The sequence below is a fragment of the Perissodus microlepis genome, chromosome 17 (assembly GCF_051167445.1).
Source record: "Perissodus microlepis isolate ML-2025 ecotype Zambia chromosome 17, ASM5116744v1, whole genome shotgun sequence".
NCBI classification, from domain to species: Eukaryota; Metazoa; Chordata; class Actinopteri; order Cichliformes; family Cichlidae; genus Perissodus; species Perissodus microlepis.
In genome coordinates this window covers 396803-540022 of record NC_140477.1, presented here as the reverse complement: position 1 = coordinate 540022, position 143220 = coordinate 396803, and the positions used below count along the sequence as shown (strand labels likewise).

Below are 143220 nucleotides of genomic sequence, written 5' to 3'. Positions count from 1 at the left end.
TTGCACTGATTGATTTTAAATATAAACTGCACAATTAAAATGTCGTTAGTCATTGAATAAATCTGACTGCAGAAAAAGAGTCAATTCCTGAGTCAACTGTCACAACAGCTGCTTCAAATTCTACTAAACAGAGAAAAAAACTGTGTGGTGCAAGCACGTGATGACAGTGGGAAGAAAAAAACATTTAAAATACAATTTTATTTATATAGCACATTTAAAAACCACAGGTATGCTAAAGTGCTTCACAGAACGAGTTAAGAGCAATAATAAATACAAATAAATAAAATAATAAAAATAAAATAAAATAAATACAAATAAAATATATTAACAGGTGGAGACATAACTAACCAATAATACACCAGGCATAGTAGGCACAACCTGAAAGGCTGAAGGTTAAAACATTATAAACATTAATAAAGCAAAAAAGATAAGTTACAGTACACTTAAAAATGTGGGCTCTAGGAGGCAGGGAAGGCAAGGCTAAATAAATACGTTTTTAATTGAGATTTAAAAGATTGAATTGAATCAGATGCCCGAATAGCTTGAGAGAGGTTATTCCAGAGGTAGGGTGTGACCGCGGCGAATGCGCGGTCACCTCTGGTCTTGAGCCGAGATCTAGGTCGCACCAGGAGCATTTGGCCTGCTGATCTAAGCGCTCTCCCAGGGGTATAAAAGCTGAGGAGATCCGTAAGATAGCTGGGCGCGGTGTTATTTATGATTTTAAAAGTGAGCAATAAGATTTTAAAATCAATGCGAAATTTAATAGGGAGCCAGTGCAGGTCGGAAAGAACTGGAGTAATAGACTCAAACCTGCCAGTTCCAGTTAAAAAACGCGCAGCCGCATTTTAAACTCGATTTAACTACAGAGGACACATGTTTGTCCAACTTGAAGGAACTGTCCAAGACAACACCCAGGTTCCTCACAGTGTCAGAAAGGGAGTCAGCAAAGGGCCCAAAAATACCAATTAGGTCAGCCCGAGAGGAGGGAGTATCAAAGATTACAATTTCAGTCTTCTTATCATTTAGAATGAGGGAATTGCTCAGTAGCCAGATTTTAACTTCATTCATACAATCGGAGAAGTGTTGCAACGACAACGTGACATCCTCAGCTACTTCAAAATAGATTTGAATGTCATCCGCATAGAAGTGGAAAGAAATATTGTATTTTTCAAGGATTCGGCCCAAGGGTAACAAGTATAAAGAGAACAGCATGGGACCCAGCACAGACCCCAGGGGGACACCAGAGGTAACAGGGGCAATGGAGGAGGCGTAGGTACCCATGGTGACAGAAAAGGACCTTTCTGAGAGACAGGATTTAAACAGCTAAGGGCACTGCCCGTGATGCCCACCTCAAGCCTCATTAAAAGGACATTATGGTCCACCAAATCAAAAGCAGAGGACAAATCAAGCAAAATTAACACCACAGGGCGCCCTGAGTCAGCGATTGAGAGAAGATCATTAAAGACTCTCAGTAATGCAGTTTCCGTGCTATGGCATGGCTTAAACCCCGACGGAAATTTTTCCCAAATATTATTTGCATCCAAATAAGAAGAAGTTGGGAGTGAACAATCTTCTCTAGGATTTTAGACAGAAACAGGAGTTTGAAAATGGGTCTAAAGTTAGCGAGATCATGCTGATCAAGGGAGCTCTTTTAATTACCCTCATCTACCCTTAATTTAAAAGGAAGAAACCACCAGTAGAACCAGACTCAAGGAAGGACAGCCATCAGCTGCAACCAGTTAGGAGTGAGGGGTAAAGACGGGACAAAATACACAGTGTGGGCTACAGATTTGAATAGTTTGGTCGGGATTGGGTGAAGTTTAGAGGTGCAAGTCTTTAACTGATGAATAATTCTTCGAGGTCTTTAGAATTTACAGGCATGAATGTTGACATTGTGTTTTGTTTTTAAGCTGTCACCCCCAAAATGAATCAAAGCACCCCCAAAGATTTCTTACTTTTTTTGACAATATTTGCTGTTAATGACACACTGCTAAAAATATAACAATTATACAGTAGTTGGTTGAGACATAACATTTTAACAACACAAGTATAGATATTTTTATGTGGTTCAGCCACAACTCTACTAAAACCTCAGCCAGTAATAGGTAGGCCAACGTTTGGACCGTCCAGTTGTCTGTATGACTGCTGCAGTATGTGCGCCACATTTGCACACTATCAGAAAGAGCCAAACAGCCCTGGTGGAGTGAGGAGCTGTAAGGAGAAGCAGATGCTCTGTTTATATTCTACAAATGTTTTAAGCGTGTTTCAAAGATTCTGTACAGCAGCTTTAAATGTTTTCCAAAAGCACACAGACACTTATCAGTGTTTCTCACACTTTTTACAGTGTGTACCACCTGTGAAGTACCCAAGTACGACTATGAAAGCATGAAACTCAAATCTTACAACACAAAATTAGTATCTGCAGTAAAGATTTTTATTTGTAATAATTTATTCTGTTTTGGGAGTGTTTTTTATGTATCTGTATTGTATTATACATGGATGGACAGATGGACGGGCGGACAGATGGATGGACGTCCGCCCGTCCATCCATCTGTCCGCCCGTCCATCCATCCGTCTGTCCATCCGTCCGCCCGGATGGACAGACGGATGGATGGACGGATGGACAGATGGATGGACAGATGGACGGATGGATGGATGGATGGACGGGCGGACAGATGGATGGACAGATGGATGGACAGATGGACGGATGGATGGATGGATGGACGGGCGGACAGATGGATGGACGGGCAGACGGATGGATGGACGGGCGGACAGATGGATGGACGGGCGGACGGATGGATGGATGGACGGATGGATGGATGGATGGACAGACGGATGGACGGACGGATGGATGGACGGGCGGGCGGATGGACAGACGGATGGATGGACGGACGGATGGATGGATGGATGGACAGATGGACGGATGGATGGATGGATGGACGGGCGGACAGATGGATGGACGGGCGGACGGATGGATGGATGGACGGATGGATGGATGGATGGACAGACGGATGGACGGACGGATGGACGGACGGATGGATGGACGGGCGGACGGATGGATGGATGGACGGGCGGACGGATGGACGGACAGACGGCTGGATGGACGGATGGACGGACGGATGGACGGACGGATGGACAGATGGACGGACGGACAGACGGATGGACGGACGGATGGACGGATGGCTGGACGGATGGACGGATGGACAGATGGATGGACGGACGGATGGACAGATGGATGGATGGACGGATGGACAGACGGATGGACGGACGGATGGACGGATGGCTGGATGGATGGACGGATGGACAGATGGATGGACGGACGGATGGACAGATGGATGGATTTTGGTGACTTAATTTTGAAATATCGATCATATTGCTACAAAAGACAAACGTGGAGAACACAATGTATTTGATAAATTCTTTGAAGTGATGGGTACATTAAGAGTTACATATTCATCTTAGACACTTTCTGTGGTTTATGCCATAAGTGAAAGATGACACAGAGCGCTGGGCAGTTTGTCTCTGGCACTAATCATCACCGCTGTGTCACATGTATCTTAGCAGCCCATTCTTTCATTTGAGGGAACCAGCGGATGAAATATTGAGCTGGAATTTCACCACAGCTCCAACACAGCTTCTGCTAAGGCTGGGTGTCTGACAAGCATAAATTATGTTAATAGAATTTAATAAAAAACACTTTACTCCAAAGGTTTCAGTACTTTGAACTGTCAAAATGATGTAGTGCACTACCTGCAGAGAATTCTAAAACTTAAGTTAGAACACTAAAATATTAAAACTAGAAATAGCGATCCTTTGTGAGAAATGACCTAATGAAAAGTGAAGAATGCACAAGTGTGTCTCCCAGGTGGAGTTTTCTGCTTTTATTAATTGGGCTTCCATTATGGTTCAGTATAATTAAGAAGATATGAAAGAGATTTGCAAATATTTTAATGAATGAATTGCCAGTATCGTTTTTTTTAGCCAATCCCACTTTGTGCACAGAAACACACAATGCGCAAAGTCCTCGTTATCTAAAAACACCAAAATTGTAATTAAGTTAAAAAAGGGGCTTTTATGTTAACACTGATTGATTAGTAATGACGGCCTCTTGAAGAGTGGACTTATCAGAAAATTACTCTTAAAAAAAGAACAAAATCAGTTTTGTCTGCAGCCTGCCACCCACACAATCTCCCACCCGCCACTCTATTTAACTCACTGATGGATGATTAAAACTGGTTGCTTGGCTGAAGTGTTCAATTCCATCATGCAAGAGGGCAAATCAATAATATTTAAATTAGCGATGGTAATTACCTATAGTCCCATAACTGGGATCAGCACAAGCTATTGGCTCTGTGGTGCCGTCGACTAAAACATATGAAGTGGATCATGTATGTCTGTGTTCACAAATGTTACCCTCATATTGTGCTGACGTACAGATGGATGGAAAACATCCACATTAGTGTTTATTTAATCAGAATTCAATAAATAATTATTTTAAAAAAAATATGTATAATTTTTATAATAATAATATCTATTATTTATTTACTTGTTGACTTTAGTCTTAAATATTAAATTAATAATCCGTCAGATTCTGTCAGGGATCTTCACATAGTTTGAAAATATGGCAGCAATTAAAAATATTAACTTAGTCAAGAGATTTTTACTTTAACTGTTTCCCAGAATGGCTGACAGCTGAGGCGTGTTTGTTTTAAGTAAAATACTCATCAGTCATTTGTTAGTAAAAAGAAAGAAACATACAATACGCACACACACACGCACACACACACACACACGCGCGCACTGGGTAAAATGGGTAAATATTATCTGGGAACACTGGGAATTACTTATTTCTAAGTGCTGCTCATGGCTGTGGTTGTTTTAGTGTTAATGTTTTGGGGACTTGTTTCTTTTTTTTATTGTAAGTTTTCAACCTTTTAGGATTTCTACTGATGACGCTACAGAAAACAAAACTGGAATTGAACTGATGATGTAGACACAGTCCCAGTTATGCTGCATTCGTTGTGAGTAAGGCGTAGTGGGCGTGTCTGAGGCTGTTGGTTATAAACGTACCTGTTCTGGTCTGAGGAAAGGGACAGACCCTGGAGGAACAAATGAGTTTTTACTTACAGTGAAGGACACAATGCAGCACGCAGGAGCACTGTGGCCACGCAGGAAATCTAATGAAGAAAACTGCTTGAGCTGAAGCACATTCATGAGCTACATCTGCTCCACGTGACTTCTAACACGGAGCAGCTCAGTTGACTTTAAAATGCCTCCCTCTAGTGGAACCACAGCAGGTTCTGCTCTTTACATTTTACTTTCAACGTCTCCAGCAGCTCATATTAATTTAATGCAAGCTGTAGTACAATGAGGGGATTTTATGTTTTTATAATGAATGGTTTAAAATCTCCTAAATTTGAACTTCACTACACATGGATTTATTGTGTTCATCAGTTAACAACAGTGAAGTCCAGACATTCAGCTTTAATTCTTAGATGTGCTTTAGGGCTTTACCACACTGCAGTCTGCTGGAAACTACGTTTGATTTTATCCTTTTATTTCACCTTTAAAAATGCTTTTCTTGCTTTTTTGGTATCATTCTATTCAACCTCACATGTCTGAATTTGCATACTGTATTCACACAATTAACCAAAAATTACAGACAAAAAAAACATCTGAGTATTAAAAACTTTAGCAAATTATTTTCTAACATTAAAATCAAACAGAAATTGTAAATTTCAAAAACTCGTGCACAAATTTTGCAATGTTATATGGAAATTGTTACAAGCAATGCTTCAGGCTTTGGTGTTATTTAACTATTTACAGAACAATTAGGTGTCACATTAATATCCCACACTAATTATTGGTGTGTCGCTCCTGCTCTCCACTGTTTATATAGCTTTGGTTTTTTTATGAATGGAAATATGCTGCAAAATGTGACAGATTGTAGAATAAAAAGTTTAAACTTCTGTTTTTGTGTTTTTACAGCAACAGAAAAACGTGTGATTGATATTTACATGAATATGAGAGCTGCAAACTTATAATTCACCTTTTACTCATGTGATCATGCAGCATGGTTGGCAGGACAGCGGCGAGTGAGGTCGTCTCATTGGCTGAACAATTTTCAGAATCATCTTATAAGATAATCAAGCTTGCATTTAAACAGGAGAGCAAAGAAAAGTGAAGCTTTGGACCTCGTGGACCATCAGCGGTCCAGGAAGATGGTCGCTCCTGAGACGGGGCTTCTCTCTGTTAATGTTAGTGTCTGAGTGCAGCAGTGTGAATCTGAAACGACGCTACAGTGCACGTCTGTGTGCTACAAGGACGAAACACAAATATGAGACAAACCAACTGTGCAGCATAAAACAACGAGCATTAAACACAACAAATACATTCCAGAGTTATTGTCTATATTCTTCTTATAATAGTGTTATTATTGTCATTATTGCTGGTGATGATGAGTTAATGTTGCTTTCACTATGATTACCATCATTGCCGTAACTCACTCCTTAATCCGGGAGTGGAAAGCACTCTCCCTGCACACACTCACACTTGTTTTCTTACCAACTCCGTCTCGTCTGTAAGTTTCCTGATGCACTCGAGTCTTTATGGTGTAAAACAGACAGAATTTCAGCTTCCTCTGTCTGTGTTGGTGCTGCAGTTTCTCCCCCTGCATTTCTGCACAGCTAATGCTAGCAGCAGCAGCCTCCTGTGCCTGCGAGGACTTGGTACTGCTTGTTACATGTCAGGCAAACTGACACTTTTTGTTGCATCTGTTTTTACTGTCAGCTCCACCTTTTTCCACTTCTTCCACACCAAACTGAGTTCTCCAAAGTGTGTGAGCACACAGCCAAGGTAGGGGAGGGCCCGCTGCTCCGGAGCAATACAGTGTTGGTAATGATAACGAATGAGTGGGTCTGTGCTTGTAGGGCCGATAGGCAGAAGCCCTTCAACTGACCCATCGGCCCACCGAGCAAATGCTCAGTCCAGCCATGAAGAGTCAAACAGGGAAATGTGGATTATTAAACATTAGGTCTCTGTTGTCTGCCTTCCCGAAAACATTCCAACATCACAGTGTTTCACTGTGCTGCAGCCCATCAAGAGCTTTGAACTGCCCCCATGTTTCAGAGGTGACTGCCAGTTTTCTGGGTTTTCTTTAGGACTTTGATCATCTACAGCCTACGTCACATGTTTTCTGATTGGTTGAAGGTCACCTGTCTTTTATTTACTTTACTGGTGGTTCAGGTGGCAGCTCGGACCCTCAGGCATGCGTCCTCTCATCAGGCACAGAGTGGCTGTGCTGAGAACATCCAAGTGTCTCTCCGGGATGGTCGACTCACACGGAGGGTGTCGAACTTTCACTCTGATTGTGAGTTTCTTTTTTTGGATTAAGTGTGTGCGCGCGCACACACACACACACACACACACACACACACAGTCAAGGACTTAAAGTCATCATAACAAAGTAACAATCTTTGCTGATTTTTTGCATCATTTTACTAAATATGACCAAAGTAAAACTCTCTGATTCACACTGTTTAGCTGCATACTATTCTGAAACCCTATATTATAGAACATAGGGTTTCAGAATAGTATATAATGTGTCAAAAACCTGTTTGAGTGACACCTGATGACATATTCAATGTGATTACCAAAGTGTATCAGTGCAGGAGCTTAGGCAGGAAAATGCTGCAACAAAAGCTGAGACTCTGCTTCATGTTTCAGTTTCTTCATTTCGGCAGTGCAGCTGCTGCTCGTCAAGCAAACACAATATATGGGTTCCAATTAGATCATCTTGGAGAGGGTACCTAATTTACTGTCGATTAACAAGGATTTAAGGAGTGCGAGGTGGAACCTGCTATTTATAAGAAAGCTAACATATCAGATACACAGTGATAATGGAGATGAAGTTTAGTTTGGTGTTCCTGCTGCTCGTCTGCTCTTTACATCTCTCCTACGTTCCCTCACTGTCAGTCTCTACACTGACATCATTTCTCTGTCCAATCATCTTGTCTGCCTTGTTTGAGACAATCAGCCTCCTGTCTGCACAGTTTAAATCTGTGCTCTTCGTCATTCTCCCTTTCAGACTCAGACCCACCTCCTCCCCGTCTCCACCTCAGACAGAGCTCCACCCGAGCCTCATCTTCATCTTCAACACCACCAGCATCGAGACTCTGAGGGATCCTGTCCCGATTTTAATGCTTAGACAGACGCTGCAGGTGAAACAACACTGACACGTCTTCCTCGTGTCATTAAAGAAAGCAAACTGAATTTTACAATCCACCTTAGGATGTTTCTCAGATATTTGAACCTCTGCATAATCACCAAACAGCCGATTCTATTGAAAGTCTCCAGGGTTTGGATCTCGTCGTGCGTCTCTTGGTGGCATTTTTATTTTTCATGTGGCCCCATTTTCTAGAAAATGCTAATGAAGGAAATTTCCAGTGACAATGAAAGTGTACTTCTTTTGTGTGCAAAGTTCCCTGTGGGGAGCACGAAGCTGAGGAAACCTGCTCTAATTCTGTCATTGTCACACTTTAACATAAGCACTCGTTCAGTTGCCTTTGTTGAACGATACAACGCGTAGCGCGGCCCCAGTTCTTCCACGTTAATTCAAAAACAAAACCCTGACGTTGTGCTCCTCGTAGGAATGTTTGGTGCTGCTTCCGCGTCTCTCGCTGCGTTCAGGCAGTGACGGCTTTTCTTCCTCCTTTTTTGTCTGCTCTCATCCACAGGAGGCCTTTACCTTTGTCACCGAGCCTTAATGACAGGATGCAGGTCCAGTCCGAAGAGTTCAGATTGAGGATTAAAGAGTTGACAGTTTTGCTGCAGGTCAAATCAATCAGGACAAATCTGTCCTCAGAGATACAGTCAATGAAGAGTCGAGCTGAGTGATGAAGAATAAATACATGGAGAACATTATGTTCTGCCACTCTGAAATATTTACATAAAATATAACAACAGGGATTTGCGTGCCTGTAACCTTTATTCTAGCTTGATGTGACTTTGATTTTTAGCTTGAGGCCACGTAACAAACGTACGCGCCGCTCACACGGCAGGGATTTATGGAGCCTACTATAGACGGAAAAGTTTCTCCGACTTTCTTTTCCTCTCTTCTTCTTCCTCTGACACATAAATCTCGGGATAAATCTGGAGGAGAAATTTCACAAAGAAGAAGTTCTTTAATTTCATCAGCACTCCTGACTGACAAGTATCATTATGGATAAAATTATCTCGGTAATTATCCTGCCCAGGGGAGATTTATATCCCTTTGTGGGAGCTTAGAGGAGAAGCAGGAACGTCAGGACGTGGTCTGTGCAGCAGAGTAAGTGCTTTGTTAAAATCAGCCTTTCTACTGTGCGAGAGGCTCGTTGGAGGACTTAGTGTGGGGTTTCTGCTCTGCACTGAAACACAACTGTTTGTTTTTGTGAGAGAAACTAAAATACCAGCGTTAGCATTAGCCTGATTTCTACTGTTAAACAGTATTGATTATTACTGAGACTGCTCTACTTTTAAGGTGGAATTGGGTCTCATTTGACTTCACCCTGAAGTTTGGTTTTGTTGTTTGAAGCCCAATCTGACAATGACGTCGTCCTGTGAACTGAATGTTTTCTGTAGGACAAACAGGCCGACCGGGATTTGTTCTTCTTTGCCTTGTTTGGGATTTTCTTGTCCTGTCTTTTTAAAAATAAATAACTGAATTGAAAAGTCTGTTTTGGGCTTCGACACGTGCACTGATTTATATGGACACAGCCCTGCAGAGTCCACCATCAGAAAGCAGCTTGTTGCGTCTTTGAATGATTTTGTGGGGTATGACATCACTCACCAGCTGCATGCCTGGATGTGTAGTTTTGTAGCTAACAAAGCATCGACTCCTTGACCCTTCAGACAAGTTCTTGTATTTTTCTGCATGTTTGGTCGCAGAGTGATTTAACTTGTAGTCCTTGAACACAGCGACCTGTGAACTGCAGACTAAGCTCACAGCTTTTTCTTTGACTTCTGTAAATAAACATTTTACAGTCCAGACCTTGTTAGAAACGCAGCAGTCGGTATTAATCTCTTTTTTATTACATGAGCTGACGTGTCTGACATGAGGATTCACCTGCACGTGCAACCGTACACAAATAAAAGTCACACTTTCAAAACAAAAGCAGCACAGGGGGCACGAACTAGGGGGCGGAGTTAAAAAGAAAACACTTTGCACTAATGAGCCATGGGACATTATCACTGATGACCGTTACGACCCTCTAGGTATAGCCTCTGAGTCATCCCTCCAGCATACTGTTGGGTTTATGCTCAGATTATAAATTCTCACAATTTATTATCAAACGGTTAGTGAACGGTTAATCCCAAATGAGTTTTGCATGGCGCCTCCATCTCTCTGGCTGCTGCACCAGAGCAGTAAAAACTTTTATTGCATCCGGTAAAAACTGAATGTTAACATGATTGGTCCTCGGATGAGAGGTTTCCTAGTCTATCCGCTCCAGGGAAACAGGGAAATGTGGATTATTAAACATTACGTCTCTCTTGTCTAAGTCTCTGTTAGTACATGATTTAACCCACATAGAAAACAGGTCTGGCCTGGATTGAGCATCAAGCTGGCACTTCTGACTGACTGGCAGGGTGTATGTCATCCAGATGTGGGTCAGGTCTGGCAATGAGGCACTATTTATGTTCCTATTTTAGTTAGAAGACCCAAATGCCATGTTGCAATACTGTACTGCTATGGTAGCCAACGTTTCAAATGCAGGTTTGACAGGTTTGTGAGTGTACACTTTATCCCAAACCTAGTGAGGGTTTACTCATGTTTACCACCAGGTGGCTGTAGCTCAATTCAATTCAATTCAATTCAATTCAATTTTATTTATATAGCGCCAAATCACAACAAAAGTCGCCTCAAGGCGCTTCATAGATACAGAGAAAAACCCAACAATCATATGACCCCCTATGAGCAAGCACTTTGGCGACAGTGGGAAGGAAAAACTCCCTTTTAACAGGAAGAAACCTCCGGCAGAACCAGGCTCAGGGAGGGGCGGGGCCATCTGCTGTGATTGGTTGGGGTGAGAGAAGGAAGACAGGATAAAGACATGCTGCGGAAGAGAGACAGAGGTTAATAACAGATATGATTCAATGCAGAGAGGTCTATTAATACATAGTGAGTGAGAAAGGTGACTGGAAAGGAAAAACTCAATGCATCATGGGAATCCCCAGCAGCCTACGTCTATTGCAGCATAACTAAGGGAGGATTCAGGGTCACCTGGTCCAGCCCTAACTATATGCTTTAGCAAAAAGGAAAGTTTGAAGCCTAATCTTAAAAGTAGAGATAATGTCTGTCTCCCGAATCCAAACTGGAAGCTGGTTCCACAGAAGAGGGGCCTGAAAACTGAAGGCTCTGCCTCCCATTCTACTTTTAAATACTCTAGGAACAACAAGTAGGCCTGCAGAGCGAGAGCGAAGTGCTCTAATAGGGTGATATGGTACTACAAGGTCATTAAGATAAGATGGGGCCTGATTATTTAAGACCTTGTATGTGAGGAGCAGGATTTTGAATTCAATTCTGGACTTAACAGGAAGCCAATGAAGGGAAGCCAAAACAGGAGAAATATGCTCTCTCTTTCTCTTGCTGCAGCCTCAGGAGGTAGCGCAGGTTGCCTGCTGATCAGAAGGTTAGTGGTTCGATCCCTGGTAGTTAGAAAAGTCTCTGAGTGGGTGAATGTGTTTTATAGAGCACTTTGAGTGGTCTACACAGCACAGGACCACCACTGTGTCTGGAGGTGGCCTTGTGTGGGCCATTCAGGGCCATACCAGTTTTGCTCCGTGGGAATAGTGTGTGTACAGGATGGGAGGGGGTCGTGAGTGAGGCGATCTCTGGCAGGATGACGGTTATTCTTACAGTTTCTGGGACGACCAACTCAGATACCAGAAATTGAAAGCTCACCGGTTGTCATGGAAACCCCAAACAAAAGATTACCCTTCTGTTTGTGAAACAACAGATTTCACTCAATAATGAGTTTTCATTCCCATTTTCATAGACAGCAAACTGTTTGGGGACCTCAAAGAGGGAGCGGAGAACACTGAGACAGCAGAATGTGCCTGAAAATGAATATTTTATAATTAATCATTTTTATACAAATATTTTATAAATATTTCTTTCAGTTTTATGAAACACGGTGTATTTTGGATTAGTAGCACTGCAGGGCTCGCAAAATTTCAAAATCCCTGGTAGCCCTTTGGGCAGGGACTCTTCAGTTTTTGGTAGCCCAAAATAAATTTAAGTAGCCCGAATAAAAAAGAGAGCAATTTTTTGATTGATGTTTTGTTTCCTGTTTTGTTTCCGTTACAATATTATACATTAAAGTATAATATTGTAACAGAAACAAAACATTAATCAAAAAATTCTTTAAACACAAATTACAACATTGTATAAAAATTACAATCATCAACTCAAATACTTGGTTCTAATTGAACAGAAATTTCTATGAACTTGTAAGAACTGTGTAGGACATGAATCAGTCTGTGTCAGATCCTGAATTTGAAATTTCCACTGAAGTCACGGGTAAGAGGCAAGTGGGACCAAGATCGAGGACATTTGCTTTTTGAAGTTTGCAAAGACTGCTAAATTTTGCCAGTGGTAGTTCACTCTTTGCAACATAGTAGCTGTTCTAAACTGATTTTCAGGTTTATTTTTAGTTTGTTATTTGCAATTGGTGTTTGTTCTGGGAAAGATATTGCAGACTGAGCAATAATGCATTTCTTGCATTTCTCATGGGTTCTAATGGGGGCCTTTCTTAAAATTACTGGTCCCAGTAACAAAGGCGCTTGTCGACTCAGAAATCGAGGGAAAACCAACAACACACCCGGCAGAACATTATGTTATTTACACGGGTGCACATAAGTGGTCCGCATGTGCGCATTCGCTGTCAAAATAAAAGACGCGCACCAGATAAGAAGTTGCAGCGCGCGTTTGCGTCCATATAAAAGGCAGTGTTTTTGTCCGCTAGAGTGGGATTTTCATGGCACATTCCGCACCACATCTCTGTGCGTTCATCATTTGTTTGAAGCCAGCTCACCTCCTGCAACCACTTTTCCAAGAATACACGCTTCTTTTGTGGTTCGGACTCCTTCTGACATTTCTTTGGAGGTGGAGGAAAACCAAAGTAATTGCTTAAAGGAGCTTCTTCGACATCTTTAAGAGTTCTAAACAAATGTCTGTCCTCCTCCAGAAAATCTTATGTACGCAAACACGCGGTGCAACTTCTTATCTTGTGCACGTTTTTTATTTTGACAGCGAATGCGCACCTGCGGACCACTTATGTGCAGCCCTGGTTATTTAGCTCGTCATGTTGCAGCCACAGAAATTCTTTTGTCCATGAAACCATAAAGCTGCACTTTCTTTTTGCCTTATAGTCTGATTTGTCATAACTTTTCCGTTTTGTGGTAAGCTTTTCTTTGGCTGTCACTTCTTCACCCTGACCTGTCTTATTTGGCTCAGCAGAACTAAAATATATATCCTGCTGCTTTTACACAGGCACTCACATAACGCTCAGCGACTCTCTGCGCGATCAACCTCTCACATGTTTAAGCTGCGGGAGATTTCACTTGTCATGTTTGCATAGTAAGCTAACGATTGATAAGACGAAGTCAGAGGAATTGGTGCACAAATTATCATCACTCACCAATCAGTGCTGTCGCTCTCTATACACAGTTCCCGCGATTGCAAAGTGAAAGCAAAAAACAAGCAAATTCAAACGCGATTTCAATATGTCACATATTGACAGTGGCTCACCGATGCCAATGACATAATTACCCAGCTACATTTCCGAAAGAATGCAAAAGCATTGACATATATTTTCCTATGATAGCCCGACGGGCAGGGCAGAGACAGATTTTGGTAGCCCGACTGGAAAAATCGCTAGCCCCGGGACGTCGGGCTAGCGATTTTGCGAGCCCTGCACTGTGTTTGTTGCGTCTACAGTGTTACATCATAATTTAAAGGATGTGTTTGTATCATCTCTGCCCAGTTTCAGCCTGTTTGAGCTCTGATCTCCATCCTGTATGATTTGTGCCATAACTGTAAAATATTTCTTTAACATGTAATCAGTCTGTTCCTCATTTTATCAAAAACACACAGTTCATCATAGCATGTAATATTAAAAGAACAATATTTCTCTTTTATACACACTGCACACACTGCAAAAAATACTCGTCTTTGAGAAGATGATCTCACTGTTTGAAACGGTTCAATTTTACAGCTGTACATTTTTTATTAAATCATTTTATTTATTAATACAATAAATTTAATTTTGGCCATATTATATTTACATTACCAAAGTGAGCTGACTCTACTCATGAACAACATTAGCTAAGTGTTGCTAGCTAATCTTAAAATTACAGTTGGACACAGAAAAAACCCGACAATCAAACGACACTTCTGACCTTCACGATCTTCTAAAGGCCCAGCCTGACTGTGAAGCCCGGGTCCTGGGAAGGATGCAGTCCCTGATTTTGGACACACCTTTTGTTTTGCTGTCTCCTGTTTTGCCACTTGATGTCACTGAAACAAAGCTTTGAATGAATGAACTCATCCACCAAGTAAAACTGGAAACGGGTCAGTTGCAAAATTCAGAAACTATAACTCTTCATAGAAAACACGGGACTTGGAAGACTGAGACATTGAGAACAGGTTGTTCAGGCCATGATTGATAACGTGATCAATAACAGTTCCCCGGATTTCATCTGAAACTTGAGACCTTCCAGCTACACCTCTACCCCACACAGACTCCTCTTCCTCTTAGAACTCCTCCATCCACGCTGATGAGAAACAGCACAGACGTACCCCTCTGACTGCCTGCAGACTGAGTGCTAATTGAAGATTTGAGTGAAGGAGTGTCAAACAGGTGCTTTGGTGAATTCATACGGATCTAGATGGTTTCTAATGTTTAGGAGCTGTTTGGTTGCATTAGCTAAAACTGTGAGGTTTGGGCTGTTTGAATGACAGCTGTGTTAAGAAAGGGTTGACACATTTGGAAGAGGCATCTCCTGCTCTGCTCAGAGACGATGAAAACTGAGGGGATCCCAGTTTCTTTAGGCAGTCAAGAAAAACTGTAATTACCTTCTGCGTGGCTTTTTGTTCTCAGTGGTGGTGGCAGCGTACTGAACTCACAGGCGGTAGGAGAACACGTTCTCCACTGAGGAGCACTAGAAGGCCAGCAGCAGCTTCTAGGCCAGGTTGGTCTTCCTCAAGGCACAAAGGAAGTGCAACCAGACTCCACCCTTTCTTCATTTATAATGAGAAGAGGCTGGATCTGTGGACGAATCATTCAAACACTGACTGTGAGACCAACACATGGGTGTAGCACGGCTAATGAACCAACAACAAGCCGCTAACAGGCTGACAAGTAGAGAAGAACAATGTAAGTATTATAAGATGTTAAGCTGTGTGTCTTTTTAAATATAGCGACATGTCAATATTTAACTTAATTCTAAATCTGTCAGTTGCAGTAAAACCATTAGCAGTTAAAGCTGGAGCAGCCGGGCTACTTAGAAAGTGCAGGACAGCGTGATCGTGTCCAGCAGGTGTGCGAGCTGGAGCTGCACAGAAGCAGTGACAAAAATGCAACATGGCAGCTCCTATAACAGCACAGTGGGGGGAGGAGCCAAGTCCTCACTCTGTGACACAGCCACAAACAGCTTTAGTTGTTCTTTGTTATGAAATTGTGAATTTCCCTTATGAATCTTGTGTTTGGATTTTTTTCCTATAATAATCTATTTGTGTTTTACTTCCATTCCTGCTGTATGACCTTTAGCTCCTGTTTTAAACGTTTCAGGTTCACTGTAATAAGAATGAACTGATTACCAGTCTCACTGCTTAAACAGTGTCTATCTGTCCATACGTTGATATGATTTCATTTTGGCTAAATAAATTATTGCTAATCATCCCCAGTCTTACTGAACAGTTTGTCCCACCTGGCTGTGATTCACTGTTTTCTTGTTGTACGCTAACCAGAGAGAAGAAATCCGGTTGGATACGTTCACCACACTATATCTGAATATTCTGCCACAGTTTGCAGTAAAAATGCTTTCACTGCCAGCTGAGGTCACCCTCCAAACTCTGATTAAACGTGTCAGTTTATTCACCCTATTATACAACTCCATCCACTCCATCCTGTTGTCACTGATTGTCGTGTGATGGTGCTGATGTGGAGACTGCTGCTGATCAATAAAAAACTGTACGTGTCCAGAACCTGGGAGGCATTCTGTAATTAAATCAATATCTGTGCCTGGCTCGTGACATTAAGATTATTGGCTACGCTGGTATTTAGTCACCGTTGTCTTAAACCGAGAGTATAAACTGGCTACCATAAGAAATCAATGGCTGCATATCACAACCAGCATCCTAATTACCTGGCAAGGAATCAGTGTGGCTTTCTGCGTTACCGCTCTCTCGGGGAAATCACAGGACGCTATTTTTCTTGGTGACTCTGCAGCTCAGAAGATTACGCCCATCAGAATCAGAATCCGTTATTATTCCCAGAGGAAGTCACAGCTGCTCCAAGACAGTAAAAGAGCAGCAGAACACGTTAAAAGACCAATATAAAATACTAGAGTATATTACAGAATAGCTCTAATATATAAATATTCTGATATATGACACAAAATTGAAATATAAATGAAGCTGAAATTGAGGTGCAGATACTATTGTCGCACGTATGAGTGCTTATAAAAGCTGTACAGAGAGAGCCGCAGGCAGGAGTCCTTTCAGCTGAACAGCCTCCTGTGACGGCACCTCATGGGGTGGGTGGGAGCTATTGGACTGGATCTGTTACTGTTTAGGCTGAAATGGTTTTGATTTATGAAGCCTTGCAATGATGTAAAAAATACCTCAAATGCATTTCACTTTCAAGTAACAAGCCTGTTTTGTAAGGAGTAGAAATGACAGATATTTGTTATAATAGTAAAAGTAAAGAGCTGTCAGAATTCAAATATCTGACTGTATTAAAACACATTTTCTCATTGCTTCAACAATTAAATAACACAGAAAAATGTTTCAATAATTAATAACAATAAAAATCTATAATAATTCATTAATTTTAAGAGGATGGAGGCGCTGCAAGCTTTGACATACTCCAGTGTTATATGTCCATAACTGTTCAAAGAAAGAACGTAGAAGACGATGTGTCTAGATGGAAATCTCTACCCACATCACTCGTGTGAAGGGTCCATTCAATAAAAATGATGCTCTTAGCAAGAATCAATCATTTATTTTCAATGATCCCGAGCTCCAGACTGGTTCAGATCTCTGGATTGTGTATTTCTAAACCCCCGCGTGTCAGCTTAGAAACACTACAAAGGAGCAAAGATAAAGCAGGACTGGATCTGCCTAACGTTCATCACTACGTCTAAACTGAAGCCATAATGCTTTAGTTTGCTGTTCTAGCTTTGCTCTACTTACTATCCCGGCTTAGTTTGTGGTTGCATTATGTTACAGTTTACATCCATGTATATGTTTTTAAAGTTGACACTATTGAACCATCAGGTCATTTTTCTGTTAAAGGGACATTTTTGTTGTTGTTGACGTTGCTTTGGTTATACTTACCATTGTTTGTCCCTTTGTTCAGATCTTACATCCAGAGCAGGTGTGTGGGCGGGGCCGGCCCAGCACTTCCTGTTTATGAAGGTTCATGATGTCACTGACTGCATCACTGGGTACAAACCAAGCTTTTTGAGTTGTACTGCATAAAGTGTTTTACTTTTGAAACCATTTGAGTGTAAATGAGTTTGTAAGATAGATGAACAGTGTTTTGTTTTTTGGCTAACCTGTTTGTTAATGAGGGACTGATGAGGTTCAGTTGTGTACAAATCTGTACGAAACCAGTGAGGTTTGGACAACCGGGGTTTTTTAAGATGACAGAAAATAAAATACACCAAGAAGAAACTTGAGCAGTCTGCTGATGCTGTCGTCTTATCGCTACCTCACACTAATCAAGCCCAATTTCACTCGCTGGGCCCACATCCTCGTTTTAGGTTTGACAGCGTTTTAGTAGGTAAAGGTGATGCTTTGACATGAGTTGAGCTGCGGTTTGGGGAAGACCTCGAAGGGGACTGGTGACGCCTCCCTGGCAGATCTTCACTTCTATTTAGTGCATGAGGAAGTTAAAGAATTGAGAACAAGGAGGGAGGGAGGGGCACGTAAACGAGAATGATCAGCTTGCAGAACTGGGGGAACCGGAAGGAGCGTGTTTGGAGGCGTGGTCCTGCTCCTGAAATTCTGATGCATAATCTCCAATACAAACACCTGATCTCAAAAGCCCCAAAATTACTGTCTAACACATACAGGACACTCCAAAATAGATGCCCCCCTCTCCATGCTAACCAAGCATAGGATTCCTATGGAATCTTTGAAATCCACATTAACAGCAACAACACTGGGAAGAACTGTTGCGTCCAAGAAATGGTTGTTTCTTGTTATGACTCTGTGACTTTCCTCTGGGAGATTTCCTCAGTGTTTTTTTTCCTTTTTATTTAAATGACTCTCAGTATGTTTAATATCCTCCAGAATCTTGATGTAGTCGATTATTCAGATTACTAAACTGAATTTTAAAGATGTGAAAGATCCTGTTAAGTATCCAAGATATTCTCTCACCTCAAAGCTGAACTTTTCTACAGAAACACATTTACAAGATAGAGACCACTTTACCCTGAAATGTCCTTGGGAAATCTGCCACTCATTCAAACGGGCCGCTCGTGGTCACACCTCCGCCTAATCCCCCACACTTAAATCTATATCTTATTTTAACTACATAATGGCTGTGTTGACTTTTGGAGACTTCTTAATCCACAAACAAGGACATATTCATTGTTTTAATCTTATTCCTGTATTGATTTTTTTTCACTAAGTTTAAAGTGATTCCCTCTGACTATCATCCAGCTGTGCTTTAGCCCCCCTTACTGTGGACTCTAGACCAATCCCGTTTCTCCTTCCCACAGGGTTTCTATTCACTTCTGCTTTCAGATGATACATTTAATGACTTCATTGCATCAGCAACTGGTGAATTTTATCTATTAATAATAACAATTCAGTTTATGGGAATCTCTCAAAGCTTATCTATGTCTGCAGATCATTTCTTTTTCAGTTCATCAGAACAGAACCCAAAATCCAAGCTGCAAAGAGAGACGGGAAAGCAGGGAGGGAGAAAGAGACGTGGGGGAAGACGAGCAGTAAAGGGCCGTGGGTCCGACTCCAAACCACGCTACTGCCCTCCAGCCAGGCAGCATGTGGTCACTGAACTGGCAAACACACTGAATCAAAAAATGCAGCTTCCCTGCAAAACAAAGGTTCTTGCTTTTACATCCTGGTGACAACACGGTGTATCCTTACTCCTCTGGTAGTCACCTAACATGATGCCATCTCTCAAACTAGAAAAAACAACTTGTTTTTCTTTTATTGATTATTTTAGTTACTCCCCAACCTTGTCTTTAGATTAGCCCACTTACTTGGCAGGGATAGTGGCTATAGTGGGCAGGTGATGTTGAAGATGGAGCTGACAGGCAGAAGGAAAACAGGAAGACCACCAAGAACATTCATCGATGTAGTGAATGTGCAGGGTTCGTGTGACAGCAGAGGATCGGCTGAGGCAACCCCTCAGAGGAAGGTGAATGAAAAAGCTCGTGTCCATCACTCCACAAGGCACCGACTCATTCGTCCAAGGTCAGCGTCTGTAACGTCTTCAAGTATAAAAGAAAAAGTTTTCTGCCTTGAGATGAACCTCAAATGTATTTGTATGCTGTTCAAGCCCTGTGTCTGATCCTCAGGAAGACGTTCAGCACAGATCAGTGGACAGGTCAGGATCACTTATGGTTGGCAGCACGCTTCCTATCGCAGATCTGTTGCTCTGATGGCTCATTTATATTTGCCATCACTGCCGACACGACTGGTGGTTCTGCCACGAGTGACGTAAAACTGCTGCAAAAGCCACACTCTGGTTTCAGCTGATGGTGCATCTCTTGTGCACAGCGTGGTGCTGCACGGTCACCTGACAGCAAAAGTCCAGCTGGGCCTTTGTGTGTTTTTGCTCAGCACATCTCGTCTTTACCAGAGTTTAGAGTTCAAAATTTTGACTTTAATATTGAAATTTCGACTTTATTCCCAAAATGATCAATAATGTTTTTTCCTTAAACGTTCTTCATGCTTTCAGGAGAAACTTTAAAAAACACGGACTGACCGTTTTGCTTCCTGTCCTTCTTCACTAACACTAATGTGCTGCATTTTACACTCTGGAGCTTCAGTATAAATGTTTAATGAGGCTGTGATGTGACAGCTGATACACACATACAGCCAACATCATAACTTTAAACTAAACTCAACTTTACACTCCGCTGCATCTTTTACAGTTTACCAACTTTTTCCACCATTTATTATTATAATAATAATAATAATAATAATAATAATAATAGCATTTATATAGCACTTTTCGAGACCCTCAAAGCGCTTTACAATTCCACTGTTCATTCACTCTCACATTCACACACTGGTGGAGGCAGCTACAGTTGCAGCCACAGCTGCCCTGGGGCAGACTGACAGAGGCGAGGCTGCCATATCGCGCCATCGGCCCCTCTGACCATCACCAGTAGGCGGTAGGTGAAGTGTCTTGCCCAAGGACACAACGACCGAGACTGTCCGATCCGGGGCTCGAACCGGTAACCTTCCGATTACAAGACGAACACCCAACTCTTGAGCCACGATCGCCCCCATTTACAAGAATAAACAGGAAACAAACTGTTTTTCACTCTGTGTTTATTTTATGAAGTGCGATTGTTAAATTATAACAAGTAAAAAACTTTGATCTTCATCACATTCTTCGCTTCAAGCTTTAAATTACCAGCTGGGTTATTTATCGGGACACTGAAAGCACCTTGAACGAGCAGCAGATTTACGATTGAGGCTCGTGTGGATCTTCTGAGCTTCTCTTTAAAACGTGGAGCAGGTGAATTCAAGCCATGGGAAGGTCATGATACGCTGCATACTGTCCAGTCACCTGATGATAAATCTGTCCAAGCAAAAACATCTGTAAGAACCTCGTGTAAAATAAGACATGTCACATCTACTGCGTGTTTACTGCGTACCCACCTGCCTCTCAATGTCAGCCAATAGGCTGCTGGCTCCCAGGCGAAACAGGCCGGGACAGAGCCAATCATCACCCAGCTCTTCTTTGATAAGAGTCAGCCAAACCAAAGACTCTTCAGCTGTTCGGATGCCCCCTGCTGGCTTAAAGCCCACCTAAAAGAAGGCATGCACACGTGTGTCAATAAAACACACAACACGCTTGGAGCATGATGACACATCTACAAAGGTGGTACTTGGAAATACACACGCCTAAAAAAAATGTTACGTGCACATTCGTCAACCAGCAGTTGGACCCATGTGACCTCGGTGGCTGTTTACGTTCCTCCCTCTGCTGTGACATTATCCCCTCTGCCAGAGCCCGGCTACAGACTCAGCACCCAAGGTTCCATCTTTGGTGACTTGAACCCTGCCAGCTTTCAGTAGAGCCCCTGGTGCATCAGTACCTACTCAGCTCAGATCGCCACGGTTTGCAGGTTTTCCATTAGGTCACAGTACCTGGTACTTTTTCAGTAGTAGTTTGTCGCAACACTGACAATAAAGTTCTGAAGGCAAAAGCAGGTCAGAACTAACACGGTGTAACTAATAAAAAGTGTTTTAATCTGAGAAACTTTGCTTGAACCTGATTCCACAGCAATAAAATCAAAACCATCCGTTTTGACACTAAATACAGAGAGCACACTGTGGCGAGGCGCGACTGGCCTACGATTGGTTATTGATGTGGACGCACGTCATGGTGACCCAACCTGTCTTGCAGCGCTGCCATGTAAATGTTTACATTAAGATTTTTGCTGCATCTTAATGAAACTGAGCAGAATTAAGTTGCTGCTGTTTGATAAAATGCTTCTTATCTACTCGAGTACTCGAGCTGCTTCATACAACACATGACTCGCTCCACTTTTGTACTTTTAGTCCATCGGTCACAGTGAACGTGATGCTGGTTTCATGAACATAATAAATGTAGTAACTGTTCTACAGTCAGTGAGTGTTCACGCCCACTGTACCTTGTGGCCCGTACTCATGAAGTAGTCACGGATGGCTCTCACCATCACTATGGCAACAGGGTAAGTAGCATTGACAGCCTCCTTCCCTGTAGACGTCTTGATGAAGTCTGAACCTGCCGTGTTGGAACAGATGAGATGTCTTCAACAAAAGCACGTACTGAGGTTATGTTGCATCGCTCAGCTGTCGGGTTTCGACTTCAAATTTGTCCGACGGGACGACAAACAGCTCGAGGCCGGCGTTCCCATGCAGGTCGACTGCACCGACAGTGCGGCCGGAGAAAAGCGTAAGCTGCTGCAACAAACGACAGCTTAATGCTCATCAATAAAAATCATTATTTCTTTCCTCGCCTTCCTTCACAGCCAATTATATTTTATCAGCTAGACTGATAAAAATAGAAGATGAAATGACGCAGTTTAACAGATTACCGACAAACTGCAGGGGCAGAAAAAAGAGACGCCGCCCTCCTGCCTCCCTGAGTTATAATGACCGTTCATTACCGAACAGAACAAGATGGAAATTTTACAGTTCATTAAAGACATGTTATATGTATTTTTTCAGTTTCTCTCCCCTCTTTCTGAAACTGGCGTAATCCTTAAGATTCGTTATACGGAGTCTTAATTACCAGATAATGGATAACGGTTATTAAATGTGGGTGGCGGTAATGAAGCTCTATTCATTTGCGTGGGCAGGGAGATACTGGCGGGGAACGGCGGGGTAAAAAAGGCTATATCAGAGATTAATAGGTAAAATTATCATTCAATTTCAGGAATCTCATATGCAATTCATAGGAACAAGAGGAGATTAAGGAGCAAGTGTGGTGACAAAAGCAATGTATTTTAATGACGATCTCTATCAGAGCGCCTGACAATTTAGGTCTGTAATCGGCTTACTGTGTGACGGCTAGTTACGCACGCTCGCGTGTGTGCACGTGTGTGTGTGTGTGTGTGCCTGCACATGTGTGTGCCTGCACATGTGTGTGCCTGCACATGTGTGTGCCTGTGTGCGTGCGCGTGTGCCTGTGTGATGCTAGTTAAGCACGCTCGTGTGTGTGCGCCTGTGTGCGTGTGTCTGTGTGATGGCTAGTTAAGCACGCTCGTGTGTGTGTGTGCACGTGTGTGTGCCTGTGTGCGTGCGCGTGTGCCTGTGTGTGCGCCTGTGTGATGGCTAGTTAAGCACGCTCGCGTGTGTGTGTGTGCACGTGTGTGTGCGCGTGTGTGTGCCTGTGTGATGGCTAGTTAAGCACGCTCGCGTGTGTACGTGCACGTGTGTGCGTGCACGTGTGCCTGTGTGATGCTAGTTAAGCACGCTCGTGTGTGTACGTGCACGTGTGTGCGTGCACGTGTGCCTGTGTGTGCCTGTGTGATGCTAGTTAAGCACGCTCGTGTGTGTACGTGCACGTGTGTGCGTGCACGTGTGCCTGTGTGATGCTAGTTAAGCACGCTCGTGTGTGTACGTGCACGTGTGTGCGTGCACGTGTGCCTGTGTGTGCCTGTGTGATGCTAGTTAAGCACGCTCGTGTGTGTGCGCCTGTGTGTGCGCGCGTGCCTGTGTGTGCGCGTGCCGTGCATGCCTGTGTGCGTGCGTGCCTGTGCGTGCCTGTGTGTGCGTGTGCCGTGCATGCCTGTGTGCGTGCGTGCGTGCCTGTGCGTGCGCGTGCCGTGCGTGCGTGCGCGTGCGTGCCTGTACGCGCATGTGTCAGCAATTTTCGTTACATGGCGTAAATGTTTCTACATACGCTGCAGGTATGCAGGCAGTGAGTGCAGATCAGCTGTTATTAAAGCAGAGTTAGGAGCAGATCAACATGCTACTGTCATACAGCCTGTGTGACCACGTGCTTCATTAGACACAACAGAACAGATAACCAATGAAAACACGGGTCTGAAATCCTGTGTATCAACTTATTCTGTAAGCTAGTCTAAGTCATTTTAACAGCTGTCAGAGTGAAGAGCCCGGAGAGTGAGTTTACACTGGAGGCCTTTCCTGCTGCGAGCCCAAAGGGCATCTGTGACTCTGCCTAAAAGTCTTTATGATTTCACACCTTTGATCAAAACCATGAAACCCAGCGTTATGTGGACATGAAGCCCTGCATGTATAAAGGCTCATTTACATCATGGAGCCCTGTTCTCAACAACGGTCATAGATGTAACTCTGTGTGATACGTGTTTAATGTTTAGTCTTGTGCAGGACACGACATCACCGGGTCGGCTCGTAGCTGCTAATAGCTCCCTCCCTCCCTCCCTCCCTCCCTCCCTCTCTCTGTTGGCAGAGCAGAGAGCAGACGTCTGCAACATGCAATCATTTAATGGAATAAAACTGTCTTCCCCCCCAAACATAAGCAGCTGCTACATGTGCATCACACTACAAACACAACATTTCTTACCAAAGCACGACTGGGAATCCCAACATCATCAAACTCTCAGAAATCTCTGTTAGACCCCCCCCCCCTCACTCATTTATACAAACCTGAACATCACAGCTACAGACAGACTTTCACATTTTAGTGCAGCGAGACAAAGAACGACGAACAGCTCGAGCAACAGGAAGTGAAAGTGGACGGGATGCTGCTGCAGCCAGAGGCAGTAAATGACCCCACACACAGTGGGTTACTGGTTCTCTCAGCAGTTAGCAAATATGAACTACAGCCCAGTGACCTCACACTCTGTACCGGCACAAGACGCCGCTAAACATGTTGTAAAACCTTAAATCGAGCTTGACAGACTGAGTTACATCTGTAAAAGGCCTCCATGGAGTAAAGAAGCTTCATACATGCAGTGTTTCATTAACACAGTGCTTTGTTATTACATCCACAGCCCAACCTGCTCGTCTTTAAACTGAAATTAATAACAGAAAACTTACAAATATAAAGCTGGAACCATGCAGTTATTTTATGATCAGCTTCACTAGAAAGTGTAATTAAACTATCAGATGAAGACACACACACACTGTTGTGAGACTGACCAGCCATCATGGCGACCATGCTGGCTCTGTAGACGTTGGTGAACGAGCCGAGCTCTCCTACAGCCAGGATGGTCTTCATGTGGGCGGGGCCACAAGCCTCCCGAAACTGACAGATCTCGTCGTACATGGCTGCAGAGGGAGACACGAAACTGAAATCACTCGACATGTTCAGTGCACACCCGTGGGGGGGGGGACACTGAGGGAGGAAGGTCTCACCTTCTCTGCTGCCCTCATGACGCAGACAGAAGTGACAGGAAACGGGCAGATTACTGGATTAGCCGATGGTTTGTTTTGTAACTGGCATTTCATCATGTATTAAACTCTTACTACAGGCTCAGACATCAGTATTAAACACACAGATCCTTCCATACAATCACAGTAACGACAGTGAGGTTGCAGCATACCTTCCCACTGTCCTGTAATGGCCAGCATCCTGTTGATGACGATGTCGATCTCCGTCGCGCCGTCACTCACTGCTATGCGCACTTCCTGCAGGCGGGTCTCCAGTGGAGTCTGGCCAGCTGGGAAGCCAGTGGCCACTGGGAGAAACAGAAACACAGTGGAGCCCAGGCAGCACAAGCCTTTCATTTTCTATATTACACACAGGGTTGCCATAGCTACGACTTACCTGAGGCGACAGGAAGGCTGGAGTTGGCTGCTTTAAGTGCTCCGACAGCATCAGTCACACGAGACGGATACACACACACCGCTGCTGTTGTCACGCCTGACATCAGGGATCAGAGCAAAGAAGAAGAAACGTGGTGATAAACTGGCCTGTGGCTCCCTCTGCAGGCTGACTAGTGTCTGAACAGTCTGGCATGCTTACAATCAGGTAACGATGACAAATAGGATGATAAAACTGTGATAAATGAGATCATGGTAGCAGAAAAAGGTAAATAAAACATTTGAATTCATGCGGTTGCGAGATGTTAATGGTTCAAAGCCTCCCTGTGTTTGACTTTCTCTGTGAATAAATGAGCGACAGCCGTCCTCACCACCAACGCTCTGTTCACACTTAAAGGGAAAAAGCAGCTGTGCGTCTTTGTCCGAGCAAACTGGAACATGAGCGCGTAACCACAGTGATGTGTAACCATGTTCTGCACAGAGACGTGGACACTAACAAAGACCAACACTGTGTGCAAAGTAACGCACGTTTCAAACATTATGGGATTAACGATGAACGTGTAATATTTTTGTTATTTCATCCAGTGAGCCCAGTGTTAGAGGCTCTCAGAGGTTCCTTTAGAATTAATGACCCGTCACATCCCTGATCTGGACTTTGACTGGGACGCAGCAACAACGGTTAATGGTTATTTTGTTTCTCAGCAAACAGGAAAATCTGCTTTTAAAGTAAGGTTAGTTTTGCCACACACGACTTTTTGTTTGTGTTAAATAAATAAATTTCACGGCTTTTTGCTGATGCAGGATTATATTTGTCCGATGTTGCGACCTGTGATTTATACATCATGTCCTGACAGGTGAAATCGTAACATGGAAACAGGCGTTACTTGTTTCTCACGTGATGTCGACGGGATTTTGCTGGCATGATTTGGGAAAACTGCAAATGAATACAAATTTGTTGTGATTCCTTTTACACTAATGATGCTCAACACAACAATATTGAAAACAGCAGATAGATTTATTTTACTTATAGAGACGTTGAGAATTAATACTAAGCACCAATGAAGCTATCGTGACAGGATATGCTAGCTCATTATTTACTAATAATTATTTTATGACACCAACATTTGTTTTAATTTTATCAGTTTTTCTGACAGACGTGAGAACGGACCTTTGTCGTGCATATCAAGCTTCTTGAGCAGGTCGTATCGAACTGGCTGGATAGCTTTCAAACAGAGCCTGTGCACGTTGGAGGCCGTATCGTCTCCGGCCAGAGTGGTCAGGTCGATCAGGGTCGCGGCCTTCAGCAGCCACGCAGCCTGCAAGGACACACAAGGAAACAGCGCTCAGAGAAGGATGCACCGTGAGACATGTTAAAAATGTAACCCTGAAACAGTATTAGCCTTATAGTTAATACTGTCTATGACCACAGAGGTGTGCTTACATGTACGTACACATAAATGCATTTTGGTGTTACAAGTTAAGACAGCGTGGGCTTGTTGTCATCGTGCACCACAGCTTACAGCACAGCTCACCTGCCACTGTTTCTTGGGGATCTTCTGTCTTTGGATAAACTGAGCCCTCTTCAACACAGCCTGTGTGTTCACTCTCACTTTGGATATCCATTCCAGGTCTGTTATGAACACAGAAGAACAGAAACAAACTCACTTTATTAAAGTGGCTGAAACATACAGAGAGTATTTCAATCAGATGTCCTCTCGATACCAGAGGCAGAGATCAAAGCAGCACAGAGGGACGTGAGCATGAGGTGTCTAAGCACAACAAACTGTTGTATGTGAGGCCTCTTATCTTTATTTATATAATGTATATATATAATGTCACCCACTTGCTGCACATAACGTCCTCTTTGTATATACTCATTCACTGTATATAAAGTTCTGTCTCTCTTTTTTGCACAGTTGAGGAGCGTTTCACTGCGTGTTATATCTGTATAACTATGCACATGACAAAGAAGCTTGAATCTTACAAAGACTCACAGCTCTGGCTAACTGCCCCGAAGAGGAATACCAGAGAGAAACCAGGAGAGTAAGCCAGCTTTGAGCCATACAAGGTAGAAACTCAGCATCAGGGGGACAACATGAGAACAGCCGCCAAAGGCTGGAGACTCAGTAATACTGGAACAATCTGGTCTTTACGTCTGACGCCATTAGTCAAACGAACACTGCGGCACACAGAGTTAAAAACGGTCTAAATTCTTTCATCTTTAATAAAACGATCAGCTTTGCTGCTTTACCAGGTGTAACAATGAAGTTTAACATCCAGGCATCCATGAAAACAGGATTTATTACATTTAACAGAGTTAGAAGTTAGCAGGAAGTTAGCTCGCTAGCTTCCACCTAAACATGATGTAGCATGTTCTGACTGAGAGATTTCTGAAAAATTCAAACGTACAGCTCTGCTGTCACTTCCAACATAAATGAAGACAGAAAACTAAACAGCAGTGACGTTTGTAGGGTTACTGAAGTTGGGCTAGCTGGTTTATAATGATGTGCTACGTGATTGCTAGCGACACAGCTATGTTAGCATAACATTAGCACAGTGAAGCTGGAGGATGAACGCTGACTTTTTTCCACTCAAAAGTTAACGTGAGGGTTCCCGATGGTTAGGGACAAAAGCAATCACATAGCAGGATGCTGTAAACGGACCAAACTTCAGTCAGGAGAACAACTGAGATAATCCATCCACAATACGAGGTTAGTCATTAATATACTGCAACAACATGGGAAGAGAGCAGCTGTGAGAGGATTCAACATTAATGAATCAATGTTACGGAAGAGGAGGAAGCAAGAAGAATGAGCTGAGTAAAGTTTGACTTATCTGACTGTTTTGTTTCGCTTAATGCGCCTTATAATCCAAAAAATACGGTAAGTCTTAGAGTAAGTTGAGGTAAACCATACAATGAATAGTTTATTCTGAAAGACCTCCGTTTTTCAGCGTTTGAATATTTGTTATTGCTCATTAATAAGACCAAAGTATTTGTTATCAAAATAATCGATGGAATAATCAAACTTATTTACTCAAATAATCAATAGCTGCAGCCCTAACATGGATGGCTTCAAGCTGTATGCTGGGAGTGAATGAGGCTCTACAGAAACGACATGAGAATTTCTTTCATATTGGAGACGTGCAGTTGGAAGGCAACAAAGAGACAAAAAATGGTCAGAAATGAGGGGATTGCACTACCAGTAGGTGACACTGCAGACTGAGGACGGCTACAAGTACCTTAGAATCTTGCAGGTGAATGGGAACCATGAAGAGGAGCCAAAACCACCAAATACCCAAGATCTTGGGTATGCTCGCTCTTGGAAAGAACAAGATCCGGGCAATCAACACCTACACCCTGCCTGTACCCTTCCATTAGAACTAGGGCTGCCACGATTAGGTCGACCATCAAAATCGTCGACGACTAATTTAATAGTTGATGCTTCGGTTGAAGCTTTGTAAGAAATAAGTAGTAGGATTTAAGAGTGTAATAACGCACTGAAACAGAAGATGGCAGCACTTAAGATATTTTCAGGCAAGAATGTAACTGTGTAAACCTCAAATATCTGCTCAGTTTATCAAGACACCACATATTTTCAAAAGCGCTCCGACATTTTCTGAGACGTCTGTTACCCACTAGCTCGATAGCTAGCCGGGGGCAAGGCTCACTACAGCCGGGGATAACAGCGGACTCCCGGCAAATCATTTTCAGACCCCCCGCGGTCTGTGGCTACTCAGGTTAAACATGATATATAAATCACTTAGATAACTTAAAAATGTTATCGTTTGGCTTTTTTAGTATTTTATTTGTTCCTGAGTAAATCGGTTTGGCTGAGATTAAAGTTATAGTTTTTACACAGCTGAATAAACGTCAAGCAGACAGCTGATTATCAGAAGTGTGAGATGCTCGAGAATTTACTCCGGTGTCCTGTTATATTTTAGATAGCAAGGAGTTTATTAAACTTCACCGAAACAATCTGCAGATTTCATTAAAATTTAATAAACTATCATCTTGTCTTTATTTTTAGTTAGCACATACCTTAAACACTTAAAGCTGTAAGCTAATGATAGTTATATAAGAGCAGATGCTGCTGGTGCAATAAGCTGTATGTTTTACGTCCAATGGATGATGATCTGATTAGTCGACTATCAAAATAATCGTTTGTGGCAGCCCTAGTTAGTACCTACTCAGATCGACTCGCCATGGTTCGCTGCGATTTTCAGGGTTTTGCAGTTGGTCATAGTACCTGGTATGAGGTACTAATATATTACCTGCTCACCTGGGGTTCCAAAGTGATGCAAGCAGGTACTAAAATGTGATGTCATCAGACTGCATGCCACTGATTGGCTAGTCAGTGGCATCACTCGGTGAGTCATGAGAGCGTCTTGTTCATGAAAATCAAAAGCACCATTGTTGAACCCAGGCAACGAAGGAAAGGCTACAAAAACAACGCCACGGTCCCCGAGTGTGACAAAAAGACACACCGAGCAGCAGGTGTATCCTCACATCGACGACCTCCTTTCTTGTAGTGTTTGTGTACCAATTACGTCATGGGACAATGGTCACGTTGCTATAACAACGACCACACATATTAGGTAATGGAAACCAGTCAATCCGAGTAGGTACTAATGGAAAAAGGGCTTAAGTGTTTTCCCTTGTGGTGGTGTCGGATTGTTTTCTGTGGCATACCAACAGTCTGAAAGAATGAAAATGCTGAGTTTTTCACCAGTCGTCGTTTTAAGGAGTAAACATATTTGCAGAGGTGGGAAGTACTTAGTTACTATACTTAAGTAGAATTTTCAGGTATCTGTACTTTACTTGAGTAAATGGTCTGTCAGTCACAAGGGCCTATCAAACACAAAGAGATGAAAGACACAAGACAATGAAATGTATGCATAATGTATAGCACCACAGTCAGGTGTCTATAAGCTGTGCTCATGTTACTTTAGCATGTAGCACTGCAGAAGAGCAGCGAGCATAAAGAGTAATGTGTTTTTTTATGTCACATAACTTCAGATGCAACTTTTCCATCAGCTCAACAAATGTCAGAAAACACAAACTGTTAATGTGACCGCCAGGTTAACCTGTGACACGTCTGGATTCATTCTGACCTGATCTCATGTTCATACATCAGATACGACCTCTGTGCTCATCCCTTACAAATACACTAGAGTACAGGTGCAGGTGTCTCACAGGTGACTCTGGTTGGACTGACAAACATCCACTCTGAGCGCAGGTAACTTAAAGTGTACTGTGTAGATGTTGAGGTGGCCATCGTCAAATCACAGGAGGAGTGAGTGGGAAGAATAACAGCAGAACATTTGTCGAAATATAGAATATAAATCAACTTTGTCATTCTTTAAACTTTGTAGTGTCACGAGGTAAACCCACGTGCTCTTCTTTCTTGTCCGAAACAAACTGTCAGCAGACTGCAGTGCTGTGTTAGGTCTTAATCAGACCTCATGAGTATTCAATTACACAGTAGAGCCAGCTGTCACATGATTGCTCAGTAAAAACTAGTTACACGTCGGAAAGCAGGATTAAAACGCTCCCTTTGCGCTGTTCCGGTTCTATTTGTTAGTGTGCAGTAACATCCGTGCTCTCAGGGTCAGTCACCTCTGCTTCACTGACTTCACCTGTCGTAACTTAGCATCGTACATTCAAAGTTTCAGCGTGAAATCCTGCGCAAAGCAAAATGACGAAGTGAATATTCCTTAGTAACAAAATCAAATCGTGTTATTGGGTCACGGTAACGTGGGAGCACGATTACTGCGGACATTCTGCCCGTACATGCGTTTACTTACCGAGCGTCGTACCCGGATTTCTGGGTGACATGTTTCGCGACAGAGAACGCTGTCGTTTGTGAATTTCCTCATCAGTCGCAGCCAAAATACGTATGAAGTGCGCTCAAAATGCCCGGATGTGTTCTTCTCCGCCCATTTCGTAGGAAAGTCAAACGCCGACGAGGGTAGAAGTTTGTGTGTGACAAAAGAAACTGAAGATATTTCAGGGCGCATATTTTACAGTCCAGGCCTGTTTAGAAATGCGCATGCGGTATTAATCTTTCTCTTTTTATTGCATCCGACATGAGGATTCACCTGCACGTCTACACAAATAAAAGTCACACTTTCAAAATAAAAGCAGCACTGGCATGAACTAGTTTTCATTTACCTTTCCTGTTTGCCTGACCCTCCACCAGATGTCAGTGTAGCGCAGGCTTTTAATGACGTTTCAATTGCAGAATAGACACAAAATAAATCCTAATTTTGTCACACATATTCAAATCAACTTGAATTTATTTTATTTAAAAGGGACAGTGCAGTTTAACATAGTTCAAGTGCAAGACATGAAACTGATGTACCGCAATCAAACAACTAAATTAATTCAAAACCCCCAAAGCAAATTCTGAATTCAGCTGGAGATATGATTCCTAGGGTCTGAATATTTATGTAGTACGGTGCATTCAGGTATTCACAATGCTTCACTTGTTCAGTTTTTTTTCTATGTATCAAATTCATTTTATAAGAGAGTGGAGCCCACTGCCACCGCTGTGGGTGCGCCACCAGTGAGAGCACAGCCTCCTGGTCGAGTTCTATGCCAGTCGGCTTAGAGCAAAGGCCCACCTTCAGGCCCCTGGCAGGATCCAACGCCCAGGACGAAGAAGCCTCAGTCCTCCTAGCTGTGAGAATGGGTGGAATTGGGCTGTGTTAAATGTTCAGGTGACCATGTCAAGTGTTCCCACTATATTTCATTGTTGTTCCCCAATAAGTTTTGAATGCATCACTAGTTTTATAAGTAAATACATTTCTAAAGGTGCTATTAATATTAAATTCTCACCAGAGTTGGTTGGTAACAACCCATCCAATCCACGGATGCAAAGAAATCAAACTATAGATGTCCATAAATTAAGTGTAATAATGAGAAATGTACTGAAATTGATTTAATACTTCGTAGAAAAGCTTTTGCTGGTGATGACAGTTTCAAGATGCCTCTTGTATGGAAACTCTAGAGGCATGCAGGTGTGATTTTGGCCCACAAACAGTCAATCCTGAAGGTTATATGGGCCCTGCAAGTCTTGAACAAATATCTACAAAAGTTCTAGTTTTAACAGTCAGACAGCTTTTGAATCCCGTTTGGTCCACAGGACAATCTAACATGGCTAGACACCTGAGCCACAGGCAGTTTCTGAGGTTTGCATTCCTGCATTCGCTGGTTCTGTTCCACATTCGGGCACTGGGTTTTTAGTGAACTTTAAAAAGAGCTCACGAACTCCAAGTCAGCAGATCTCTTTGTTCGATTTGCGACTGGATGCATTAGTCGGACCACAGAGGCGCCGCGTTTTATCACTGCCTCGCTCAGTTTCAGCTGGGACACAGATGGCATTTCCAAACAATGTTATGGTTACTGGGCACAATGGCATCAACGATTGCTTAGTGCCACTCAGACTGTTAAAGATGGTGGTGGACACTCTCTCACAGCCTGTGTGCATCGCATCACCTCAGGGGGAGGCTGAGGGTAACCAGATCTTGCACGTCCCTGGAGGGAGTCCAGGCTCCTGCATCAGGGTCTTAGACTGAGAGGGTGTTGTTTTGCATGGTGTTGTCTTCAACAGCAGTCTTTTACATAAACAGGTAGGGATGGACGTGCTCCTTTCCTCTGTTAAAGCTGTCTCGCTCTCTGTTGTTATGGTGCAGTGTTTGTTTTCTGCCTGTAAGAGCTGCTCATGTTCCAGGCCATCTGACCCTGAGGCCAGACCTTCTCTTAGCAGCTACATCTCCTCCTCATATTGGCTTTGATGAGGTGACACCAGCTGCACATGTCCTTGCCATAGATTTTTTGAAAGGGGCTAGCGTCCCTTCATGGGCCTTGACTTCTGTGCTGGATGCCCTTTGTGGCCCTCGCTCTTTGAACTCATGGATTCTGTGGATATGACATTTCTTTCATATAAGTAGGGATGGGTATCGAAACCCGGTTCTTGTTGAGAACCGGTTCCCACTGTTTCAATTCCTTGGAATTGTTTGCCATTTTTGCAAACGATTCCCTTATTGATTCCAGTCGCCCCGAATGACGTCACCACGTTGCGGAGCGTCATTTACCTGGCAGGAAACACGGCGGCTCAAACGCTCAAAAGTTTTGATTATACTTTACGAGAACGGATGACAACAGGGCAACTTGCAATACTTGCAAAGTAGATATTTCATTTAAGGGAGGAAACACTACGAATATGCAAAAGCATTTGCTCACAAAACACACGATGACCTTAAATGAATGTCGTGTTTTTAATTCCGCTCCGGACTCGTGAATCTCAGCCCAGCAGCAGCGGTAACGTTTGCACGTCCTCTCCCGTTAATGCGGCAGGTAAATAATCAACTAACAGTGCATATTATGTTAGCGCGATCTGCCTTATTACAAAACCTGCCATTACTGTGCATTTAGGTGACCATGATGAGAGAGACAGACAGAGTCTGGCTCAGATGCTGGCAGTTCTCGCTGCAGTCTACCGGTAGCGTCTCCTTTCAGGCCAGGATAGACGAATGTCACCGAGCAGTGACTCAGTTTGTGGTCAAAGGCTTGCACCCATTTGCCACAGCAGATGATTTTCAGTAAGTGAATGTGTTTAATTGTAGGCAGGGACATTACTGGATATTCTTGTGTAATTGCTACAGAATAATTTATCTTATACTTTGTTATTGCTACAGAAGAATATTTATTTTATTATTTTACATTTACAATGTTTTTTCCTGGGGACCCTGTGACGCCCCATTGAAGAGCCGTAGGCTGTGGATCTCTTAAGATCTCACTGCTGGGTTTGTAAGGCCATGTTACTCCTAAATTTCTATCTTGTTCAAAGAGAAGATATAAAACAAAGTTCTAAGCTAATCGACCTTAGTGCTCTCCTTTTTAAAAAGAATCTATAAAGAATCGAATCGTTAAACAGAATCGAAAATGGAATCGGAATCGTGAAAATCTTATCAATACCCATCCCTACATATAAGACTGCATTGCTTCTCACTTTGGTTTCTGCAGAGTGAGTGGGTGACCTTCATGTGTCTGTTGACCTTCATGCTTTGTCTAAGCATCCCTCTGGCACACAGTTCTCTTGGCCTCAGGGTTCTGTTGCGCCTGAACACTGCATATTTATCCAGGGTTATTCCTGCAGCTTATAGCTTTATGGAATTTGAGCTTCTGAGCTTTTGTTTCTCTCCTTCTGCATCTGAGGAGCAGAGGAGTTTCCATTGTGTGTCCGTTGCGTGTGCTACATACCTACATTGACCACACTCAGAATGTGCAATGTGTGACCTGCCTTGCAAATCCAGCCAGAGGTAGAGCTCTGTCTAAACAGAGACTCACTCTCCTGCTGGATTACAGAAGCTCATTCATCTACAGCACCAAAGGTCTTGCTTTGCCTCAGGATGTGAGAATGGCACCCTCAGTGTCTAGTCTGTGGGAGGTGTATATATGTCCCATACTATATGTGATGTACCACATAGTGAATCAGCTGTGAGGTTCAGTATGTTCCCCAAACCACCGACCTTTCAATTAGATGACCTGCTGCAGCCACCCCAGTGTCAGTTAAATGCAATGAATGTAACTAGTTTAACACTAATTCAAAGGTAAAGATTCAGAATGAGATTGATTTTATTTTTAAATAGACTGTTTAAAAAAGTTAAAGGAACACTTTGAAAATACATCAGATTTCAATGGAAAATAAAATTAATTCCTTCACTTAGGCGACCTCAGTGTGGTTCTGTTGGCTTCAACACGTCTGGCAGTGGCATGTATTGATGTGCCATCCTGAAAGAGCTGGACTACCTGTGGAATCTCTATGATCTACACACCCTGTCAGGCTACCAGTAGTGACAGTGACCCAGCCAAATGCAAAAATAGTGTGAAAACACTTGGAAAAGATGAGGAGGGTTGAATTCCTGCCATTCAGGACATTTATCTTCAACGATGCCTCCGCAAAGCACACAGCATCATCAAGGACCACAGCCACCCAGCACATCAGCTGTTCTCCTTGTTACCATCTGGCAGACGTCACAGGAGTCTGTCTGCTCCGACTACAAGACTTAAAAACAGTTTCTACCATCGAGCCATACAACACCTCAACCACAACACTTACACACACACACAGGACGCACTCAGAAGCTACCCTGCAGCTTCACAAGTACATTGTATAATCTGCACTGCTCACTTCACTTTATTGGTATTTATATATTTTTTCTTTAAAGTGCAATACTGTACTAACTGCCACTAAAAACTTTGTGCTGTTCAGTCTGTACTGCTGCTCATTCCTGCCACTGTGCAATATCCCATTTGCCCCCCCCTCACATTCCTATTTAAGATTTTCTTTATTTAATCACTAGGGTTTACATAATATTTATATATACATACATATTTAGTCTGTTAACTAAATGCAATTTAGTGCTTTTAAAGTTTGATTTATGTTTTAAATCACGTTAAAGGAAGGACACAAAGAGAGCGGTGATAGGGTCTGTCAACAATGGTGACAATGGTCAAAGTTATCTCAGAGGATGTGACACCCAGAAAGAGAGGGGGGGGAGGACCCAGTACAAACGTTTTGTGCAGAACAGTTTTCCATCCCATTGTCTTAAAGAAGATTGGATCTCAGAGTTCACAGCTGCTTATTTTCAACACCACAGCCTCCCTGAGTGTTGTTGCTTACTAAGTTCATCTCTTTATGACATGCTGTCCTGCTAGAAGTAGACATCAACTGATTAGTGTGGATAAAGTTCAGCTCAAACTGGTTTCTTGAACATGACAGTGGGTTCAGTGGACTCAAATGGGTTCCAAAGTCTTGACCCAAAAGAACACCTTTTAAATGGGTTCCAACACATTTGCATCAGTGATGTACGGCTAACAAATCTACAGCGTCTGTGTGATGTTACCACGTTAATATGGGCCACAATCTCTGACCAGTGTTTCCAGTAATGTTGAAGCAATTCCATGAAGAATTAAGGCACCTCTGGAGGCAAAAGAGGGTCTAGTCTGGTTCTAGCAAGGTGTTCTTAATCAAAAGGCCAGTGAGTACAAACAGCCTACTTGGCCATGACCGTACAGCTTTTGTCCGAACTAGTGGACTGGTCCACCAACCGTGCACCTCAGCAGGTTCAGACATACGCTGAGTGTTCAAGACAACTGAAGTAATCAGACTACAAAAAAGATAACAGGTACTGATAGATAGTAATAACACTTTGTATAAAGTTTAATGTTCACAAAACCAATTAATAGTTTCATAATGTTGGGTTTTGCTATACCTGCTTCACACTTTCATTGCCTAATCGTAACATCTACTCTTACCAGAAGAAACCTTTGTTGCTCTTTGTGATACTAGAAGATAAAACTCACAGCAAGCAGCGTTCAGCTCACTGATCCAGCCCTTAACAACCGTCTCATGTTGCCTTGTGGTCCCTTGGGAACTACCCACAAATAAGTTACAGTTTTAAATATACAAGCAGCAAGTCATAGTGTTGGATAGTTTTTATTCACCAGTTAACTATTTTAATTCACACTGTGACCAAAAACTGCAAATATTTCTCAAGGTAGAGCTAAAGAAGGAGCAAGTGTATATATCATTAATAAAATATAAGTGTGCAACCATGTCTTCAAAAATATATATGGTCATAAAATCTAATCATTTCAAAGTGACGATATAACAATGTCTACATGTTTGTGTGTACATGCCTACAAACCACATCATGTTTAATTCAGCAGATCCAATCCAAATACAGACACAGGAAATGAAAGGTTTTGGGTGGATGAAGCTGATCAGCCATACCATGAACATATAGGGACAAGTTTTTGAATCCAGGAACAATCACTGAGCAGCAGAGCAGCGCCACAGTGTTCATGAAAAAATACAAAGAAGGTCAGAAAGAGCTGCAGATCTAGAGAACGCACGAGAGAGGAAGTGCATGAGGATAGCAAGGCACCTGGGGTCAGGTAAGACAGGTTCATGGTGGGGGTGAGATTATATCAGGGCTGTGAGCCCGTCCTCGTTTGCAGGGGTGACGGAGAGGTGGACAGATGAGGTCAGACAGAAGTCTCCATGGACTGCAATAGTTGGGATCTGTACTGAGAGTAGGGAGCCGGCAGGTGAGCCCCCACAAAGGTGGAGGTATGTGCTAAAGACACGAGGAATGAATGCTGGGTTTTCTTCCTGGATGGGCAGGATAAGATGGGCAGGACATTTGCAGAGGAGGGACGGTGCAGGCAGGAGGCAAAGAGGAAGACCAGAGTGAAGATTGATGAATGTAGAGGAGGACATGCAGAGGGTTGGTGTGACAGAATGAGACGACAGCAGTTTGTTTTTAAAATCCAAAGTCAATCCATTAACCAAATTTTAATAAGTGAGAATAACAACTTTAAATGAAGCGTGTTCCTGTGCGCATCATTAAATGATTGAAAACAGCTTATTTTTCCTCTAATCTTTTCCTTATCTGTATCTCAAAAAGAAATACACAACTTCCTTCTTGCATGACTGTTCACAGAGAATATTTGGTCAGTGGCTGAATCCTGAACATCTTCATTTCAAAACATAATCACCTCTTTCTTACACAGTAAGTCAGAATAGAACTAATCTCAGGGGCTTTTTTCTTCTTTCCTCTGTTTTTCTTTACAGCTCAGTCTTCTCTTCGCTCGCAGAGCTACTGGCAGCTCCACCCTCAGCTTCACCCCTGGAGGCAGAGGGCGCGGTGTCTTTAGGCTGAAACGCCAGTGAGGCAGAATTGATGCAGTATCGCTTCCCTGTGGGTCTCGGACCGTCATCAAACAGGTGTCCCAGATGAGCTCCACACTGAAGCAAAAAGGAAGAGATTTACTCCTGATCCTGATAAATGGCAAAGATATTCTCCACATGACTTTATTTGCATCATTTTGGTGAAAATTCAGTCGCCAAGAACAGAGACTGTTTGAAAGCAGTCTGATTCTGATCCAGTGGCAAATGTTATGCTTTCTAAAAACCATTCGGCTACATTTTGTTGAGCCTGGGTCACAGTGAAAGTAACAACTGGTGAAACATAGAAACATGAGTGCTGTGAGTCACGTTTTTGTGAGTCATACTGAATCTTGGCAAACGCTGATCTGAGAGAAACGATGTGTTTCTGTCTAATTGAAAATAGCAATCAGTAACAGTAACACAGCCAAAAATGATTCAGTGCATGAATACATTTAAGTTTCATCCACTTTAGTGCCCAGTGGGTAGCACCTCGGGCTAACAGCTTCTGTGTGGAGTTTGCATGTTGTCCCTGTGTTTGTGTGGCTTCCTCCCACAGTCCAAACACATGCAGTGGGGTTAGGTCACCTGGTGATTCTGAACTGCCCACAGGTGTGACAGTGGATGGTTGTCTGTCTGTGATAGCCCTGTGACAGACTGACGACCTCGTAGTACAAAAGTAAACAACAGCTGTTGATGACGAGTTTATGGTGTACCTGACTGCAAGTAGTCTCTACTCTGTGCATCCCATAGGAGAAGTCATCAGCCTTAGTAATGGATTCCTCCTTCATGAGGTCGCTGAAGGATGGCCAACCTGTAACCATGACAGCATCATGTCGTCTAGTAACAACACGCTGCATCATCATCTGTAACATTGTTGCTACGTTTATCTGTCGGAGTTACTGTGAATCTTTTTTACAGAGTTGGTTGTTTGTTTACATGAAGTGAAACTTTGTTTTCTACCAAACCAGCTCAGAGCTTTTAGTCAAAAGCAGATTTAACGATATTTATTTTCATATTCATGAACCTGAAAACTTTACACACAACAATGCATAACAAAAGAGACATTCAGCCAAGTGTAATGACCATCACTTCGACATGAACTACGACGCACTACAGCCACGTATGATTGTGTTGATCCACAGTTCAATTCTTTCTGTTCAGCTGATGCAGCTGTAAAAATATTCATCTTGTTTGTCTAGTGGAAATAAACTATAATAACAGAAGTGTTGGACCACATCTTATTGTTATTGATGTGTTTATAAAAGTTGTTTCAACATTTACAAAAGAATGATAAACAAGTCAGAAACTCCTGTGGCTACACTTCTGCCTGTTGTTGACCGTGTCCCACATTCAGCTTGTTTCCTGCATGGTGTACATTATCAGTTTAAGGAGCCAGTAAGAGCTCGTTCTTAGGACACACGTAGCTTTACATACAGTACATTCAAATAATCTTTTACATTTTTAAAATGTGAAGTTTAACTTACCTGATCCGGAGTCAAATTTAGAGTTGGAACTACGAAAGAAAATAAAAATGCCATGAAGAAAAATACTGGTTTATGTCTTATTCGCCATATTATTTTAAATTGTAGTGGCGTGCTACGTCTCCTACTGTCAGCTATTCTACTGACCTTTACGTTTTTACCCCACAGCCATCAAAAGCTGATGGCGTACTTGCGACATCAAGTACAAGGTCAGAGGTCAAGTTTTCAGAAATTCTTGTGAATGTGACAACTGAAGAAGGAAGTCACCTGGGATTTTCACATTAATACCAAAGTTACATCTACTGAAACTCTCAGATGAGCTTGACCAGAACTATGCTATGATTTCACCTTTATCCCACAGGTGCCCCAGAGGCTGAGGGGCAGCAGGCGAGTACGTATGCACACGGCAGCACTGAAGCACTGCGCTAACAGTCACACACAACAACAAACAGCAGGGCAGTCTTACCTGAACAGGGCCGACCCACAGACGACACAGGCGTAGGTCCCTTCACCTGTTTGATATGTGAACTCTCCACTGAAGGCGCTGTGGAAAAGAACGCATCAGTGAAACTTCATGACACTGACTTCATTTAGCTGTGATGCACTTCAGTTCGGACCTTTCAGCGCATTGAGGCGACTGTTGTTGGAACTGTGTAAATAAAACTGATCCCAGTCCTGTTCATGTAACTGAACAACAAGCTGATTGATTTTATCTGGTAATAATTTCGATCAAGTAGTAAAACATCACCATAAATGATGTAAGCAATAATCTGTCAGCTGGCAGCAACTATAAGCTGACAGTTTCACGATTTAGTTTCAAATATTGAACGGGTTGAAGTACGGCTTCCAGAGTAACTTCTGTGATTACATCGACCAGGTCACATTTTTTCCATAATGAACCTCAGTGGTTTATTTTGAAAGACTAACTTGTACCTCTCAGTTCCTCTTTCCTGGGTCACATGGTACTGCATTGGCGTGAGGCGCTGTCTCAGCTCCTCCTGTGTGAACCTCAGAGGCCATGTCTTTTTAGTCCTACATGCTCCTGAGAGTGCAGGCACAGAGAGCAACAAGTATTAACTACACTGCACAGCGTCATATGAATACAAACAAAATGAATACATCTAAGAGCAGGTGGATCAATAAAAAACAGATTATGCTACAGTTGAGATGAATAAACTGGATTGTTTACACCTCAACAATCAAAATGTTCCAAATGGATTTCTACAAATGGATCATATCCACCTGAGAAGCTCTGTATTTATGTACGAACTGAAGGAAAGGTGCAAGGCTTTTACGGAGATGACAGAGAACATATGTGCATGTTGGTAAAACTGTCTGTCCAGAAAAACAAAAACACACTGGCACCATTTCAGGCTGCAAGAATCTACGAGCAGGATGTGGTGCAACGTCACAAACAAAATCACTCAGTGCATGCAAGCTGCAAGAAAGCCAAGTGGTGAATCGTTTATCTGTTAGACTAGCAGGTCAGAGACTAAAGACGAGTTACAGTGGTTGCACTCATTTTTCAGCCAAATCTAGGACCTGGCAACACATGAAGCAGCTCTTACAGGATGCAAGTTTACTGGAAAACACAAACTGGCACCAAGTCTGTGTTTGTCAAACATCTATCAGTGCAAAATATTGGAAAAATGTAAAGTCAGGCTGACACACCAGGAGTGTTAAAGTTTTAGTGAGGCAAAGCAGAGCAGGCACACAGCACCCAATCAGTGGACCTGAGGGAAGACTGCAGGACCTCAGAGCTACAGGCTGACTCTTGGTTATTAGATGCAGCAGATTGAAGCCCGACATGGATGTTGGAGAAACGTATTCCACCCAGCACTAGAACCAAACACCCCTTAGCAGGGTTGCAACCAAGGACTGGGCTGTATGAAGAGTAGCAGACAGAGGGTGAAACAACAACATCATGAGCAAAGTTACAAACGAACAGAGTCTCAGATGAGATGACCTGATGACCCAACAGAGAATGTCAGACTGCTACAGTACGAGACCACAGGCAGCATCTTCTACAATTTAACAGTCGTTTACAGCCTTAAACATTCATGTACATATGAGCCGTAAATTCTCTGGTTTCTGAGAGGGGTTATCACAACATGAGCAGATCTGCCTCGTTCAAGTACGGGATAACATCAACGAAGCTATCACATTATAATTCAGACTTTCATAAACACTATTATTACAGAAATGTTAACTTAAGTAAAGAACTGTGCAAAACTCGGTGCAACGACTTATTGAAACATGCAAACATAAATGAAATACATCATATACGGCACAAGCGACGCGTACAGAGTGCGACCCCCTTTATTCTCCGCACATCCTGAACGCTCTTAGGCAGTTAATGTCTTGAAGCAGTCTTCAGGAACCCGTCTCTACACTTACTAAAGGACATTACGAGGCTTTCTGGATGTTGACTCCCTTTGATTACGTGATCCCAGACTCCTTTGTAGTGACCAATAATGTTCCATCGTGTGTTTGAGATCACAGTCGTGCTGAAGACTGAATCCAGTCAGAAGCTTTTCAAAAGATACTTGATGGGGATGACAGTACTTTCCTGCCTTCATTATTCCGTTAGCTTTGACAAGACCGCCAAACACCACAAGTCGACAAACCGCCCCAAACAATGACACAGCCTCCCCCACGGTGTTCTGCAGATGGCTGTTATACCTCATTTGTAACTGTTGGCATGATGACATTGTATATAATTTGGTTTATTTCTTTATCTTGTCAAGATCCATGTCATGATTGTAAATTGTTTAAGCTGTACATTACTTTGTTTGTTTTTTGTAGTCAACGTTTTGGTGCTTTTATTTTGAAAGTCGACTTCGCTAGTTTCCGCTTTGGGTAGAACGAAGAAAAACACCTGTAAGCGCGCAGAAAGGATGGTTTTTATTGAAAGACATGTTTAGTGGACTAAACGGTTAAAGGAAACCTCAGAAGAACGGCGGCTAATTCCCTTTTTGCAGCATGCAGCCAACGAGGTATTTATTTATTTATCGTGTTTGTTGTACAGTGTTTTTACTGCTGTGTCTTATTTTGTTAATGCTGTATAGTTTTCACGGTGGCTTTGGAGAGAAGTCTTCAAATAAACCAGTGACAGAAAACCACTTGCGTCTGCCTGTGCTTCGAGGGAATTATATCATTACTAACGACAATTGAACCAAATATTTCACATTCAGATTCCTCGTCCATGACGCCGACTTCATGAACCTTTACTCAATGAGAGCTTGTCGCTGATTTTCAGCAGAGATCTTGTGTAATATGGTTTACCTCAGCGTTTCTGACACGCTGCTAATACAAAGTGCATCAATGCCTTAAAACTGGTTCTTTACCAAGCTGTCCGTCATCTGTAGACACAATATTGGATTAGATCTTTTTTTAAAGATGAACTCAGTGCTGTGAAAACAGAGACAAGCTTTCAGAAAGTGTAGAAAACTGCTCACAGATGTCTTTAATGTCAGGGAGGCGCGTGCCGTTCTTTGTAGTGATATTCAGCTGTTGACAACTGTCGCGCAGCCTGTTAGTAGGCCCTCGATTGTGCTTCTGCGGAGGGTTGAGGAGATGCTGGCGTTCAAGCCAAACCTCCTAAGCCTCCTTTAGAAAGTATAAGCGCTGACACGCCTCCCTGACTACACTGTCCATGAGTCCTGGAGATGTCCTTGATAATGTTCCCATCGAGGAACCTAAGCACCGCTGATGTGGATGGGCAGGTGTTCTTCTCGTTGGTCCAACATCAACTTCTTTGTTTTGCTGACGTTGAGAGAAACGGTTGTTGTCCTGGCACCAGCTGTTTAGTGCCCACACCTCACCTCTGTAGATCGTCTCATCATTGTATTACAAAACATTACAAGACATCCTGGTGTGTTCAAGCCGTCTTTTACATGTCTTGATGCACGCTCAATCATCCAAGTCAATCCCAGAAGGTTGATTCTGTTCATCTGGATGTTTTCAATGGAGAAACGTTTCAGCATCATCATCATCAGGTGACTGCTTCAGTCTCACCTGGCAGCAGGTTTCCAACCTTATAAATAGGGCTGCCACAAAGGATTAATTTGATAGTCGACTAGTCACCGATTATTTTTGCAATTAGTCGACTAATCAGATCATCATCCATTGGACGTAAAACGAACAGCTTATTGCACCAGCAGCATCTGCTCTTATATAACTATCATTAGCTTACAGCTTTAAGTGTTTAAGGTCTGTGCTAACTAAAAATAAAGACAAGATGATAGTTTATTAAATTTTAATGAAATTTGCAGATTGTTTCAGTGAAGTTTAATAAACTCCTTGCTATCTAAACTATAACAGGACACCGGAGTAAATTCTCGAGCATCTCACACTTCTGATAATCAGCTGTCTGCTTTTATTCAGCTGTGTAAAAACTATAACTTTAATCTCAGCCAAACCGATTTACTCAGGAACAAATAAAATACTGAAAAAAGCCAAACAATAAATTTTTTAAGTTATCAAAGTGACTTATATATGTTTAACCTGAGTAGCGAAAGACGGCGGTGGGTTTGAAAACGATTTGCCGGGAGTCCGGTGTTCTCACGGCTCTAGTGAGCCTTGCCCCAACAAACGTCTCCGAAAACGTCGGAGCGCTTTTGAAAATATGTGGTGTCTTGATAAACTGAGCAGATATTTGAGGTTTACACAGCTACATTCTCGCCTGAAAATATGTTAAACGTTTATTTTGTGACCCAGAAAGAATAATAAGAGTAATATTAAAACTAACTAGCTGCCGCCGTTGTTGGAAACTGAGCTGGGCTGCGCTATGAATTCTGGGACACAGCTTCTTCTTCTTCTTCTTCGGGGTTTAACGGCAGCTGGCATCCTTGTACATGCAGTGCTGCCATCTTCTGTTTCAGTCCGTTATTACACTCTTAAATCCTACTACTTCTTCCTGCGTCTTTTGGGATCTTACAAAGCTTCAAACGACGCGTCGACTATTAAATCAGTCGTCGACGATTTTAATAGTCGACTAATCGTGGCAGCCCTACTTATAAACAGCACATTTGCATAAAGACTGAAACCAGCACCACTGGCTCTTAAACAGGTCATTATTTAGCTCAAACCCATCCAGCACACTAGTCACTGCTCTACTGTACGATCGGTACTTTAATACTTCAAGCCCAGTTCTGGTGACGATGTTTCCATCAGCGGGTCCTGACACATTAAAACCACAGCACTTCAGTAGCCTACTTATCATCTCTTTATAAATGCTTGTATTTGCAGCTGACACATGCATGGTTTATGTAGCTCTTAGCACTAAGATGTGTTGATATTTTTGGTCATAATGTACAGTATGTACACGGTATGCTTTTAAGCACTGGATTACATTAGATTGATTGAAACACACAGCTTCTTTGACTAAATAAGAACCACAGCCAACGTTGGTTATATGGATGATTTTACACCTAAACTAACAGGTTACTCTAGACGAGCAGCAGGTACCTAGAAGAGCAGCAGGCAATGCAGGGTGGCAGACTGAGCTGCTACCCTGCCCGAGGGCATGATGCAGGGCCACAAAAAGGCCACGTCTGACGAGGACAGCCATAACAGTCACACTGAAGACAGAGAGAGAGAGAAAAGAGGACTATCATATTTGGATTATTTTATTAACCCCAGAAAATATGTATGCATGGAATCTACTGGCTGTGATTCATAAGTTAAACCGTTTTAAGGTAAGTTCTGTGGGTAAATACTGCTGAACACCAGCATGGCTGCATTTAACTATTTACTATGAATTCTTGTTGAAACAGCGGTTTTGTGGCTGCAGGAGCTGATCCATGTCTCTCTATCTCACACACACACACACACACACTCTCTTCTAATACATTTTGAAATTCATCTTGTAAATTGTGCGTTTGTGTGACATTATATGTGTTACAGGTAATGAAATACTTTTTACAGTACTGTGTGAATGTGGCCTGTAATGTAAAATGCATTAAGTGTTTAATCAGACTGTAAAGTATGAAATATGTCAGTGGATTTAAAGTCAGGGAGGGAAGCTGCGTCCCTCAGCACTGAGACACGGGAAAACCTGGTTTGAGTGTGAATGCTTTGATAAGGCCAAAAGCAGCATGTGTAAACCACGCATGACAGAGATAAACATCTGCAAACACTTTACACACTTTCTGCATTTACAGGAGTTCTAGCTTCCTCTAGTATCTTGTGCTGTAAATGGTTACATGATACACACAGATTTTTGCTTAAGAGTGGATAAGGGACAGCATTACATACGTCCATTCAAACTGTAAATACACAGCTTTGAGCTCTGGGTGCTCCCGGGAACAGGAACTCCACACCCAGCAGTGGGAGAGCAGCCACGGGGCTGGTGTTTCATGTCGGGAACGCAGCTACACGAAACCCTCCAACTGTGAGAATTCGTGAGATTTTCAGTTGTCACCAGATACGTCATGATGGCGACACCTTCTGCCACTAGATGTCAGTTAGGTGTAGCACCGTGGATTACGTCACGAGTGGGATTATGTAACACGCACCACATTTACCGATATTTGCAGCAAGTATGCACTCAGTGGGAAACGAGGACACGCGTGTTAAAGTTATTCCACACTCCCACCGGTCTCTGCCCACCGAGCATATTCCCATCTTAATATTCGGTCTTCGTTTGGAAAACTAAATCATTTCAATGTTCGCCGTGTTTTAAAAATCTCTGAGTGTTTTACATTCGTACAGTCCCCGATGAACGAAGACATTCCCGGTTTACTAAACAATGCGGTAACGTACCAGCGAGGAGCAGCAGCAGGACCGTGACGCTGACGATCGGCTGGCGGCGGAAGGAGCTCCCCGCGCCGGCGACTCTTCGGAGCATAAGCCAGCTGACGTCATGGGCAAACAGCGGAAGGTTATCAGCGCAACCAAACATGCGTCCGGGTAAAATGACCTGCACATGTCCAATTATGGCCACGACTTCACTCGGCGACTCCAAGCCCCTCCCCCTTCACGGTCCCGCGAGCTACCGTTCCGTAATTCCCAAACACGGACGGTATTCCCGGTTTTTCCGGAGTTGTTAAAGCAGCAGCTTTGAATTAATGGATTAAAATAAATACAATGTATAAACTCTCTCCGTCTGGTGTACAAACGGCAGAAAACACACACACACGTGTACAAATATAAAAACTAATAAACCTTTAATATGAGCAGTTTGTACAATTTACAAATCGCATTAAAATGTCTGAAATTATTTGCAAATCCCAAAGTCGAACCACACCCACACAAGAGAAATCAAACTGCATATAATGGCATATTTGAGTTATATCAATACACAGGGTTTACATAAAACATCAGGTGTATGCGTTTAAGCAGAGGAGCCATCACATGAAACACTGACATGCAGCCCCTGTAATCACTGTGGTGGACACGTACAAAAATAGATTACACTGATGCACTAACAACTGGCTGATTTCTGAAAAGTCTTTATTTATGTTGTACACGTCCTGACAATATAAGGTCATCCCTGATGGAGGAAAAGATATTTAACAGGTCCAGCGACATAAGAATATATCAGCTCGGTTGTCAAAAATTAAATAAATACAAGCTTTTGGTTTCATATCAAAAGAAACTGCTACAAAACACCAAATCTCAAGATGTCACGCAGAACTGGCGTTACTCACACTTTAAACAGTTTCTCCATTTGTTAAGCCCGTTACATTATCCAGTAATGCATCACCAGTTCAAAACAATGAAAAGAAAGGGAAAAGGTTTAAGGCACCGTTGGGTCGTCTACTGCAAACTGCTGCAGCAGCCGGGGAGCATTTTAAGTTTGCGCCATCTGTACAACTTCACACTGCAAAAAGGAAAACGCTCATTGTTCAGACCACCTGGAATCCTTGGCCTCCTTACAGTCTCTGGAATATTAGGAAATTAGTATTCTAACCTGTAACAAAACGTGATAGTGCTTTAGAGACAAACCAGTGGTTGTATCAGTACAAGAGGCTGACAGGTGAGGAAACACGATCAGTTCTGTAGGCCACGCATGTAAAGACCGCACGCTGGCGCATTAACGACCCAACGCGTAAGAGGGGAAAACAAACAACAAGAGAAACAAAAAGATTCGGGTATATAAAGGACTATAACAAGAGACGAGAGCTCCAGGTGAATGTTAAACACTTTGCTATAACAGCCGAGTACTGGGGCGCCTCGCGGGCTGCTGTCCCCCAAATTGAGCGCAAAGAGTGGCTGAAAAACCAAACGCAGCGACCACGACGCGACCGACGCTCCGCTCTTCCAGCTAAACCTCGTGCATCCTTGTACTGCCGAGCGCGGCGTGAAAAATGTGCGCTGACGGTTTACTTTGAGTACAAAGATGTCATAAAGCTCGTGCTTCACATATTTACAGCACAACCTAGAAGCCTGTCTTTACTAAATGATACTAAACAGGTTAAATACACTGTTGTACTGAAAGTTTATGTCGAGGCACGCTCTGCCACATGCAGCCGTACATGGCCAAACGTATTCCATTATAGCAGGACTTTATACTACGGATAATAGAAGACTGGAGTCTCTGCAAAAACCTTAAACATCCACAAGAGCTTTGCTTACTTCTAAAATCTGTGACGTTTCTAATATAAAGAGTATTAAGAAAAAAACAAACACTGCTGAACATCTTCTCTTGCAAATTTCCTGTTTTCAGAAAAGTAAACTGAAACAAATGAAAATGCTCTGCTGTGACACACTGAAGGCTTTCCTGTTATAAAGCAGCAACATCAGACTGGTGCTGTGACGTGGGAGGAGTACACGGTAGGAGGTTCAGACACGAGCCGCCCTCACGAGAAGCCCGGGGAGCTGGCTGAGCTGTGATGCTGCAGGTGGGCTGTAGTGTTCGTGACACTTGTGGCGAGGCCAGAGGCCTTGAGCGGCGTGCTGCAGCCCTGTGCCTGTGGAAAGCGCTGGTGATAGCGGTCCAAGCGTAGATACTTCACCGTCACCAGCTTACCTGTGAAACAGAAGCAATCACTGCAGTGCTCCTCCATACATGAGCTAACCCGTCACAGGGTCATAAATCATGAATAATCATGAATATGAGCGACATGTTAATCATTCCCATAAAGCTGATTCTTTCCATGTTTGTGGCAAACTGGACCTCCAACAGATGCGTAGCATACGAGGGTTCACCTACAGGTTGCATTTACTTCACTGTCGGCCACGTGCATCGTCACTCAGAAAGCTGGAGGCTGGAAAACTATCACATGAAACGCCTGAAGGACGGATTTTTGTTCTTCGAGCATCTAAATCATGTCTGTTGATATTTTTGTTAAATTGGTACTGCTGACATAAACCACAGTTATTTGTAGACAGTGTTTGAAAGAGTACAGATTATTGCTTTAAATGTGATTATTTATCACAAACTGTGCAAAAGACGGAGCCACTGACGGATCCTCCAACAGTTGTTTTTCAGTCCGGCGCTCGAATCAATTGTAAATTTTGGTTTTAGGCACAAAAACATTCCTCGACTTGGATCAGATGCAGTTCACTCTGACAGGCATCAGAGCAGCTGCCATTTTATTTTATTCAATTCTTACTTACATGCCGACTCTGGAGTCACACTTTTGAACTTTCCTATGCGTGACACCAGACTGATTTTATTCATAGTATGCTGGTGTGTTTGGGCCTCCATGACAAAACCATCTCACACTAATAACTTTGGTTTATTTTTTAGCCTAACATGTAGCCAATCTTTGTTGAAGTTCAGTTACTGATATCGATGTTAAAAATCCCCCCAAATTAAATTCTCTCTTTTCCGTTTCATAGCCTTACCTTTAACATTCAACACGTATTTTAGTTTGATGTTCAAAGTCTTGAATAAGTTCCATCCTTGGATCGCTGTTCCCCTTGTTACAGACCATCCTTCTTACTTACATGGCTTATATTATTTTGTAGGGAAATCATGCTAAAGCCTCAGAGTGAATATCACAGTTTCAGAATGAGGCTCTTCAGTGTTGAAGCACAACATGTCCTGTTTGCTCTCATTTACAGTAGAAACTGATGTTAATCACAGGGTTGACAAACATGTTCCCTTTCTGTGCTCTTCGTGTATCACATGAGTAATAATGGCTGTGCATTACCATTTTTTTCAGTCATTCATATAAAATTCTTCCACGTTTTTGGTTAAACTGAACATGTTCGACAGCAGCACCAGAGCTGTAAGCAGAACCTTTCTAAGGGGGGAGATAATCTCGCATCTATCAGAGCAAATCAATCAGGTTATTTGGACGCTGCTTTAGACTCTGTGTGAACTCAATGAGGAGCAAATGTGAGCTGAATATGACTGTATTTCACAGCACGTCACTGAACTTGATCCAAATCTTACAAACACTGTAAACTGCAACGACAAATATCTCAGTGGTTCCTTTAACTGCAGCAGGGAGTAACATCATGGAGACGATCAAAACTTTGATAAGCAGCTGTAATCGCTGTAATCCTGGCTCCTGTTCAGCAGCATCAATACTGGCGTGGACTCTGGCAGCAGCTCCAGCTGCACTTACAGTCCACTTTCATTAAAAGAGTTTTGGGAGATTTACCTACAGTATCCATTTGCTTCCATCAAATTCAATACGGTCATTTTTTCTTAAAACTGTATATTTTCTCAGACATTGGCTATATTTCATGTTTTATTGTGAATAACATATCATGTGTGATTTACCATCAAACCAGGAGCCATGAAGCGCCTTGAAGGCTTTCCCTGAGTACTCTGCAGAGAGACACTTGACATAGACGCAGCCCTGTGAAGATAAAGGAGGCGGGAGTGACACGTGCAGCTAACAGCATTAAAGCCAAACTGTGGGCAGGCAGAACGTACCTCTCGTGAGGTCTTGTCCACAGCTATATGGACAATGCCATCATTATCGCTGCATTTCTCCAAGATGGCCTCACGAATGGCTAGGTCCCAGTTCTCCCCCACCTCCCTGAAAACATCAGGTAACAAGAGCAGAAAGTCACGTCTGTAAACACTGAGGACAGAAGCATCAATCGTTTGTCACCTACTGGCTCTGTTGCACCAGGACAGAAGGGCGATAACAAACGTGTAATTCTTAAAATGATATAAAACACCAGCTTCCAACAACTTTTCACCCAAAGCAGAGCTGCTTCGGAGACAGGACTTTGCTAAATGTGCAAGGAAATTGTTGCTTCAACCTTTAGCAGGAACAAACAACACGGAGCCAACAGGTCAGTAGACGATACTCGTAACACGGGACTGCATTTCCCCTCCAACATCTGGACTCTGCAGAAAATTGTCTGGGAACTTTTGGGAACTTTAGTTCTGCTTTTTATAAAATCGTCCCAGCTTCCACCTGCAGCTGGATCACTTCCTGTCGGACAGACTAGGCAGGCATGCCTCACACTCTCAGTGCATCAACACCAGTTCCCCCAGGACTATTTACACGTTCTCCTCCCTGTTCACCAACAGCTGCACCTTTAGTCACCAGTCCATCAAACTCCTCAAGTTTCCAGACGACACCACACTCATCGGGCTCATCTCAGGTGCAGCCGAGTCCATCTGTAGGAGGGAGACTGACAGCCTGGTGACCTGGTCGAGTCTCACAACCGCCTGGATCTGTTTGTAGATATGGACACCTGGATATGCAGACTCACTGTTTGCAGCTTTAACTGCTTCAACTCTTCAGGCAAGGCTTTCCACAAGGTTTAGGTGTGTGCTCATGGGAATATTTGACCATCCAGAAGAACGTGTGCAGTCAGACACTGGTGTTGGATGAGAATGCCTGTGAAGCAGAGGGTTGAGGGTGGGGTGCCGGGGGAAGGTTGGCTGTCGCAGCTGACAGCAGTCATCTAATCCCAGTAGGACGGCGGGGCCTGGGAGAGAGGAGTCTGGAGCTGTGCCGTAGCGACGGGCACGGAGAAAACAACGAGCGACTGAAAAGCTGCTCCGTCAAGAAACTGTAAATTAAACAAACACCACCAGCAGAGGTTGGACTGCGTGTCTGTGGTGCCGGCTTTGGGGACTGGGGGCGTTACAGCATGGTGTGCAGTTCCCCCTCTACTTCATCCCAAAGCTGTTCTCTTGGGTTGGGGTCAGGACTCTAGTTCTTCCACACCAAACTCACTCGTCCATGTTTTTAATGACTTGTTTTGTGTCCTTGGGTGCCGTCATGTTGGAACAAGAAGGGCCCATCTCCAAACTGGGAGCATGAACCTGTCCAAAATGTCTTGGTGTGCTGAAGCACAAAGAGTTCCTTTGACTGGAAGTAAGGGGGCAAGGCCGACTGCTTAAAAACAGCCCTACACCACAATCCCACCTCCACCAAACTGGACAATGCAGTGAGACGAGCACCGTTCTCCATCCATTAAATGGTTATGGTAACATTAATATCCTAATATTACAATCCATCAACAATTGTTTTCCAAAAAGTCAGGCTCCATCACATCCCAACGGTGCTCCATAAGACTGCTCGAGTGACAGAACATTTGAGTACAATGAGCTCTGTGACGGAGTCGTATCCATGTCGGCAACAAGACTGAGGCAGCTGATGGCTTTGAAATGATGCTCAGCTGGTACCAAGAGGCCCAACGTGTGGCGATAGCGTCAGCCCCACACCGTGTCACTACCACCAGCCCGAGCTGCTGATTCAAGGGTCGGTCCGTACTTTCAGAAAAAACACATGTTCATCTTTTCCATTTATAACGTACTTAGTCTTGAAAACGTTCTAGTCCTCTACCCTGGGACATCTTTAGTGATGTATGTGATCCTAACAGATCATCAAACATGCAGAAGAAAGAGAACTTACATGACTGGATCAAACATGTTCCTGATTTTCAGACATGGGGTCAGGCTGTTGGGAGGTGAATTCCTCCGGTCCAACGGAAACGCTGAAACGGCAACATGATCAAACTGTTAACGGGCAGGTGATCGCAGTAAGAACATCTCCATAACGTTTACAGACTGGTTAACATCCCATTAGGTCCATCAGCATTTAGACAAACAATTGGCCTGAAACGCCATCTGATCAACTAGACCCTCTTTAGTGCGTTACCTTTTCCTTGCCAGACTTTGGAGGAGCCCTTGTCACAATTAAGAGAAGGCTGGATCCACCTCCAAACCAGGAAGTCTGCTCCACCAATCCTCTGAGTCTCTGTTCGAATCCTTGATTCATTCGCTGAAAGAAAACTCACGGCTCGCTCCCAAATCTTCTTCATTTTCCTCCTGCAAAACAAAACAAAATCCCCAAATCATCAGTTCCCCAACTGGGCACAACCCAGAATTTCTGTTATACAATATCCCCGTCCATGATGTGGGATACAGACTCATGGAAATTTATCAAATACCTAGAAACAATTAAAATCTATAATTAAACCCCCTATTCCACCCCAGATTAAATGAAGAAATAAAATAATGCACGTCAGAAAAATACCTTCCAAAGGTTACACATAGTGGTGGGCGATATAAACGATATACGATAGAAACGATATAAATTTGGCCAACGATAGAGATTTTGACTATATCGCTCTATCGCGATAGCGCATGTTGATGATGTCATCAAGCTGCGCCTGTTTTGGTCGAAAGCATCGCAGCGGCTACAGCCATTATCATCTGCAAATTATGGCGGGCGACAGTCACAGCAAAGAGATGAAGCACTTTTGAAATATGGGGAAAGCCAAAAACTGCGCTTCCTCCACTTCCTAACATTGATTCATTAATGTTGAATTCTCTCGCAGCTGTTCTGTTCCCATGTTGTTGCAGTATATTAATAACTAACCTGGTATTGTGGATGAATGATCTCAGTTGTTCTCCTGACTGAAGTTTGGCCCGTGTACAGCATCCTGCTATGCGATTGCATTTGTCCCTGACCACCAGAATCCCTCACGTTAACTTTTATCGAGTGGAAAAAAAGTTGGCGTTCATCCTCCAGCTTCATTGTGCTAATGTTATGCTAACATAGCTGTGTCGCTAGCAATCACGTAGCACAACATTATATACCAGGTAGTCCAACTTCAGTAACCCTGCAAACGTCACTGCTGTTTAGTTTTCTGTCTTCATTTATGTTGGAAGTGATAGCAGAGCTGTACGTTTGAATTAGTTTCACAAATCTCAGTCAGAACATGCTATGAAATGTTAAGGTGGAAACTAGCGAGCTAACTTCCTGTTAACTTCTAACTCCGTTAAATTTAATAAATCCTGTTTTCATGGATGCCTGGATGTTAAACTTAATTGTTACACCTGGTAAAGCAGCAACACTGATGATTTAATTAAAGATGAAAGAATTTAGACCGATTTTAACTCTCAGTGTTCGTTTGACTTTGGGACCTGAAGCAGACGGAGTTTTGGACCCAGATTACTCCGTGAAGCTCCTCACCACAGCAGCCGTAATGCTCTGACAATCCATCAAGCAGTGCGGCTTACCAAAGCTGTACTAAAACATTTTTTAACAGATTTCTGCAGCCAAAATCGGTTCGAGGTCAGTAAGCACAACCAGAATTCATACATAAGGCACACTCTCGATTTCTGAGAAACTTCAAGAATTTTAAGCCTTATAGTGTGGAAAATACGTTAAACAGAAGAAAAGAATATATCGCGATACATATCGTTATATATCATTACCGCACATGCTTCAAATTATATCGCAATATGAGTTACATACTAGTTACACAGTAATTCTACTTATTGATACCTATTCACAAACGGAGAGTTGAGTTTTAATCCAGCTCTGACGTCTGGACAGAAATACGAAATTTTCTCAAAGACCAACGATGTAAAGTTAAATCTTATAACGTAAAAAAAGTTCAGACCCACCTCAACCAAAGAAATTATATAAAAAAAAAAAAAAATCAGTAATCTGATTACCTGAGGAAACTGCTTTGAGGTCTAAAACTAAAGATGGGACTTACCGGTCCTGCGGCTGAACCAGCGAGTCTCTGACATGTGGGATGGGCAGGTAGGGCTGTAGGTCCTGGTTCTCTTGGCAAGCCTCACCATGAGTCTTCATCACATCTGGATAAGAAGAAGGTACCAAACTCATAAGCAAACACACTTCCTGTCTGACATCCAAGTGAATACGGTGCGGTCCTTACCGATGATCCTCTCCACCATGTCGTACATTTGTCTCGTCTCCGCCTCGTCTCTCCTCCAGCGATACTTCACGTAGCACACCACGCTCCACACACAAGCTGCCGCTGTGCAGACAAACACAGCATTCACAGGTTCAAACAGAACAGCTAAACACTGCCTCCACATCTGCATCAATCTAAACTCTGATGGATGAATCACTGAAGCTGGTGCTGGGACTGCTGACAAGAACGTATTCAGGGTATATTTAGTCATAATATTCATTTATCTTTGTTTTAAGGAACCATTTCTTATCAATCAGCTGACAACAGAATGTCGCTCCTGCTCACCTACAAACTATTTGATCTTTCTGTTCAGTGTCAAAACTACTTTTTATATCATTTATTGAGAAAAATGCATGAAACAATCATCACCTGTGTGACCAGAAACTTGGTGGGTTTTGCTTTAGTAACAATTCGGCCCCATTTTAGTGTCTTTGTAGCAGACCACACTTTAGTTGCCAACAGCAGCTACTGCAGCAGACCATCAAATGATGGCATTAACACCACATGGATCTCACACCTGGATGGGGTTTGACTGATTTCCAAACATCAGTCGAAAGACAAAATGTGTGTTCCTTTACAAATGACTAAAAAATAGATGCCATTAAAAAAAAGAAGCTGTGTCTGTTTTCAGATGTAAATCACGACAGACTGCAAAGACATGTTTGATAATTCCTTCTAAAAATGACTCACATCAGGTGCTCGCCCCTCATTCACAAACCAGATGCAGAAACTGCCCCCGCTACCATGAGGGTATGGCTTTCTGAATCATCTAGTGAGGGACAGCACCCACCTGCACAGTCCTCATCATAAACTCCATCTTTACAGTTTGTGTAACGTGGTTTATTCACCGACTGCAATGAGGAGGACTCTGTTTATGATGGTGAAGAAGGCTCGGCGGAAACGGCACGTGAAGGACATCTTGGGGTGAGTGGACTCCAGCCGAGCGATCTCAGACACCTTAGTCAACGGCTCATCCGGCACCGCTCCCACCAGCCTGCAAACACCGGCACAGAAAGTGAGTGCATGTGTCGCTCTCACGGAGGCAGCGAGGAACTCTTCAAAGAGGCTGAACATTACCTAATGCCAACATCCTGGCCTTTTTGGATGATCCAGTCCAGAGACTCATTGATTAAGCCTTTAAACGATTTATTTTGAGCCTGCACAGAAAGAAGAGACATGATTCTCATTTATTTTAAGCAATTTCTGCTGATTCGCTCAAAGAGCCAGGTGATGTTTATACATGAAGACTCACATGTGCAAGCACATACGAGTAAGCTGCATTAACCTGGTTACTCCACATGGACAACAATCAGACTGCTGCCACACTTTGATTCTAACTGTGCGATAAAAGATGGAACTGCTGACGTTTCCTATTGAATGTGTTGTTGTGTGGATGTACCAGTAAATACACTGAGGCCTCATCTATGGACACACTCCGGTTTGGATGATTTGGGTCTCCACAGTCATGCTGGCCTGTAATCACAAGATTAAACTGATGACAATCTCGCTTTAATCCAACTTCCCCAGATCAGCACACACACAACAACGAGCTGATATGAGCGGACAGACCACACAAATGTCAGAGACATCTGTTTGTGCTATACGTTTCTGTAAGGACAATAATACAGCCTGTTAAAATCCCCACATATTGGTAAAGTCCCATAATGATCATGCTCTGTACTCTGTGCGTGTCTGAAAATTTACTATTAAATCAAATTTCCAAAGGAAGTTAAACGATGTAAAAATGGAGCAAATATGTTAAAATCTTGTGTTCACATTAGCTGATGTGGTAACTGTACTGTCATAAATCTAATACTGTGAAATAATCGTTGCCATATACAGTTAATAAGAATTAAAATCATTACCAGCAACAAAGGCCAAGTGGTCATGAAGACTGAGCAGCAGCTTTTGGATCACATCCTTCTGTAAAAAGAAACGCACAATTATTTTAGAAAGTACCAACAAAACTGCACTGATCTGCATATTTATTCATTTTACTGACAAAATCTCTGCAGAGAAAAAGGCCATTACACACAGGGGGCGTGGCCAAAAAGCAGCACGCCACTCTGAATCTTTCGGTCGTGTGATGCACAAACACAACGAACATGTTGGGGATTTAAGTTCTTAAAAAACAGGTTGTGAAAAGAGTCAACATCATCACAATGAGCAGAGACGTTTCTGGACAACAAAAAGGAAGAAAGACTCTGGGCAGCAGGAAGAATTTCATGGAGGTCACGTTCATGTTTCCGGTGGGCAGTGTGGCAGTGGGAGCTGTCGTTGGCAGAGCTGAGACGTGGGTTTGGTTTTTAAATCGGTTTCCCAATTCAAATGGATTTTAGTTTGAATAAAGCGTTATTGATTCATTGAATCCTGAGTGATTTTCAAATATAAAATTTGCCAGAATCTCAGGTCAAAGTTCATAAAAATATTTCAACAATCACCAAACGAGAGCAGGACACAAAGACGTAAACACAGAGCGTGGATCGTTCACCCGACGGCACGTCCCTGCACGTCTCAGTGTACCCACAGACCAGTTTACCATCAAAATCTGTTTGATCCTCAGTTACTCTGACACAAAGGCCTCTGCTGTGATGCTCACACCTCTGATCAAGTCTCACAGTGTCGGCTTTGTTTTTATACACAGATATAAACATGGAGAAGAATAAATGATCAGAATCATAATACTTCTGAGTCAAAACTCCGTGACGACACCCAGCCCAGCTGAGGCCCAGCTGAGGCCCAGCTGAGGAGGCAGAGGAATCGTTTCAGAGAGCTGACTGACCCCAAGCAGCGTCTAGATGTGTCTGAGGACAAATAGGATTATTTTACCATTTGTATCTTCAGGAATGGTGCTCGTTTTGAGCCACGAGCGTACGTGTTGGTGCCAGAAAGTATTAGCACCAAATTTACATGCGTTTTTCTACCTCCACTCAGCAGCCATCTTTAATCCACTGTGGGTAGTTCTTATTTGAAGCATTATCTGAATAAACAGTAGATTCATGGTCATGGTGCCATGTCATCAGGTGGGTTATCTGACCTGCAGTTTAATAGTTGGACACAGGCCTCTGACAGAAATCGCTCTTCATGAGCTTTTTTATCTGCCGTTTGTTGCAGCTTGGTCAGCTTTAGGCAAAACACTACGTAGCTTTAGATATTCTAAAATAGAAAGCATTGAAGTAGCACTTTTCCACTGTGTTGTTTTGTTTAAGCTGGTAAGTGCAGATACCCCACTTTGCTAATGACAGCGAGTCAACATCTGTCAGAACTTTAGGAACACTGCTGGTGTAGTGCTGTGAAAACATGTTGGCCACCAAACTGATGTTTTTATTTTTGCATGTTTGTTGTGCTTAAATGTTTCAGATCTTATATGAACAAAGATAAACTGAGGAAACTGGAAATGTCATTTTCAGATGATGACATCATGTTCTACACTGTCACACGCTTGGACACGCCTTCTCATTTAATGTTTTTTCTTTATCTTCATGTGTATGTATGCAGCTAACAAAGAAGTGTAAAACAACTCAAAACATGTTTGAGATTCTTCCTTTGCACTGGTATTCTCTGATGAGCTTTATGAGGTTGTCTGCAACGCTGTCAACAAACTGTGGACGGTGTGCAACTTTGAGGAGTCTAAAATATAAAACACATTTAGAGTTATTTATCAACTTTCTCTTTGCTACATAATTCCACACATCTTGTTTCATATATTTGATGTCTTCAGTTTGTATCTACAATGAAGAAAGCAGCAAAAATAAAGACAACATTAAATGAGAAGGTGTGTCTTCTGATTGGCCGTCAGTGTGGTTCTATGTAATATGTAAAACTGCCCACTAAGCCTGATAATTGGTGACGCCATGATTTGCAGCAAGAAGTGCAATCGAGCATGTCTCATAACTGCCAATGAGTCGTTGATATCACTCTACAGGACTTTTGCAGACTTGTTTTTCACGTAGCCACCAAATCTGTTCATTGTTTTTACGGCCTCGATCTTTTTGGTAAGCAGTGGTTTTAGCTTCGAGCTCTCATGGACGGCATTTTTACCCCATCTCTGTCTTATTGATGCTTCCCTAAGGGCACCAGTAAACCCTCCGTAGTGTTCGCATTGCTCACCGCCGCTAATTTTCCTGCTGTTAGGGCGCAAGAAGCCGCTGCAGTATTCTTGTGAACAATAGGTGGCAGCACTCAGGCAATATCATGACATAAGTGTTGCTATAGGAAGGGAAGAAGTCAAAACTGAAAGCAAAGACTTTCCCGAGTGCCCATATTTCAAACAGCGGTAACAATCCCCTCTGCATACATGTCCATCAGAATGGGACGCCAACCTTGGCTAGGTTGTATTAATAATATTATAAAAACATATAGCTGTGTTTTCATATTCAGCTTTATCAATCCATGAAATACGATGACAGGTTGTCTTAAAGACATAAAGACCTGGGTGGCCTCTAATTTCTTGCTTCTAAATTCATTCAAAACTGGCGTTATTGTACTCGGCCCTGAAAAGCTTACAAGCATGATGTCCAACCACATACTTTACACTGACTCTAGTAAAACCTTGGAGTTGTTGTTGATGAGGATTCAATGTGCAAAGTAAACAAATATGCAGGACTGCTTTCTTGCATTTGTGCAACATTTCTAAAATTAGAAACATCCCATCTCCGAATAATGCCAAAAACTGGCTCGTGCGTTTATTACCTCCACACTGGATTACTGTGATACATTATTGTTCAGTTGCCCTAAAAACTCCCCTAAAAGCCTTCGGTTGATCCAAAACGCTGCAGCCAGAGTGCTGTCAGGGACGAGGGCATTGATGATCATCTCTCACACCGGCTTCTCTTCATGGCTCCAAGTCCATTCCAGAATCTAACTGAAAATCTTTCTCCTCACATACAGGGTTTAAGACCTCATAGCGATATCATCTCAACAGAGCACTTCACTCTCGGACTGCAGGCTTACTTATGGTTCATATTAAAAAGTAGAATGGGAGGCAGAGCCTTCAGCTTTCAGGGCCCCCTCCACTAAACCAGCTCCCAGTTTGGCACAGACATCCTCGCTACCTTTAGGATTAGGCTTCAAACTTTCCCCTTCGATAAAGCATCTGGTCAGGGATGGATCCGGTGACCCTGAACCCTCCCTTAGTTACAGTGCAATAGGCCTAGGTTACTGTGGGCTTCCCATGATGCATTGAGTGTTTCTTGTTCGCTCACTGTGCTTACACACCTCTCTGTATGTAATCATTATCTATCATCGTTTGCTCTTTTCCACAGTCTGTCACCCTCCCCCGGTTGTGGCAGGTGGCTGCCCCTCCCCTGGTTCTGCCAGAGGTTCTTCCTGTTAAATGTTGTTTTTACTTTCCACTGTTCCACTGTGTGCTTGGTCACGGGGGGTTGTTGGGGTTGTCTCTGTATACGGTAGAGTCTCTACCTTACAATACAGACACCTTCAGTAACTGCTCTTGTGACTGGTGCCATACGAATAAAACTGAATTATTGTTGAATCATAAACACTGTCCTGTACTGAGGCAAGTGAGTCCAGCAGTTGCTCAGAACCTTTTTTGTGACGTTCTGGATGACTATCTGATAACTCTCGGTTTCTCTCGGTAGGCCGTCCACTCCTGGGGAGTTTCATCACTGGTTCAAGTTTTCTTCAGTTGTGGATAATAGCTTTCACCACAGTTTGCTCCCAAAGCCTGGCTTTGTAACCCTTTTCAGACTGATGGATGTCAGAGTCTTTGTTTCTTACCTGTTCTTACGTTTCTTTAAATTGTAGTTAATTAATGATTAAACAAGGAGGCAATTACTTTTCAACATATGGCCCATTAGATCTGTATACCTGTTTTCAGATCAAATCCTCATTTATCATCTTGTACCAACTTGGATTATCTGATATCTAATATCACAATTCAGTTGATGATCTGAAACGTGTGACAAATACACCAAAAAATAAATAAATCAGCATTAGAATAAAGCATTGCAAGTTACTGAAATGGTACACACTGTTAATCTAATCATATTTTCTGTGCTGTACATTTGAAAACCTCTTAACTTAAAGAGTAGGGAGAGCCTGAAGAAAGTATTTACTTACATTAGGTGTGTCAAACTCTGGGGGAGGGCTATTAACTGAAAATGAAGAAGAGACAGACAGTCAGGACAATTCTCATAAAAGTTTCCAAAGTACATGGATTGAGAAAAACATCCATAAATTACTTTTTCTGTTAAATATAAAACTGTTAGTGTGTGCATTCGTAGCTTTTGCACATTCTGCCTCAATTTAAGTGTAACGTGATTCTTTTGATAGTCGCATAATCCTTTTATCTGTAGGGGCACAAAAAACAACTCAGAAATAGGTGGAAGTGAATTTGGAGCACCGTCTCCTTCCGACTGCTACTTGTTCTGTGCTTGGGCAGACTGACTGTACAGATTCCTGCCAGTCTAAAAATGCTCATCTTTGGATCTGTTTGTATGTGGGAATCTCTCCAACTTTGGTGTTTGTTCAGCAGGAGCATCCACTCAAAATACACAAAGAATAAACACTTGAATACAGGCAATAAAACAACTACATGCATTACAGTCCCTAAACAGCCACAACTTTAACACTCCAAATAGGCAGTTCGCCCAGATACTCACTGACGTTATCCACCTCCATGGCTCCTGAACCCCTCATCCTGAGGTACATGAGGCCCAGCAGCACAAAGAAGAGACACGCCGCTGTGAGCAGGAACATGGACAGGTAGTGAGCGCTAAAACTACCCGAGGAAGCTAGCTCTTCCCTTTTGAACTGCTGGAGAAGCTCATCTTCGGGAGCAGACACGTTTCTCTTGAGCGCTGCGTGGCCGTAGGAATGGTTGGGAGCAGGGGTGTGATTAGAGTGGTTGCGCCTGTACGTCTGCGACAGACCGCTGTAGGTGGAGAAGCGCGGTCTCAGCTCGGTGCTGTTGCTTCTGGATGCTCCGTCCTCCCCGGTGGCCGGACTGTTTTTACCGGTGTTTCCTTTGTGGTTTTCGGTAAGTGACCTGTAGATGGGTTTCCTTGGAAGTGTGTGACTCCGCGAGTCTCCCAAGCGGCTAAAGTCCCTTCTCCTTAAATCATCAACCTCTTCATCCTCACCTCGACTCCCCCCCATGCTTAGAAAACGACGAGGCGTAGCTTCTGTGTTCTGCCCATCGGTCGCAGACCCTCGATCAGTAACGTCGGAAGATAACGCCACACTGGGGTGGTTTCGTCGAGGCTCCAATCTGTCGCATTCTGGGTCGCCGACGCCAAGCCCACTAACTTCCTCCTCGTCCGAGTCTGAGTAATCTCCAGCTAATTTGCTAGCATTCAGGCGAGACGCCCCGCGACCATTTAAAGAGCGAGATTTCTTTTCCATATCCTCCTCATAATTGTCCTCGTCCCCTGAGTCGTCGTAACGCCGTAGTCCCGCATCGGGACTGGGTCTGTCACCGACTCCCCAGCCCAGTGAGACACGTCTCTCTCCGTTCTGACCCAGGGAAAAATTGCTGCTTGGTGTCGCACTGTGGTCGTACCGACTCTTGATAGCCACACTCGGCGGTGAGGCAGGCCTAATCTTAGGCTGCTGTTGAGAACTGGAGCTTCTGTTCGCTCTGCCACTGGGACCGAGGCCTTTCCTCTTTAGTGGGGTTTCAGCATCAGACTCGTCGGAGCTGAAGCCGAGGAGGGAGGACTTCCGGCCCGGTCTCCTGCTTGTATTCAGGTGCGTGACGTCATGGCTGACTGGCCTAGATGCCACTGTGCTACCGCCGCCAGTGGTACTGTTAATGGCACCGATAGTACGGGTTTTACCAGGTCTTAGTCCTCGCTGCTGTTGCTCCTCGCGAAGCTTCTTGAGTTTCTTCAAGTACACCGGACGAGTGTTTTCAGTAACGGGCCCTGGAGTGAAACCAAAGCGTTTTAATTCCAAAAAAAGCTCCTCATCCGTTAACTGCGTTGACGCCATCTTGAAAAGACCTCGAAGACGGTTCTGTGACGGAAATGACGTAGAGGTGAAGTGGCAACCAACTGGGCTGTGTTCAAAATCACCAACAAGCTGCGAAAATATGTCGCAGACACCCCCCTTTATTACGTCGCGGATGTTTTCAAATAATGTTTTGTTTCACTTTTTCTGTGCGCATATTAAATATCTAATTACTTTTTTTCAAACAAATAGCTTTATTGAACGTGTATACAAACAAACAAAAGTAACCATCTAACAACTGAAGGCACGGTAACAACGAAAAACATACAATTTCAATATGAAAAATATAAATAAATACAAATCACACAAAAAGGAAAAAGAGTCAGAGAAAACAATCACATTAAATCAAAATTGTTAAGTAATGAAAGTAATTTCACGTCACAGACTCACTGAACCGCTTTACGTCATTCTTCCAGTAATTCCAGTCAGGCTTTGCTTTGAAAAATCTGCATCAGTGAATAAAATATTTTCCAAATAAATTTACTTTTTTTTTTCTCGTTTGTTTGTTTTCTGTTTATTAAACAATTGTTGTTGTTGTTATTTTTTTATTTAAAAATTCCACTTTACTACTCAGTGAATGGAGTAAATGGTCCAAAAAATGACCGAGAACATCTTCAGAGACTGGATGAAGTCCTGCAGCGATTAGAGGAGGCGGCCCTGAGTTTAAATGTCAGTTCACAGAGAAGGAAGTGACATTTTTAGGACACCGGGTGGATAAGACAAGTTTACATCCAGTGCTGGCTAAAGTGAAAGCAGTGCAGGGGGCGCTACCCCCAAAATCAGTGACAGAGCTCAAAGCTTATTTGGGGTTGTTGAACTACACAGCATTCTGATTGTAAGCCCTACAGACAGAGACACCAGGGGATGAGTGTGCAGGGTGGGTGTGTGCTGTGGGGGGCAGAACGAGGTGGACACCCATGTTAGAACAGCTACATCAGTCACAACCAGGAAAAGACGCACGAAGGGCCTGGGCAGAAGCTACATGTGGTGGCCACATATGGAGACTGACACTGCAGACAAGGTGAAGTACTGCAGTACTTACTTTACGCAGTAAGTACATTACTGTACTATATATGTATATATGTACTGTATATATATGTACATACACACACATATGTATATATATATATATATATATATATATAGGAAAGCTGCAACCACCAAGTACCTGCAGAGGGTCAGGCAAGTCCTGAGGAGGGAAGGAAGGGGGCCGGGGACTGGCGAGTGTCAGCACCACAGTCCAGGATGAGACAACGAACATCCACGAATACATCACGAAGATGGCCCCAACTGACCGTGTGCTCAGTGAATACCTCAGGCAGCAGAAACCCAAGAAAGTGGAGGAAGGCGAGAAACCATCATGGAAGGACAGGCCCCTGCACGGTATGTACCACCGTCAGATAGAGGAGGTGGCTGATATCCAGAAATCCTACCAGTGGCTGAACAAAGCTGGACTGAAAGACAGCACAGAGGCACTAATCATGGCAGCACAGGAACAAGCACTAAGCACAAGATCTATTGAGGCTGGGGTCTATCACACCAGGCCAGACCCCAGGTGCAGGCTGTGTAAAGATGCCCCTGAGACAATCCAGCACATAACAGCAGGGTGCAAGACGCTAGCAGGCAGGGCATACATGGAACGCCATAACCAAGTGGCCGGCATAGTGTACAGGAACATCTGTGCCGAGTATAACCTGGAAGTCCCGAGGTCAAAATGGGAGACGCCCCCAAGGGTGGTGGAGAATGACCGAGCTAAGATCCTGTGGGACTTCCAGATACAGACGGACAAAATGGTGATGGCTGACCAAACTAGGCGAGTGGCTCCAGCAGATCCCGGGAACAACAGCGGAGATCTCTGTCCAGAAGAGCGCAGTCCTGGGAACAGCTAAGATACTGCAGGACCCTCAAGCTCCCAGGCCTCTGGTAGAGGACCCGAGCTTGAAGGATTGACCGCCCACAGGGGCGAGCTGGGTGTTATACATATGTCTTGCAGTCCTGTGTTGATTTCCTGTCATACGTAGCACCGTGGTCTTGGAGGAACGCTGTCTCGGTTCACCGTATGCTGCACCACTGCACATGGTTGGAAATAAAGCCACTTGACTTGAAAATATATTTTTGGATTTCAAAACAAAAGTTCCCAGTTACTGTTGAATATGCCTAACATGGTTAGCAACATATCCTGGGCGTGTTACTCTGAAGGAAGATTTCTGGGCCTGGATTTTGAACTTCTGGCTTTCGGGTTGTGTTCATTATATCTATTCCACATTTCTCTACAAGCTTCTCTGTTATTGTTTTTGCTGTTTACAGATGTAGAACCTATAACTGATTTTAATGATGTCTTACAAGACCGAACATAACAAACTTCAATCATATGTCATGTGTCAACAGATAAAGCTAAACTTAATGCAGGCAAATGCTGGAAATGCATACAGTGCTGCTGTTCATTAGCACACACACATTTACTCAGATCAACAGATTTTCATTAACAGCTCAATGTTTTAATCAAGTTAAAATGAATCTAACAATCATATGTATACAATCATTATATAATCAGTTTCACACACATCATAAAAACAATGATTTCACCTAATTGTTTTAATAAAAGTCTTTTTCATGTATAGACTTGCAAAAACAAACACAGTGAATTTAAAACAATACCAAGAAGCTCATAAATTAAAAAGTAAATATCAAAATTTTAGAATTTAGATATTGCATTTACACTTTATAAATCAGCATGTATTCATCTGGCAGACCATTAACAGAGGGAGAGTGGGTCTGTGGTGACTCAGCAGTAAATCTTATGCGTAACAAATTAAAACAGCAGCCCGTTCACAAATGTGCACACAGAGGTTTTGCCTCCTTCCTAATTTTTCTCTTTCTGCGTATTTGTCACACATTTCAGATGATGGACTGTTGTACAACAGTCATATAAATAAATACATTTTAATATTAGGAAAAGATAACCTGAGCAAATATAAAATGAAGTTTTTAAATTCTAATTTTATTTAAATCTTTGTCATGAACTACTTGACGACTACACCTAATAACTGCTCGTGTCACCCTCAGCAGCAAGAGCTGCAATCAAGCATTTGTGATAACTGCCAGTGGGTCTTTGTTATCACTGAGGAACTTTGGCCCACTCCTCTTTGCAGATTTGTCATAATTTAACAACACTGGAGGGTTTCAGACACGAACCTGTTCACATCATGCCAAAGCCGTGGCTCTCAAAGGTTGGGACACGCTGCTTTACATTGTGACAGGACGTGTTGCTTTTCTCTAAGCCTACTTAAAGATCTGCAAAGTTAAACAGAACCTGTCTTTTTCAGACAGGTCAGAGACCTTTTCTGTATTTTCACCTTTATTTCAACGTGATGTACAGTTTATATAATTACTTATCAGCATCGTTCTATGAGCACGTTTGGTTCACGTCGTGGAAAACCGTACTGACAAAATTATTGTTCATTTTAAAGATGAGCTTAGATTTTCTAACAAAGCCAATGTTGTTTGCAAATCTTTGTGTGCATCATTCAGAATCCAATCAAATTCAGAAAGGCAATACTGACCAATCAGATTTGTGCACACACACACACACGTCTGTGAACAAATCTGATTGGTCAGTATTTCCTTTCTGAATGATTCCTGCATTTGTATCCATCCAGCTCTTCTTTCAGTGTGAGGCTCTGTCTTCACCTGTAAACTGCATGAACTGGAGCAGCAAGACTGGAAAGGTCTGTGTAGAACTGCTATTTAAAAGAAATGAGCTGCATTAGGGGCAGACAGGCTGCTCCTTGGCTCCATATCAAATCAGGCAGTGTGGCCTTCCTCCATAAAACAACGAGTACTTGTTGGCTTTACAAGACAGAAAAACTGATAATAATCCACAACGCTGGTTAATTTGGGGTTTCAAACAAACAGCAGAGAACAACAGAAAGAGCTTACCAAGAACACACCGATTGTTTTAACAGTTACAAAGGTCAATAATGGGATTTTTGGTGCACCAACATCAACACTCACACAAGCATAAATTAATCACAGAACAGGCAAATTGTGGGTTTGCAGCTCTCCTGAAGCAGCACTCAGTGCTTCTTCATCGAGTCGAGGACGCGGAGAATGTGCAGGAAGAGGTTGACAATGTCCAGGTAGAGGTTAATGGAGGCCAAGATGTGCTCCTCAGGAGAGAGCTGCTTCATCAGCATGCTGGTGTCATAGATGATGAAGCCACAGAAGACCAAGGCCCCAGCTCCAGCCAGGAACAGACCTGCATCGTCACTGTGGAAGAAGAGCTGCAGAGAGAACACAGCACAAGGGGATTTAAAGTGACTCCCATCGGTTTGCTTTTAAAGCCAAACCACCACTGCTCTGCGTCCACCTCAAATTGTTATTTAATACCATCATCCCTGACGTTCTAGTGATTAGGCTGCCGTAACTTCCCACTTGGATCGAAAGCTTCCTTACAGAGATCAGAGAACCCTTCAGTCCCGGCCTTGTTCAGCCGACTGCTCTCTGGAAGGAGGTAAAGAAGCAGCACACTCCTAACACTGACAGCACCCAGCAGCAATCCTGTGTTTGATTTTACCAACGTGTCTATGTTTTGTTTCATCGTGTTTATAGCCGTGTTCAACTTCAGCTGCAGCACTCTGACATCTTATCCTATACAAGGAAAAGCAGCAGAACAAAGGCTGGTTTTAAAATTGGAAGTCTTCTGCACTACAAGGCCTTTTATTTCAACAAGCCCTTTACCCCAGCAGGCAAGAAAAAGACCAGCTCTGCAGTTTGCACTCTTCACAACAGGGAAACTACAGGTTTCATTTGCCTGCTGTGCTTTTGTGCACGCCGTCTCACTGCCACAGCTTGCTGTTTCTACCCGTGACCAGTTCACCTACTGTGGCTCGGCAAATGTTTGATGTGGAAAAAAGTCCAACATTACAATTCTCCAACTAAACTTCTTTACATTGGTACACAGCCTATGTGTAGGCTTAGCTCAGAAATACCATCAGCCCTTTTTCTCTGTAGCTTTCTGTTGTTTGTAACTCGTTGGCCTTTGTACCTCTTTCATTAGGCCCATGTGACACACTGATATCAGGCCCCTCCACTCACCCTCATGAAGGTTCCAATGATGAGGATCCACAGACAGGAGAAAAGCCTGCAGGGATGAAACAGACAGTCCACTTTAGCTGGACTCAGTTTGTCTGAGCTGCACGTCACATAGTAGGACATCAGTGGAAAGCTCATATACATTTCTAGCTTCAGATTGAAGGTGTTTCGTGTCGTCACAACTTTCAATATCTACAAATGTTATATTTATATACTCCACTTATCTCATCTGCATATTACATCTTGTGTGTGATCAGGCGGCACATTGAAGGAGCTCGGACTGGACTTTGTTAAGTTTCTTTGAAGACGTTTCATCCGAGAAGCTTCTTCAGTTCTAAGAGCAACAGGTGGAGAGTTGCAGATTTGAAGCCCTGTGGGACCCAAGAGGGTCGTGGACCTCCTATTGAGCCTCTGCCCAAAAGGCTTAAAATCTGTGACTCTCCACCTACTAGTCTTAGAACTGAAGAAGCTTCTCGGATGAAACGTCTTCAAGGACGTCTTCTTAAGTCCAGACGCTTTCCTGTCCGAGCTCCTCAGACTGCGATGAGCTGGATGACTGAGAACCTTCACAGACATTTAAAGAGTCCCATCAGCACACAGAACTTACCAAGCTCCCATTTTGCTGAAATCTCTTTTGGACTGAAAGGTGTAGGCTGTTAATACAGCGAACACAGCACAGGTGAGAAACAAAGCTTGCAGTATTGTGGAGTAATCATAGAAGGTGACTGTGGAGAGAAAGAAATCCCATCAGAGTCTACGGTAGCCTGGAAGACTGGACACTAACAGAATGTAACTCTAAACACTTACGAGCTGTGGCAACAGACAGCGCCTCCAGAAGAGTCTGTAAGCAACACAACAACACAGCCATTATTAAATCAGCAGTTACTGAGGCTGCAGCCGCTGAGCAGCTCAAAATGAAAGAGGAAACATGGCAACAAAGTAACGTGGGGAATGTCACAGCTTCATGCTGGACAGCATCAGGTTTATGGCTCTGTAGCCACAGCTGAAATAGGTTACATATAAAAAGCATTAAAGACCATTTTACACACACAAATACAAACAATAGAAAACGAGAACATTTTATGATTTCATACCATCTTAGAAACAACTTCTGTCATCTTTATCTATCATCCACCATTGTTTACAGTATGCCTCATCAGTTACTTCATCTATTATATATCTATAGTGAGTAAAACCAGTATTAAACACAAAAGGCCCATCAGTGCACACGTGCACAAAATCAAAGGTCACGCGTGCACTGATGGGCGTTACTGTGAATAGAGCCTTTTAAAATATATTTACTTGGAAAATTGGTGACGTGTTGAATACTTATATTACCCACTGTTCATAAACAAGGTACTGTTATACATGTTAGCTCCTCTTCATGGAGGAAATAAACTGATCATTATGATTGTAATTCTGATCATTTGATCTACCAGAGACAGACAAACGTTGCTGATAACAAATGTGAATCATTTTTGCTTCGTGCCAAGGCGCCGACTGAAAGAGGCCACGACCATCAGTAATACCATTTCCAGGAAAGGCTGAACATGGTCTGCAACAATGCTTAGGCAGGTAGTACGTGTCAAAGTAACAGGACTCCAGGTTTCCTAGCTGAAGCATCACACTGCCTCTGCTGGCTCGCCTTCATCCCATAATGCACCCTGGTGCCAGGTGTTTCACAGGTAAGTGGCGCACACACACTCAGGCGTCCACGTGATGCACCAGAAAATGTGACTCATCTCTGTGGTCCACTGCTGAGGCTCACGTGCCCATTGTTGGTGCTTTGACAGTGGACAGAGGCCAGCACGGGCACCCTGCAGCAGCTCGTTCTTGTTAGCTTGAGCTGCAATAACTCATCCCTTGGATCAAACCAGACAGGCCAGGCATCGCTCCTCGCGTGCATCAGTGAGCCTGGACCACCCACGACTCTGTCGGTGGTTCACCAATGTTCCTTCCTTGGATCACTTTTTAGATACTGACCATTGCAGACTGGGAACGCCCTCAACAGCTGCAGCTTTGGAGATGCTCCGACCCCGTCATCAAATGTGGCTCCTGTCAAACTAACTCCAACCTTAAGCTTGTCCATTTTCCCTGCTAATGATATACAAACTTTGGGGATAAAATCTCCACTTGCTCCTTAATCTATCCCACCCACTAACAGATGCTGTGACGAGGAGACAATCGGAGTTAATCACTCCACCTGACGACGGTCACAATGATGATTGGTGATCATCGTCTCCTGGTGTAAAAGTATGTTCTTATAAAACATTCGTTTTATCATTAGTTTTATCACAAGCAGGAATTAGACCACGAATATTCTTGGACTGGGTTCACTGAAAAATGACTCACTGCCCATCGCCGTTACCTTCCTGCAGCAGACAACAATTTTGACTGTTATGACAATCAATCAAATTTAAAAAATATATTCAAGAAACTGAAAACAAAAGAACTTACAAATGCAAACAGGAGGTAGAGGTTAGCTGGATGTTGGTGCCTGTACACAGCTAGAGCCACCAGAAGAACCAGCGAGAGCAGAGATGAAACCATCACCACAGCTGGGCTGAGGAGGAACCAGGTCACAGTGAGACAATAAGGAGAACCAAGCTTCATAGAGATTATGTGCAAAACACTCGGAAAACTAAGGATCATTTTATAACAGCAGGTAGCACAGACAGCACGCTGTGGACAGGTGATCAGACTGTACATGCAGCCACTCATCGCCTCTTAACACTTTGCTTGGAAAAAGAGAAATAAGAGCAACAATTTACTGAACCCTGCAAACAGAAATGGAATTACAGTTTACAGGCAAAACTGGTTTCGTACAATTCTCCTGAGCTTTAAAGTTCACATTTGGGAAAACCACCGTTCCTCTTCAGCACAGCCTGATGTGTAATAATGTTTTTAAATCATCATCAGAAATATTCCTCCGAGCTCCCTGAAGGACACTGGCCACCTTTAACCTCACACTGTTTCACTTTTCTATCCAGACATCCTGAACTACATTTGGCAGTTTGGGACCACTGCCATGAAAAATCAGTCGCCAATCAGAAGATTTCCAGATGGCGCTGCGCGATGGCTCAAACTCTGAAAGTTCATTTCTATATTCAGAAAACTACATGACATGAATTTTTGACAGGATGAAATTGAGCCCCAAACCACGACAGAGCTGGTGATTTAATAATCTGACATACTGGCCAATCAGGACACAAGCAAACATGTTTCTCTAACATTTGTTATCAGCAGTTATTTGAGGCTTTGCTAATATGACAACGTAGCTTAACACTAATCTTGTCTACTTGTTAAATAGTCACCAGTCGTGAGTTAGTCCTTCATGCTCTTCCTGACTCTGCTGAGATCCTAGCTGCCATGTTTATGCTGCTTCCAACAGGGACAGCCACACTGATGAACACGCTAAACACATGTTTTATTCACACATACTGATCGATGCAATGGGGGCAACTCAGGGCTCAGGGAACAAACCATGACACTTCCAGTGGTAGACAACCAACTCCACCTTTTCCCTGGACTTAAAATGAATGGGGGGGAATCAACACTCGTGCCTCATCCACAAGATTTACAGAAAACTTGACCTCTGACCTTGAAACTCTGTCACAGGTCAGAGTTGTGGTAAACACACTATGAGATGAATTTCTATTTCTACGTCCCTCCTCCTCCAATGATTACATTCACAAACCTGCGTGTTCAGGTCCACCAGCCTGTTAAAACGTATCTGTATGTGACACTAACGTCGGGACTGAATGGCTACATTTACAATAACTAATGACTGTTTTTCCTTCTTTATCACTGCAATAGAACTTATTTATTTCAACTAAAAGCCAATAAAACCTGAAGGTTGTCAGGCTGGACACTTCATTATTTTTAATATTAATAAACATGTACACCATCATAACATCTTGTTTACAGCAGCATAAAATCCTTTGATCAAAGCAGAGTTTAGAATGCTGACACACTCGATATACTCGCTTTTCTTCACTGCAGCCCTCACACACTCCTTACACTACATCACACACTCCGTTAAAGAATTACAGACACAAACTCACTCATTCGCTCGCACACTTATCAGTTTCAGGTCAAACTGTGCAATCAAAGTAGGTATCCTGTGCTTTTCAATGACATTAGGGTCATTATGGTAATCCCAGGCAAGGTGCCACATCCAAACCTCGTGGCGCTTTTGTGGATCTATACCTGTACCGGGCTGTAATCACAGCAGATGAAGACTGGTGAATCACACCATCTTTTGTTTATTTCATTGATGTACTGTAAGAAGTATTATTTTTTTGAGTTTAAAGACTAACCATAAGGCAGTGCACCTAAAAGAGCTGTGAGAGATTGTACAAATGTGTAACGTTGCTCAATGTCTATACATTTGTAGCAGTAAAGACGAACTCACAAAGCTACACCGCTTTTGATTCATCTTAATCCAAGTGCAGCATAATGATAAATCTAATATTTGCAAGAGTACGATGACACTATGATACAACAATATCAACTCTCTCTGTCTCTTTGAAACTGCACAACACTGAGATAGGAGATTTTCTCACGTATTTGTTGGCATCACTAAATATTACACATATTGAGGAGGCGGATTTAACCATTACTGCCAACTCCTGCGTAAACATGGACGATGTAATGAAAGCAGACGAGGAGCTTCCGCAGGAGATAATGTAACTTTAGATTCTCGTGAGAGGAGACGGAGTACTCTCTTTGTCTCCTGTCCTTAGAAAAATGAAACAGACAGCAGCACCTGGTTATATATTAAGCGGCTCATTCTCACCTTGCGATAACAAACTCCTTGATGGTCTGAGAGAACATGAAGAGAGCAGAGGTGGCTGTGGTCAAGATGATCTGCAAGCTCAGGATGGTGTACACCTTCCTTAGAAAGCCTAATGAACCAAGAAACAGCGTTACAGTAGCTCAAAACCCATCGGAAGGTAACGAAACCAATAATAACTGTGTAGAGGAAAACCGTGAACACGGCCAATGATATCACAGTGTTAGCTAGATAGCACGGGTCTGTTACTCACCCATACGGATCTGAACACTGGCCGTAGCAACATTAGTGCCGTAGTTAAAATCGTCTTCGATAGAAGACCGCGGGTATTTTTCACTGCTCATCTTGTTAAACCAGCGTTTTCTTGAGGTGTTCTTGTTTCTCAAGCTACGTAGTCGTTTTACGGAAGAGCAGAGTCCTTTTCTTCTTCTAGATTTATCGGCTGTTGGCAAACAACTGAATGGTGCATTACCGCCACCAACCGGTGTGGAGTGTGAACTGCAACGTGGCTCAAAAAACCCCTCAAACCCTCCCAAAGTATTTACCCTCTTTTAAAACTGAAATTACATGGAGAAACCTTTGGAATACAAGCATGCTGATCCACACAGGTGTGCACACAGGTGTACACACGGGTGTTCACAGACGTGGACTACACCTTTCTTGGCTGCTGCCTCAAAGCACATTGTGCGCTGTCTATCTTGCGTGCTGCACAATATCGTTTATTATTTAGTATCTACTGTTATCTACTGCTAGCTAGTTTATTGTGATGGTGCTGTTTTTATTATGTTGCTCTTTGTTGTTTGCTTTCTCTTCTGTTTTTTTTCTCCATACAGGTGATCCAGGCGTTTTGTTTGTTTGTTTGTTTTTTCCTTTCTTCCCCCCCTTCTCACCGTCTCTTCTCCCCTTTGGTTTTCTTTCTCGCCCTCTCTTTCTTTCATTCTTTCTCCCTGTCCTATCCCCCAGTCACGTCTGTCCCATTTGTAGCAACCGAAAATAAAATAAATACATAATTATAATAAAGGTCAATCAAATGGACCAATATGGCAAGGCCATGATGATCCACTTGGTAAAATAAATCCGCTTGGCATCTTTCTTGGCCTTAAGACAACAATTCTGATGGCTAAAGATACAAACGGGACACAAAAAAAAAAAAAAAAAAAAACTAAAATTAAGACCTGATAACTTTCACTTCTTGAGTCCATTTGCAGTAAATCAATCTATGAAAATGAAAAGATCTAGTTTCATTTTTATGTTTCTGAGGTTCAGTTGTCTACTCTCCACCTGATACTTGCAACAGTGTAAAATAACATGTTCCATAGTCTAAGGAGCTTGGAAAGAAAAGCGTCTGGACTTCTTTAAGTTGCTTGAAGACGTTTCACCTCTCATCCGAGAAGCTTCTTCAGTTCTAGGGTGAAATGGTGAGAGGTGAAACGTCTTCTCTAAATAATCTCAAATGATTCCTTGAACAGGACAATGAGTTCACTGTACTTAAATGACAACGATGGCCACCAGATCACAATCCAATGGTGCGCCTTTGGGATGTAGTTGAATAAGTTGAGTAAGTTGAGTAAGTGTATTGAGGATGTAACAGTCACGAAAACCATAACTGTCCGGGCAAATCAAAAACCATGGATGACAGGAGAGGTCTACAGGCTGCTGAAAGCTAGGAATGTTGCCTTCAGAGATGGAGACGAGGCGAGCCTGAGGACAGCTAGGGCCAACCTTTCCCGTGGCATCAGAGAGGCTAAGAGACAGTACTCTAGGAAAATATCTCATCACTTCAAAGACAGCAGAGACTCACGGAGCCTGTGGCGGGGCATTCAGACCATCACAGATTACAAGCCCCCACCACAGACCTGTGATAGCACTATCCCCCTGCTGAACGAGCTGAATACTTTCTTTGCTCGCTTTGAAGCCCAAAACAGCACCACTGCACAGAAGACCCCACCCCCTCCTGGTGACCAGGTGATGACTCTGTCCCCGGACAGCGTGAGGAGATCCCTCAGCAGGATCAATGCACGTAAAGCTCCGGGTCCTGACAACATTCCTGGTCGTGTACTGAGAGACTGTGCAGTGGAACTCACTGATGTCTTCACAGACATCTTCAACATATCACTCATCCAGGCTGTCGTCCCCACATGTTTTAAAGCCACCACAATCATTCCGGTTCCAAAAAAGTCATCTCCCTCCTGCTTTAATGACTACCGTCCTGTTGCACTCACTCCCATCCTGATGAAGTGCTTCGAACGACTAGTCATGCAACACATCAAGACTGTCCTGCCCCCCTCCCTGGATCCCTTCCAGTTTGCGTATCGGCCCAACCGCTCAACCGATGATGCCATCTCCACTGCACTCCACTCAGCACTCACACACCTGGAAAAAAAAGACTCATATGTTCGAATGCTGTTCATAGATTTCAGTTCAGCATTTAACACTATAATCCCCCAACAGCTCACTCAAAAACTGGTCCAGCTGGGGCTCAACATCTCACTGTGCAACTGGCTGTTGGATTTCCTCACCGGAAGACCTCAAGCAGTACGGGTCGGCAGTAATACATCCAGCACCATCATTTTAAACACGGGGGCCCCGCAGGGATGTGTGCTGAGCCCCCTCCTCTTCACTCTGCTGACCCATGACTGCACTCCATCATATAGCTCCAACCTCTTCATCAAGTTTGCGGACGACACAACGGTGGTGGGTCTCATTAGCAACAGGGATGAGACCGACTACAGAAGTGAGGTGAGACGCCTGGCCACGTGGTGTGTTGACAACAATCTCTCTCTGAATGTGGAGAAGACGAAGGAGATTGTCGTGGACTTCAGGAGAATGCACACCCAACATGCTCCTCTGACCATCGACGGAGCGTCTGTGGAGAGAGTGAGCAGCACCAAGTTCTTGGGTGTGCATATCACAGAGGATCTCTCCTGGACGCACAACACCACAGCACTGGCCAAGAAATCACAGCAGCGTCTCTTCTTTCTCCGCAAACTAAGAAGAGCAGGAGCACCAGCCCCCATCATGTACACTTTCTACAGAGGCACCATCGAGAGCATCCTGTCGAGCTGCATCGCTGTGTGGTTTGGAGCCTGCAATGCGTCCTGTCATAGAACCCTCCAACGCATAGTGAGGGCTGCAGAGAGGATCATTGGTGTCTCTCTCCCTTCCCTCCAGGACATTTACAGCACCCGTCTCACTAAAAAAGCCCTTTGCATAGCGGCTGATCCCACGCACCCGATGCAAAGCTTCTTCAAGCTGCTGCCGTCAGGGAGGAGACTGCGGAGTCTCCAGGCCAGGACCAGCAGACTGAAGGACAGCTTCATCCATCAGGCTGTCAGGAAGCTTAACTCCCTTCCGATTCTGCCCCCTCTCCCCTCTTCTCCTTCATGGTCTCACTGAACTCTGTCACACACACTCACACACACACACACACTCTCTGACTTCACTCACTGGCCTGCACCAGTTACCAGTCACTTTGTGGAGCGTTGGACTGCCAGTATCTCATAAGACTTTGTTGTTATACCATCTCTTACCGTATATTACTAATCTCCATTTGCACTATTTGCTTATTTGCACTACTCTGCCTGGTTTACACTCATGGTCATTTATCCTTACTTGAATATTGTATATTGTATATTGCATAGCTTTCTTGTTATATGTAAAATTGTATTGTATTTATTTAAATTTTTATTTTTAATTATTTTATTTGCATTTTTTTAATCTAGGGTTTGAGAGTAACGAAATTTCTATTCTCTGTATGTCCTGTACATGTGGCAGAATTGACAAATAAAGTTGACTTGACTTGACTTGACTTGAATGGAGGATTTGAATGAATGGCAGACAAATATTTAGCAACTATAGTTATATGTGATGCTATCACATCAATAAGGAGCAAAACTCCAGAATGTTTGTCTTGATGCATGCTCAATCATCCAGGTAAGGAAATCCTAGAAAGTTTATTGTGTCCATCTGGACGTTTTCAGTGGGAGAAACGTTTCGTCATCATCAGGTGACGTCTTCAGTCTCAGCTGACTGCAACCTTATAAACAGTGACTGAAACCAGCACCACTGAATGAACAATAGGCTGAGAGGTCAGTTCCTTCATCATTAATGATCAATGCTCATGCAAACTGCCATGACCATTGATCAACAGCCACTGATCAAAGATAATTGATTAATGACAAGTGATCAATGGGGAATGGCTGCAATCACAGCATTGTAAGATGGTGACAGATGTGCCCTTAGGCCCCATCCTCCATTCAGAGATGGTCTTTCCCTTTTCACGTAAATGGCCTCCTTCACTCCGCCCTCAAACCAGCGTTCCTCCCTGTCCAGGATGTGAACATCCTCATCATTGAAAGAGTGTCCACTGGCCTGTAGGTGTAGATAGACTGCAGAGTCCTGCGGGGGACCTGATCCATAGGATGGACCAATTTTTGCCACAGTGTGTTTTGGGGTTTAAAAGCCACAGAGACGCAGTGTTTAGAGAAAATGCGTCTCAGCTGTTTCAATACTCCTGACACATACAGGATCACGAAGGGTTTCCCTTAGGCAGCAGTTGTCCTTCTTCTCTCCTGGATCAGCTGGGGATGTTTTAGGCGCCTTTCCAGGTTTGACAAATGTCCAGCTGGGATAAACACATTAACTCAGGGCTTCTTTGATATGATTTTCCTCTGCTTCCCTAGCAACTGTATCTATGGGAATGGTGTTTACTCTGTGTTGTAGCGTCCTGATGACACCTTGACGAAATGAAATCTTAAATACTGAAATGTATGCTTTGGTTTGTGGTACACGTGGAGTTTAAAATGTTCCCCATTACTGACGAAACTCTCACAGTCTATGAAGCCTAGCCTATCATTATTCATATAGTTGGGTTATTTAACATAATCCCTGGTTCTTTGAAAACAGAGTGAGGTGTTTCACTATGGGTATCGCTTTGGCCTGACTGTAGAATATATATAAATATAATGGAAGTGCTGGATATACAGTCCAGCCTAAGTCTTCAGTCAGAAAGACTGCAGCAGTCCAGGAGTTTGGTTAACTGTCTTTAATTAAGCTCCACAGAAGAACTGATTCTTCTGAAGAACATCAGAGCTTGCCAGGCTTAATCCAAATGCAGTGCAGCCATACGTGAACTCATTGTTGTAGAAGATACAGTATATGTGACTATTAGCATGGTTTTCTGGAAACAGAAACAGGCAATTCTGTAATTAGTCGAGTCAATGACAACTAAGAAACAATCACATCTACGCAACACAGCAATATTTTACCATGTCCACAAGGGGCCACTGTAGACACACCTAATTTGCCACCCAGCTGTCACTGATCATCCTTCGTTGTGGGCTGAGGTATTTAACTGTGTGTCCAGATGGCAGTCGACGCTGGATTGTACTTGAAGCTCGGAGGAAGAGATACAGAGCTGGAGGTTGGAGAGAAGGAGCCCGTGGATTAAGCTATTGGAGGAGAACACACACTCTGAGAATCACTTTGGAAACTCACCTGCGCACCACTGGGAGTTTGGAGAAGATCACTGTTGGACTTTGCACTTCACTTTATGTTTTGAAACTGTTTTTGGGCACTGTAAATAAACGCACTGTGTACTTTGCATCCTGAGCTCCGCGACTGAGTCCGTACTTTCCCATTACCCGTGACAACTTGTCCCTGCGAGTGGGCTGAGCCGTGTGGGGAAAATAAAGGAGGGTCCAATTGCAGGCACTCGTGGAGGTGCGAAGGAGGTTTATTGTAAGACAAAACACAAGCTGAAAACAGCGAACAGACTAAAGATAACCTGAACTGGGAAAACGAAACTACTAAACACGAGCATGAAGGAGGGTGAACAGAGGCATATGACGGCTGAAGCACGACCAGACAGACCAGCGACTACAACATAAGAAGACACGACTTAAATACACACAGAAGAACACGGGGAGATTACACACAGCTGGAAGTAACTGACGAGACAAGGGAGGCAAAACTGAATACACTCACATGAGACACGGACTTTCACAATAAAACAGGAAAGAAGAAACCACCACACAAAGACGCAGACTAGACACAGAACTGAACCTACACTAAACATGAGACACAACCAAAGAACTAATCCCTAAACACCAGTAAACAGAAACATAGAATCCTAATAATAATCAACAAAGCACAAGAGGATCAGAAAACAATCCATAATGCAAAAATAAACAAAAACCTAAGAACTCAAAATGCTGGGTCAAAATGACCCAGAACCATGACAGGACTACTCTCAGCACCGGCCTACTGTGTCTGCCCACCAGATCAAGATAGAAAATCCAAGACAGCAGTTGCTGCAAAGAACAAGCCATCACACCTCGGTGAAAGGAAAAAGAAAGGTTCAGTCTTTTGTCACCAGCAACACTCTGTGTCCCCCGTCTCTTCTCCCCTAAAGAGAAGGAAAGTGTTGGGATAACCAAACCAATCCAAGTTCAAGGTTCAGTCTCCAGAATTTTACAGTACGCCAGGAGCACTCTGTCAGTCTGCATCTCCTCTAGTTCATGGAGCAAAGACTTGTGGACAAATGACACAGTGTCACTGCAGGGTCTGAAAACGATGGAGTTCGCTGTTCTCGCCGGGCTCTAGTGAGCCTCGACTTCCCGGTCAGCTATCGAGCTGGTGGGTAACAGATGTCTCAGAAAACAACAGAGCACTTTTGCAAATATGTGATGTCTTGATAAACCGAGCAGATATTTGAAGTTGACACAGCTACATGAAAATATCTTAAAAGTTTATTTTGTGATCCAGAAAGAGTAATAAGAGTAATATTAAAACTAAGTAGCTGCCGCCATTGTTGGAAACTGGACTTGGCTGGGCCGCGCTATGAGTTCTGGGATATGGTGGGCCTCCAAGGACACACCCGACCCATCCTTTAAATCTGGGGAAAAGGAGGACGCAATTGTTGGCCACATTCAGAGCAGGCTTGGTCGCCTGGATGTGACTTCAAATGCGGCCTCCGAAGGATGCAGCCTAGGAATTAGGACATACCTGTGGTGTCATTGGAGCTTCTGCAGTTGGTCACTGGTGAAATTTCCTGCTCTGTCTTGGCCTCAGGATGTCTAGAGGCATGAATCAAGCGCACCCAAAAGGAATAAGCGCATCAGTGGTCATGTGCTCAGCAGAGGGAGAGACTAAAGCAGCCGCAGTTGTAACGCGGTTTTGTGTGATTACATGTGTGTTAATGAACCTGTAAGTGTTATTCCCTTTGACAGGTTAACTGGTATGATAATGGCTGTAGCTGTTTGTGAATGTTGGCATTATGCCTCAGTATAGTGATACCACGTTGGTAGAATTATTTAATTATTTAGTACAGAGTTAGTAGCAGTGGTCAGAATCTCCGGTGATGATTACATCCAGCGGTTAAAGGATTTTTCAGTTGTTTATTGTTTCGTTTAACTGTTGTTAGCTTGCCATGTTCTTGCCTTACTACTAGCAACTGGTGTCAGCCACTGGGTGGAGGAGGAGAGAGAGAGAAGCACACACATATACACACAGGCAGGTCGCCCCGGGAAGGACCGTCCGACCATGACACAAGTCCTGTTGCTGAGGTTGGGTTCATCCTGTAATCTGTCATGAACTACTTGCACTGTTTCAATGATTGGAGCACAAGTGAAGAGAGATGTAACATCATATGAGAAGAAACATTGCACCCACTGGAAATGTTACAGTCAGATGAGCTGAATCATCTTTTTGGGATTTCCAGCATGTTGTTGTTCACATTAAAGCAACTCTTAAGCCAAAGAGTTTTCACTTTGGTCAAATTTGTCTTTGTCACCTGTCCCATGAGTGCTGGTGCAAATATTTACTACAATTTAGCATAAATCGATGACACTGATTGTTATGTTGTGGTGGGTTTTTTATACTGAGACAAGTTCTGGAGACAGTCTTGCAGATCACATATTTTATTATCTGGTAGTTAAAGCTTTGGATTGCACAGCTGTGGACTTCTCTATGTTAAGTGAAGCACAATTCATGATTAAAAGTATATATTAGACAATTCAAAGCAGGAAATATTTGTGACTATTGATGGGAAGATGCTGTGGTTTAGACTCAGCACTCCCCGATTTGTTCTCCTCGTGGTCCTTCCACATGGAAATGCTCTTTGACCTCCAGTCCTGTGTGAGAAAACTCCTGCCTACCTTACAGTCGTTACCGGGCTACACTCAGCTCTGTCTGTCCCTCTGAGTTAACCCTTCACACCCTGAGGTTAATGCTCGGATCCTTTTAATGACGAGTGTATCAAACCTATTATCGGCATACTAATGCTAAAAAGAAACTGTCAAAAAACATATTTTTTATTTGTTACCACAGAAGTATAATCTGCTGCACAAACTGTCTTAAGAAGGCCAATCTGATGGAGGCAATCCAGGACAGCTGGGAGATGACCTCATATGCTCCACCCCGGACATGAAAGGAGAAAACAACAACCAACCAGCGCTAGTCTGTCACAACACTGAATTCATGAAAATGAAACTAAAATTAAAGATTTTTCACACAATAAAAACAAAAATAGGCGACAGGAAATTAACTGAAACCAAACCGAGTGCAAAACAAACAGAAAACGAATAGTGAGAACAGTTTGATTAAAACACGAAATTATGGATTTATTCATTATTTTGTTTCTCTTGTAATATCAAATTTGGTGATCATGGCTTGTATCCTGTAGATTTTCCTCAGAGTCCCCCTGTTTGTGTGTTAATGAAGGAGATGCATTATTTGTCTTTTGAAAGTATGAATAAATGTAGACGCTGTTATATAGCTCTTTTCTGCTCAACATGAACAGTCAGAGTCCTTTAATACAACATGTATCACTTTATACGAGCACCTTTTTCCTGTGATTAAATGCTTTCTATCTAACATTCACACGCTGATGGATCGGAGACCAGCCTGGGTTAGCAGCCAGGGATCAAACCACCAACCTTCTGATTAGGTAACCTGCTCTACTTTCTGCACTACAATCACCCAAAATTATGTTGAGCTGTCCAAAATGTGCCTGAACAAGTCATACACAAATTTAAAGGAATTAAAACCAAACCAGAATAAAACTGAGGGGGAAAAGTTAAGAAAACAAAAAATAAGTGAATAAAGACAAGAAAAAGAAAACAGAATCTGAAACGAAGGAACTATAAATACTTTAGCATAAGATCAAACTATTATTATTATTAACAACAATAATTACAGAATATCATAAATAATAGTTCTATGGAGATTAAAACTTCAGGTAGTTTCCAGGGAGGTTCCACATGTGCCTGTCATGAGTGAGCGAAACCTCTTTACTAGGATTCTACCTGGTAACAGCATGAGAGAAATTAATGATTGGCCCGTGTGGCTGTGGGCTGTCTTACAGCGCTCGCATATCCTCACGCGCTCCACTTTTTTACTTTATTCTAGCTTCGCGAGCACGAGAGACGAACAGCTCTCAGAAGTATCTGCGACTACAAAGACAGAAAACATGAAGGCCGTCCTGTGTTTGGCTGTTATTGCAGCTGTTTACTGCGCAGTGGAGGCGAAATACTGTAAGTACTTTTTTCAAAAAGTCTCCCTGAAATACTGAAGGTTAAGTCCTGTCATTTTACTGAACAGTATAAAAGTCTGAACTTCAAGTCAAATGGTTTCTATCCTTTGTGGCTACGTGTAAATTTTAATCACGGTTTGGTAAGTCTGTAAGTTTTACATCATATTTTTATACGTTTTTCAACATAGACAAAACAAAGCCGTCAGGGAGGGGTTCACAAGGTGCTTTGATTTGAGGAAAACAAAGCTGCGTTTATCGACTCTAAACAGTTTCAGTCCAGAGACGATTCGTTTTGACTGGACAATAAATATATAAGGAGAAAACCGTCCATGGTGTTTTTAACCGAGTGGAATTCCCCCCAGCTTTTTGGATTTGGTTTCGATTTCTTGTAAATACATAGAGCGCCCTCAGCTGGCTGCAGGATATTTTAATACATTTAATAAGGATTTCTCTTCTTACTATTTCTGTCCTTTCATTGCAAAAGTAATTACTTGGTTGTATTTGCTGATATTGTTGAGGACAATCCACTTTCACACTCGTCGAATGATTCAGTGTGAAAGCATCAGTATGTGAGCACGTCCCATTTTATCAGGGGTAAATAAATTTGTTGTGTTGGGGATAAAAATACATTTACAGGTAACATATGGGCCACAAAACAAAAACAGGAAAGTCATTCAAACACCAATTCAGTTCTAGCAAGCGAGTCTTTTCATATTTATAGTCTAAGCCAGCGGTCCCCAATCCCCGGGCCGCGGACCGGTACCGGCCGCAAGAGTTGAGGCTCGTGTGTGAAATTCATGGTTTTCAAGGTTTTTATTGTTTTTAGTGTTAACTCGGTTTCCCTGGGTCTTTTCATTGTGTTATGAATAAACCTTCTTTTTTGGTTCCGGTACTGGTTTTATTTTGTTGTATTTATCACCTCAAAGGCTGGTCCGTGAAAGTATTGTCGGATATAAACCGGTCCATGGCGCAAAAAAGGTTGGGGACCGCTGGTCTAAAATCATCATAACGAAATTGGCCTCAGACAGGCTGGACCACTTATGAATACTGATCCCTTATTAAGGATATTACTTTCTCTTTCATTCTTGCCTTTAGCTCCACCAAAGACTCAGGTTTACAGCCGTAATCCTGGAAAGTATGGAGAGGAAAACGTCTTGATCTGCCACGTGAGTGATTTCCACCCCCCTGACATCACCATCACACTGCTGAAGGATGGGGCAGAAATTCCTGATGCCAAGCAGACTGACCTGGTCTTCAACCAGGACTGGCACTTCCATCTGACCAAGCACGTCGCTTTTACACCAAAGGAAGGCGAAAACTACGCCTGCAAAGTCACTCATGGGACACAAGAGCCAAAAACCTTTGGTTGGGGTGAGTTAAGATAGCCAAAACTATATACAGTCATAAGCATTATGTAGTAACCTCAAATTTAAAAAAAATACAAAAGAAAATTAAACATGTTTAATACTTTTATAAATGAATCAGTGGTGAATGAAATTGTCTTTCTGTGCTTTTATGAAATGAATAACCTTAATATTTTCTCTTTACAGAGTCAAACATGTAAACACCAATGGGGACCAAAGAGTGTCACATCTGATCCACACAGCTGCTGATCGGTCATGTTGTCCCCGCTACCCAACATCTGTCCTTCCTATACAATCAGAGTCCGCCGTGTAGCGTCAGATTTGTTTCTTCTCATCAGAATAATTATCAGTAACATATTAGGTAACAGTAATTTCTCAATATTATTTGGGTATAATGTAGAGATTATAAAAATGCAGGGTGTCACTTTTTGCTAGTTTGCCTTTGATGAAGTGGATTTGCTCAGCTGTAATCACAAAAGCCTCGTTTGTTTCACCCTGTTGTAATATTTTTCCATATGTGAGGGGTTCTTTGGCTATTATGCAATAAACTGTTTTTATACCTAAATGAGTTTCTCAAATGATAGAATAATGGGTTATATGTATGTGTGTATACATGTAAAATAATAAAAATTCTTGAAAATTTCTGGTGTTTTTATTTCTTTTTCTTTTTTTTTTACAAAAACCCTAAAATGTATCATTTTATACAGAAATATTGATTCATTTCTTTATGTTGTGAAAACAAATATGCTGTGTGTTCATCAGGCATAGGTCTCCACGAGTTTGAGAGTCCTGCAAAGTGTCTCTTGACAGACAATCATGAAAACGATCATTTGTGCGAGGCTTTGTAGTCCTGTAACAACAAAACAAACATCTTCTCAAATCCTCCAGCTTCACTGTTTATGCTATGCTAACATAGCTGTGTTGCTAGCGATCACGTAGCACATTGTTATATACCAGCTAGCCCAACTTCAGTAACCCTACAAACGTCACTGCTGTTTAGTTTTCTGTCTTCATTTATGTTGGAAGTGATAGCAGAGCTGTACGTTTGAATTTTTCATTTATCTCTCAGTCAGAACATGCTATATCATGTTTAGGTGGAAGCTAGCGAGCTAACTTCCTGCTAACTTCTAACTCTGTTAAATGTAATAAATTCTGTTTTCATGGATACCTGGATGTTAAACTTAATTGTTACACCTGGTAAAGCAGATGATCATTTTTATTAAAGATGAAAGAATTTAGACAGTTTGTAACTCTCAGTGATGCTGCAGTGTTCGTTTGACTTTGGGACCTGCAGAAGATTTGTATGTTATCATAAAAAGCTAGTTTAGGTATTTGGACTATATGAAAATATAGTCCAAATAGTTTTTAAAGTTTTAAAAACTGAGCTTTAAATTATTAGCGGTAATAAAAACTGAGAAAAGCCGACAGTGATCCCTGACTGTTTTTATGGGCTTGTTGAGATTAAATAGAACAAGATACAAAGAATTAAAATACGTTAAAAACACAACAGACTTAATAAATGCAGCGTACGTTGGGCCCGGAAGCAGGATTCATCATGTCATCACTTAAAGACCGGATAAACTTTTTTAAAATTAATGTAACAACAAATGTAACAAGTACAAAAAATATGGCAACATTTACAAAGCCTTTTCCAACCCTTCACACAGACACTGCTATCAGGAAAGCTCACCAGCGACTCTACTTCCAGATGAGGCTGAGGAAGCTTGGCATGAACGCTAACATCACCTCAAATTTCTACAGGTGTGCGATCGAGAGCTTGCTGACGAGCTGCATTACAGTTTGGTACAGAAGCTGCTCTGCCAGCAGCCGTAAATCACTACAGAGGGTGGTGAAGGCAGCAGAGCACATCACTGGCATGAGGCTTCCTGCCATTCAGGACATATCTCCAGCGATGCCTCCGCAAAGCACACAGCATCATCAAGGACCACAGCCACCCAGCACATCAGCTCTTCTCCTGGCAGACGTTACAGGAGTCTGTCTGCTCGGACTACAAGACTTTTTACCATCAAGCCATTCGACACTTCAACCACAACACCTAAACACACACAACACAGATGCACTCAGAATCGGTCCTACAGTTTCATAGGTACATTTTACACTCTGCACTGGTCACTTCACTCTTATTAGTATTTAAACAAATAAAAACCTTACTCCATGCAATACTGTACTAAGTGCCACTCAAAATTTGCCACTGCCATGTGCAATATTTCATTTGCCCCCCCAGCCCACAATTGTCTTTATATTATTTTCATTATCTGTAATTAAATAAAATAAATAAATAATAAGTAATTAAATAAATTAATGAAATTAAAAGACATAAAATAAAATACAATTCTAACCTAGGGGTTTTCTAAAAGCTTTAGTGCATTAACCATATGATGCAGAGCCACAGCTTGTTTTTGTCCATAAACTTTACAGATGAGAAGAAGAGCCAGAGTTCACTGTGAAAAAGGACGGCTTTGTTGTCAGAAATCGACATTTATGAATGAAGAATTTACCCATAATAATGATCACATTTAAGACATTTTCAAGTTTCTTTTTGTCTTAGAGATCCAAAAATACTTTTTTGAAAATTCACGTAAGTTTGGAATCTTTGGGAAAAGCCAGTAGTGTACATCGTCCCACGGGGCTTTACAGTGTATACACTGGTAAAATAAATGTTTTGTCATTCAGTATTCCCATCACAGAAAGAACAAGAGTTATTATCAACACCAAAACGATGTGTGGGAAATTCTTTGGAAAGGTAAACACCTGAGAGGATTTTCTAATAAAGTCAATAAAGTACAAAGCAGCAATTCCGGGCTGTTGTGCCAAAAAGTGATTGCTCGTATTTAAACTGCTATAAGTAACTTGTTGGGCTATAACATGTGAAACATATGTCAAATGCATCCCTCATGGATGACACAAAGTCATACTGAGCCACAAACAACATTCATGTAACAAGGTAGAAGGCCAATCAGTTTTTGGCAGTGACTTTTATATAACCTTTATTTATGCAGTTAAAAAATCTCATTAACATTGAAAATGTCTTTTGTAAGAGTAAGTTGGCCAAGAGGACAGAAGAAATGGCAGCAAATATTACAATAGTTCAGTAAAAATATTTTAAGTGGGGATAAAGGACCGGATTGGTTATAATGTAAGTACAATAACACGGAGTTGTAAAGATACTTGAAAAAGCAGATAATTTTTTAATTCTATATATAACCTCTTTGTAAACGCTGTTCACCGAAGTCTATTTACCAACATACGTAAAGATATTACACATAAAAAATACACGGAAACATCTGTTTTTGGCACAACACCGGCAGCCATCTCAAACATGGCGGCTTATTTGCTCAAACGACAGTGAACAACAACATGTCGGAGTAAATTCCGCTTAGCAACATGACGTTTGGAGTTTCCTATTGGTAGAATTATAGGCACGTGTTGTCTTGTCACGAGTTTGTGCTGCTTGTGTTTTTTATAAACGGCGCGCCAAAACATGGTTTTGGTGGGCGGGGTTACAGCTCCCTTATTTGTCAGTTAGCATTAGCACTGCCTGGACGTCCCGGTGTTTGTTAGCTAACACTCCCGATGTGAACGGTTTCACTTTCGGTGTGGATCGTGACGCACTGTTGTCTTCTCTCTTGGTCGAGCGAATCTCCAACAGCGATATATCGAGTCGGTCTGTGTGTGAAACAATGAAGACGTTTGTGTGTCTCGCCGTCCTTATGCTGGGACTCACAGATCTGTCGGCAGTCAAGAACAGTAAGTGATCTCCGGTAACTGAACATGTTTGTGTTTCCGCAATGGCCCGATGTTATCAGACGGAAGGCGCTCGGGCCCAGTGAAAGCAAAACGGCTTTAAAGGTAGTAAAGTGGAATCTCTGGGAAATGGCAAACAGTAACATACTTACAGTACTTACAGTACTAAACGACTGATAACTTGTACTTAAAGGCGCTGTAACGTTTTACGAGTACTACGAGTACTTCCTTGTTTGGCTGTTATACGTGACACACTGTGACGCAGATAATTGCCGTGTTTATGTTATAAGTTGGTGGAATCTAAATGAATATTTATCATCTGGATTAAATTATTGTCTTTATTTCATCTGTAAGTGAGTGACTGTTTTTGTGTTTGCCAGTTTCACCCAAGGTTCAGGTGTACACCCGCTCCCCCGGACACTACGGGACCGCCAACACCCTCATCTGCCATGTCAGTGGATTCCATCCTCCTGAAATCACCATCGAGCTGCTCAGGAATGACAAAGTGATACCAGACTCTCAGCAGACCGACCTGGCCTTTGAAGAGAACTGGCACTACCACATGACCAAGCATGTGCCTTTCACCCCAACCAAGGAGGATGTGTTCAGCTGCAGAGTAACTCACGTGGGGACAAAGAGGACATATATTTGGGGTATGAGTGTTTTTCACTGTGTCTGTGTGTACGTGTTGTTTCACAGGTCACAGTACTTGAGGTTAGAAAATATTTTGCTAAATTTTCTTAGTTCTGTATTTTAGTTTTGTACACACATATTATCTATATTTATATATTTATTTCTTATTTCAGATCATGTATTTTATTACATTGACTAACATTGTTTACAATAAACAAAACTATGGAATAAAAAACGGTTCAGAAACAGAACAATTACAGAACATAGAACATTGTGCAAGTTCTTAATACTCCATTCATCACTCATTCATATTAAAAACATCATGAAAAGAAACACGTAGTCATTCAAACGCTCATTAACAAACAAGCCAGTAAGAACAAATTTGTAGTCTCAGATGTTGTCCTCTTGTAAAAACACATTTTATATTTTCAAAGAGACGCTGAAATGTTTTTACAAATGCATCATGTTTCATCAGTCAGCACTTGCCTGGTTTAAAGACCATATTGAAGTTTTAAGTTGAAATTGTTGCTGTTTGTAACAGGCGGGGAGTAACAGGCCAGATCACAGCTAGCATGAACATGTTTTAAATGTCTCGTTTCAGAGGCAGATATGTAAGTTCTACACGTGTCCAGCTCCAGGTATGTATGTGCTCATCAGTATTCACACTTCAATATAATGACATTACATTGTTGTGGTGGAGGAGTGTGGCTTGTGTCTCAGCTGCAGAGCTGTGTCTGACAGCAGGGAAGCTACAGTCAAATCATAGCAGTGTGTTTGCAGCCGTGCCAGCCACCCTCCCCTGAATCCGCTGCAGCTGACCCACAAAGCACTGAGTGATAGACAATGTTTGTATTATGTTTGTGGTCCCCACAGGTCTGCTCAGCAGGATGGAGAAGATTGGAATATTTCTGGAATCTTGAAAATGTCTAAAGTAATGGATTTGATTATGCAACCGTTTGAGCTTCACAAAATGAAAACACTGCACTTCCATGGGCTCAGACAGCAGCCATCCTTCAGCTTCATTCGTTTCTTTGACACACAGCGCCACAGCAGCGCGCGTTAAACCACTCAATTTTGCATCTGCTGTCAAAAGTGAACACAAAGTATCAACATCGACAGCAGGCGTCACGTTTGAAACGTGCCCAGCTTACTCCAGGCACGTAGCTGAAATCCAAATGTTCCCCGAGGCCAAACTAAATGTATTTTCTGTGCCTTATTCTCTTAAAACAGCTGGAAGACAGAATAACCCATAACTACACTTTGCCTTTAACACATCCAGAACGTGTGAAGCACCTGATTTGAAGTTATCTCGAATGATGAGGTTTGGCATCTGCTGTGAAACGTCTGGATGTGTGTTTCCTACTAGCTGTAGGTGGTGTCTGTGGGAGTGTCCGTGGGTGTGGTTGTCCATGGAAAAGTGCAGAAGTTTTGAGGATTTGATTAGTTATGGATTTCTCTTCAGATAAATATTCCTTTAGGAATCTTGTGGTGATCTGAGTATCGACTTTGTAGTGGTGGTGAAACTGAAGTGTTTGCATTGCTCTGTGATTTTTAAGGTAAATCTATACAGACTAAAGACTTTCATATTAATGTTGTAATAAGGTAATCAATGTAAATATGTATCCAATTTGAAAATGTTTATTTTACTAAAACATGCTTTGTTGTTGAGATGACTCCAAACGTGACCGTTTGCTTGGTTTGTTTGTAACATTACAAGTTTATTAAGTTAACCAGACGGTTCCTGTTTGTTCTGACATATTTTATGCAAAATAAAACTATATTGGTTTAATTCACATTGGAAGTCCAGCTGTGCACAGCGAGTTATTATAATAGTGATGTTAAACTGTGTCATGTGACCTGGCGTAGAAGAAGTCCTCCTCTCGCCGCCTCCACGTCACAGCTAAGAGAGGTTTAAGGTCCTAATATCCCACCTCACAATCTGCTAATATTTATTCGTAAGCAAAGATGAATCAAAATATAAGTTTGTTCACTGTATAAATGAGAAATCAATGAGTGAGAAAATGGGGTGACGGTGATTCCAAGTACTGTTAACAGGTGGAGCTGGTGGGTTCATGCATGGCTGCTCATTTTTCTTCTTAATGGTTTAGCAGGGAAGGCAGCCGGATGAGTTCGGACTGAGCGAGTCCCCTCACCTGCATCAACTACACTCTGCATACTTGCTGGGTCACACTCATAGTCAGGACTTTTTAACATCAGAGAGCCAAGTCCGACTTCCTGTGTGGGGTTGTGGCCCTGCAGGTGATTCTGTTTCTCACCACTAAACGGTTTGTATTTAATTCTCAATTCACTGGAGAATCCAGGAGAATTCCAAGAAGTGCGTAAAAGTCTGATGCTTCGGTGTATTCACGGATCATTTAGCACAGCGGTCCCCAACCTTTTTTGCGCCACAGACCGGTTTATGCCTGACAATATTTTCACGGACCGGCCTTTAAGGTGTCGCGGATAAATACAACAAAATAAAACTAGTACCGGTACCGAAAAAAAGGAAATTTATTCATAACACACATGAAAAGACCCAGGAAAACCGAGTAAACGATAAAAACGATAACAAAATAACGCTGAAAACCGATAAAAACCCTGAAAACTATACATTTCTCACCTGAGCCTCAACTCTCGCGGCCCGGTACCGGTCCGAGGCCCGGGGGTTGGGGACCGCTGAGTTAGTATATTTGGGGTAACGTATGTTTTCACGCTTTATTGACTTTTTGGTGTAAAAAGGAGACAGTGTAACATCTCCACAGAGGAATCTGGAAATGACACGTTTGGATCTAAATTCAGACAAATTTACCAAAACAATCGAGGTGGATTAAACTTTTTGATAGGCACAAAAGTTCTTTATATGATTTAACTACAAGAATAGAAACAGCTGTTCTTACTGACGGGCCTCTGTTTCCACCCACCCCACTGCCTCCACCAAAAGCAGCAGAGCACTGTGCATCTCCTCTCCACCTGTGACCTCATGATCCACCTGCAGGTAGGTGGAGTCTGGACTCTTGCTCCATGTGTTCAGGTTGCAGGACAGATGGACACCAGCACATCAGTGTGAGGGGACTGCAGGGTCTGGCCTGAGCTACAGAAAACTCCAAACAAGAATCAATAACATAAGCTGTTTGACACTGGCAGAGAATATTTTATATATAAAGTTTATAATAATATAATACAGGGATTATTATAAAGTTTTTACTGGGCACAACCTGCATACTCAGCTCTGCTGGTCAAACCACAAATATAGCTCCTTATTTCTGAATGATTGTGCCACGAGGTTTACTGCCAGTCAGCGTTATTATAACAAAGAGCTGACCAAACAAAAATATCCTTACTTATTGTGTAAGTTTACATATATATATAATTAAATTACTGTGTCTAAATGATATTAAATCTAATTTATGTGTGTGAAGCGTCGTAGCAGAGCCCTGCGTGGGATTATTTCCTGCTGCATTTGCTGCACAAACCCACAGCAGGACTCTGCTTCATAGTTCTACTGAACGGTGTTACTGCAGTAATGAATGCCCGAGGTTTTAAAAGCGCTCTGATGTGATTTATTGTATGTTTACTGTTAATTATATCAACTTAATATGAACTGTTAGCTATCACACAGCAGCAGCTCTTATTCCAGGGGGATTTCTAATTTTCCCAACAACAAAAACATACTGTGTAGTATGGCAGAGCTGCAGTAACAGATGTAATTGTAGGATGGGAATCAGAAATGTTCAGACATTTTTATGTTTACTTTTACTTCGTGAAAATCAGGCTCCGCCCCCAGCTACCTTCAGTCTATTTTGGATGCTTCCCAGCATAATGACTTAGTCACGTACCAGACATTGACACACGTACTTAGTTATAGTCTGAAATATGTTTACAAATACCGGTAATAAAAGAATTAGTGCAAAAGGAGAATCAAAGCGTGTCAGCCATGTACATTTGATTTGTTTCAGTTTCACGTACATCAAACGGAAACGGTCGTTTGTCGCTGTTTCTTCAAAGATATGACTGGTTAATAGGCAACTGCAATCATACAGCCACAAAGATACCTGCAAAACAAATCATGAATACAAACAATGATATTAGAGTAAAAAATAAATAAATAAACATCAGTACATGCTTTTGTTTTGAACTACTCCAAGAAGAAATTCTTCCGGTTCAAAGGTGAGGAGAACCGGATCCATGTTTGTCGGTCTTTTGGGCTGAGGGCTGGCAGCATGTCGGCGATTGGGGTTCATTTCGGTTATACATCCGCTTGTGTGGCGATATTTAAGGTGAGTATCGCCTCATGAAACCTCACATGTTGTTTTTGGTGTGAACATTTACATGTCCTGAAGGATGGCGGTGCTCGATAAGCTGCTGGCAACGTGGATATAAGTCAATGAATTATTTCAGTTAGTTCAGTGGGTAAAATAAGGAGAGAGGATTGCATCCAGATTCTTCATCTCAGATTAATAACTAAGCATTTTAAACTGGGACACAGTTTGGTGCTCCGATAGGACATCGATGCCAAACACATGAGAAAACTGAGTTGTTCAGTATTGTACTTGGACAACATCCACCTCTGACACCACCCTTAGAGTCCAGCTCCACCCCAACATGATTTAGAGATGACCTTAAACTCCTGGATGGCCTTCCCGAAGCCCCGCCCCCAACCTTATAGTGTGGACTGCAGGGTCCAAGTGATTTAAGTGAACTTCCAAGAAAAAGGGTCAAATATGTGGACAGAAACTCGATGATGGTCAAAGTGGCGCTTGCTAAGGAAACATGAACTAAATATTAGTGGAGTTTATAATGTTTATATTTCAGCGTTTGTGTACATAAAGTCACGCAGCTGTGTCAGTGGATGGTACCCAGCAGAGTGATGTGGAGAAGCTGTCCTCTGAGCCCCTGAATGACTGAACTCCATCGCTCAGGGAGAGCTCCTCCACACTCAGACAAAACCAACTTTTCGCCGCTTGTATCTGCAATCTAATTTTTTGCTTTTTTAAAGAACCAGAAATAATAGCGTGAACAAAAAGATCAGATCAAGATGAACAGATTCATGGCATTTCTCAACAACGATGCGCCATCTGGTGGCAGCATAACATTTAGGACACAACATTTGGGTATCAATAAATGTAAAAGAATTAAATTACATGACTAGTACTTCTGGACTAGTGACATCACTGCAGACGGCGAGTAATCGCGAACATCCCTGGTTGAAACTGTCACAGCTGCAAACATCATATTAAACTTTAGAAAGATTAACAATGCAGCGTCACTCAAGTTCACAAGTGTGTAAAGGCAGACGAGTGAATACTTTGGCTGTGTAGTGTAAATCAGACTTGTGCTCCCAGCCTTTGCTTTTTAAAGTCATTAAAGATTACTTTGTCCAAGATTCAGACTAAAGGCGCTGACAGGCTGACGCTTGGCCTGCATACTTGTTACTGTAAAAACTACCCAACTACCCTTTTTTATACAACAGCCTTAACTTGTTACAAAGTGCACAAAGGAACACAGAAACTGCACCCAGGCCACTGCAGCCTTTCAGCATGTTGGGTCTTAAATCCAAGCAAGTTTTAGAAGTTTCACATTTTAGGAAACTTGAAAGCAAAAAAATGAAAATGTTGGAGGCTAACAGGCTTTTTGCAGCTGCATCATTGCTGCGTTCCTGTAATGGCACATGTAGACGATACAAACTAAGTACCACAAACCTTAATTAGATATTACTTTGAGGAGGCTGAACAGCCTCTTGTCTCCTTTCATCTCACGATTACACAAAACCTTTCGTGACTCTCTGATTATTAAGGCTCAGTTCACATTTATGCTGCATGTTAATTTGAGGTTTTTCAAGTAATTCAACAGTAAACCAGTTTAGGACAGTTACGATGTCTTTCCACTCCAGTCAAACAAGTCTTATGGCATGTAGTCAAGGTTCCATGGACCAAGCTGAACTCCTTAAGGAGCCCTACAGGGACTGAAGTCTTCTCTGCTTTTTCACAAAGATCTGCAGCTTGGATTCATACATGAAATATATGTGGATAAGTGAGCCTGGAAATCAGCTGCTGATGCATCTGAATATCCAAGAGTTTTGAGCAAAGTATATATTTAAGTGTTTCTGAATGTATGCTGTGTGTTGTTTAGGATGGACGGGCTGATGTGGTGGCTAACGATGCAGGAGACAGAGTAACTCCAACTGTGGTGGGCTACAGAGACACTGAACAGGTACGACTTTGGCTTCACTTCTTGGGTTTGTGCCTGACCCATGCACTCAGTCTTTCCTGTTAGCACTAAGCATCATATTGGCTTTGCACAATGTCTGTATAGAAGAAATGTTGATGACCAATCAATGAAACATATTGCTAAAATGTTTGCAGTATTAAAAGTAACTGAGAAGTTCCTCTGTTATCACAGGTCACATGTTTCTGTGGTCATGTTCTTGTCATATCACCTTATAGTGTCTAGCATAGATCTGTCTGCTGTTTGGTCTAAGGAGCTTAGAAACAAAAGCGTCTGGACTTCAAGTTGCTTGAAGACGTTTCACCTTTGCGTCTGTCCTTCTTATCCTCCCTCGCTGGTGTCTGATCTTCTTTTCTGTGCCTCTTTGCTGACTTTAAGAACGCCCAATTAGGATAACCGCTCCCTCAAAAGTTCCCTCTAAGCCTGAAGGGAAAAAGAAGGAACACACACATGTAAAGGAAGCACTCAAAACATGCGGTTATCCTAATTGGGCCCACTCACATCCTGGGCCATCTGACCTCAGGAAATCACATGATAGGGTGGGGCCAGGTTTCACAATGAGCTCACCCGAAACCCCGATTGTGACCTACACCCTTTACACACCTTGGCTCATGCGATTAGAGGATCGTCAGGGGGGTCCTTCGTCCCTCTTTGGGGGGGAAACTCCCACAGGGTTTAAATCTGGGACTCTCCACCATTTGACCTTAGAACTGAAGAAGCTTCTCGGATGAGAGGTGAAACGTCTTCAAGCAACTTAAAGAAGTCCAGACGCTTTTGTTTCCAAGCTCCTTAGACTACGATGAGCTGGATGACTGAGAACCTTCACAGACACGTCTGCTGTTTGCTTTTTGGGTTTTTTTGGTTTTGGAACTTGGAGAAGATGATTTTTTTGCATTGAGTTGCAGAATTATTCTTACATTACTGACGGCTGCTTCCTGCACCTGTGAGATATCTACTGCAGCAGCCTTTTAACCTCTGACCTCTTCTGCAGATTGTAGGTATAGCAGCAAAACAGGGACGGGTCCGCAATGCTGCCAGTACAGTCATCAAAGTGAAACAAGTGCTCGGGAGAAGGTGACACAGCTGACGATGTTTTGTTTACAAATGTGAAACCTACATAATATTATTGTAGTTATTAATAACTCACTTTACTCAATTTAATTAAATAACTGGGAGAAAATGTGTAAAAGCAACATTATGCAGCTCTAACATAGAAAATAATGATGATGATGCTGCTTGTTCAGATTGATTGTATCACCACACGTGGACATCAGTCTGGTTTCTCCTCTGGGAAAAACAGTAAACACTGTGGCAGGAATATGGAGGCTCCTGTACTCGCTGCTACATCCAGTCAGACACCTGAGACAGACCATCAGCTGTTACATATGAGAGGATGGCTTTGATCAGAGCCCATGTAGCAGTTACTCAGTGAGCTCCAGTAGAAAATGAAACGGATGTTTTTGAGACAGAAACGACAAAAGTTACATTTCTGACAACATTTGTACTCATGCTGTGATATTTGTAGCCTGAGTGAGGAAGGAACGAGTGTTGTTATTATTTATTATCCTCGACATCCTGTGGACAGCAACTCATAACTGTGTGTGTGTGTGTGTGTGTGTGTGGGTTGTTTCTTTCTCTCTGATTGAAAAGCTTTGATGACCCAGAGATACAAAGGCACAGAACGGAGACCAAATGTCAGGTAGGTTTCAACAACAAATCTAAACCCTCTGAAAGAGCCTGCAGACCAACAGTCAGGAGATCCACACAGTTTGGATCCTGGTGTTTTACAGATGGCAGCAGGCGGTGCTGAGCCAGCTCGTCTCATTTTCAACACTTTTTCTGTGCTCACAGTTTTAAAAAGTTGCCTCAGGTCTTGTTTTATTTAAAGCTGATGATCCATTAATGTTAAACAGCCCTGTGTCACACTTCTCCCTCCTGACTACATCCTTAGATCCCAGGTCCATTTACTGACTCGTATTGACAGGATCCCTCTGATGTTGGATTCAGTAGATAATGAGTGAATTGTTCTGCAGGGATTTTCAGTCGTATGGTCTGTAAAATATGGTTTACAGACTGTGAGCACTTAGAGGAGAAAGGATTTACTGTAAACGATTTACAGATAACTGCAGTTTGTTTTCTTATTTACATTTTACACATAATCCTAACTACACTGGCATTACTTACACTGAGAAGCATTATATGATCATTATTAGTTTTTTAGAAGCTGCCTTTAGCGGCGCACATGCTGAGAGTTTAACTTCCTGAAAATGCCAGTTTATGGTCTGTGAGAGAGTTTCTGTAAAACGATCTGTGATGACGGCACAAAAACACAGTTTGGTTTTTGGAGTCTGAGGATGTTTTGTGTGTTTAGGTTGTCAGCAGAGAAAACAAACCTTTTTATGAGATCACATCAGGACAGCAGCCAAAGTATGTTGCTCCAGAAGATGTCGCAAAGCTCATCTTCCAGAAAATGAAAGGTAAATCTGTTAGTGTGAAAATGTTCTTCATTATTTCCAAGGAGCCAAAGTTTCTTGTAGATTTATTATTATTTTTCATGTGGTCTTTAGTGATGGTCCTCCAAGCTTTCTGCAGCCTTGAGGGTCAGTGTCCTGCAGGTTTCAGATCTCACCCTGGGTCAGCACACCTGATTAGTTCATTACCAGGCCTCTGGAGAACTTCAGGATATGTTGAGGAGGTCATTTAGCCATTTAGATCAGCTGTGTTGGATCAAGGACACATCTAAAACCTGCAGGACACCGCCCCTCGAGGCCTGGGGTTCCCCACCCCTGCTGTTGGTAAAGTCTTACTCAACAAGTACCTGTTATCGCACAACACCACCCCGAGGCGACAAAAAACACTTCATATAAGCTTCATACAAACACGTTTTTGTTTTTACAGTTTATATATTTTTACATATTATTTCTGGGGCAAACGTTGTCAGCTTCTCACAGCATGTGGTCCTGATAATGTGTCAGAAAAGGATTTCCCACCATCAAATCGTCCTCATTGGACATTTGATACTTTTGAAAACTCTCTAATTGACTGACATCAGTTAAGTTTGCATGTCCTGGACGTGTTAAAGTCAAGTGTGAGAGCATCTGTCCAACAGCTGAACCGGGTCATGCAACAGAGCGATGCACGTCTGTTACACAGTGACTGAAAGTGGACTCAGCAGTACTGTAATAATATCCTGGTGTTTGTCATGTGAGCTTGTGTTTCACTTCAGAAGGATGAGATTTTGTAATGTCCTGATACGTAAAGCCTCAGAAATGAATTATGGGTATTCAGTTTTCTGTAAAGTAATCACCTGACTGATTATTCCTGTTTTCACAGAAACGGCTCAGTCGGCTCTGGGAGGCTCGGATGTAAGCGACGCTGTCATTACTGTTCCCTCAGAGTTTGCACATGCTCAGAAGCGTGCTCTTAGGTAGGTGCTGCCTGTAACAATCTGGCCTTTTTATGTCACTTTGAAAATATTCATCTATTTCAGTTTTTAATCGGCACCTCTGTTTCCTTCAGGAACGCGGCTGAAGCTGCAGGGTTCAATGTCCTGAGGCTAATCCACGAGCCTGCTGCTGCTTTGCTGGCCTATGACATCGGACAGGAGTCGCCGTCAGGGAAGAGGTGTGTTTTAGGAAAGGAACACCTCAGATTTCATTATGGTCGCTGGTTTAAAACTGACGTGGTCGGCGTGTACCCGAGCCTACATGAACTCTCCTAAATCTAAGGAGGATGGGACTGCCATTACTTCTACCACCTGATCCAACTGGTAGAATCAGCCTAACATTAGTTTGGGCTCCTCACAGCTTGGGGTCCTTTATAAGCTGTGTTGGCGAGCAGGGATCGACGCTCCTGCTGATCCGACTTCCAGCACAGATGTGAAAGTGTTGAGGTTTGGAAAAAACTTTATCCAACAACATGTTTAAAAAGCTGGAGCATCTAAAATCCTTGTGGGAGTTCTGCTCGACCTCTTCCACTGATACCTGCTCGACTCCACTCGATCGCAGACGTTTTCCATCACAACTGAGTACCACGATGTCCAGGGGTCGTTATAGCAACCCAGTCCAAAGTCCAGTGATGTCATTTGTATGCAAACACAATAAACAGCGGAGGACACGTTAGGCCTGCCGCTCAGTGTGTGGCTCTGTTTAAAATCAGACTCTGGGACCACGGCGTGGTCTCATGAAGGAGACGCTTTTATTACTCATCGAGTGACGCCACTGACTAGCCAATCGGTGGTAGGCTGTCTGCTGATGTCACATTTTCAGATCGGCTCTGATTGCTGGGAACCCCGAAACGAAAAAGCTACCGGGTACTACGGCCAAGTGGAAACCCCCCAGAACCCCACGCACAGCCAATAGAAGTAGTTCATGCGTCAGCTACCAGCAGACAGAGCAGTCACCGTCTGAATGAATTTTCCACTTTTCCATCTTCTTGTCCTTTAGCGATGCGTCCTGTCTCCACAGTCACGTCCTCGTCTACAAGCTCGGTGGGACGTCCCTGAGCGTGACAGTGCTGCAGGTCAATGGAGGAATGTTCCTGTGTCGCAGCGCTCACACTGACCACAGCATCGGAGGAGAGGCTTTCACTCAGGCCTTAGCGCAGCACCTCGCCTCCGAATTCAAACGGTACCAAGTCTGAACGATTTACTAAGAAGGATCAAAGCAAAAGACGAACACACTTCTGGGCAACATCTTAAAGATTTTTCTGTATGTTTGAGTCCGTGTAGCTGTCCTCACTCTGTGTGTGTGTGTGTGTGTGTGTGTGTGTGTGTGTGTGTGTGTGTGTTGTACAGCACGTTTAAGCACGATGTGAGCTCTAATCCTCGGGCTATGTTGAAGCTGATGAATGGTGCAGAGATGGCTAAGCACTCCCTGTCCTCGCTGGGTTCAGCCAACTGCTTCGTTGACTCCCTTCATGACGGTATCGACTTCGAGTGCAGCGTCTCGAGGTGAGCTATTGTGTCGACACACAGGTTGTAAGAATCTGAATATTATCGTTAGCTGAGCCTGAGCTGAAGCTGGACGTGGAACGAAACATTTGAGATAAACGTTTGAAAACATAAAGCTAACGAATAAAAACTAAATGAAATCAATTGAGCAGCAGAATTAAGGGAAAAGTCGTTTGTTAAATGTCTTTTCCAAACACACATTATCAGGATTCTGATAACTGAGATATTTTGTCCTTCGTGACGACCTCTGTGCGTTATTTCTTTCAGAGCTCGATTTGAGCTGCTCTGCTCTTCACTCTTCAACAAAAGCATCCAGCCAATCAAAGCCGTCCTCGAGGAGGCGGGTCTTACACCTCACAACATTAGCAAGGTACGGCGTGCAGGTCTTTACTGATGCATGAGTGATGGCATAGCTGTGTGTTAAATAGAAAAGCCGCTCCTCGATCGCTGCCACGAGTCTGTGTTGCAGGTGGTTCTTTGCGGCGGCTCGGCCAGAATTCCTCGTCTACAGCAGATGATCCGTGAAATGTTTCCGGATGTGGAGCTTCTCAACTCGGCACCTCCTGACGAGGTCATCGCTGTGGGCGCAGCCCTGGAGGCGGGCCTGCTGGTTGGCAGAGATGGCCTTACCCCAGAGGAAGACTCTGTCACAGTGGATGTGTCTTCCATTGACGTACTAGTAAAAGTACTCAGACCTCAGATAAACATTCATCTTGTGTTGCACATGGTCTTTGTTGCATGCACATGAACGTAAATGTTTCAGCTCTGCAGAGCTAGTCTTTGTACACTACTTATGTATTTGTACATAATATCATTCGTTAATACTGTAATCGATTTCTAACCGCTTCTGTCTGACTTTTGTGGTGTGTTGGAGGAGATGGATGAGTCTGGAGCTGAGATGTTCACGGTTCTCCTTCCTGTGGGCACACCCCTCCCTGCCCACAGACATCACATCCTCAGGGGGGACGGAAAACTGTCCTCCCTGTGTTTGGAGATTTACCAGCGATTCATCACAGAGCAGCCGGAGAAGCTCTCCAAGGTAAGCACAAACAAGGCATCGGACGTCTGCTGCTTCTGCTTCCTGTCTGCCTGCTGGTGCAAGTCACAGTTTACGAACTGCTTTAGAAAAATGTCACAAACAAGCTGGGAACCATGTTGGCCAAAAGTCCGGTGACGTCATCTGTTTGCGACACAAACACAACAGTGAGGACATGAAGGTGAAAGCATGCTTGTTAAGCTGATGTTAAGCATCTGCACCTTGTTGCTGAGCTGGACAGAGACGTCCTGCAGCAGTTTCTGAGGTTCATCTGAACATGTTTCTACTCTGATAATATGAGAGAGAGGAAAACTAGTCTAAAGTCTAAGCAGAGACTTCGTCCTCTCCGTGGCCTCGTGCTCCTCTCAGCACTGATGGTGAAGTGTCTCTAGCAACAGATACCCCGTGTTGTCACTTACCTGGACAAGACCAGGTGCACTATGGGAAGAAAGCAAGCCAGGGTTGATGATTTGGCCAATGTTCTCCTGGGAAATCTTGGGTCCATGTGGATGTTACTTTGGCACATCGTACCTCAGCATTCTCTCAGACCACATACACCCTTTCAGGGAAATGTTTTCTCTGAGGTGTTCCTGAGTTTTAGGCTTGGCCTCTAAATTCCTCAGATCGCCATCCATTAAAGCAACAGATGGAGAAACTCTGCGGATCCATGAAGGCTCCACATCGCAGTAACAGGACTCGGTGCCCTCGAGTGGCGTCCACGCTTCAACGCTTCTGAGTGTGTTGGCAGAAAAAGGGGACCAACATATTAATTGGCAGGTGGTCATGATGTTATGACAGGTGTTTGTTCCCACCCTCACCGTGGTGACGAGCTTTGGGACCGAAAGAACAACACATGGAGTTTGCGTGGAGGGCGGCTGACCTGCAGACGGGGTGAAGGACTCGAGAGGAGCTCGGAGAGGAGCTGCTACTTCCCCACATCAGAAGAAGCCAGCTGTGGTAGTTTCGGTACGTGACTAGAATGCCTGGACGATAACATTATGACCAGGTGACGTGTCCTGGGACCTGCGGTGCAGACCCAGGACACTGCGGTGCAGACCCAGGACCTGCGGTGCAGACCCAGGACACTGCGGTGCAGACCCAGGACCTGCGGTGCAGACCCAGGACCTGCGGTGCAGACCCAGGACACTGCGGTGCAGACCCAGGACACTGCGGTGCAGACCCAGGACCTGCGGAAAGATTAGGTCTCGGCCGGCTCGGAGGAGGTGACTCGGGGGAGAGGTCTGGGTTTCTCTGCTTAGGCTGCTGCCCCTGTGATCCAGGATGGATAAGCCGGAGAAAATCATCATTGTTATTAGAATCACTGTCAGGTTCCTGCTTATGTTTGTGTCTGTGTCACAGATTGTTTTTAGAGACCTGCAGCCCACAGAGGAGAGTCACAGCATTGACACTGTGGTGACCATGAAAAGGTACTTCCTTCCTGGGTAACATCAAGAGTCACGTGATGATGGTGATGTTGTTGCAAACATGTATATATTTCTTCTTTATGTTGCAGCGATGGCTCCATTCATCTTTCCTGTGTAGAACAGGGCACTGGAAGGTCAGAGGTCGTCACCATAGCAGCTGCATCGTGACGTGTTTTCCAAAAAACAAACGAAGCATGGTCTCAGTGCGATGTTATTTTCTGTTTTTTACTCAATAAACGTATTAAACGTGCGTGTTTCTGACTCTTTGTTCAAACTGACTTCAGCACGTTTGTCGTCACGTTTGTTCTCTGCTGTAGTTTAATAGCAAACATTTGTAAGCACAGCTAAGACTGAGTACTTGCTTATGTCAGTTATGATCATCTATATAGAGTATGTACCTGAGGAATTCTTGTATAGTTAATAATGAAAATTGCAAGTCGATGTATCCAAGTTGTACAAAGTGTAAATGTTTAAGTGTGTGTTTATAACACACACGACAAATGCCTGACAGTATCCGCTCAGAAAGACCGCAGCCTGATGCTGGACTCGAACTCAGGACCTTCTTGCCGCTGCGCTGCCAGAAGTTGTGTTGTCGTGTCGAATGGTTAAACAGTCTTGGTCCCAATCTCTGGACCACAGCACAGGATGAGCACACACACGTGTTTCGTTCAGCTTCCTGTAGTTGAAACTTAGATCAGCGTACAGATTACTGCTGCTCGCAGACTTGTAGCGTGACTCGCTAATATGATTTCTGCTTTCCACAGTTTGTGAAGCAGACAGGTGAGGTGAAAGGTCATGAAGTGTTCTTCTACAAACAGCCAGGGCTTAAAGTGGTCCTCAACAGACCAGTGCACCGACACACCGAGGCTCTCAGCAGGGAGACGAACTATAATTCATCTTTCATCCTTATCCCCCACGCACGATCTGATATCCTCGTGTTGGTGTTGTTCCCAGATCATCATACTAAATGTTGTTCCAGGATCAACATTGCAAGTGACCAATCAGAATGTTGTGACGTCATACTTTTGCGACTTCGGGAAAAACCGGCGTAAAACAAAAAACTGTACTTAAGCTGCGTGAAACCGCCTCTGTCCGCCGATCAACGGACCCTGACCCTGACCGTAACCGTTTAATAAACGGTAAGCAGAATTGATATTGTCCTTGCAACATTGGAATTTCATAAATGCACGAATGGCTTGGCGCGCAAAAGAATAACGTCACAACAATGTGATTGGTCACTTGCAATGTTGAACCTGGAACAACATTTTCATGATGGTCTGGGAACAACACCAACACGAGGATATCAGATCATCCTTATCCCACTGAAAACACAACGTCCACACAAACAGGAGGATCTTCCTCTGAGTTCCTGAGCATCCATCGAGATCTTCATCAAATATCAAACTGCTGCAAAGCTTCCACGCTGACAGCATCACAGCTGCTGCACATGTGTCAGCTGCACATCAATGATGCAAATTTCCTGCTCCACCAAATCCCACGGGTGGAGCTGCCTATCCTAACCTGTTTTGACTGCACTGCCATAAGGTCAGGATTTCTCTCCTCATTGTTTGAGGTTTTATCGAGCTCTTTGCTTGTTTCTTTTCTTTTTCTCCGCCTGTCCTGTTTGGCTCTTTTGCCATCAGAATTATTGTCTAAAGGCAAAGAACCAACGGATTTACTTTACCAAGTGGACCATCCCAGCCTTGCCGTATTGGTCTATTTGATTCACCTTTTATTGTTTATTTCATTTAATTTTCACTTGCTACACAGACTTGACTGGGGAAAAGGAAAGGGAGAAAGAAAAACAGCGGGGAAGAGGGACGGGGATAATATTATTGTGCAGCACGTAAGATCGACAGCGCACAGTGTGCTTTGAGGTAGGAGCCAAAAAGGGTGTAGTTTGTGTGTGTGAGCACCCGTGTGTACACCTGTGAGCATGAACGCGCTTGTTTTTAAAAGGTTCCTTCATGTAATGATCTGCTAGAGGGTGTGGGGGGGCCACAGCCCCGTCCTCCAGGGCATGAAGCAGGTATGGAGGAGATCCAGGCTCCAGACATCCAGAGGCCCTCAGAACACAAGAGACCAAGGAAGACCAACAGAGGGGCAGCCGCGCCACTGTCCCAGAAAGAGCTGAGGAGAGTCCCAGATGAGGGGTCACTCAGCAGCCGCGGAGCAGAAGCCAGGGGGGGTTGCAGCGACGTGCCCGTGAGCTCCGCCGGCAGCCAGCTGCGCCAGAGTGACCGAGCCCCAGGCCAAGAGGCCGAGGGCACCCCACCCCAAAGTGGCCCGAGTGAGCCCCAGGCTCCAGGCCCCGATAAGCAGCCACCAAGGAGTGAGCCGGTGTGTACCTGGGCGCCCACCCCCGGACACAAAGACCCACCAACGCACCGATGTCTGAGGGCGTCTGCCACCGGCAGGGGGGGTGGTGGGGGGAGATAGGCCTCCAAACCTTGTTTCTTTGCTTGATTCCTAGAAACTTGGTCAGCTCCTTTTGTGTCATTTCTTTGTTTTGAGCTGTTACATGTATGTGTGAGGATGTTTTTAATGCTTTTGGTAAATGTTAAATGGAGCGGTTCTTCCATCCATTCTCTTCCGCTCTTCTTTACCAGGATGACGAGGGCCTGAAGCCTATCACAGGGCAAGGCTACACCCTGGACAGGTCACCAGTCTGTCACACGGAGACAGACTGGTGACTCACATCCCTAACCCACACCTGTGGGCAGTTAAGAATCACCAGTTAAGCGGTTCATTGGTCAGCTGGCTTCAGGAAAACCGTTAAGTCATCATCATCATCATATATGTAAACATGCTTCTTTTTTAATTAAACATGAGAAACCACCAACATGTTTTTCATCCCATAGACTGAAATCAGTAACTTCTCTTAAAATGATTTAACAATCTGCTTCAGACTGTCAGACATATGTAATACTGTCTGTTATCCCTCGATAAATAAATGCTTTAGGTGTCATGTTTTTGTTTTTGTTTATGTCCTTTACTGTCTTTGTTTTTTACGTTTAGTTACAATGTTTCAGATTTATTAGGACAGAACATCTTTAGTATTTGTCATGATGCTGTGATGATGTGACCTCAGTGTATTTCTGCATCTTTTCTGTAGAAACAACAAAAAAGACATGATTTTGAAATATTTATATAATATATTGAAACAGACGATTTACAGGTTTCTCTTATAATAATTAGTGATTCTGTGCATTCATCGCACCCTGTCTGTTGTCACCTAACATTTTCTGAGGATGGAAAACATTCAGACAGACGGGGCAGCCGTTGTATCACTGCAGTCATGATGAGATGTTTCTGATTCTCTATAAGTAGAAAACAAAACCTTCAGCTTTGTCAAGAGTTTCTAGCTTTTAACATCCATCCTCTGGAACAATACGACACTTCAGGATCTTCAGGTAGTTTTGGACCTTGTTGGAGTCTCGGCGAAAGCAGTAGAGGAGCTCGTAGTCTTTCATTAGGCGCCACTCAGCACTGCCTGGTGCCAAGAAAGCCTCAGGAGACATGAGGCTGCTGACAGAGTTACTTAATATTCCCAACATCTGCATCTGGTGTGAAAATAACAAAACATATGGATAAGACAAATTGTTTATGTTGTTGTGTGTTTATTTAGTTTCTTTCACCCACTTAAGTAAAAAAAATTACAAAACAAAGTACTACACAAACATAGACAATCTAAACTGTGCATATGCTAGTACACACACATCAGTGCCTCTGTCTCGCTCTGTGTCTCTGTTTCTGCCCTGGTTGTCATTTTAACTACAGGAAAATAAGCATTTGAACATGAACATGAACACAGAGCTGTGTGAAACATCATAGATTAGACTGCTGCCCTTCACAGGCTTAAATATACTACAAGAACATCTGCTGGTCACCGTCAGTCTGTGCTCACATCAGTGATTACAACAACAGGAGAACGATCTCAAGGCAGCTAGGGTAGTAGTGCATGAGGTCCTTCAACATCTGTCGAACAATGCTCAGGATTGTCTATGAGTCTGTTGTGGTCAGTGCTATCCTCTGTGCTGATGCATGCTGGGACGGCAGGTTGAGGGTAGCAGAGGCCAGTAACGCTGTGGGGACGGAGCTGAACTCCTGTAGGGTGGTGTCAGAGAAGCGAATGTTGTCCAAGATAAAGACAATGTTGGATAACACCTCCCACCCACTCCATGACGTGCTGGCTAGCCACACGAGCACGCTCAGTGAGAGGCTGAGATTACCCATAATCAGTGTTGGGGAGTAACGGAATACATGTCCCGCCGTTACGTATTTAAAATACAAAATATGAGTAACTGTATTCCGTTACAGTTACCGTTTAAAAAGGTGGTATTTAGAATACAGTTACTTTGTTGAAATAAATGGATTAAACTGCGGTACTTTCCTGTTTCATATTGTGGTGGGTCAGGACTGTTTGGGTTTTGTTTGACAGTAGTTCCAGGCGGCAGCGTTACGGTTGCCATGGTTACAGGGTGACGCTCTCTCTCTGCGTGTTTCCTGGGTGAGAGAGCGCCTTTTTGTTGTTGTTGTGCTAAGCTAACAGGCAGAATGCTACAGGCATAGCTCTAAAGAATGTAGCCTGATGGGCAGTGTAGTCCGTGCTGCAGGGAGGATGGACTGCCATACCCGTTATGTGTCTGTGAGCGAGGAGGGAGAAAAAGGAAAAGTAGGAGCTGTCACCGAGCAGAAACGGGAGCTGGAAGCATGTAAATATAATAATAACCACTGCAGCCAAGAAGAGAGCCTGACCAGCCCAGTTGTAAGTAAGCTAAGACTCGACTGTACGCTGTGTTCCTGTTTTCCTCAGAAACAATAAGTTCCGTCGGAGCAGCCTTTCGACGCCTCTCTCTGTCTCTCGCTAGCAGAGTTGACCCCGACAACAAAGTAAAGCTAGTTTTCGGCTACGAGCCCGACACGAACCCGAGGTATTAGCCAGAGGTCCCTTTACTACGGTTCGGAGCCGCGGACCTTTAGTAACAGTAATAAATCACAGCAATAGTACATTCAGGTAGTTGTAAAAAGCATGATAATATATTAAGTAATCCAAAGTATTCAGAATACGTTACAGAATACATTTTGGGGCATGTATTCTGTAATCTGTAATGGAATATATTTTTAAAGTAACCTTCCCAACACTGCCCATAATGCACCACTGATCGACACAGGAAGTCATTCCTGCCTGTGGCCATCTCCCTGTACAACTTCATTGAACACACTGTAAACACTGCAATAGTTACATCTTTTCGCACACGCTCTACTGTAAAATAGCAAATGACAAAGTTCACAGGTTAGAGTCAAATGTCAATCATAAATATTACACCTCTGTAATATTCTTTATATTTATAATTGAGTGATTTGTATATATTAGTGCTATTTCTTAAATTTGTAAATCTGTAACATATTGTGTTGTTTGAATAGTTGAGTCTGTTACTGTTACTGTACTGAGCAACTGTAACCATATAGTGTCCTTATGGATTAATAAAGTATTCTGAATGCAATCAAGCTAATCGTTGGTAACCCTAAACACAAAAGCCTGTGCAGTACCCCCGTTCAACAAAGTGTCTGAAGCTTGTCAGTGACCAGCTGAATCCTTCTGATGAGAACGAATGTGTGGAAGGATCATCTAACATGGAGCTGACAGAGAAACTCAAACTACCACTGAAAGTGTGTACTGCTCATTTCTTTGGGGGACAAATATTTATTTCCTCCGCTGTGTTTTGCACACACACACACACACACACACACACACACACACACACACACACACACACACAGTACCTTCTCAACTACTTTCTGTACTCCTTTCCGTAGCTCATGCACCATATCACTCATTTTAAGAGATTTATTGGAGCTGAAGTCAATGAAGTCGTGGAAGTGCGTCATGCTCTGGTGGAAATGCCACAGAGGGTCCCTCCATGCCACCAGGAGCTTTAGAATCACCTCCGTCAGCTCCTCCCTCTGCAGTGACATACATGTAAATTATGGGTGTGACTAGAGTGGGATTTGTACCACTGAGTGTTACTGTAATATCATAAAGAACAAAGGGAGACAAATGTACAAAATTCTTTATCATTTGAAAGGAAAAAATGTTTCAAACAGATATAATGTTGTTTATGGCAACAAAAGAAAGAACCTGAAACACATGACAAGACTCCAGGTGTAAATATGATGTGCATAGTTGAGAGGGATTAACTTTGAAAAAGGTGAATTTACCGCCATTCTCTGAGCGTTCTCCTTTCCATTTGGGGTGAGGATGTTAGACGTGTGACAGTTGCGACTGACCCGGCCAATCTGATTCTTACTGGGCAGGAAGTAAAGCTCCTGGGAGGACAAACATGAATGAAATGTCAGAGGAAATGTCAGAGGTTAAATATCATCTAATGTGCCTGGAGCACAAAAGCAATGAATGACTTAATACGATGTCTTGCTATCTCTGTATCCTTACTGGTGTCTGTCTATACAATAGATGCGTCTTTATCACACATTCAATTCAGTTTTATTTTATATGGCGCCAAATCTTAACAGTAAACAGCATAGCAGACTATACATGATACAGATTTGTGCCATTTATGTTAGCAAGTGTGGGCGAACTGTGAAAACATCTCGTACAGCTCAGTTAACAGTAAAAAAGTTCATCCTTGCATTTAATTAGACTGAAAAACTGTCTCATCAGGTTGGATTCTGCTGTTCTAACAGAATGACTGTACGTGTATCTAATAAACTGATAATGCAGTGTTTGATTGACTACTTTATGTAAACCTGACAATGTCTCAGTTAAAAGGCATCTGCAGACAGAATATCATATCCTCATGTCACAATCAAGCTTGTTCATTAAATATCGTTTAAAAAGCTTTTTCTGACGACTGCAATGAAGAAACGTACAAACTCAGAGTGAAGGTCATTTGAAATGCCGTGCATTCTGGCTGAGTGTTGGATGACCCGGTCAAACAGGTTAGCCAGGGAGAGGACGTGACACCCAGCCTCGGCATTCGTGCAGAGGGGGGCTGCATCCAGACTGGTCGGCTGACTGCAGAACATCAAGCACAACAAACCTACCAAGACCACAGAGACTGGGAGAGACAAAGGACAATTCAAAACATTAGTCTCAACTGAATGTAATCTATTACTAAAGAACCTACCTTTTGAAAGTGTAGATGTATTTTTTTTTTATATTTAAGGTAAGACGAAAAATCAGGAACTAAAACTCCACTGTAAAGTCACACACACACAGGGACGATTGGATTACATGCAGATAAAGATACAGTCCATCCTTTCACCTCCTTTATGCACAATTCTGTTCCTGAAATACCTGATCGGATGTTTCCAGGCATCCTGCAGAGAAGGAGATCCTGTCTTAGAGCAGAGAGTGCAGATGTGCTCCTATTCCAAGTCTGAATGCTTCATGTGAGGGTCTGACAGTTTCCCCTTTACACTCTAATATCAAAGAGAGGGAGGGTGGGCGGAGAAACATTAATACTGACCTATGCTGTGATTTGGGCGACACAATAATAAATAATAAAACACAGTGTTTCAAAACATGTTTGTCAGTTTTTTTAAAATGCATATTTGTGACAAACTTTTTTTTAATAATATACATTATATAGTGGATGGGCCAGGCTCTTCTACAAAACTGTTGTCTGTAACAGAGCTACACTGCATGAACTTCACTGTCTTCTGTGACAAAAACTGTTACAACACAATGTTATTTCAAGCATCAACTCTGGATTTAAGGTTATAGCACAGCTGAATTCACTAAGCAGAAGTTATGCTTAATATTTGATAAGAGGAAATTTATATCGACTAAATTCAATTCAGTTTCATTTATATAGCACAAAACAAGAATCACTTCAAGGTGATTTAAATGTTCAATAATACTGTGAAAATACAGAGACTCCAGTTTGTGCATGTAAATGGAGAGTCCTCTTCACACACTGAGGTTAATTATGGAGTTCCACAGGGTTCAGTGCTAGGACCAATTCTGTTTACATTATACATGCTTCCCTTAGGCAGCATCATTAGAAGACATAGCATACATTTACACTGCTATGCAGATGACACCCAGCTCTATCTGTCCATGAAGCCAGATAACACACACCAATGAGTTAAACTGCAGGAATGTCTTAAAGACATAAAGACCTGGATGGCCGCTAACTTTCTGCTTCTTAATTCAGATAAAACTGAGGTTATTGTACTCGGCCCTGAAAATCTTAGAAATATGGTATCTAACCAGATTCATACTCTGGATGGCATTACCTTGGCCTCCAGTAACACTGTGAGGAACCTTGGAGTCATTTTTGACCAGGACATGTCCTTCAACGCACATATTAAACAAATATGTAAGACTGCTTTCTTCCATTTGTGCAACATCTCTAAAGTTAGAAATATCCTGTCTCAGAGTGACGCTGAAAAACTAGTTCATGCATTTATTACTTCCAGGCTGGACGACTGTAATTCATTATTATCAGGATGTCCAAAAAACTCCCTGAAAAGCCTTCAGCTAATCCAAAATGCTGCAGCAAGAGTCCTGACAGGGACTAGAAAGAGAGAGCAGATTTCTCCTGTTTTGGCTTCCCTTCATTGGCTTCCTGTTAAATCCAGAATTCAAAATCCTGCTCCTCACATACAAGGTCTTAAATAATCAGGCCCCATCTTATCTTTCAGGATTAGGCTTCAAACTTTCATGGCGGTGTACGCCAGTGTGTTTTGTAAACAGACCCAAAAGCAGACACAGCAGGAGACGGAACTCAATTTTAAATTCAAATCACAACAACAGTCACCTCAGGGCGCTTTATACTGTAAGGTCGACCCTACAATAACACACACAGAGAAAACCCAACAATCATATGACCCCCTATGAGCAAGCACTTTGGCAACAGTGGGAAGGAAAAACTCCCTTTGAACAGGAAGAAACCTCCAGCAGAACAGAATGAGGACTTATGCAAACTTTAAATACTCACCTTACAGTGAAGGTCCTTATCTTTAAATATAACCACTTGTCTTCCTCTTCTGTCTTGTCTTTCAGCATCTCAGAGTGAAGTTATCTCTTCCCTTATTCTTTATCTTTATTCTTTTCCCTCCTTGAGAAATACATCAGCTGTGCCTTTAGCTAGCAGACACAGTGTGCGACAGGCTGCACACAAACGATTTGTGTGTTTGCTGATATTTGTTGAACTTATAGAAAAGCTCCTTTTGAAATCACCAGTTGCTTTGTGCCCCCTCCTCTTCTGTTGGACGGGCTACAAGTCCCAGTCTTGTACCAAAGAGTGATGTCTAACATCGTTGCACAAGTTGATACAGATGCAGTCAAGAGAATTTACCATGGGCAAATATAACATATATAATAGATATAACATCAGGAAATTACCTGTTTTGCAAGTATCTTTATGACTCTGCGTAATTGTACATACTCTGTCTTCTACATTATAATCAATATCTCAAAATATCGTTATATTAATGTTACATTCATTGCAAGTTTTGTTGTCCTCTTGGCCTGATCTTTGAAAAAGTCACATTCAGAATAAAGAATATATGTATAAAGTCCCTTTGCCACATAAGGACTGCAGCTACAACTGTGTGACAGAAATGCTGTTTCTGCCTTAAAATAACTTAATAATAATAATAACTGACACGAGATATGTTTGATATCTGTGTCACAGATTATAGGCCAGCAAGTCATTTACAACCATTTACAGACAATCTTCATTTTTGTTGTTCGGCACAACACCGGCCCATAACATATAAAATTGTATCTACTAAGAAAAAGTAATAATATGACCGATGAGCCTGCAAGTGCATCGGCCCACTGAGCAAATGTCCAGCACGCCAGAAATCTCCCCTCAAATGTCTCAAACCAAAAGTGACCTGTTTTGGAAATCTGAGGAGTAGAAAGTACAGATATCGGTGTTAAAATAAAAAGTTGTCAGAAAAGAAATACTTGAGTCCAGTTACCTGAAAATTCTACTTAAGTACAGTAATGAAGTATTTGTACTTTGTACCACCTCTGAAACTGAAAAACATCCACACTTGACCAGAAGCAGCATGATGTTCAAAGACCTCAGAGTATCACCAACATTTAGCAACTTCACGAAACAATAGAGGAAGTTTTGTTATCAGATTGATTATAGAGTGAATTGATTATTAATTATATAGTTACCTTATTCATTTATTACAAAGCTTCTGATACACATATATACTTCTACTTAAGTAATAATAATGATTGTATTTATATAGCGCTTTACAATTCCACTATTCATTCACACACTGGTGGAGGCAGCTACAGTTGTAGGACAGACTGACAGAAGCGAGGGGCCATATCGCGCCATCGGCCCCTCTGGACAACACCAGTAGGCGGTAGGTGAAGTGTCTTGCCCAAGGACACAACGACCAGGACAGAGAGAGCAGGGGGATTGAACCGGCAACCTCCCGGTTACAGATGAGCGTCCCAACCCCCTGAACCACGGTCGCCCCCAACTTAAGTAGAAGTACAGATAGGCGTGTTAAAAATTTGGGGTAAAAGTTCAAGCACTGATTCACTGATCCAATTAAATGTGAAAAAGTACAGGTACTGAAATGTACTCAAAGTACGACGTATAAAGTAGCTGTTTGAAGGATTTTTCTACCAGCTGTCTTTGTTTGAAGCTAACTGAACCTTGTGCTATATGAATATAATAATAAAATAATATTAATAAAGGAGAATACAGTGGAACCCCGAAATTAACTCGTTCCAGAGGGTCTTTTTCCTTTTTCCATCACCTTTTGAGTGAGGCGATGCTGGCTGAAGACGAAGTTCTTGGTGGAGGAGGAGGTGGTGGAGGTTGAAGAAAGCATGCGTATGCATGCATACATACGTACATGTACATAACATTATGGAATTTAATTTGTTTTGATTTTCTATTTTATCTATTTCGTTACGCGGGCATTTTGCCGTACCACGGGCAGAAATGTTGCCGTTAAGTGCCTCCGTAACTTGAATTCTTCGTTAAATGGGGTAAACCGGGGTTCCACTGTATCAACTTTTGCATGTGAGGGTACCTGGGTCGTTGACCCAGTGTGCTGAGTTTTGCATTATTATTGAACTTGATTTTGTCTTTTTTATTATTATTTCTAGTCTTTGGGGTTCAGTGTTGGAGTTTCTAGTCTTCTGGTTTCTGTCTCTGTGTTGCTCTGACTCCTCTGTCAGCTGTATCTCCTTGTCAAGTCTGCATCTCTGTGTTTCCTGTGTTACTTTGAAAGTCTGTCTCATGTCAGTGTTTCTAGTTTTGCTTCCCTTGTCTCGTTAGGTCTAATTTCTCTTAGCTGTGCTCTCCTCCTGTGTCCCATTCCCTCGTTATCCCTCTGTGTAGCCCTTTGGTCATTTCATGCTCTGTGTTCTGCCTGTTTAAGCCCTTTTAATGTTTCTAGTTTAAGTGAGCTTTCTGTTTTTCTGCCGTGTAGCATTAAATCTGAGTTTGAGTTTACTCCGTGAGTCTCCACTTTGGGTCCACCGATCCTGCCTGTCGCACACAGTACATAACAGGAAGCCTAACATCAGTGGAAACGAGTCATTTCTGTTGTGAACTCCAGCAGATTTTCTGAGTACAGGTTGTTGCCAGTGTTGCCAACTTAGCGATTTGTCGCTATATTTAGCGAGTTTTCAGACCCCTTAGCGACTTTTTTTTCTAAAAAAAAGTCGCTAAAAAGGAGGAGCAGGGTTGGAATTGTGACATTAAAAAAAACCAATAATTGCTAAAAGAAATTTAATTTGTAGTTCTAAATAAACTCTAAATGCATTTAGGACGTTTTTTACTCACTTTATGTCTCTTCCACGATGTTATTTCTCTCTCCAACAACATAGGTTACAATTAGATTAGCATGACCAATTATGCAAATTAGGTGATGACGTCATGTAGCGACTTCTAGCGACTTTTAGGACAACCAATAGCGATTTTCCTTACTGAGGAGTTGGCAACACTGGTTGTTGCTGGCAGACACACTGTGTGATAAAATGCACAAGGAGAGTTTATGAGTTTGCTGATATTTGTTGAGCTGACAGAAATGTGCTGATAGATATTTGGCATTACCTTCCATGTAAAAAAATGTTACTTCCTTTATGGTCCCTCTTGTCTTTAACTGGATTATTGAGACCTTAACTTAAAGACACCTGGACTAAAAATGCTGTTCTGGATCCCTCTGCCCCACTTTGACCATGAGTATAGCACTGTAACCAATGGACAAACTGTATGTTTTGGGTTAAACCTCATGAAATGAAACCATTTTGAAAATGTCAGGAGAAGAAAGTACAAACATTTGTGTAAAAATGTCAAGAGCAAAAGTAAAAGGTTAAAAAAAAAAATCCAGGTAAGAAACACTTACCTGGATGATTGAGCATCAAGACATACCAGAAAATTCCACTGAAGTAGAGATGAAAGAAGTGTGGATCATCTCAGCAACACTCAGTCGGTAATAATACTAATAAACTTTACACCATTACACCATTATGTTACCGAACAGATGTTACGTCTGATCGTAATATTGAGCTTCTGTCAGATGTTTCTCCAGGATGCTTTGAAAACATAAAAATATGTCTTACAGAACAAGATACACAAAATACAGGACATAAAAGTTTTAGAAAGCCTTTCTGTGAACGTATGTTTGAGGACTGATAATGAGTCAGCTGTGGGGGTCTAGATGTCTGAGCTCCTTTTATAATGAGGCAGGTTTTTGGAGCTCTTTAGGTGGTTGGTGTAGACAGAAGTGAGGCCATAAAACCACAACAGTGAACCACAGTGTGATATAAGAACGTAGCTTTGGACATAACAGCTGCAGTGACACAATAGCAATAATATACTGTGTGTGTGTGAGTGTGTGTGTGTGTACACGTCTGCCACAGATTCACTCAGATGTTTGTTGGTGGAGCTGCTGCTTCACGTGACTCTGCTGCACGTTCACCAACACACTCACGTATACAAAGGGCAGACGGTCTTGTGCTGTCACATTCAGACTGACCTGCAGAGTAACAGGGTGACTATTCGTCCATGCCCACAGGGCGAAACGTAATCGATGGACGTAGCTTTGTCCTTTCACTGCACGTCTTTCCTGTGAAGATTGATTAACAGCTTACATTCAGATATTACATTATTCAAATCTTCAAATGAATCTGGATACAGAAAAATAGCAACCTCTGTCATTAATATTTTGGCAGTATATGTTGTTATTGTCAAAGTATTGTGGAGAATTGACATGAGAGGAAGAACAGAAGTGAAAAAGTAAACACCAAAGAATTAACTAGAATTAATTTAGTCCAATAAAAACAACAAAAGTGTTTCAGATCAAATGTTAGACAAATATAACACAAGTAAACACAAAATGCAGTTTCTGAATGAATGCATTTATTTTAAGGGGAATAAAAATCCAAACGCTGATGGCCCCCTGGTGGGCCCCCTCAGCGTCTGTAATAACTGGCAGTGGGCTTGAGGTCACAATCAGATGTTGGGACACTTTCCTTCAGGATGTTTTGGTCGACGGCAGAATTCGTGGCTCCATTTCCCACAGAACAGCATCAGGCCATCACACTATCACCACCGTGTTTTACTGTTGGCATGATCTTCCTTTGCTGAAATGTTATTTTTACACCAGATGTAACAGGACACACCTTCCAAAAAGTTGAACTGTTGTCTGTCAGCCCACAGAGTATCTCGGGGGTCATCAGGATGACCTTTACGTTCCTGTTGCTCAGCAGTGGTTTTTATCTTGGGGCTCTGCCATGCAGGACACTTTGTCCAGTTTCTTATGATGGAGCCATGAACACTGACTTTAACTCAGCGGTCCCCAACCCCCGGGCCTCGGACCGGTACCGGTCCGTGAGTCATTTGGTACCGGGCCGCGAGAGTTGAGGCTCAGGTGTGAAATGTTTGGTTTTCAGGGTTTTTATCGGTTTTCAGCGTTATTTTGTTATCGTTTTGATTGTTAACTCTGTTTTCCTGGGTCTTTTCACGTGTGTTATGAATAAATCTTTTTTTCGGTATGGGTACTAGTTTTATTTTGTTGTATTTATCCGCGACACATTAAAGGCCGGTCCGTGAAAATATTGTCGGGCATAAACCGGTCCGTGGCGCAAAAAAGGTTGGAGACCGCTGCTTTAACTGAGGCCTGCAGTTCTGTGGATGTTGTTCTGGGGTGTTTTGTGATCTATTGGACGAGTTGTCGCTGTGCTCTTAGGCTCAGCAGCCACTCCTGGGAAGGTTTTTTCCATTCGCGGTGAATGACTCTCACTGTGGTTCGCTGGAGTCCCGAGATTTAGAAATGGATTTATAACTTTTTCCAGACGGCGAGATCTTGATTACTTGGTTTCTCATTTGTTCCTGATTTTCCTTCAATGACCGCATGATGTTTGGAGGATCCTTTGGTCTACTCCACTTTGTCAGGCAGGCTCTATTTAAATGATCTGCTGACTGAGAACAGGTGTGGGTGTGGTCAGGTGTGGGTGTGGTCAGGAGTGGGTGTGGTTAGAGAAACTGATCTCTGCTTTCCAAAGATGTGATACACCACAGTTGATTTATGTTACAAGAGGGAGCGACACAGATTTTTCTTTTCTTTAATAATAAACACCTTCATTTAGAAACTGCACTTTGTGTTTACTTGTGTTATGTTTGTCCAAAACAGTGTGTGTGTGTGTGTGTGTGCGCGCGCGCGTGTGCGTGTCTCTCACAAAAACAACAAAAGAACTGTTTTACACAACTTGGGTTTATTTATACAGTTGTTGTGTACTTGGGTCATCTCATGTCATAGCCATTAAATACCCCATGAAAGAACAGATGAAACGAATAATGAACTTACTGAACATCATATGACCAACTCTGAAAGCTACGAGGAACATAAATGCTAATGACCAAAAGAAAGAGTAAACTGTGCTAATCAGGAGGGATACCACGAGGTTCTCAGAGAGAGGAGAATCAACACGTCACACGGCGCCAAACAGAAAACACCGAGCTCGTTCAGCGCCGACTCGGGTGGAGGATCTCCCGTACCTGCACAGTCTCTGGTCATGTCAGACTCTTTTATGAGAGACCTCAGCAGAATAGCAGAGCCCACATTAAGGCACAAGATGATACATGCCTCCTTTACACTGCAGAAAGACAGAGCAGATGGACAAAATATATCATTTCAAATATGAGTAACACCTTTGACATGCGCTCTTAGGTCTCAGCAGTGTGACACTGCAGTGTGTCTGTGGGGGGCAGCAGCCCAAGCAGAGGTGCCCAGATCCCCCCACACCAGCTACGTTTGTCTACAGTCATTACTGGTTCCTGCTGTTGTGTTTGTTCTCTGTATTTTTGTAACAAATCTGGGATAAAGACGTATGTCTTGACCTGTTATATAATCTTGCATATATGTAATGTGATTTTGAACAGTTGTAAACTTCTGTATGACGCAGCCATCGTAACTGATAACTCAGTATCAGTTACAACGGCGTCCATTTACCGTAGTATTTGTTTCCTGAGCCTGTACTCTGTGGTACCCAGGGCTTCTTGTTCCCCTACCCCACCCTCACACACGCACACGTACACGCACACACACACACACACACGCACTTACTGCTTAAAGAAGTTCTCTGGTTTTTTGCAGTAGTGACCAAAGAGAGGAAACAGATTTCGGGTCATGTCAAACTGAAGCTGAGCCGCTCCACCATCACTGAAGTTGTTACAGAGGATCACCTGCCAGAGGAATATAAAGTTATACACTGAGACACGTTTTTAATACAACGGCATTTCTGTGACACACGATCAGCTGGTGAGATACGTTTGTGCTGGAAGCTCAATACTACAAAACTGACATAAGAAGAACATCAAGTGTACAGGGAGTGCAGAATTATTAGGCAAGTTGTATTTTTGAGGAATAATGTTATTATTGAACAACAACCATGTTCTCAATGAACCCACAAAACTCATTAATATCAAAGCTGAATGTTTTTGGAAGTAGTTTTTAGTTTGTTTTTAGTTTGAGCTATTTTAGGGGGATATCTGTGTGTGCAGGTGACTATTACTGTGCATAATTATTAGGCAACTTAACAAAAAACAAATATATACCCATTTCAATTATTTATTTTTACCAGTGAAACCAATATAACATCTCCACATTCACAAATATACATTTCTGACATTCAAAAACAAAACAAAAACAAATCAGCGACCAATATAGCCACCTTTCTTTGCAAGGACACTCAAAAGCTGCCATCCATGGATTCTGTCAGTGTTTTGATCTGTTCACCATCAACATTGCGTGCAGCAGCAACCACAGCCTCCCAGACACTGTTCAGAGAGGTGTACTGTTTTCCCTCCTTGTAAATCTCACATTTGATGATGGACCACAGGTTCTCAATGGGGTCCAGATCAGGTGAACAAGGAGGCCATGTCATTAGTTTTTCTTCTTTTATACCCTTTCTTGCCAGCCACGCTGTGGAGTACTTGGACGCGTGTGATGGAGCATTGTCCTGCATGAAAATCATGTTTTTCTTGAAGGATGCAGACTTCTTCCTGTACCACTGCTTGAAGAAGGTGTCTTCCAGAAACTGGCAGTAGGACTGGGAGTTGAGCTTGACTCCATCCTCAACCCGAAAAGGCCCCACAAGCTCATCTTTGATGATACCAGCCCAAACCAGTACTCCACCTCCACCTTGCTGGCGTCTGAGTCGGACTGGAGCTCTCTGCCCTTTACCAATCCAGCCACGGGCCCATCCATATGGCCCATCAAGACTCACTCTCATTTCATCAGTCCATAAAACCTTAGAAAAACCAGTCTTGAGATATTTCTTGGCCCAGTCTTGACGTTTCAGCTTGTGTGTCTTGTTCAGTGGTGGTCGTCTTTCAGCCTTTCTTACCTTGGCCATGTCTCTGAGTATTGCACACCTTGTGCTTTTGGGCACTCCAGTGATGTTGCAGCTCTGAAATATGGCCAAACTGGTGGCAAGTGGCATCTTGGCAGCTGCACGCTTGACTTTTCTCAGTTCATGGGCAGTTATTTTGCGCCTTGGTTTTTCCACACGCTTCTTGCGACCCTGTTGACTATTTTGAATGAAACGCTTGATTGTTCGATGATCACGCTTCAGAAGCTTTGCAATTTTGAGACTGCTGCATCCCTCTGCAAGATATCTCACTATTTTTGACTTTTCTGAGCCTGTCAAGTCCTTCTTTTGACCCATTTTGCCAAAGGAAAGGACGTTGCCTAATAATTATGCACACCTGATATAGGGTGTTGATGTCATTAGACCACACCCCTTCTCATTACAGAGATGCACATCACCTAATATGCTTAATTGGTAGTAGGCTTTCGAGCCTATACAGCTTGGAGTAAGACAACATGCATGAAGAGGATGAAGTGGACAAAATACTCATTTGCCTAATAATTCTGCACTCCCTGTATTTACTGTAAAGTCAAACTGAAAGGTTACATTTAGTTTGGTTTCAAAAATGTTTTTGTTTGTTGTTTTTATTTAGGAGCAAATGTCTGGACAGGGAACAACTTGGAGTATTCTACAGTCTTTTACAATGTAACTCTGTATCGTTCAGAGACGTCACTGCACGAAAGAAGTCCTGGACCAATTTCTTTCTCTTTAAATTTTTAACTGGCAAATTTTCAGAGATCTTTAAATGTGTTGGTCCCAAAAACAGACCAGAGCCAAGAAAGGGTGAACATTTAATATTTCATTGTTTTTGAAATATTCATGTTCAATGTGTGAAAAAATGGCCTGAAAGTGACTCAACAGAACATCTTTCAAAAATGTCAACATTCAACCGATATATTCAACACGCCGGCTTCATGGCAGGAATAGGTCAGTAGGTAGACTGGTCGCCCCATGATCAGAAGGTCGGGGGTTCGAACCCACCGAACAGCTACCCTGAGGTACCCCTGAGCGAGGTCCCTGCACACTGCTCCTGGGCGCCTGCTTAGTGACTGCCCACTGCTTCACTGAGTGAACGGGTCCCACGGGGATCAATAAAGTAAACATTACTCTTATGGTAGTTTTATTAAATATACCAATGCAAAGAGCAGCCTGCAGCGTTTGGTGGGAACCTTCAGCAGTTTTGACTCAGCTGCTCTTCCATCACACTTCCACACTGAGCAGACGTTTATTGTTTGCACGCTCTGACACAAATTAAGGACAATAACAGTGAGGTGGGTTTAGTGAGCACTGACTGCTTACATCTTGGTAGAGAAAGTTGTCGAGTCTTTCCGCCAGGCCCTGCCAGGCCAGGTGAAACAGAGAAAAGCCAAGCACCTGATGAAGGTTCAACAGTCTGTCCCTAACGCACAGCATCATGGGACATGCTGTACTGGACAGGGACATGGTGGACTGGTCTTGTTGTGACGGCAGGGACAACCACCTAAGTGAAGAACAGAGTAACAGCTAAAAACTTAATGAAACTCTGTAATGTGGGACTTTATTATATTTCTTAGTGGCTGAAAAAATATTAAAAGGACTCAAGAAATGATAATAAATAAAAATAATGATCAAAATAATGTGAAGTTTTTATTAGTGTTGTCCTGCAAAGCCCCACAGTGTAAATACAGCCAACACTGGCACAGGCCCGCGAGCATTTCAGGCTTTTAACTTTATACAACAACAACAGTAACTATTATTACTTTTCCTTCTGTCAGACATAAACATGTGTTATGTGGTTATTTACAAGCTCTTGTAAAGGTGGGGGGGAATATAACAGCCAGGTGAATATGCTGCGATGCTGGATGACACCACAAGGTGGCGCCTCCTTCTTTTGCAACACTGGAATGAGGCTCACCTGTTTCACTGTCAGATTTCGCGTAGTTCACCTGGTATTTCTGTTTTCTTGCTGACACATTCAGATCAAACTGAGGTTATTGTTATTTTGACCTAAAAATATTAGAAAAATAACCAGATGCTTACTCTTACTACTTATTACTTCCAGGCTGGACGACTGTAATTCATTATTATCAGGAAGTCCTAAAAACTCCCTGAAAAGCCTTCAGTTAATCCAAAATGCTGCAGCAAGAGTCCTGACAGGGACTAGAAAGAGAGCAGATTTCTCCTGTATTGGCTTCCCTTCATTGGCTCCCTGTTAACACAGTACCATAACACAGCAACAGAGCACTTCACTGTCAGATTGCTGGTCTACTCGTGGTTTCCAGGATATTTAAAAGTAGTATGAGAGGCAGCGCCTTCAGCTGTCAGGCTCGTCACCTTCAGTGATACTACGATATAAATTTTAAGCTTCATCGTACTGTTGTAGATCTACGTAGCAAGTTTCATTTGTTAAAAGCATTACAACTGATGTATGGAATTATATTAAATGACTTTTGACTGTTTGGAAGCAGAAGGACAAAGCGTCCTGCAGTTACTGTGAAACAACATAAGCCCTCGTTTAATGTATACATTTACGATTTGGAAAGCAAAGTTTCCCAAATTAACTCTAAACAGTAATTGTTTGAGACAAACTGTCGCTGGATTACTTTAATGCACAAAAATAAATCTTTAAACCAGGTTCTGGTTGTGAAGCCTCTGGACTGCTGTCCCGTTAATCTAAATCTACACAGATGTCTGAAAGCTAAAACTTGATTTTAAATTTTGTAAAACAATACAAAGACTTAGCCTGTCGTCAACAGGTAATTCTCACCTTTCTTGGCAATATGGTTTGGCTTTTTCTTTTATTTCTCTCATGAGAAAATCCAGCAGTCTTCCCAGCATATCTCCTTTTAAACGATCCAGCAATGCTAAGAGACCGTCAAACAGAGAGCCCTCGAGAGAAGCCAGACGACCCATCTCCATGATGCCCAGGCCTCCGGGTACAGCTTCTTCACCGAGTGAGACCGCTGTCTGCTGCAACTGTAGGAAAAACTGAAGAAAGGAAAAGAACCAGAATTATAAAATCATAAATATCACTCATTGGCTCACCTGCAACAGGTCAATGCAGCACGATCTTCTAAAGATTTACTTTTCGGGCATCCCTGCATGAATCACCACCTCATCACCGTGGAGGGATTTGTGTGTCCCAGTGATCACGGGACTATGTTGTCTGGAGAAATTTGCCTCTGGTAGGGTCTCCCATGGCAGATGGCCCCCACACCCAGGACCAAAAAGCAATTCACAGAACCCTCAAGTAGCAGAACAGTCCAGTGCACCCTACAGGAATGGGGTACCTGGGTCCTACCCTGGAGCCAAGCCCAGGACAGAGTCTCCAGGGCGAGGGCCACAATGGCCAAGGCTCGGCACCTTGACCAATGTGTCCCGGCCAGGCTCAGTCCTAAACAGCTGGGTCTGACGTGGCCACAGCTTTGCGCTGCACCCATAGAGACCTGGAGAATAAGATCAGTGACGATACACGTCCTCAGTTTGGGAGGCTGAGAGCAGGCTGACCATACACCTTTTGGTACCATGGAGGCTGTGAAACGCTCCATCTTACCTGAGAAGGTTGGTCCCACCGACATGAGCGTGGCACATCGGTGCAGATGAAGCTGAAACACCATCTAATGCTTGATCGCTGGGTGTTCGGTGAGCCCCAAAATCTCAGTCAGCAATCTCCAGGCCAGAGTGACCCTTGATGGTGAAAGGGCTTATCCCAGTAACGCCTCGGCTCCTTCATGCATGCCAGGACAGCGGACATGGGGAGGGGTGAGTTTCCCCGCCGATGGAGATGCCAGGCCGCGACACCTGAGCAGGAGGAATGTATCCTCCTCATTTTCATCTACAAGGATATCCATGTTAACACCCTTCTCTTCATCTTCTCCGTGCTTCTCGCCAAAGTTGAAGAGCTGGTTGAAGAGAGGAGGAAGGTGATCCTCTGGGGGGGACATGGTCCTCGGGGGACCCCAGCAAGCAGCAGCTGAGCTGGATTCGCCACTGGGCTTTGCTGCAGTGACGCGAAGGAAGGGATCGGCTTTGGGGTCACAGCCACTTGCAAATGCTCCCAGATTCTGCTGGGCATTACGTGGGCGTGCTTGCAGGAGTCGGGGTCTGCTTGCAATGCCTGTGCATGCTTGAAGCCCATTTAGGCAACGCAGAGGGGATGGGGGTCATAGCCGAGATGGTTAGTCTGCACCCAACTGGGCAAGGGCGAAACACGACACCCTTAACCTTACCCCACTGGGGATCATCTGAGAGGATCCAGCGGCTGTATGTACTAAACCTTCGCTTTGGCAGCTAGCAATAGCCACAAACACAAAACCAGAAGCTACTTGACGAGCTCGTTTTGTAACACGCAGATAGCAGTAACACAACACCCACTATTACAACAATATACCAGCTCGACGAAAAGATAATTACAGCATAACAGATGTTCTTGAGAACCAGAAAAACAAGTTCTACCTTAACGGCAGCATCATTGAACAGATTAAGTTGAACAGACTGAGGAGCTCATGGAAAAGAAAGCGAGGATGCCTGGTGTGGGGCCTGGGGCTCTTATAAGGGGGTCAAGGGGACCCTGTGTCCTGGAAGTGATTGGTCCATCTTGGACAGACAAGCTGGTAGTGACGCTTCCATGACTGGTCACTGCTGCTTATAGTGAGATACGGAGGAAGGTTTGAAAGAGAACACGCACCACATCGTTTCCCCAGTCTCCCAGTATGGTGGAAATGTAGTTGACAGCATTGAGGATGGCACAATAACGGACACCCAGTGGGCAGCGGGACTCCTCCTTCATCACCTAGAAGGGAAACGAACAGAAAAACATTTAAAAACTGACTGGAACTTAAAATAGTTTCTGAAATAGCCATAAAACCTTTCCCAGACTGATGAGGAGTGACAATACTACTGTGACCATAACACACCTAAATGCTCCAGACCGGGACTGCTTCTGCATTTAGGCTTAGATAATAAGATCAACAAAGAGGTAAACATTGTGTTTTTTAATGCCATTGGTTTGCAAAATGTTCTGGAATCCCTTTGCTGCCGTACGTTTTGCCCATCTGGTGCTTAAAGGGGTTAACAAAGACTATGAAACGCGTGCACATGATGGGTGCTCCAGAGCTGTGGTCACCTGGATGCAACTAAACTGGACTGCACTAAGGAAGGACGTGCCTGATAGACCAGCAGTGGATGGTAACCAGGTGCAGCAGACTTGAATGGACATCACACTTCATCCACTATGACTGTGAGTGATTATTGTCACTGGGTAAAAAGAGGATTTTGTTCACTGATTTGGAGCAGATGATGGAGAGCTAACCTAATTCCCTGATCTGCCATCTCATTTTTTCAGCTGCTGTTTTGAATCTGAATGTTACCTGAGTGAGTCGTATACGAAAGTCATCCACGAGTTCTTTCTGCAGCTCCAAAAATTTCAGTTGTGCAGAAGGACAAGGTAAGGTCCGGTACCGCTCTAAGTATGGAGGGACGACAGAAACAAAATGATTCAAAAATGTTTATATGCAGTAACAGGAAATAAGATATTTTATAAACTATTTTGTATCCCTCCCAAAAGCAGCTCGTATTGTTATTTTTTGATTCCTTCTTCACCTGATAAAGTTGATTTACCAATATAATCGTTTGCACCAGTATCACTGGTAAGAGTTTGATGCTACCACCATGCTTGACTCTTTATAAGTGGGCCGCACTTTCTATTACAGCTCTGTAATAAAGTGGTAATAGTACGGTAACAGGGGAAAGTTAGTACTATGCAAATAAATTAATAACCGCATAATATCCAGGTAATATCATGGTAGCAACAGTGGTTAAGGTTGATTAATATTACCCTGAAATTTATGCAATAGGATAATAAGAGCCCAAAAACTGGGACACAGCTGTGTAATAAAGGGGTAATAGTACAGTAACAAGAATAGAATAATGTGGTCATTAGAAATATGAAGGAACGAGAGCTGCAAAATGCAAAACTGCCTGTTTCTCTTTAATAACATGAATAAGCAGGTAACAAACTTTAAAAACAAACTGAAAGAATAGTAAAAACTACCACCTGTGGCAGTTTCTGTGTAATCAGCATGAATTTAATACCATGGTTATGATAGTTGAATAAAACAAGCATCGGGACGTCTGTCATGAACTGCAAACACTTATGTAAAATGTTAATAATGAAGTTTAAAAGAATAACACATATGAATACATTAGATACACACAGGAGAGTAGAGGACCCTCCCTCACAGCATAGTTTAGACATGGATGACAGCACAAGATATTTCAGGTAGGAAAGAAAGTGGAGCACAGTTTGAAAATGTCCGGTACACAGAAATAAGATGCCGTCCACGTTCTCCTGTCTGTCTGATTCAGGTTTGTGGGGGGAGCAACACCATCGTCCTGCACCACCTTCATCACTGATTGACCCCTAACCATGCAAAGATCCAGCCTCTCCTGCAGAAAGTAGCACCAAGCCGCCCATTTGCATTCTGCAAAATGTGAAGTTTTAAAAGAAAAACGATGTTAAAGAAAGCGTGATGTAAATGGCAGTTCTTTAAGCAACACCTTCACAGTTACAGACTGTCCTATTGAAAAAGTGCACCTTTATAATTTGTGTATAAAGTAAAATCATTAATTCATCTTTTCCCTTTTCTGCCCAAAACAACACTTTAGAATATTAAATGTCTATAATTAGAAATAAACTACTACAAATTCTACTGGGGATAGAGATCTATAGAGCTATATTCTCATTATACCAAACCTCGGACCACATTACCTAAACTGTTGAAAACTGGAGTGCTCAATGTTCAGGCGAACATGTCTTATTTGAAAGTACAACTAACCACATCTAGTTCTCTGCCCATAGTTATAATAATAATATTTTTACTTTTATGCTAACCTTAGTTTTTGGAACTACCCCTAGTATTATTACGTAAGCTAACATTAGCTACCAACCTGCTGTTAGCTACTCTGTCAGTAATAGTATAGTAATAATAATAATAATAGTATAAGTCAATAACTACAAGACATCCTAAATGTAACTTAAGGAATAAAAAAATAAGGTTACCTTACCTTACAGTCCGACATCAGCAGCTGAATGTGGGTTTGATTCCAAATGTATTGTTGTAATCCACTGGTCTATACAAACATGGATCTACGAGGCAAGTGAAAAGGAGGCAAATAGTGGCTAAGCTAGCAGTTGGCGCCAACTTCTTCTTCATCTTTATCTAAGGATAAAACAGCAAGTACAGACTCCCAGTAGGCAGCAGTCTGCCACCTATTCAATTCAATTCAATTTTATTTATACAGCACCAAATCACAACAACAGTCGCCTCAGGGCGCTTTATGTTGTACAGTAGATCGTACAATAATAGATTCAGGAAAACCCAACAATCATATGACCCCCTATGAGCAAGCACTTTGGCGACAGTGGGAAGGAAAAACTCCCTTTTAACAGGAAGAAACCTCCAGCAGAACCAGGCTCAGGGAGGGGCGGGGCCTGATCATTCTGGATTTAACAGGAAGCCAATGAAGGGAAGCCAATACAGGAAAAATCTGCTCTCTCTTTCTAGTCCCTGTCAGGACTCTTGCTGCAGCATTTTGGATTAGCTGAAGGCTTTTCAGGGAGTTTTTAGGACTTCCTGATAATAATGAATTACAGTCGTCCAGCCTGGAAGTAATAAATGCATGAACTAGTTTTTCAGCGTCACTCTGAGACAGGATATTTCTAACTTTAGAGATGTTGCACAAATGGAAGAAAGCAGTCTTACATATTTGTTTAATATGTGCGTTGAAGGACATGTCCTGGTCAAAAATGACTCCAAGGTTCCTCACAGCGTTACTGGAGGCCAAGGTAATGCCATCCAGAGTATGAATCTGGTTAGATACCATATTTCTAAGATCTTCAGGGCCGAGTACAATAACCTCAGTTTTATCTGAATTAAGAAGCAGAAAGTTAGCGGCCATCCAGGCCTTTATGTCTTTAAGACATTCCTGCAGTTTAACTCATTGGTGTGTGTTATCTGGCTTCATGGACAGATAGAGCTGGGTGTCATCTGCATAGCAGTGTAAATGTATGCTATGTCTTCTAATGATGCTGCCTAAGGGAAGCATGTATAATGTAAACAGAATTGGTCCTAGCACTGAACCCTGTGGAACGCCATAATTAACCTCAGTGTGTGAAGAGGACTCTCCATTTACATGCACAAACTGGAGTCTATTAGATAGATATGATACAAACCACTGCAGCTCTTTGCAGGCTGTTTGTATTTATGCTTATTACAAAGAACCTATTAGTGGTAATAACTTACCACACTAATAGAAAGTGCGACCTGTAAGTGTACTGAGATTGAAAACTCTCACATTTACTTCTCTAAACAAACAAACATAGTTCTTCCAGGTGCTACTGAAGCTCCTGTTTGTTAAATGAATGTTCAATTTCCAGCATGTCGTTTCTTCAGACTTCAACCATCCAATCAAATAAATGAGACCAAACGAGTCAACAGCAGAAAAAGTTGTTTGGCGTTGGCACAGAAGATTTGGCAAGTTTCTCATGGGTGCGACAAACATACTCTGCTACTCAACCCACAAACGCATTTTCACTACAACATGGCACCATTTAAAGAAAGATAAAACAGGCTTTCCAACGGCATAGAATTTATTTCCATAAAGCAGTTTACAACAAAGATCATTGACCAAACATCATTTCCTTACCTCACCTCTTGCTCTTTGGTGAAATGGTGTTATACATAAGTTAGAATATTATTAAACATAACACATAACAAAACAGCTCAAGCTAATCTAAAGCAGACAACGATACTCAAATCTTACCAGTAATAACCTGCAGCAGAGTCATGAAAGTCTCCGCACAGTCTGGAGCCTTCAGATCATCCATATCACTGATGTCTTTATACTGAGAGCTCCAGGCTCTTTCAGCCGAGAGCATGGCGTCCATCTTTTCCACTGCCACTGTATGTACAGAGAAAGATTTGTGTCAATCAGTTACCGATCAAACTTGGAGACGATGAGAATTCACTTGTATTGTATATGCAGGCTATAGTATGAAATGAAATCTTACAGCAACAGTAACAGCGAAGAACAGCCAAATGTAGTTTAAAAAAAAACAATCTGTCACATTATTCAGGATGATCTGGAAGGACTGCAGGGACATGCTACAATATAAGGTACTGTAAGGCAACGTTTGTGAGGCTATATGTGCGATCAGATCTTTACATGTGTGTCAGTCTCAGGGTCCACGGATTAGCCGCACTGCTGTCACTGAGTTCTGACCATTGAATAAAATATTTTGTGCAGCTGCTGACACAAAGCTGATTTTGTATTTTAGGCAGTACCACACCATCTGACTTCAACAAAGTGGTCCAGGACGTCCTGTTGCCTAAACGCGCTCCTGAGTGTTTTTGCTGTTATAATGACATTTAGTCTAAGGCCGTGTTAAAGAATAACCAAACACGTCACTGCAACTGATGCTAGGACTTAATGCAAATCCTCCAAAAGAGTGAATCGACTTCTCTGGAGTGGATCATGTAGCATTGCTAAGTCTTTGCTGTAACATTAACAGTAATTTTGAGAAACTGCTTTATAACCTAGTGTCACTGGGAAACAGTGAGTCTACTACTGTTAGAAACTTCAACCTGCATGACCGTCATTACGCCGTCGATGAGCAGCATTAATGTTTCATCAATCTCAGTAAGATCTCAGCAATATTAGACCGTGTCCTTCATGTTTGACTGCAAACCAAACACATGGTCCAAACTGCTTCAGGATGAAGACTTAACAGCATCACAGTGAGATTTGTTTCGCATATTGACCAAAGAGCTCACGGTGTCCTGAGCTGTCAAAGAGGTGAATGATGCAAGAACGTTACCTCCTCTGTGACAGACTCATTTATATGGTGTGTGACACGTATACTTGGGGTTAGCAAAGCAGTCACTTTCCACTGATTGGAGTGATGTAGTAGGTGGAGCTCATTCAAACAAAATCTGAGTTTAGCTCATTTAATATTGAAATAACAGAATAACAAATGAGACCAAGGAAAACGTGGTGCAGATCTTATTTGGAGTAGCAAAGACCAAATCGTCCTTAAAAACTCACTCTTCTTTTCCATAGTGAGCCACTTCTGAAGGACCGCATCCTCGAGAAGGAGGTGAAGCACACCAGGCAGCTCTGCTGGGTAGGAATGGTTGCTTCTCAGCTCCTTCTCAAATTGCAGCACCTCCTCCACCAAGTGACAGAAGAGGACATCATCATACAGCAGCTTAGAAGCATCACTGGCCACTTTCTCTTGGACTAGAGACAACAGGCCTCGACACAACTCCACCTACACGAACACAAATGTACTGCTCAGTTTCAGGAAACAACGAGTTTGCATGAGGCTTCCCTGTAAGCCACTCAGCAGAGGGTGGGAAAAACATTGTAGTGCTCTTGTACAATAATAAGTTGTAATAAATATTAAATCTGCCTCTGAGGTTTGACGTCATTAGTCTTCTCTGTGGCGTCGCTGAAATAGAAACTGCCCAAACTGCCCTGAACTCCAAATGTTTACTGTGTTACAGTTTAATGAGCCGTGAAAAACAGCTTGTTTTAATCTTATAAGCATCGATTATTTCAGTTAGCTGAAACAGTTCTTACTTCAAATATCCTCTTACAGTCCACCTATAGTCACTTTTATGCCCACACTTTAGGAACGAGTGAATTATAGCATAGTAACAGAAAGCATACCTTGGCACTTAGAGTTACCCCTCCTCGGTCCAAGATCGGCTGGATCGTTTCCTCCATGAAGGTGGAGTTATTTCCCATCCACATGAGAACCTGTGTGAGGTACCATTCTGGCTGAAAATACACAAAGAAGTTTATTTTGGATTGTGATGACAGTCACAAAGCTAGTCTCTCTGATACGGCTTGTTCTTGTAGAAAACACAGGACCAAATAACAGCCAAGTTTATGCCGAACATACGATTCTGCAGCCATGACAGAGGGCTCGAGTATTCCTGTTCCAAACAGCACCCAGTTTCTCAGCAGGAGGATGCAACTGCAAAAATACTCTACAGATGACCTGCTAACAATGACGACTGTGACCACAGGAGCAGACAGTTTGAACCATGACAGAAGCACAGACTGCTACCCAGAATCTAACAAACATCCTATAAACTGCACAACAACAACTAAAGCCACTGGTGAGGACGAGGGGATACCCTGGAACATGCAGCTGATCATCATCATCAGCACATGACCCACAGCAGCGTAGTTACACGTGTTACAAAACAACACATAACCTTAGCATACGTACAGTACGATTACTGACATCGCCTCTCACGAGTGACGGCTCAGCTCTGAATACTCAGTGTTAATCCTTTTCAGAATCAGGATACTTTATCAATCCCTAAGCAAACTATGTAGGAGCGAAATTTTCAGCCTCTTCTTGAATCTTTTCGTGAGCTATGCTTTACTCTTGCATGAGACGTCCTGACTGGATTCGAGGCCCCATCGCCCCCCAGCATCAATAACAAGCTGCTTATTGCAGACGTTATGACACTTCACTCGCTGATTAGCACCCGGCCTCGGAGCCAGGGAGCGCTCGATCGCTCAAGGCCGCATTAGGAGGAATTTACTGTGGAGCAGACGGAGCGCACTCGCTCCACGCCTGCCTGTCTGCCTGCAGCGTGTTGTCAAGTGGACGCAGTCTGTGAGCAACTCTAAAGCTTGTGCTGTCGGTCCGTGAAAGAGAGCAAAGTTACAAAGCGTTAAACTGAAAGCGAGAGTTCAAAATAATGAAAAGTGTGCACCGCACCCCCATCTGTGCTTTTGGTGAGGTGCTGTCCACGTGCCCTCCAAGGTTCAGAGGATGGTTTGGATCTATTAATCATCCAGAAATCAAACAGTGGGTCCTTCAGTAACTCATATGTACGCTTATCAACAACTAGGATTTCAATATAAAGCCACAGAAACGTGACTTCCCTGTAACATTGATAATGACAGCTAATGCGATCCCACCTTAAACTGACAGAACAGCAACCCTGTGATCCGGGAGCGCGGCAGCCCTGCATCACGACGCACATCAAACACTTACTTTGTTCCCTCTTGTGTTAATCAGCGTCCAGACTTTGACCATGTTACTGCCAAACGTTTCAGTGGTCAAAGCTGTTTTCAGTGATCTCTGAACTCTCACCTTACTGACAGAGTTGGTCTGCCGGTTCCCATAGAAGTGATATTTGAACCTCTTGTTGAGAGGCAACAACATGATCTGGATGGGCAGACAGAGGGGAGCAGGTTTGGACATCTGGGGAGAGGACAGAGCTTCACTGGAGTCCAAAGTCCTCTGAGACAGCAGATCATCACTGTCAGACAGTTAAAGAGCAACGTGTGTGCAGGGAACATGTTCTGTGTTATTATAAAGACGACGATTGACCAGGCAAGATGACAGCTCTGCACGCATGTGGTGGAACAAACATTCCTGTTCATGTCTCCACGTCTCCTGCAAACCATGTTTAAACTTTCAAACAGTGTCCCCAAAACAAGGGCGTCTGAAATTAAAAGGTCTCTTTGGTTAAAATATAAGCATGGGAATGTATATAATGTTAAGAACTTAGTGTGTGTGTGTGTGTGTTAATAATAGTTAAATTATTTAAATTAAGTCAATTTTAACCTCAAATGAAAACATGTCCGATTAAATTTTTCTTTAACAAAAATGAAGCCAAAATGCACAAAAAACACATAAAACATGCAAAGTAACAGCCAGGTGTTCGTGATCAGGCCACGTGGTCAGAGGGCCCGGTGGCGCCAGTGTCCGGCAGCCTCGCCTCTGTCAGTGCGCCCCAGGGCGGCTGTGGCTACACTGCAGCTGCCATCACCAGTGTGTGAATGTGTGGATGACTGGATGTCGTGTAAAGTGCTTTGGGGTCCTTAGGGACCAAGTAAAGTGCTATACAAATACATTTACCATTAAGTCTGCCCACCTGTAGAAACGCAGAGCATTCAGTTTTTTATTAACAAAACTCCATGAATATGGAGGCTGAAGGGACATTTCCCAACAATTTTAAGTCACAAATGAGAAACATGGCAGACAGTTTCCAGTCATCCTAGGAGTATTTACAAAATCAAGGATACGAGGTCTGCAGGGCGAGGAGCTGCCCGACCAGCAGCTCCAGCTGGCCTTCGGTCTCCTGGCAGCTGGGCGTCGGTGTCAGTGACTGAGTGGGAGGAGAGATGATCGGCCAGTGAAGCTGAGTCAGCAGCTTCTCAAAATCACTGTGAAAGAAGAAAATGGATTTAAGTCACATGTCAGGGGACATCTTTGCTTTTCTGAAGCACATTTATTAACAGCTAGCTCGTTTTAAAGAATCATCAGCAAATTTACAAACGAGCTGAACTGATGATGGAGCGTGTGTCGGATTCATGAATGTGTTTCTGAACTGAAGCAGCCTGGAAACTGCCATCAGGGAGAGGCAGCAGCAGTTCCCTATGTTCTGAAATATGTGGGTCTGATCGCTCCCTCTGATAGCTCCATGCTCTAAATGCACACATTCTGCCTTTGCTGACGCTTATTTAAGCCAAAGAGAGGATCTGTGCCACAGCCAGCTCTGGTTAGTGGCACCTGACTGACGTGTTGCAGGGTTGAGGCATTATTCCTACACAGCTGTGAGTCAGCCACTACGCTTCACTTTAGATAAAGATGCTGTGTGTTTACCTAACACACAGATGCTGCAGCAAAATGCTCTTCTCACTGTATACGCTTAATTATACAAACCATCCCTGCCTTCTTATAATGTCCTGCTCTGATACATTTAGTGCTACACTCTGTTTTGATCCATCCACTCGTGTAAAGTATTACATAATGACAGTTTACCACAAGCCTTAGTTACAGTTTTAGAATATATTTGAATACTTTTGAAAACCCAAATCTTGCGTCCGTGCATTTCAGTCCCAAATCTGTCACCATGTCTTGAGTCTAACAAGGCACAGCAGCTTTGAGGGCTCCCACCTGGTCAGACGGTCCTTCATGATTTTGTGCCAGAAGCTAAGAGTTGCTTGGAGGAAGTTCTGGAGATGAGAACATCTAGACTGGTTTAGTCCATAATCCAGAGCCGCCATGCTATCCACTGCCCTTATGGCTTCCCAGGCACTGCTGGTCATCAGACACTGCTGAACTGTAGCACTGGAACACAAGACTGCACGTCACTGCTTTCATTACACCACAGCAGGCACCGACAGGAGGACCACAGGCCATGAACGAGACTCAGAGAGGTGGGACACTGAGTTAGAGAAAAACATAAGCAATGATGTGCAAATCTCACCCTGGGTCGCCTGAATCAAATGACCATTTCGTTACCAGGCCTCTGGAGAACTTCAAGACATGTTGAGGAGGTCATTTAGCCGTTTAAATCAGCTGTGTTGGATCAAGGACACATCTAAAACCTGCAGGACACCGGCCCTCGAGGCCTGGACTTGGACACCGCTGCCCTGTACCATCAGAGTCTAGATGCATGCTCAATCATCCAGGTAAGTAAATGCCAAAGGTTCTGCTCATCTGGACGTTTTCATTGGGAGAAACGTTTCGTCACGTCTCGAGTCTCAGCTGACTGAAGACGTCTGAAAACATCCAGATGAACAGACTCAACCTTTGGGATTTCCCATCAGTGGCTTGATAAGAGAGTGCTGATAACCAGCCACATGGCCCGTCTCCTCTTTAGTTCAAAGGATGGGGCATCTGTGTTTTGGGGGAAGGATTTCAATTTGTCTGACCTTCACAACAGTTTGCTTCGGTCTATTTTCCACGAGCTCTGGCACAGAGAACGGCACACTGTGCCCCCAACATGCAGGACTGACTTTTGACCCTGCACACAGACTTCTGCAGATTCCCAGAACCTTTCGATGACATTGTTGTCTGCAGATGATCTAATGATCCAACAGTCTCTGCAGTATTGGGTTGTGTTGATGCAGTTCTGAGACACGCTGCCTTCCTTAGACGATCTTTTTACATCCTGTCACGTTACAGACCTGCTGCCACTTAATAACATTCAAACTCGCTCACATTTCCCCGTTTTTGTTGCCCCAGTACCAACTTTAGAGGTTTGCTGCCATCAAATTTAAAATCAGCAGAACTTGGCTCCTTTCCTTCCTTATTTAAACATTTAATAGATCTTCTGCTGTGAATAAAATATAGATTTATGGGACTTACAAATCATTGCACTCTGTTTTTATGTACACAGCATCTGAACTTTAAAAGACGGCATGAAGCTTTGTTTTTTTGATTGCTCATAAACAGAGAGGGTGTTACCTGAGCTCCTCTATGTGTTGAAGGCATCTTAGGTATTTCATGTGTCTCTCTATAAAGTCAACCTGGTTACACGTTTGTTCGAGTTTATCCATCCAAGGCTGGGCATCCTGTAGGTGCTGGAAAAAAGAGAAACAGACATTGAAGACGTCCAGTAGTTCAGTCTAAAACCGTTTGATAGCAACAATGCTGGACAGCAGCAGAGAAGCGTACAAAGATATTAGGGTTTCTATGCTGTACAGATTGGTCACATTTCACATACACACACTTTATTTGTCTGTATTTGTCCTGTGAGCTCGGCTCCTGTACCAGAGGAGGATCTGCCACAGCATCGTATCTGTTCCTAGAACGGCGTTCTTCTGGCCACAGATCTCAGATGTCAGTTTGGAGGTTAACGTATCGGCAACATCGGCACGCCCCTATTAAGATGATGGGTGGTGTTCAAGGGAATCTCCTCTCAGATCTGGACCAGGGCATCCCTGAGCTGGACTGAGGTGAAACGCGTGGTGTCGGATAAAGTCATGAATCCATATCCGTGATGGTTCTCGCTCCTGGTCTTTCGCGGGTTTCTGCTGCCTAAAGTATTCACATGAGCACGTGATCAGTTATCCTCCAAAGATAATCTCCCAGAGGTGTTCTACTGGATTTAGGTCAGGTGAGGATGGGGTGGTACCAACTCCTTCATCCTCCAGGAACTGCCGGCATACTTTCGCCACCAGGCCAGGCATCGTTGTGCACCAGGACCCGCTGCACCAGCGTGGGGTCTGACTGCGGCTCCACAGATATCATCCTCTTACCTGGTGTTCTGCTCCAATCCGATCTCCCGGTCTGGGGTAAAAAGGCTGAATGTGAATGGATATTGTTCTACTTTAGCTACAACACTGCAAATAAAAACATTACTTATTAATATCTGATCAATCGATATGCTGTATGCTGCTGTAAGTGGGCATTAATGCATCAAATATACTGCTGCAAAACAACTAAGTTAACAGGAACACAAGAAAAGCACGACCCAGATTTCACCGGCAGAACACTGCCTGAAGTCATGCTTCCTCCGGTGACTCATTTCCATCCCATAGTGCAGCAGATGGCCCCCTTTTGACTTCAGGACTGCCGTAAATGTCACAGATCCAACAAGGTGGTGGAAGCATTCGTCACAATGATGCTGACATTTCAATATGGCCCAAACAGATTTCCAAGCTGAACATCCATGACGCGCACGGATGTCGCGTTCGAGAAGCCGGTGCGTTGAGGATCGGCATGTAATGTCGCTAAAAGCAGCCATGAAGAGGTTCCACTTTGGTCACAAAGGGGCCGGCGTGGTCACAGCAACACTCAGGTGGACTGTGGCATTTAAACAAAGTATGTTTGGTACTAAGAAGCCCAAAGGTCGTCACACCAGCTTCAGTCTGGTGTTTGCAGGTCGATCTATGACTGATTGGGTTTTACTGTGCATTTTATTATCCAGTTATGCTTTTACTGTACTGGCAGTGTAACTGGGATCATTGGGAAGCGAAGCCCAAACACTACTGGCACTAATGCAGCCCCAAACAATGACAGAGGCCTCACTGAGTTGTATACATGGCTGTATACTCACTGTTGTACCTCATCCACACTAATCACGACAATTTGAAGCAAAAAGCTCGAACTGGGATTCATCGAAGACATGCTGACACGGATGTTCAGCTCTTGTGTCACACATCACACTTTCTCCTATTTTCCTTCCTTAAAAATGTCTTTTTGTTTTTCTTTTCAATTTTATTTCAACATTATCACAACATCGCCTTAGGGTACTTTATATATTTTAAGGTAATGACCCTACAATATTCAACACCCAATGCATCATGGGAATCCCCGGCAGCCTACGTCTATTGCAGCACAACTAAGGGAGGATTCAGGGTCACCTGGTCCAGCCCTAACTATATGCTTTAGCAAAAAGGAAAGTTTGAAGCCTAATCTTGAAAGTAGAGATAGTGTCTGTCTCCTGAATCCAAACTGGAAGCTGGTTCCACAGAAGAGGGGCCTGAAAACTGAAGGCTCTGCCTCCCATTCTACTTTTAAATACTCTAGGAACAACAAGTAGGCCTGCAGAGTGAGAGCGAAGTGCTCTAATAGGGTGATATGGTGCTACAAGTGTCAGCATACTTTATTAATCCCTAAGGAAATTATGTGGGTACAGAAACAGAAACAGACTATTTAACAATACAATACGTTACAGATTTACAAATTCAGGAAATAGCACAATAAATACAAATACCTCAAAAATAAATATCACTACTGCAGACGATCTCCACTGATGCTAGCAGTCGTTAACGAGGACCTGCTTGCTTACCGGAGAGCTGCTTAGCTGACCTTAGCTTCCATCACTGATTACACAACCCCACACAGCATGCTGTGGACTTGGCTGTGAAGAACTCACTCACAGCCACTGAAACACCAACAGATGGGACCGAGAGAATCCTCACTGGTCAGTATCATCAGGCACTGCTAACCTTCTCAGCATCTATGCACCCACCAATGGTTCTCCTGTTTGGGACACTCGAAAACCAAGGTCAGGGACGTCCCTTACTCACGAGCTGCTGTTTGCAGACCATGCAGCATTCATGTCTGCAGCAGTTAGTCAGCCCTTTGTCTGAGGCCTGCAACAAGTTTACCTTAACCTTTAGCCCGAAAAAGACAAGCATCATGGTCCAGGATGCTGACTCCGGTCCATCCTGAGGTGGTAGACACCTTCACCTACCTTCCATCATCTCTAACTTCCTCTCTCTGGAGATAGAAGGACAGCAAAAACTGCAGCTGTCATGGCTGAACACGCGTGGTATATTTGGCACACTCCTCTATGGCACTGAATCCTGGTCCGAGTAAGCCAGCCAGGACAGAAGGCTGAACAACTTCAGCCTCTGATATCTTAGACGTATTGTGGTAAACACCAACGTACTGCAGAGAGTCAGTACTCCAAGTCTGGGTGCACTGCTCAGTCAGAGTCAACTCAGATGGCTGGGCCATGTGCGACGCATGAACCCGGGTCACATCCCCAAGGACATGGGGTATGGCGAGGTGTGCGAGGGCTCACGCTGTCGGACGACCAAAACTCCACTTCCACGTTTGGAAACGTGACATGAAGCTGACGGACATCAACCAAAACACCTGGGAAAGCTCAAGCGGCTCGGAGCGCTGCCATCAAGGAGGGAGTCAAGACAAGAGTACTTTGGCGTCCTTAGTGATGTCACTACCTTGTGCAGCATGTTGAAGGTAAGTTGTTCCCTCTGCAGCAGCGCCTCCAGAGAACACCTGGCGTCCTCGACAGCAGACAGAGCTGCTGAAACTTTAGGAGGCACCAAACTGGACACAGTCAGGACCTGAAAGGCAAAACAGAACTGCTTACATTTCATACTGGAGATTTCAGAGCTTCATGATTGTGTGAACTTTCTACAAACAATAAATTCTATAACTGTATGTAAATGTGCAAGCAGAAGGGGATGACAGCAGTCCTATGGAAAACTAAATATACCGTAAGGGTGTTGTTTGTATTTTAAACGATAAAAACTGGCTGCTTTGTGCACCAGTGACATCATCACACGGCCACATCCATTTATGCTCGCCATCACAAAAAGCGTCACCACTCAGAGAGCAGCGCCACATCAACACCGACAGACGAAGAGGAAAAACGGAAAACCCCAAACGTTACATCTCAGACTTTACAGGCCACAGTTAGCATTTTCCATCCATACGAGGGCGTTCATGAACACGTTTTATCAGAAAAGTCCCAGTTTTTTAATTTCCATTTTCTCCCTTTAACTATACAGACATGTGTAATGGCATTTCAGTGGTGCAGCGTCTCCGTTTAAGAAAATCATCATTAAATTTCTAACATCTATTAAATACAAATAACTATAATAGTAGATATAAATAGAAATAATATGAAAAGACTATGGGAAATACTGAACAGTGTTATAAAACGTGGGGCTGGACAAAAGAACTACAAGTATTTCATTTGTAATGTCCATGAAGAATATGGATGCTGTGACAAACAGTCTCAATGAACTCTTTGTAACTGCTGCACCAAACTCAGCAGAAACAGTCGCTGATCCTGGGAGAGCACAGGACAAACCGGATACACCGATAGACAGAAATCCATATTCTATGTTTCTCACAGCCGTTGGTGAAAATGACGTTTTTGAAACTGTCAAAAATGTAAAAATCAGAAATGTTTGGATTGTAATGATATTGATATGATAGTGGTTATAAGAGTCATTGAGGCTGTTATAAAACCGTTTACATGCATCTGTAATTTATCATTTCAAACTGGTCGATTTCCAGACAGAATGAAAATAGCAAAGGTTATACCTCTATACAAATCTGGAAACAAACACCATTTCACAAACTACAGGCCGGTCTCTTCACCACCTCAATTCTCAAAAATTCTTGAAAAACTGTTTAAAAACCGACTGGAAAAATTTACAGATAAACATAAACTCCTCACTGAGAGTCAGTACGGATTCAGATCAAGCAGATCAACATCATCGGCACTATTAGATTCAATAGAATACATCAGAAATGCCACAGACAAAAAGCAATATGTGGCTGGGTTATTCAGAGACTTGACAGAGGCATTTGACTCTATAGATCCTGATATATTAATAAGAAACCTGGAACGTTATGGTGTCAGAGGGGTAGCTCTAGATTGGGTCCGGAGTTATTTAGGTGACAGGAAGCAGTTTGTGAAATTAAATGGTGGTTGCTCCTTATGTATGCACATTGCTTGTGGTGTACCCCAAGGGTCAGTTTTGGCTCCAAAATTCTTCAACTTGTACATTAATGACATCTGTAAAGTGTCCAAAGTATTAAAAATGGTTCTCTTTGCTGACCATACAAACATTTTTTGCTCTGGTGATGATCTGCAGAATTTATTGGAGGATATGACTAATGAAATGGGGGTAAAAAAAACTTAACTGAGAGCTCACGTAAGATATATTCATTCCAAAGTATCACGAAGCATTGCAACACTAAACAAGGCAAAGCAGGTATTAGACAGAACCCTTCATGTTCTACTGTTCACTGGTTTCACCTTACTTAAGCTACTGTGCAGAGGTCTGAGGCAACAACTGTAAAACTACATTACATTCACTTTGTACTCTTCAAAAAACGCAGTTTGAATCATCCACGCTGCAGGTTACAGGATCGTACAAACTCACTGTTCTCGCAGTCTGAAATATTGAAATCTGCCGATCTAGTGAAATTCCAAACAGCACAAATTCTATTCAAAGCAAAAAACAAGGAACTGCCAGGAAATATTCAGAGTATGTTTGTTTTTAAAGAAGTTATAATTGAAGGGGTTTTTGTAAGTGAAGGTCCGTACTGCAAGAAAAAGCTTCAGTGTTTGTGTGCATGGAGTAAAACTGAGGAACAGTCTGAATATGGAACTGAAGCAACGTCCAAACAGAAAACAGTTCAAAAAGAGTTAAAAATATGATCTTCTCGAACTATAAAGACATGAAAATGTTGAAATTAAGTGAATGTCTGTAGAAAATGTCATGATGTGATATTATAGCATATCGTAAATCCGTTCGCTATTTTATTACAGATTGTATCAGTACGGACGATGACTAAATATTGACTGATAACTTATGGCAAAGGGGTGGGATTAAAGAAGTGTGTACTTCTTCTTACTCCCTTTCAACATGTAAATGAATCAGAATGGTAGCAATACTGAAATGTATTAACTTTTGTATAGTATTTTTTTTCTTTACTAAATGTACCTGTACATTGTTTACATGTTTGAAATAAATTAACAAACAAACAATAATTATTGATACATATTTTAGAATTGTAATACACAATGCCAGAGCGTGCAGGGGTACAATCTGACTTTTACGACCATATTCAATTTTCCCAAAAGGTTGACAACGCTACGTCTAGATAGACAGGTAGGTGTGTGTGTGTGTGTGTGTGTGTGTGTGTGTGACATCAAGACCAGGAAGTTCCTGACCATGCATGGAGGGTTTCACCCCAAGTCCAGCACCCTGAGGCTGTACGCTAAGCACAAGGAAGGAGGCCGGGGACTGGTGAGTGTCAGCACCACAGGATGAGACATCAAACCAGTGCAGGTGGTGAGAGACAGAAGGACTCTGGCCAAAATAACATCTCTGATGGACAGAGTCTCCCACCCCATGCATGCTGAGCTGCAGAGCTCCTTCAGTGAGAGACTGCTGCATCCTCGATGCATGACGGAGCGTTTCCGCAGGTCCTTCCTCCCTGCAGCTGTCACACTGTACAATCAGAACTGCTCCCAACAAACACAGGTTTACATCAATGCTGTAACTTGCACTATTTCATCATCCGATTCACACTATAACCCGAGTTTGCCTCTTATCTGAAATACATTTTATCTGTAAATAAAATGTATTTCATTTTATTTAATGTTAATAACTGTACAGTACTCTGTTTTTGGTAACTACTGTCCTTGATGTAAATATATATATTTTTTAAATTGTGTATGTTTCTGTTCTGTGCGCTGTTTGATGTATGTGTGCCACATTTCCCCTTGTGGCACAATTAAAGGATTATTCTATTCTAAACATCCACGAGTACATCGGGGAGAGGCCACAGCCAACCGTGACCGTCCGTTACAAAAGCAGAGCTAAACTTGGCATCAACAAATGTACAACAAAAGACCTGCATGATGTACAAAACTGTTATTTCTTTGGAAAAATACAGCTCTTGTCCCATTATGATCCACTGCTGTAAGAACTAATAATAATAATAAAGATGATTTTAGGTAGTGCCAGAAAGCACAGACACAGTGTATGGTAGGCTGTCTGAAACAGTGATGTGCTCCTGGTGACTTATTTTCACTGCTGATTAAATGGAGTCAGTAACTTAGTAACAACTAACCAGTTTCTGTCTGGTAAGATGAGACGTGAGCTCAGGTTAAATGAATAAAACAAAAACGTGTTTCTAGTGTCCAAAACAACAACAACTGTTCCTGTAATCACCATTAAAACCTTTACTGGGAAGAAGTTGGTGTGAATCCTTCAAACCACCGCATTAACAAACTCCAACATGAAGAAAAACAACGTTTTTAGTGATATTTAGAGATTTCTGAGGAGAAAATGAAGCTGCTCGCCGGTGTGTTCAAAGCCACCAGACAACAGGGGGTTTAATCCAGCAAGCTATTCAAGTCATTCAAGTCTGTTTTGACAACACTGAGCCTGGAAAGCTGGGAGAAAGAGCCTGAATAGACTCAACACAATCAAAACACTGACTTCTGGCAGTGGCTCATACCAGCGCCCCCCACTGGCTGCCTGGAGGAGTACAGTTTGATTTAAAGCTATAACTGAGCTCAAAACAAGGTTTACACAATCAGTCTTTCTACCATAAATCTAATTTAACTATAAATAAGTGCATAAACTTCACAATAACGCACAAACGTGTTTCTCGAGGACACAGAAATGTGTAAAAATACAGTGTTACAGACGTTTGTTTGTTTACATTTTTAGTTTACTGAGTAAAAAGGAGATGTATAGAAACATGCACCGTCATACTGTTCCCACGCCAGTGTCCACGTAACTGCACCACTACTAATCTCATATGTGGGCCTGTGCACGTTTTTACTGAGCTGTGATTAGGAGACAGATGCTGGCAGCCCACAGCTCATTCAGTGGGCTGTGAGGTCATTGTGCAAATGTCCTGTTTATAAAGCTGCAGTCAGCTGAGACTGAAGACGTCACCTGATGATGACGAAACGTTTCTCCCACGGAAACGTCCAGATGGACACAATCAGCCTTTTGGGAGCAATTACAGGGTTTGTTTGTTTTTAACTGGGAGACTGGGTTGCCACATTTCACACCTGTCACGGTGTTAGTGACACAGCGAGCAGGACCACATCTCACGCATTCTTCGCTGTGTTTCTGTATATATGATGATTTCGTTCACCTGCTCCTTCAGCGTGTTGTTCTGCTCGGTCAGATGTTCCATCAGCTCACCGACGGTCTTCGGGCACATCAGCTCGGTGTCCCTGTCCTCCAGGAAACCCGCCACGAAGTCCTCCGCAGACAAAGCTTCGCGGTGTGGCGCTGCCGTATGAGCAGGCTGTGAGGAACATGTTGTTATTTCACTCTCTGCTCGCTCTGGCGTTCCTGTTACGGCCGCCGCCATCTTTCCTCTCGAATGCAACGACCGCCTTCCTCGGAGGCGCTCGTGAATTGTATTTGTGTTTCCCGCGGGAAGAGGTCACGCGTGGTTACACACATGCCAGGCTTTCATATTACATTTTCCTTTATAGATTGTCTCACATAAAGGGACGTTACCACGCGTGTCTTGCTCTCTTGTAAACTGTAGCCATTGCTGCCGTATGGCCCGTGTTTATTTCACTAACACGAGGAGTACGCTGGAGGAGAAAACAAGCCCACATTTGTCTGAAAACGCCTACGTCACAGATGGCGCCGTCCGCTACACGTCAGCACATTCATTCATGGTACCGGGTCCAGTACAGCTGATTGTAGTATCGATACCAAGTCAATGCAGGACCGATACCAATACTATTGATCTACAGACCTACCTTATGTGGGGGAGCGCGTGACATGACTCATCACAGGTGTGCAAATTCCGAGCACACCTTAATGGCCACTAAATCACTGTGATTCTACAATAATAAATAACACAATGAAAACACACCTTTCGTGTCTGTCTCCAACACACAGCTACGGCTGTTTAAACGTGCTGTTGGCTATAAACAAGACACGAGAAGATTCAGACATTTTTCATACTGGATGTTTGAGGTATGTTTTTTAATTCACAAAAAAATTATAATTCAGTGAATTTAGAAGATAGAAGCAAAGTATCTATCGCACTACTATCGATCCAGTATCAATTCCAGTGTTGTTGTCGATGCTATTAATAATTGGATCAATGTGCCCGCCTCTAATTCATGTATACAGATGTATAGTGCTATTTACCTGAGTACCTGAGCACACAGTTGAGCTGTAGCATAATTTCTGAGTGTGTGCAACCACACTTGCGAGTTTCCATGCATTAGTTAACTATAACTGAATATATGATCGAATGTTATGTTGTCTGTCTGTCAAACTGATCTTCATCTCGATCTTTGTGACCATTCTGTAGAACAGATGTACTCTCTCTCCCTTTCACTTCCTGTCTCTGCCTGTTTTTCATGTTAGCGCTTCTATTTTTCACAAACACACGCACGTGTCTCATTGTCATTTTTGAAGTGGATTGTGAAGACCAATA

General features: G+C 42.9%; 9 protein-coding genes across 17 annotated transcripts; 3 read left to right on the top strand and 6 right to left on the bottom strand.

Annotated features, from left to right (window-relative positions):
* Positions 1–20777: 20777 nt before the first annotated feature.
* dera (deoxyribose-phosphate aldolase (putative)) lies at positions 20778–31720 on the bottom strand. The gene is made up of 9 exons (XM_084911167.1): positions 31514–31720; positions 27241–27338; positions 26877–27024; positions 25713–25808; positions 25489–25623; positions 25085–25213; positions 22126–22238; positions 21128–21277; positions 20778–21047 (listed from the first exon to the last, which is right to left on the bottom strand). Exons 1-9 carry the CDS (start codon positions 31542–31544, stop codon positions 20991–20993), a joined length of 957 nt encoding a protein of 318 aa, XP_084767293.1. The 5' UTR covers positions 31545–31720; the 3' UTR covers positions 20778–20990.
* Positions 31721–37196: 5476 nt separating this feature from the next.
* Positions 37197–46899, bottom strand: msrb3 (methionine sulfoxide reductase B3). Of its 5 annotated transcripts, none has more exons than XM_084911171.1 (7): positions 46695–46786; positions 41663–41812; positions 40863–40971; positions 40396–40473; positions 39933–39961; positions 39162–39259; positions 37197–38526 (listed from the first exon to the last, which is right to left on the bottom strand). In XM_084911171.1, exons 2-7 carry the CDS (start codon positions 41736–41738, stop codon positions 38347–38349), a joined length of 570 nt encoding a protein of 189 aa, XP_084767297.1. In that variant the 5' UTR covers positions 41739–41812; positions 46695–46786; the 3' UTR covers positions 37197–38346. The 5 variants fall into 5 exon arrangements, with proteins under 5 accessions (XP_084767297.1, XP_084767295.1, XP_084767298.1 ...); XM_084911169.1 differs by lacking the exon at positions 41663–41812 and adding an exon at positions 45399–45511 and having other exon boundaries at positions 46695–46778; XM_084911172.1 differs by lacking the exon at positions 46695–46786 and adding an exon at positions 45399–45462.
* A 182-nt stretch (positions 46900–47081) lies between these two features.
* On the bottom strand, positions 47082–63048 carry lemd3 (LEM domain containing 3). Its single transcript, XM_084911166.1, has 13 exons — positions 61655–63048; positions 61113–61147; positions 56897–56954; positions 56431–56504; positions 56109–56188; positions 55880–56025; positions 54993–55094; positions 54810–54912; positions 52958–53127; positions 52712–52793; positions 50767–50872; positions 50611–50689; positions 47082–48903 (listed from the first exon to the last, which is right to left on the bottom strand). The coding sequence occupies exons 1-13, from the start codon at positions 62982–62984 to the stop codon at positions 48734–48736; spliced, it is 2535 nt and encodes an 844-aa protein (XP_084767292.1). The 5' UTR covers positions 62985–63048; the 3' UTR covers positions 47082–48733.
* A 2430-nt stretch (positions 63049–65478) lies between these two features.
* On the bottom strand, positions 65479–73351 carry tmbim4 (transmembrane BAX inhibitor motif containing 4). Its single transcript, XM_084910499.1, has 7 exons — positions 73145–73351; positions 72895–73003; positions 70554–70659; positions 68904–68937; positions 68704–68821; positions 68100–68145; positions 65479–67285 (listed from the first exon to the last, which is right to left on the bottom strand). The coding sequence occupies exons 1-7, from the start codon at positions 73233–73235 to the stop codon at positions 67079–67081; spliced, it is 711 nt and encodes a 236-aa protein (XP_084766625.1). The 5' UTR covers positions 73236–73351; the 3' UTR covers positions 65479–67078.
* Positions 73352–82284: 8933 nt separating this feature from the next.
* Positions 82285–84430, top strand: LOC146368937 (beta-2-microglobulin-like). Its single transcript, XM_084910776.1, has 3 exons — positions 82285–82424; positions 83519–83794; positions 83974–84430. The coding sequence occupies exons 1-3, from the start codon at positions 82361–82363 to the stop codon at positions 83985–83987; spliced, it is 354 nt and encodes a 117-aa protein (XP_084766902.1). The 5' UTR covers positions 82285–82360; the 3' UTR covers positions 83988–84430.
* A 2870-nt stretch (positions 84431–87300) lies between these two features.
* Positions 87301–89978, top strand: LOC146368936 (beta-2-microglobulin-like). The gene is made up of 4 exons (XM_084910778.1): positions 87301–87555; positions 87933–88205; positions 88787–88823; positions 89059–89978. Exons 1-3 carry the CDS (start codon positions 87489–87491, stop codon positions 88798–88800), a joined length of 354 nt encoding a protein of 117 aa, XP_084766904.1. The 5' UTR covers positions 87301–87488; the 3' UTR covers positions 88801–88823; positions 89059–89978.
* Positions 89979–92333: 2355 nt separating this feature from the next.
* Positions 92334–102071, top strand: hspa14 (heat shock protein family A (Hsp70) member 14). Of its 2 annotated transcripts, none has more exons than XM_084910773.1 (14): positions 92334–92462; positions 94315–94395; positions 95402–95484; positions 96061–96109; positions 96782–96887; positions 97744–97837; positions 97930–98034; positions 98856–99038; positions 99206–99361; positions 99629–99731; positions 99831–100046; positions 100236–100400; positions 101757–101824; positions 101911–102071. In XM_084910773.1, the coding sequence occupies exons 1-14, from the start codon at positions 92406–92408 to the stop codon at positions 101987–101989; spliced, it is 1545 nt and encodes a 514-aa protein (XP_084766899.1). In that variant the 5' UTR covers positions 92334–92405; the 3' UTR covers positions 101990–102071. The 2 variants fall into 2 exon arrangements, with proteins under 2 accessions (XP_084766899.1, XP_084766900.1); XM_084910774.1 differs by having other exon boundaries at positions 92335–92462; positions 98877–99038.
* A 2882-nt stretch (positions 102072–104953) lies between these two features.
* prl2 (prolactin 2) lies at positions 104954–109931 on the bottom strand. Its single transcript, XM_084910775.1, has 5 exons — positions 109140–109931; positions 108713–108900; positions 108044–108151; positions 107609–107788; positions 104954–105384 (listed from the first exon to the last, which is right to left on the bottom strand). The coding sequence occupies exons 1-5, from the start codon at positions 109159–109161 to the stop codon at positions 105190–105192; spliced, it is 693 nt and encodes a 230-aa protein (XP_084766901.1). The 5' UTR covers positions 109162–109931; the 3' UTR covers positions 104954–105189.
* Positions 109932–114290: 4359 nt separating this feature from the next.
* Positions 114291–142361, bottom strand: rint1 (RAD50 interactor 1). Of its 4 annotated transcripts, XM_084910771.1 has the most exons (17): positions 141907–142361; positions 137205–137330; positions 133975–134090; positions 132679–132852; positions 131805–131945; positions 130867–131035; positions 129420–129530; positions 128793–129018; positions 127512–127649; positions 124058–124152; positions 123376–123480; positions 121456–121676; positions 120009–120189; positions 117404–117522; positions 116836–116933; positions 114815–114904; positions 114291–114371 (listed from the first exon to the last, which is right to left on the bottom strand). In XM_084910771.1, the coding sequence occupies exons 1-16, from the start codon at positions 142126–142128 to the stop codon at positions 114834–114836; spliced, it is 2313 nt and encodes a 770-aa protein (XP_084766897.1). In that variant the 5' UTR covers positions 142129–142361; the 3' UTR covers positions 114291–114371; positions 114815–114833. The 4 variants fall into 4 exon arrangements, with proteins under 4 accessions (XP_084766897.1, XP_084766896.1, XP_084766895.1 ...); XM_084910770.1 differs by lacking the exon at positions 114291–114371 and having other exon boundaries at positions 114703–114904; XM_084910769.1 differs by lacking the exons at positions 114291–114371; positions 114815–114904 and having other exon boundaries at positions 116534–116933; positions 141907–142360.
* Positions 142362–143220: the final 859 nt, after the last annotated feature.

Coding starts and splice junctions, on each gene's coding strand:
- LOC146368936 (XM_084910778.1), top strand. CDS start 87,489: ATGAAGACGTTTGTGTGTCTCGCCGTCCTTATGCTGGGACTCACAGAT. Junction 87,556..87,932: donor TCTGTCGGCAGTCAAGAACA/GTAAGTGATCTC, acceptor TGTGTTTGCCAG/TTTCACCCAAGGTTCAGGTG.
- tmbim4 (XM_084910499.1), bottom strand. CDS start 73,235: ATGAGCAGTGAAAAATACCCGCGGTCTTCTATCGAAGACGATTTTAAC. Junction 70,660..72,894: donor AAGGAGTTTGTTATCGCAAG/GTGAGAATGAGC, acceptor GTTCCTCCTCAG/CCCAGCTGTGGTGATGGTTT. Junction 68,822..68,903: donor GCTGTCTGTTGCCACAGCTC/GTAAGTGTTTAG, acceptor TTCTCTCCACAG/TCACCTTCTATGATTACTCC.
- dera (XM_084911167.1), bottom strand. CDS start 31,544: ATGTCACCCAGAAATCCGGGTACGACGCTCG. Junction 27,339..31,513: donor AAATCCGGGTACGACGCTCG/GTAAGTAAACGC, acceptor TGTTCATAACAG/ACCTGGAATGGATATCCAAA. Junction 25,809..26,876: donor GCTTGATATGCACGACAAAG/GTCCGTTCTCAC, acceptor CCCTGATGTCAG/GCGTGACAACAGCAGCGGTG.
- prl2 (XM_084910775.1), bottom strand. CDS start 109,161: ATGCCTGGAAACATCCGATCAG. Junction 108,152..108,712: donor ATGACCTTCACTCTGAGTTT/GTACGTTTCTTC, acceptor TTGTCCTCCCAG/GAGCTTTACTTCCTGCCCAG. Junction 105,385..107,608: donor TACAGAAAGTAGTTGAGAAG/GTACTGTGTGTG, acceptor TTTTCACACCAG/ATGCAGATGTTGGGAATATT.
- hspa14 (XM_084910773.1), top strand. CDS start 92,406: ATGTCGGCGATTGGGGTTCATTTCGGTTATACATCCGCTTGTGTGGCG. Junction 99,362..99,628: donor TTCGAGTGCAGCGTCTCGAG/GTGAGCTATTGT, acceptor TATTTCTTTCAG/AGCTCGATTTGAGCTGCTCT. Junction 99,732..99,830: donor CACCTCACAACATTAGCAAG/GTACGGCGTGCA, acceptor TCTGTGTTGCAG/GTGGTTCTTTGCGGCGGCTC.
- msrb3 (XM_084911168.1), bottom strand. CDS start 46,833: ATGTTTGGTTGCGCTGATAACCTTCCGCTGTTTGCCCATGACGTCAGC. Junction 40,972..46,694: donor CCTGCTGCTGCTCCTCGCTG/GTACGTTACCGC, acceptor CTGCACTCTCAG/GAGCATGTAGGACTAAAAAG. Junction 38,527..39,161: donor TAGAGACTACTTGCAGTCAG/GTACACCATAAA, acceptor TTTTTGCTTCAG/TGTGGAGCTCATCTGGGACA.
- rint1 (XM_084910769.1), bottom strand. CDS start 142,128: ATGGCGGCGGCCGTAACAGGAACGCCAGAGCGAGCAGAGAGTGAAATA. Junction 132,853..133,974: donor CAACACATAGAGGAGCTCAG/GTAACACCCTCT, acceptor CTTGTGTTCCAG/TGCTACAGTTCAGCAGTGTC. Junction 129,531..130,866: donor AGACCAACTCTGTCAGTAAG/GTGAGAGTTCAG, acceptor GTGTATTTTCAG/CCAGAATGGTACCTCACACA.
- lemd3 (XM_084911166.1), bottom strand. CDS start 62,984: ATGGCGTCAACGCAGTTAACGGATGAGGAGCTTTTTTTGGAATTAAAA. Junction 54,913..54,992: donor CATGGTGGAGAGGATCATCG/GTAAGGACCGCA, acceptor CTTCTTATCCAG/ATGTGATGAAGACTCATGGT. Junction 53,128..54,809: donor CTGGTTCAGCCGCAGGACCG/GTAAGTCCCATC, acceptor TTTGTTTTGCAG/GAGGAAAATGAAGAAGATTT.
- LOC146368937 (XM_084910776.1), top strand. CDS start 82,361: ATGAAGGCCGTCCTGTGTTTGGCTGTTATTGCAGCTGTTTACTGCGCA. Junction 82,425..83,518: donor CGCAGTGGAGGCGAAATACT/GTAAGTACTTTT, acceptor TCTTGCCTTTAG/CTCCACCAAAGACTCAGGTT.